The following is a 144,179-nucleotide window of genomic DNA, read 5'->3' on the forward strand; positions in this document are numbered from 1 at the left end:
GGTACCTAGTGCCCTTTGCCCACCTTGATTAAAACCTTGAATCATTAGGCGGCTTTGAGAGAGCTCATCGGTAGAGATGTCAAGTTCTTTCATAGCTCGGAGTGATAAAATGTTCACAGCCGATCCTTGATCAATCAAAATCCTTTTGATTTTTTGCTTGCGGGCATAGCCTTCTACAAACAATGGACGATTATGTGGTGTACCGCCGATCAATAGATCTTCATCTTTGAAAATTATCTCTATAGTGTAAGACACGGTTTTGCGAGTGTAGATCTCGTTGCTTCCTTCAATCAAGGGGAATGAAGATTCTCCCACTTCAACATATTCTTCATTGGTATTCAAGAAAGTTCCAAGAATGCCTGTTATACTCAGGCGAAACCCCTTTGGCATGTATTGAGCTAGGGTAACTGGTGCCCGTGGCTTGTTGGGAAGTCCTTTCTTCTTCGAGTCATGGACGGGGTCCATTGCCGACTTCTTCTCAACCCATTGCTTTGTCATTTCCTTTAATGGTCTAATATGACTAGTAGGATTGACTTGTGATGGTTTTAAGTACTGCACGTCAGCATGCTTTACTCTAAATGGAAGTGTGCATTTATGTTGCTTGCCCCCATTATTCTCATCGTCCTCTATAAGTAATGGAGCAAACCTTCCACATGAAACTTGGTTTGTGCTTGCGCTAGCATCCGCAAGCTCTATCTTCCCATTTCAAGCAAGCGCCATAACTCTATCTTTGAAAACGAAGCACTTTTCAATCGGGTGGCCGAAAAGACGGTGATATTTGCAATAGTTGAGGTCATCCACCCTAGAAGCTTCTTCGGGGCGCATCATCTCAGGAAATTCAATTAATTTGAGTTTCAGCAACTCGTCAAACATAGGAGAAACGTCAAAATCCAAGAATGGATATTGTTTCTCCTGCCACTCTTCAACAATTATTTTTCTAGCTCCCTTTGATGGGCCGGGGAATGATCTTGGCTTGGGCTTCTTAGCCACTTCGGTGAAAACCCTCATTGGTCCAGTCATCACGTTCATCGTATCTTTTTTCTCTTGCTTTCGTAAGAACTTACTCCCTTTGTTGAGATCTTGGTTTGCAGGTGCCTTTGATGAGCTGGGCATACTTGACGTGCTTAGCCCCCCCATTGGCTTCAATACTCAACTCCATTTCATGAGCACAACTGGATAATTATTCAAACGTCTTGGGTTTGATTCCCTGGAAGATGTAAGAGAGCTCAAAGTGCATGCCTTGGATACACATTTCAATTGCAGAGCTTTGTGATATCCGGTCTTTACAATTGAGGCACAACTCCCTCCATCTCTCGATGAATGCGCCCGCACGTTCACCCTTCTATTGGCGAGTGGTGGTGAGTTCCAAGAAGCTGACGGTCCTTCTCGTGCTGTAGAAGCGGGTCAATAACTCGCGCTCCATATCACTCCAACTGTCAATGCAACCATGCTCCAAGTCAGTGTACCAATCGAAGGCAGTTCCCTTCAAAGAGCGGATGAATTGCTTGACAAGGAAATCTCCATATGTTCCAGCATCGTTGCAGGTTTCCATGAAGTGGGCGATGTGTTTATTTGGGTTCCCTTTTCCATCAAACTATTGAAACTTGGGAGGTTGGTAGCCCAGCGGCATCTTCATTCCTTCAATCCTCATAGTATATGGCTTGGTGTAAGTGTACGAAGGTTGTCCTCCCTCGAGCTTTCCTTTGATTGCTCCCATGATGTAGTCATTCAGCTGCTCGACAGGTATCATGCTCTCAGAAATTGGGATGTTCTTTTCAATGGGAGGTAGGCGAGAGACTATCTCTTCCATTCTTGGCCTACTGTGATGACACAGTGACTCGACATCGATCTCTTCTTCTTGGGTTTGAGGCTGCTTCTCGGAAGCTCGACTTGTTTCGCCGTTTCTTCCACTTTCAATCTTTTCACTGAGCTCATTAATCATCCTTTCCTGGTTATGCATGAGCACAGTTATTCCCTCGAGAGATTTGGTGATGTTTGCTAGTTGTTCCTCAACCGAAGCTGCGTTCGTTGTCATAACAGGCATGACTGTGTCGGTGCGAGTTAATTCCGACGATGTTTTTTCGCAGAGGTGATGACTGAGATGTAGGAGACGAGCTACCGCTGCCAGGGGTTCCTTTTGGGGGAGTCGTACTCTTGCTGCTGGGAGTTCCTTTTGTAGTAGTAGGGCCCATACGACTCTTGTCGCCAACAGTTTCCCTTGTCGAAGATGATCCCTTGTCATATGCAGCTTTCCATGACTTGGTGGAGTTGCTTTCAATCCTTCGGACGATGGTGGGAACCATGTTCTGGGTCTCATTCAGTTCCACCCCTAGGCTACTCACTCGGCTCCGAGTCATTGGTCTTTCCATTTCGCGACTATCACCAGAACCGTCTACGGATGATGCCTTGGAGCGGGTAGCTTGAGCGTAGGTAATCTTGGAGGAGGAATTTCTTGATGCCATTTGGATTCCTTCCTTATAGAGCTCACGAATCAACAGTGAAGAGATGAGAGGCAGAGTAGTCCCACTGGGCGTGCCAAAATCTGTAAACACAAAAAATTAAACTTTGTATATATTCACAAAATTTCCGTTTACAGTGTGTGTATAATTCAATGTGTAGGTACAAAATTTCTGTCTAGTCCTCTGATTCTTCACTAACGTTATCTACTGAAGTGCCTCCGGGATTCAAGTAGCGTAGCCTCCGGATTCAATTGGCGCGTGCCTCCGGGATTCAAATGGCGTAGCTTCCGGGGTTCAAGTGGCGTGATCTTCAACAACAAACGTCAAGCTTCGAAGCAATCAACTCTGCAAAACATCAAATTAAAACGCCTGCAATGGCTTCAAGTTGCCTTCAAAATGCTTCAAGATCTTCAAAGTACCTACAAAATGGCTTTAAGTTGCTTCAAGATCTTCAAAACCTGCAAAAAAAATGCATTCAATGCCTTCAATTCTTCAAGATCTTCAAATGCGTTCAAAAGAGCTCTCAAATCTTCAAGCTTTCAAGTTGTTCAATGCCTTCAAGTTGTGCTTTGGAATGAAAATGAAGACTCTATTTATAGTAGAAGCCTAACTAACATTCCTCAACAAACTCCCCCTTATTAATTAATTATTAATTAATTAATTATTTAGGAAAATGAACCTTACCCAAAATCAAGTCTAGGTTCATTATTGTATAATCAAATTCAAATTCAAATTAAATTATAATTATCTAATTCAAATATAATAAAATTGTATTATATTCACATCATAACTATAATTATAATTCAAATATAAAATGGGCTTGGACCAATTAATTAATTAATTCAATAGCGCAAGATCAAATTTAATTGGACAAATTAAATTAATTCAATTTTTGTGATCCAACTAATTAAATTGGCCCAATGATCAATCTCAACATCAGCCCAATAATAATTTATCAGTCCATTTGTCTGGTTCAAATTTTCTGTGTCTACAGCAACATAGCGATGCCGACTGCCGACCGGGAACTGGTCAGCGCAGCACCGAGTGCTCTCCTGGCAGGTTATGGATGCCATGGCTGAGTGTCCCTCAGCCACCATGCGTATTTTAATCGACCTAGCTTGCTCCCTTCATGGTTTGGTTGCTCCGCTCTGTTCTATAACCTCACTCTTCTCTGGGTTTTTATTTCGCTAATAACCACTGACGTGAGCTTTGCTATCAGCGGTCGAGATATGAGCGGATCTAGGGGTGGTGGCAAACTAGCGACTTAGATCACACGAGACCTGCTCGTTGGCTGTTGCCCCCTCGACTCCATGGACTTGAGCAGGACCTTGACTTGCAAATTCCTTTTGGATAGAAAAAATGCCTCGACTTGAAGTGTGCAGGTGGATGGACGGATGGATGAATGAATGCTTGATGACTGCTTCGCTTCATTTGCTGACCAGCCGAGCACTCCAGATGACTGCTTAGGCGGACACGGTGCTACCAAGCCGACCAAACAAGTGCATGTCTGGTTGAAGTATAGGATTTCATGTTGTCATTCCCCCTTCAGTGCTTAAACCATCGGAGGAGTGCCCGTGAACTGGAGATTGAGTGTAGACAGTACCCCATGTTCCCTTTCTCTGAATCTTCCTCGTATCGCATGCTTGTTCACCAAAAGTTTGGCGTTGGGTTGTTGGTGCATAAAATGTGTCTCCCAATTTGCCACGTATTGGCTTGTGTGTTTTCCATAGGGGAAATTTCCAACTTCAGGTGCCTTTGTATGGTGAAAACGCATTCTGCCACTTTGAGTACAAAACTTCCATGCAAAGGTGTGCTCTTAAATGGTAATCCAACCAGAAACTGCATGTGCTGCCACATATAAATCCACTAATTGCCTCATGAGATAATTGCATGCCTTATCTTCCTTCTAACTGTTTGTGATGTCACGTATAAGTGTGGACCAAAGAAAGTGTCCAAGTGTTCAGCCACTTCAATATCCATTGGCTTGTTAACGTTTTTTGGCCCGTTAGAGGAGCGATTGCCGGGTCAATTCTGTGGTTGCCGAAGAATGGAGTGGAATGGACTAAAATATAAAGACTTTTGAAATTTGGATAAGAATATCGATGGTTGACGGTCCTTAGCAAAATTATATATAAAAAAAATATGACTCTTTATAGGCTTTATACATATACATCACATCCCACCACATACATCCCCTCCCTCCGTTGTATACATACATATGATATACATCCCCTCTCTCCTCTGTCGTATACATACATCCCATCTCCATTCTTTTGTTTCTCTCTCTCCATCCTCCTCCTCCACCTAATACACACCTAGCATACTGTTTTCTTCTCTATTCTTCTTCTCCACCTAATAAGCTAAATTCAAAAACCTACAAAAAATTCATGTATCAATTTGGGTTCTTTGAGCATCTGCCATTATATCACTTCAATTAACATGATAATTAAAAAAAATTTGAGTGGAGAGAGCAACTCTTTTCTTTTAATTTTATTTTATCAACTTTTCAAGAGACAAACAACTCACGTAGTAGTGACAACCAGACATTTTTTTCCACAACTAGACATTTTTTCCGGTGACTAGTTCGACCAGAGAAGGCAACCCAGTTACGGGTTGCCTTCTCCGGTGAAAAGGCGACCTGAGGTTGCCTCCTCACAGGAAGGAGGCGACCTGGGTCGCCTTCCCCATGGAGAAGGCGATCCAGTTGCCTTCTCACAGGTGAGTTTTTTTTTTTCTTTTTCTTTCTCGAATCCTTGAATCCATAAGAACAAAAAAAAAAATGAAACGAAAAAAAATAAAATAAAATAAATTAAAAGACTACTGTCTCTGGCGAGGCACAATCCTGTCTCGTCAGAGACAGTACTTATGCATACTGTATAGTCCGTGAATATTTATGCTGTACTTATGCATATAAAGGTGAATATTCACTTTTACACACAAAGCTGCAAAAGTGAATATTTACTTTTATAGCATTGTGCTATGAAATGTAATTTTATACGCAATGTTGATGCAGAGAATATATTCCCTGAAAAGAACATAATGAAATGCCTTTGAATTGAAATGTTTGAAATGACTATAGAGATCATCAACATATTTTTGTAGAAGATATCAATATTATTTAAACACACACAACGCATTCAATTCCTCAATCTATTCAATTCCTCAACCTATTCAATTCCTCACGATATCAACTTTATTTATTTACTCCAACTTCTTCTTCAAGTGCTTGCAGAATATGGCCGGTATATTTAAATTTCTTTAAATTGTTTTTATATAAATCATCATAATGTATCTATTATACTTACTCCATTAATATTTTGCAATGTAGGTGTTGAAGACTATGTCATTGTTTCAGTATACTGGGGTGGCGAGGTAATTCGTAATGAAACCGGATGTCAAATTGGTTACACAATACCTTCCCAAAGATCGGTATACGTACATCGCCAATCCTCATTGTCGGATGTGATTGTCATTATACGCAACGCAATGGGGGAATCTCCCCACACAATATTAGGGTTAACTGCGAGATTGTTAATGTACACTGAATAACAAGGTTTATTCCACGTGCAATACCCTATTGTCAGTGATGAGTCATGGCTTTATTTTGTAAATCAGACGTCATGTTTAGGGGATTTGCATGTATATGTTACAGCAGCACCTACAACAACGAATACAAGTTTCATGGGCTTATTAACAGGGTTCACACAATTTTCGGGAGGTGTACATGCTAGCGACACAAATTACTTTTCCCCTCTTCCAGAGGACAAAATTGGGGGTGGGAGTTCGAGTTATAACATTTGTAGCTCATCAGAACCATTTGTTGATTTCTCCCATTATGCTCAAACGGAACAACATTCCGATTCTTCCACTTCCCGTAGTGAAGAGGAAAAAGAACCAAGTACTGATCACTCAGATGGTGAAGACCAAAGTATGTCTCAAAATGTTTCATTTACCTTTGACGCAGACGAAAATGAGATGACTCCTCAACAACCATTGCGAAGAGGCCAAGCTCCCATTCCAGATGCTGATATTCCATATTATCATACTGTTACACCCCGTAAATCCAAATTCTATTTAGGGATTAATTAAGTAATTAATCATAATCCAATTGATAATTTAATTCTTTAAATTCCTGAAAATGTAATAGTCGGGGACTAGTAATTGACTAGTCATCCCAAGTCAAGGTGTACCTAAAGCTTTGTGAATAGTTCCCTTGTCCCCTTACACTTTTTCATCTTAGTAAGGGTAAAGAAGACATTTCCTTTGTGATTTTATTCCAAACTAACCTAGAAGACACCCCCATTTTCCATTAACCAAAATAACTTATAAAAATGAATTTATCTTATTAAAAACCATTTTTAGTTGCGGAAGCTAAACAAAACAAAAGGAAAAAAAGGGATGCTACCGCCACGTTTGATAACAACATATATCCAAACGCACAGGCTAAAAACAACACTACTAAAAACAACCCATAATTTGTTCTATTACAACGCATTAAATACAATTGTCTAAGAATTCACTTCTAGATTTTTCTAAAATAATATAAAACTTCAAAGTTCTAAAAGATGAATCGCTCTCATGCTCCAGATACTCGTGCCACATTACCTGCAAAATAACTAAAGGGGGAACAAATTCAGCATACAACAGCTGGTAAGACTTACTCCACCCCGTAAAACATTTTACACATAGCATATAACACCTTGGAGCACATAATTCCACATCAACCCCTTACTCATATTATATTTGCAACATTCTCTCATACCACTTCTCCACATTTAATTACCATTTACTAATTCAACCACATAGGAAATCTAATTTATAATTTCACATAACATTTCAGAGTTTACCATAACATCAATTAATTTAACATAAAATACCATAACTTCCACGTTTGACCACTTTTCACAATATTAGGATTTAATCTTTTATTTACCACCAAGTCAATGAGGAGGAAAAATACAAGGCAAGAGCCATTACTTCGGCCCCAGTGACCAAAACCAACCAACCAGAGACCAACCCAGTTGGCACGAGATCAATCCCTTAAGTATGCATACCCCCATTGAGAGACCAACCCCAATGAGTAGAACAAACTCGATTGTGAGAGACCAACCCCACAAGGTATATAATAATATTCCAGAATCAAATGTGAGAGACCAACCCCACAAGATCCATAACCAAAAGTCAGAGACCAACCTCACAATAAAAAAAATCCAAGTACAAATCCTCCATGACCAAAGTTAATTAAATATAAGTTTTTATACCAAATATTTCACAAGCAAGCAACTTCTCAATATCTGAAATAAGAAACTGACAAAAATTTTCAAAAACAATTACCTGAATTGCAGAATTTACTGAGAAAAATCGGTAACATATTTTCATATGAAATTCTCCAGATAATAGGTACAGTAAGTCTAGATTATACACACACAAAAATTTCAAGTCAATCCAAGGCCTAGAAGTATTTTTCCCGAAATATTTCCCAACACTGCGCCAAACAGAAATTAAACTGGCAGTACACTGCCTCAAATTTACGAAATTTTTCTGGAAAAACCGAAACATATTTTTAACCAAAACTTTTTACAAACATCAAATATAACAAGTCTAGGTTATCCATAAAATATTTCAAGCAAAAAGAAGTTTAGGAAGCAATTTTCACGAATTTTTCTTTCCAGCTGCGCCAGTCAGAATTTTCTCAGGCAATGATCAAGTTGTTTAAAATTTTTCCTTTTTAATCACCACAAAATCACCATATCACATATGCAGGGTTTTCAAAACATCTGAACACATATATCTATTCGCATAATATAATCAAATAACTTTTCACGTTAAATATCACATATTCATTAAAATCATGAATCACATAAACACATAGGAAAAGTGATTTTTGATTTGGGGCAAAAGAAATTTTAGTGAACATAAATCTTACCTCTAATAATGCCCAAAAGCAATCACCTAAGCTTGATGATCTTGACATCTAATTCTTGAAATTAATTGATAAGAAGAAACTGCTAGGGTTTTATTTTTGTTTGGGAGAAAGGAGGGATTGTCGACAGAGAGAGATAGAAAAATATATTGAATTAGGTTATCTGGAACAATATGACTACTACTTAAACACTTAACTAATAACTTGTATTATAAATAATAATTCTAGTTGTAGGAGACTACAATACTTAAAAACTTAATATAATATTAATATACATATTAGCCTACTAGTACTTAACATATATACATACGTAACACATATATAAATAAATAATTATTAGCCATAATACACTGTTTAGAAATAAAAGAGTAGCAGTAGTAGACTAGTTTAAATAGTTTTGGTTCACATAAAATAATTACAGACCGTATAGTAAAAATGTTTTATTTAACATAATATCTATTTTATAAAATTTTATTTAGTATAATAATATTTATAACAAAATACTCAAATAACCGGGGTATCACAATCTACCCTCTTTAAAGATGCTTCGTCCCGAAGCATAACCACAGGAAAATACCAGGTATTGCAGTGTGTCTCTTATCTTCTTGTGTTGTGCATGTCGAGTGATATTCTGCTGAGTGATGGTAGAATACACCTTGAGTCTTTCTTGTGTGTCGTTGTCACTTCTTGATGTCTTGGGATGTGTTCCCTTATCCTTGTTGAGAAGGGTATTTAGTCTTGTGATTGACTTCTATCTTGGCTTTGTACTTGTATATATAGTATCCCGTTTCAAAAATGATTTTGTATATACTACCTATGTATAATACTTAACATGTATTGGTGGGTTACCAGCATTATTCGCTGATCGGGCGTCGTCCCATGTATTTTATGTGTTTTTCAAGTCCCAAGTAGTGGCGAGCGCGGTCTAGTGATGGATAGTGTAGATCCCTCAGACTTTGTAGTTTGTTTTGGGCCTGTGTGCCTTCTATGTTGGATTTTAGACTTGTGTATGGTTTGACCTTGTCCCTTTTAGACTGATGATGTGGATGTTGTTTTCGCCTGTGCGTTCACCTTAGCGTGGACGTGGCATAACACTCTTCGTTTTCCAGTTTTTATATAGTTAGACTTCCGTTGTGATTGCTTACATTGTGGTTAGACATCTTGCATGTTTAAGTTTAAATTGGCATGGAAATCGGAAGTGTTACAGTTGGTATCAGAGCCTAGGTTTGAGCCTAGGATGATAGAGTCTAGACTTATAAGTGGTTAAGTGTGGTTTGAGACCCTAAGCGACCGTAAGAATCTAAGTGTTTAGGCTTAGGACTCTTAGGACGCGCGGTGAGCGCTGTGTTGTTTTCAGTTGTTTGCTTGTTTGTTGTCTTGTTGGTAACAGTGTTGTTATTGTAGAAGCTTTGCGATACCTCCCCGTCAGCGTACCGTGATGTTCGAAGATACGGGTGATGTGGCTAAGAAACCCAAGACGACGGGAGGTTGTAACGCTCCTAGTGTGGTCGAGCAGTGGATGTGGCACGTCCACTCGGATAAGCCCTAGTGCAGCTACCTTGCCGACGTCTCGTGATCTAAGTAGGAGTAGTGGGTTAGGGACCCAGAGCTCAACGGAAGAGTCATCTCAAGAGAAGACCCTCATCCTACACGAAGCTCGGACAGGAAGATGTGATGTAGAAATCGGGACTTTTCTTGTGCAAGCTGTCCCCGCGGTAATCTTGCTCGATTCCGGAGCGTCCAACTCGTTCATATCTCCGGGACTCGTAAAGAAGCTAGGCTTAACTGAAGGCGTTAAAGTGAAGTTAAGTGTTAAGGTGGCATCCGGAGAAGTTAAAGCATGCGACCGTCTTTTCAAAGACGTTAAGATAGTCATCGGGGAAGAAGAGTTTCCCAGTAACCTGATCCAGTTTGGCCTGGACGGGGTAGATGTGGTCCTGGGCATGGACTGGCTAGGGCAGTTCAGAGCTCAAATCTTGTGTGGTGAGCAGAAAGTGGTTTTGAGAGGGCCAAGCGGGAAGAGGGTGTCATACCGAGGAGCAATAGAAGAACCGGGAATCAAGTTAGTGTCGATGTTGAAGATGAAGAAGTACGTGGAAAAAGGCCATGAGATCTTTTTGTGCTCAGTCGAAAACCTGAAGGCGAAAGGGGATGTAGCTCAGACCATACCCGTTGTATGCAAGTTCCTTGATGTCTTTCCCGAGGAGATTCCGGGAATGCCTCCTTCGAGAGAAGTTGAATTCTCAGTGGATCTTGTACCCGGTACGGTGCCTATATCGAAAGCTCCTTATCGGTTAGCGCCCAAGGAGATGCAGGAGTTGAAGACCCAGTTGCAGGAGTTGTTAGACAAAGGCTACATCCGGCCGATTACGTTGCCGTGGGGAGCGCCGGTGCTTTTTGTAAAGAAGAAAGATGGGAGCATGAGGCTGTGCATCGACTATCGTGAGTTGAACCAAGTTACTATCAAGAACAAGTACCCGTTGCCGCGGATCGACGATTTGTTTGATCAACTCCGAGGCGCCGGGGTGTTTTCTAAGATTGACCTAAGATCTAGGTATCATCATCTGAAGGTGGCAGATAGGGACATTCCTAAGACCGCATTCAGGACTCGTTACGGACACTACGAGTTCACGGTGATGCCATTCGGCTTAACAAACGCCCCTGCAGTGTTCATGGATCTGATGAATCGGGTGTTCAAGCCTCATCTCAACGATTTTGTAATCGTGTTTATCGATGACATCCTTGTGTACTCTCAGGATAAAGAAGAGCATGTAGGGCATCTCCGGACAGTAATCCAAATTCTAAGGTAAAAATAGTTGTTCGCCAAGCTCTCGAAATGTGAATTCTGGAAGGATAGCGTGGCATTCTTGGGTCATGTGATAGACAGCAAAGGCATCTCGGTGGATCCGGATAAGATTCGGGCGGTGAAGGAGTGGACCGTGCCGACGACCGTGGCGGAAGTGAGAAGCTTCCTTGGTTTAGCCGGTTACTACCGGAGGTTTGTATCGAATTTCGCCAAGGTGGCTCAACCGTTGACTAAGTTGTTAAGGAAGGACATGCCTTTCCAATGGAATCAAGCTTGCGAGTTAGCGTTCCAGGAATTAAAAGAGAGGCACACGACCGCACCAGTGTTAATCCTGCCATCCGGGACGGAAGGGTTTGAAGTATATAGCGATGCGTCCAAGAAAGGGTTAGGTTGCGTGTTGATGCAGAATGGGAGAGTGATCGCTTATGCCTCACGACAGCTTAAAGTGCATGAGGAGAACTACCCCACGCACGATTTAGATTTGGCAGCCCTGGTTTTCGCTTGGAAGATTTGGAGGCATTACTTGTACGATGTGCGTTGCAAGATCTTTACGGACCACAAGAGCCTCAAGTATATTTTCACGCAAAAGGATCTTAACATGCGTCAAAGACGGTGGTTGGAACTCATCAAAGACTATGAGTTGGACATACAGTATCATGAAGGGAAAGCGAATGTTGTGGCGGACGCTCTAAGCAGGAAATCCAAACATGCCGTTAGTTCCATTTGGGTAGTGGCTGACGAGCTTTGCAAGGAATTTCAAAGGATGAACCTAGAAGTGGTGGAGCAAGGCGAAGTTGAGTCAGAAGTCCATCTTTTCAACCTAAGGGTCATACCTACACTTTTGGAGGAGATCAAGGAGGAACAACTAAAGGTTTGCCAGCTTAATGAGAGCAAGAGATGACCTGGCCAAAGGAAGAGGGGGACCGTTTGAGTTATCTACGGACGGGGAGTTGAGATAGGAAGGCCGTTTATGTGTACCTGCATCGTGTGATCGGTTGAAGCGTCAGATTTTAGAAGAAGGCCATAATACACCCTACTCGGTACATCCCGAAGGCGACAAATTATACAAGGATGTGAAGAACCTCCTTTGGTGGCCTAACATGAAGAAGGAGGTAGCAGAGTTCGTGGGTAGATGCTTGAATTGTCAAAAGGTTAAAGCGGAGCGTTGTAGGGTCAAGGGCTTGGTGCAGCCGTTGGAAGTTCCACAAGGAATGTGGGATTCCATATCCATGGATTTCGTGGGAGGTCTACCGGTGACCCGCACCGGCAAAGACAAAATCTGGGTGATAGTTGATCGGTTGACCAAGACTGCTCGCCTTATTGCGATGAAGGAAACATGGACCATGACACAGTTAGCTCGAGCCTATGTTAATCAAGTGGTGAAATATCATGGTGTACCAAGGGATATCATCTCCGATCGGGATCCAAGATTCTTATCTCAGTTTTGGAAATCTTCGCAAGTTGCCTTGGGAACCAAGCTGAGTCTTAGCACCGCCTTCCATCTGGCCACAGACGGACAAACGGAAAAGACCATTCAGACCATCGAGGACATGTTGAGAGCATGTATGCTGGATTTTCAAGGATCATGGGAGGATCACCTGGATCTAATAGAGTTCTCATATTACAACAGTTATCACTCGAGTATCCGCATGGCACCGTACGAGGCTCACTACGGTCAAAAGTGTCGCAGTCCGTTGTGTTGGGAGAATCTGGTCAATCCAGTAGTGCTGGGCCCGCAGTACTTGCACGATACAGTAGAGAAGATTAAATAGATTCAGGAAAGAATGAAAGTGGCACAAGATCGTCAAAAGTCCTACGCCGATTTGGCAAGAAGGCAAGTAGAGTTCGCGGTTGGGGATAAGGTTTGGCTGAAGGTATCTCCCACCCGGGGAGTGATGAGGTTTGGAAGGAAGGGCAAGCTAAGCCCCAGGTCCATAGGACCTTATGAGATACTGCAGAGGATTGGGAGTCTAGCTTATCGGTTGGCTTTACCTATGGAGTTGGAGCGAGTGCATAATGTTTTCCACGTGTCGCAGCTTAAGAAATATGTTCATGATCCGACACACGTTCTGCCACCAGAGGTGATCCCTTTAGACGGATGATATGTCTTACGAAGAGAGGCCGCTCAAGATTCTGGATTTTAAGACCCGGGAAACGCGTAGGAAGGCAGTGAAGATGGTAAAGGTATGGTGGACAGATCACGGCATGGAAGAAGTGACTTGGGAGCTGGAGTCAACCATGAGGGAGTGTTATCCAGAGTTGTTCTTGTCAGGTACCTCGTTTCACAGTTTGCTAGTTGCTTGTTGTTTGCTTTGTGTGTTCGTTTTTGCTTGCTTGTTTGGTTGAGTGGTTAGTTTGGTGGCTTGCTTTAAGAGCTAGTTGTTTAGATCCTTGGTGTTGGTTAGAAGTTGGTGGTTGTATTGGTCTAGAGTTTGATATGCTCAGTATATCCGTTGGTTAATTCTTTCAATCTTTGCAATGATATGACTTCTTGCTTGTTTTTAGTACCTTTTGGAATCCTTTATGTTTTGACCAAAAAGGATTTCTTGACACTCTTGTCACATTGTTGTTTCGTTTCACAGTTTGCCTTAATTCGTCGTACCCAAATTCTATTTAGGGATTAATTAAGTAATTAATCCTAATCCAATTGATAATTTAATTCTTTAAATTCCTGAAAATGTAATAGTCGGGGACTAGTAATTGACTAGTCATCCCAAGTCAAGGTGTTGTACCTAAAGCTTTGTGAATAGTTCCCTTGTCCCCTTACACTTTTTCATCTTAGTAAGGGTAAAGAAGACATTTCCCTTGTGATTGTATTCCAAGCTAACCTAGAAGACACCTTTCATTTCTCTCCTAACACTTTCAAATCAAAAGCTCTTCCTTCTCTCTAAAATTTAGCTAGCTTTCTCTCCAAGCTAAGTTTGAGCTTTCTAAGATCTTCAAAGTTTGTCTCCAAGATTCCACCTTTCCAACTCTTGAGCATCTAGGAGGGTAAGATCTATGTTCCTTTTGTGTTTTTAGTGTTTTCTAAGGTATCTTTTCCTAAAGATGAAATCATTATGATCTTTTGGTGTGTTCTTGAAGTAGGTGTTGAAGGTGAACCTTGATAGGGGTTTTGAGAAGTGTTTTAAGTGAAAGTTGAGTCTACAAGAGGTAACTCATGCTTTACAAAATCTATTTTCCTTACCTATATGATGATTTATTGGATTCCACATGTGATTTTGCTATGAAATGTGAGTGTTGATGCATTGTCTTGTGAAAATGCATATCTAGAGCTTGTTAATAGGGTTCATGTATGCCATTTCTTGGCTATTCCTTTGATTCAAGTCATTTTGTTGTATTTGGTGAGATTTGGCATGTTTTGGACTTGAATTTGAGCTTGGTGTTGAAAATCCCCGAAGGGATATTTTTGGTACAGAGGTTGTACCCGCGGGCGGAACGGCGGGTAGGGGTCCACCCACCGCCCCACCCGTGGGGTACGGGTGTGAAGGGAAGTGGTTCCCGCGGGCGGAACCACGGGTGGGGGTCCACCCGTGGCCCCACCAGCGGGGTACACAAATGTTGGTGTTCGGGGATTTGTTCCCCGTGATTCTTTTGACTCGGTATTTGGTCTTTTGACTTCCCGATGTTCTTTATTGGAACTATTTGAGTGTCTTCTTGATGTTTCGTATGTCTAGAACTATATGGTAGGATTCCATGTAGGTTTTGGTGTCTTGAATCGTGCTAAGTGTTCAACCTTGTGATTCGTTGAACCATGATGAGTCTTGTGTGTTCTTCGGAACTATGTTTGGTTTACCCGTTTGATAAGCATGCTAGTTCGGTGTGTAAATGCTAGCGTGTGTGGTTTGTCCTTTCCTATTGTGGATGATGACTTGTGTTAATCATCGTTGTTGTCGAATTGTGATCCTTTCCTTGATTGAGTATGGTTTCATATCTTCATTATGATCCGTTGATTGATTCCTATGATGGTGATGTGTGTGTGGCTGTACCTAGATTGCACGATTAATGGAATGGGACATTAGTCAACAAGGTACGGCAGTAGTCCTCGTGGTGGCCATGACGCGATTATGGAGTTTGTGACCTGTGTGATGGGTTCACGTATTTCTTAGGAGACATGTGTTGCCAAAGTGTGTGATCGGTACCCTCGTGTACTATGAATTGGTGGAATTGTTGGCGGTTGTCGGCGGATGGGGACGACGGTCCTCGGAGGGATAAGGTTGGACTTGGCTGTACAGGGGTCCTGGAGGTAACGGTCGGAACTAGCTATAAGGTTGGGGGTAGCCATAAGGTTGGAACCGGGCATAAGGAAGGCATATCAATTCGTGATGGGTGATGTCACGAAGGCATGTGTTGCCGTTGTGTAATTCTCTATTCGTGACGAGTGATGTCGCGAAGGCATGTATTGCCATTGTGTGTCTCTTATCTTCTTGTGTTGTGCATGTCGGGTGATATTCTGATGAGTGATGGTAGAATACACCTTGAGTCTTTCTTGTGTGTCGTTGTTACTTCTTGATGTCTTGGGATGTGTTCCCTTATCCTTGTTGAGAGGGGTATTTAGTCTTGTGATTGACTTCTATCTTGGCTTTGTACTTGTATATATAGTATCCCGTTTCAAAAATGATTTTGTATATACTATCTATGTATAATACTTAACATGTATTGGTGGGTTACCAGCATTATTTGCTAACCAGGCGTCGTCCCATGTATTTTATGTGTTTTTCAGGTTTTGAGTAGTGGCGAGCGCGGTCTAGTGATGGATAGTGTAGATCCCTCAGACTTTGTACTTTGTTTTGGGCCTGTGTGCCTTCTATGTTGGATTTTAGACTTGTGTATGGTTTGACCTTGTCCCTTTTAGACTGATGATGTGGATGTTGTTTTCGCCTGTGCGTTCACCTTAGCGTGGACATGGCATAACACTCTTCGTTTTCCAGTTTTTATATAGTTAGACTTCCGCTGTGATTGCTTACATTGTGGTTAGACATCTTTCATGTTTAAGTTTAAATTGGCATGGAAATCGGGGGTGTTACACATACTGGCTTCTCGTTTAGGCAAGGGTACATAGAGCAGGATGATGACTATACGCCTCGGTATAGTCCAACAACAAATATTTTACAAGTTGGCATGGTATTCGATGACTTGCCCAAATATTTGCGATCACTAGTGAGAACGAACCCAGGGTCGATTATTGACTTTCTTACGACAAGGTCAACAAGGGGTCGTAATTACTCTGAGTTCAAATACGCGTTTTGGGCTTTGAAGGCAGCTATTGATGGTTTTCGTTATTACCTTCCTGTAATTACCATAGATGGTACACATCTATATGGTAAATACAAAGGGCATTTACTGTTGGCTGTGAGTATGAATGGAAACAGTGAAATTTTTCCATTGGCATACTCTATTGTCGATTCTGAGAACAGCAATAGCTGGACTTGGTTTTTGCAATTATTGGCAACACGTGTTTCCAAACCATGAATCCATATGCAAAATTTCGGACAGACACACAGGCATTGATGTTGCATTTAATGACTTGCCACAACTACACCCGTCACGCGTGCACCGCCGATACTGCCTACGACATCTCCACAGTAATGTCATGACGAAGTTCAAAAACAAGAATCTCAAATCACTGATATGGGAAGCGGGTAGTGCGGTAACAAGATTGGATTACCAAAAGGCAATGTGGGCTATAGAGGATAAGTGGCCCCAAGCATACCAATATTTGTCCGAAATCCCGAAAGAATCATGGGCATTGTCTTACGACAGTGGTTACAGGTTTGTCATTATGACTACCAATAGCTCAGAATCCTTCAACAATACATTAAAGGGTTGTCGAATGTTGCCTGTAACTGCTATAGCTCGACTAACATTCAACAAGTTAGTTGCTATGTTTGTGAACAGGCGTGCTGCTGGGGAGTTAATGCAACAAGCAGGCTTGCGTTGGCCAAAGAATATTTCTAAAGAGATGTCAAGGAGGGAACAATTCAAGAACAATGCCACCGTTAAGCCATATAATCACCAGATTGGGCTTTACGAGGTTGCTCTGGATAGGCCGTGCATTTCTCAACCCAACGTAAGATTTCATGAACTTAATTTGGAGCAGAATAACATGCACATGTGGTGAATGGGCAGTAAATGGCTTGCCTTGCGCTCACGTCTTAGCAGCATGTCATTTCAGGAGAAGTATCCCAGACTCCTTTGTGCCTGTAGTGTTTACTTTAAACTATTATAGAATGTGTTATGCAAGTGACCTCTATCCAGTGACAAATGAAGAGCATCATCAAAACAGTACGGTAATTACCCTACCACCCTCAAATGCGCGCCACAAAAGTCATAGAGGACAACAACAAAGGAGTAGGTTTCAAAATGAAATTGACTATGGGAGGCGTCGTCATTGAGGAAATCGTCAAGAAAAAGAACTCATAGTAAGGCTCCTGTATTTTTTTTTCTAGCTTTATGATATGTTAAATTCAATGTTGTGTTGTTTTTTTTAAAAAAAAAAAATCAATGTTGTGTTTTTCTAATTCAATCATTATGAATCTAATTTGCATTACTATAATTGTTTTTATTATGGAATTCAAAATATTATAATTATTTTATTATTAATACATTTAATTTTTTAGCAATATTATAAATTATTATATTAAATAATATTTTATACGTTACAGATATGTCAATTATATTTATAATATTAAATTAAATTATATTGAATTAACAATATTGATATACATAACAGTACATACACCAAGAATACATACGCATATAATTAACAATATTGATATACATGAGAGAACATACGCCAAGAATACATACGTAATACGCCTGCAAAAGTGACAACTTTAAAGAAAAGGTGACAACTTTTGTATTCTTATCCCAACTTTTTTTTTCTCAATATTCTTGTCCATGTGTTTGTCTTTGTCGGCAAACCAAGCTATGACTCAGCGATTGCCAGTGCTTCTCTCTATTTTCTTGTTGGATAGAGGAGCGACTGCCAATGCTTCACTCCATTGTAGGAGGGGGAGGAGCGACTGGCAATGCTTCACTCCATTATAGGATGGAGGAGCGACTGCCCATGTTTCACTCCATTTGTATATATATTCCACCGGCCAAGCACTTGGAATGACTGATTGCGTGAATGCCACAGTACTGACCAGACAAACGCATGTCCGGCTGGAGCTCAGGATTTTATGTCGCCATCCATTCTTCACTTCTGCCTTGTCATGTTAAACCATTGTATCTTCTTGTGGAAATTGTCATGGTGCCACATGCTAATGTTTGAACAGTCTGGGCCTTGGAGAGATTTTCATATTCTTTTCTCAGTTTTGCCACGTGCTGACTGTATTCAAGATTTGCATGCCACCACTAATCGTGATGGGAGGTGATAACCTCATGCTGCTATGTATCAAAATTTCCATGCTCATGCGTGCTCCAATATAAGTTCACATGTACTGGTGTACTCCACTGATAGTCATTAGATTTGTCTTCCTAGGCTGCCACATATAAATTGTCTGCTTTCCATATTTCCCGTGCTTTCTCCCATTTTGTTCCCAACTTGCAAGCAGTAAGAAAGGAAAGATTCCATGTATATATAATGCAGCCAAGTGTACAATTTGCATTCCATAATTGATTTCCACGTGGAGGAGGAGGTAAGTGAGCACCTTCCATATGTAATATGTGTAGAAATATGGCAATTTTGTATATTGTGTACAAAATTCCATTTTCCCCTTAATCGCATGTACTGGATGTTGTAATTAATATTTGGGAATCAAAGCATACCTTGGTGAAGATAACCAGCGTACGTCTCCCACGTATATGCATTAACCACGTACAAAATTACATGCAACTTATGCCTACTTACAGAAATTGGTATCAACAATTCATGCACGCTTCTTTGAGATCTTCCATCTTTCGCCACGCGTTGTCTCGACCGTGGGAGCCAAACTCGACCATGGGAGACGCAATTGTAGTGCCAAGTCCCTCAGTGGGCGAGGCAGATTGCCTACGAGCCCCTGAGCGCCACACATCTTAAATCATCTACAAAAATCCACCATGTTCTTCAGTGGGCCGGGCAAGACAGACTGCCTACAAGCTCCTGAGCACCATACGTCTCGAACCATCCTCAAAGTCTGCTACGATGTTGATGGAGTAGGAATCACGGGATCTTTTGTATCGATCTCCACAGACGGCGCCAATGTTGGTTTTAGGATTTTTGAAGGTAACCACACGGTGGTCCAACATCACCGAAAAACAAGTAATAAATGAATAATGAAGGGGAAAAGTAAAGGAGACACAATATTTTTAACGTGAAAATCGAAAGGTAAAAACCACATGCCTTTTTGGACGGTGCCAAGCCAAATTCCACTATTTCCACTATATTTTGTAAGTAGCCATACATATACAATTTATGTTCTCGTAGAGAGAAGTAAAGAGATGTAATAAATGTAGAGAGATGTAGGTGGCGTGGAGAGATGAAGATCGGCTAGGGTAAAGATGATTAGGATTAGGTCAAGATCCCCCCTTCATTGAACTCTCTTCTTGTATTTATAGTACAATAAATACAAGATATATGGTAATGTGGTATGGTAATTGGGTATTTATGATAGAGTGAGATATATAGTGGAAAGTAGATGAATTTAGAGAATATTAATGACTTTAGGGAATCCGTCGATATTTAGGTAATGAGATGTGCTATAAGGCTGTAAATAATATTTAGGAAGGTAATTTCTGAGGGTTGTGTTTCCAAATCTCGAGATTGTTATATAATGATTTCTTCCACCGCCAAGGATGACTGGCCACTAAGGATGACCGGCCACCAGGGATGACTCGTCACTAAGGATGACTGGGCACCAGGGATGACTGGTTACCAGGAATGACTGGTTCTCGGGAATGACTGCCCGCCAAGGATGACTAGTTACTGGGGATGACCGCCCGCCAAGGATGACTAGTTATCTGGGATGACCGCCCACCAAGGATAACTAGGTATCGAGGATGACCGCCCGCCAGGGATGACTAGTTACTGGGGATGACTACCCTCTAAGAATGACTGGTTGCCAGGGATGACCGGTTGCCAAGACTAGCTGGTCATGATCCAAGTGCTGAGTACCGAGTGCTAAGTCCGACTTGGTACCCATACTGGGTATCCCAACAATTATTATTATAATATAATTGATTAGTTAACAAAGACAAACTTAAAATATTTCAAGGTAACCTTAGATTACTTAAAGAAAATGGAGATAATTAGATTATCTTAAAATATTATCGTCTCATCATTTAATATCATAATTTGAACTAAACAGGGTAATATATCATTACCATGCTCATATTATCTAAGAAATCTAAAATTACTTGAGGCAAATATCTCCTAAGCACTAGTTGACACTAAGAATAAAATGATGTCATTTTGAATAAAGAGGCAAATTATGCCCTGGTGTTCACCGTGAATGGTGAACACAAGGCCAAACGACGTCGTTTTTAGGCAAAAAAAAAAAAAAAAAAAAAAAAAAAAAAATCGCGGATGTGGAGTTAACGGCGCGCGTTGATCAAATTATGAATTTTATGTTATGAGATTATGAATTTCATAAAATTCATAATCGCATAACAGAAAATTCATAATCTCATAACAGAAAATTCACAATCTCATAACAGAAAATTCATAATTTTATAACAGAAAATTCATAATCTCATGGTTCCAAAGTGAATGTGTAGGCATGGTTCCAAAGTGAATGTGCAGGCATGGATTCATAATTTATGAATGTCCGTGATTTCGGACGGGAATGTGTAGGCATGGTTCCAAAGTGAATGTGCAGACATGAATTCATAATTTATGAATGTCCGAAATCATTGTTCACCTCAAATTAAAGTGAAACCGCAAAATGTGAAAATAAAAGAAGAAAAGTCACGCAATTAATTAAAAAAAAAAATAACGATATACTAACACTGTTGGAACTGTGTTCATCATGAATGGTGAACACGGTTCCATGGCATAACGCTCCGAATAAAGATACACCAGCTAAAATAGATTTTGGTCGATGATACAATTTGCCCAAATTTTAGATTTGGGCCTGTAGTCTTGAACGCGGCAAGCACACCGCACCGGTCCATGTTTCAGCATTCTGGCTCCATGGCCTTTTCTCTTTCCCTTTTTCTTAATTATTTTTTTTAGTTAGACTCCGGTCCTCTTCTGGTAGCGTCAGTCTCAGTCATCATCTATTCTTTTTAATTGCTTTACCGATTTGCTTCACAACAATGGCTCACTGTTCAACTCTTACATCACTCGTTTTGCTCAGTTCTTCGCTCTATCTATGGCCACCCAAACATTCAATCTTGAATCTTTCACATGGGATTTCGATGTGTTCTTGAGCTCTAGAGGCGAGGGCACTAGCAAAACCTTCACCGATCACCTCCATCTTGCGCTATGTGAATCCGGGCTAAACACATTCAGGGACAACGAGGATGAGCTCCGAGAGGGCGGATTTCTTTCGCCTGAGCTCAAGGGAGCGATTGAAAGCTCGAGAATCTCTGTGATAGTTCTCTCCAATGACTATGCCTCCTCTGGGGTGTGCCTTGACCAACTTGTTCAAATCGTCGAGTGCAAGGAGAAGGGAAAACTGATGGTTTTTCCGGTTTTTTACGACGTTGAGCCTTCCCAAGTTCGCCGGCAAAGTGGCGACTACGGCGTGGCCTTTGCTACACACGAACAGCGTTTTGGGGCAAGCGATAAGGTTCGGAATTGGAGAGATGCTCTCACTAAAGTTGGAAATTTGTCGGGATGGGATTTGGGAGACGTCGCCGACGGGTATTGCCCCTATCATTCTCTTTCGATTATTTCATCTTTGGTGATCAATTATGCGCCTATTGGGTAATTTTCTTTTAATTTTTTTTAGTACTATTTACTCTATTCATAACTACTTTCTCAAAATACTGAAGCACACACAAAGAGTCAATATCGCTTCCACTAACGCTCTAAAGCTCGAACCCATAACCTCCAACTTCCCAATATGAGAGAGCAACTTGGTGAGACTAGATCACAAGATTATTTTAATAGATTATAGCTAATTTCATTTGTAATTATTGAGTGTAAAGTGTGGATATAATTGATTTTAATAATTGAGCAAATATTAATTTTGGTTCTAACAAAATGACAGTTTTGATCCGTGTTTAATTCTTACCAACTTTTATCTACGACTATTTTTTAATGTCAAAACTCATCACTCCACGCTGATCACCCTTCCGTTTAGGACATGCCAAATAATACACCTATGATGTTGCTGCAATTATTCTTATGTTATTGTGGGATAAGCACTAGACATTTAATAGTGGATAATTTCTATGATCCTGAATATATATAGTTATTAGTTACATATGTACTTAGAATACCCGGAAGAATATAATGTCAATTTCTCTTCTCGCATCTCCATTTCTCTTCTCCCCTTTTCTGGAGTTTAGCTCTTGACTCGAAGAAGAAAAATCCATACAACCTTAGGGTTGTATCATCGGAATATGAAAATATTAAGGCCTTAAGGGTATTTTCGTCCTTTCATATTTAAGATTCCAATTCGTACATGAATAAAGGGATTTAAGCCCTAAGTTTCAATTCGTCGTTCTTTTCCCCATTCTTTAAGGAATAAGAAGGAGAAGAAGGATGAGGATGATAATAGTGAATTGGGATCTTAGGACTTAAATCTTTTTATTCATGTTCGAATTGAGATCTTAATTATGAAAGGACGAAAATACTCTTAATAATTTCATATTCCGACGTGTCCTAAACGGAGAGGAGTGACCGACGTGATGAATTTTGACATTAAAAGAATAGTCGTGAATGAAAATTGATAGGAATTAAACATGCAGCCCAGAACTGTTATTTTGTTAATACTCGTGGGACCAAAATTAGTATATTCATGATCATATACATTGCACTGAATGCTCATTTGAGTTTACAAACAAACATGAAGACCAACAGAAATGAGTATGCATTATACAGTTTTTCATGTTTGTTTGAATTGAAATACATATTCATTTGGTATTAACTGTACGCTATTTAGTTTTCTAAACTCTTGCTCTCATTCTCTCTCTAAACACGGAAGATATGAATCAAAGTTCATTGATGCAATCATCAAAGAGGTGCAATTGGTAGTAAGCCGGGTGCCGATGTGTGTTCCCAAGCATGTAGTAGGACTTGAATCCCGGGTTGAGCACGTGGTCCAGTTCATGTGTGGAGAACCAGAGAATGATGTTCGCATGATTGGAATCTATGGTATGGGAGGGATTGGAAAAACAACTCTTGCCAAAGCTGTATATAACAAGCTTTTTGGATGCTTTGAGAGAAGTTGCTTTATTGAGATTAGATCAGACATTTTAGAGCAAAAAAACTATGGGATAAAAGTCTTACAAGAAGAGCTTCTTAGGAATCTTCTAAGAAAGGAGATTAAAGTTGGCAGTGAAGCTGAAGGGATCATGTTGATCAAACTGTGGCTTCAAGCAAAAAAATGTCTCATTGTTCTTGATAATTTGGAGCATCTCGATCAATTTAATGCGTTGTGTGGTGAACGAGATTGGTTCGGTGCAGGAAGTAGACTTATTTTAACAACGAGAGTTGCAGATGTGCTGAAAATTTTAAAAAAAGATGAACATTATGAAGCCAAGGAATTGAATAGTAAGGAGTCTCTGCAGCTCTTTAGCCTACATGCATTTAGAGGGCTAGCATTACCAAAAGAAGAATTTATCGGGCTTTCACGTGGCATCGTTACTTACTGTGGGGGACTACCCTTAGCTCTTGAAGTGATAGGGGCATATTTGTCTGATAAATTGAAGGAAGAATGGATTATTACTTTTGAGAAATTGAAGAGAATACCTCGTAATGACATTCAAAATAAACTTAAAATCAGCTTTGATGGGCTTCCAGATGATCGTACAAAAGCTCTTTTTCTTGATCTTGTTTGTTTCCCCCATGCCATTTTCAAAGATACAGTTATTCAAATTGTTGAGGCCATGGGGTATTTTGCAACCATCGAAATTCGACGCTTGGTTGATAAGTGCTTGATAAACTATTATGATTCTCAAATTAGTATGCATAGTTTAATTCGAGAAATGGGAAGAGAAGTTGTTCGTTTGGAGTCGCCCAACAACCCAGGTGAACGTAGTCGATTGTGGTGTTCCCGTGATATCCACAATGTGCTTATAGGACAGAAGGTAATAATGAATTTCTTTTATTTTTCTTGTTCTTATGATGCATAAATTTATCAAATCTTTCTATGTTTGTCAATTGTCAACTTATCTTATTATTTAATCTCTTCCAAGTCACTATGAAGGGGTTCTTTACATCTTGGCGTTGTCTGTGTTGCTTTTCCGATCCTTTACATTTAAAGTCATCAATTATCGAAATCACATTAAATTCAAAAACATGGTGACAACTTATCATTCTTAATTGAAGATTACAAATTGTGAAACAAATTTGGAAACTTGCATGTAACAGTAAGTACTCCTAGAGCTAGTTAAGTACTTATGCTAAGTTATACCATTCTAAACTACATCCATTTTTAATAGTACATCTCTTGAGACATCAATTACATCTAGGGTGTGTTTGGAAATCAGGAAAATGACTTCTGGAAAATGAGTCAGGAAAATGAGTCATTTTCCAGAAAACATTTTCCTTTTTAGTGTTTGGTTATATTGTGGAAAACTGTCTGGATGTATTTGGTTTATTTTCTGGAAAATGAGTAGAATTGTATAATTAAACATTTTAATTGTTTTATTTAAAATATAAAAATATTTATAATAATATTTAAAATAATGCTATTTATTAAAAAAAAAAACCTCTGGTTTCCGCACTCCACCAGAAACCAGAGCACGTCAGAACCGGACCAAAGCTGTGCTAGTCGATGTAGCTGTGGTATGTCAAAAATGACTTTCACCAAATTTTGGCGGAAGTCATTTTTCCCAAAAACAGCACTGTTTTCCCTTTGACTGGAAAATGATTTCCGTTGACTTCGATTTTCCTGGCTCTTCCAAGAACTTTCATTTTTCGGGTTTCCAAACACACCCTTAGTTATTGTTGCTGACAAGTCCTCATTTCCAATTGTTAAATTGTAATTATGTGTTGATTATCACTGATCACGTGCTTCAGTAATACTATCTGATTTACTTGGATTTAAAAAAAAAAAAAATACTTGTTGAAATATCTAATGTTTGATTAATGACCACATTTGATTTAGATTCCTCCATGGAGATCTATACACTACTTAATTTGTTGTTCGGTTTAGTGAAAATAACCACTTATTTATCACACAATTATATTCTTTTCTTTATCTGATGTATCTTTTATATATGTGTAGGGTACACCAATGGTTGAGGTAATTGTGGCAAACTCTCCTATGGAAAATATGAGTTATGATACAAGAGCCTTTAAGAATATGGAGAATTTAAGATTGCTCCAAATCGACCATGTCCGTCTACATGGAAACTTCAAAAATCTTTTCAAGGAGCTCAAATGTTTTCTGTGGAATCACTGCCCTTTGAAATATATGCCATCCAATTTTCATCTTAAAAAGCTTGTACATCTGGAATTGCTGGCGAGTAACTTAAAAAAATTCGTAGCTCCTCTAAAGGTAAATTTCACTAGCCATTAATTTGCTATTCCAAAAGAGTTTAGTTGATCGAGAACTTATAATTCATCGTTTTGTTTTCCTTTTCCTTTGCCTTTGCCTTGTACGGCCTCATTGAATTGATTCAAATAGTATTTCCAAGGTCTCAAGTCTCTGGATCTCAGCTTTTCCAAACGTCTCACGAGGACTCCAGACTTTGGTGGCGTACAAAATCTTGAGAGTCTCTCGTTTGCTTTTTGCTCGAGTTTGATGAAGGTGGACTCGTCGATTGGAGGCTTGGGGAGACTAGTTCGTTTAGATTTTACAGATTGTGTAAAGCTGAAGAAACTCCCGAATAGCCTTTGCCAATTGAGGTCACTTCAAGAACTCGATGTGTCCAACTGCCTAAAGCTAGAAGAATTGCCCGAGGAGATGGGGAAGTTGATATCTCTTGTGTCCCTCGTGTTAGAAAGCACTACCTTTCACTATCTCCCGTCATCGGTTACAAGTTTAGCCTCACTGAAACATCTTTATCTTGACGAAAGCAATATTCGTGGTCTGCCCGCCAACATTTCTCATTTGTCAAGGCTTGAAAAAATCATGTTGGCTGATTGCAAGAACCTAGAGATGCTCCCTCAACTTCCTCCCAGTCTTGGACAACTTTGGGCCAGCAATTGCAAGTCTATGGAGAAACTACCAAACTTGTCAAATTTAGCAAAGTTGAGACAGTTGGACCTCAGGAATTGCAGAAAGTTGAAGGATATTCAGGGTTTGGAAAATCTTCATTCCCTAGAAGATATTGAGTTAAGAGGTGTTCACATAGAAAGGCAGGCCTGATTTCTCAGAAAGCTCTTTAAGGTATTTTCCCTTTCTCCTTTTCTTCAATCTGTGGTATGGACAAAATCTTTTGTACAACCTAGCTGTAAATACCTAAAGATATTGTACATCACTCATTCACTCTTAATAATCAATTGTTATACTATGGATCAACATTCATATTGCATTGTGAATTCTGGTCCAAGAATTATGTCTGCAGTTAACACATTTTGTACTTGCAATTAACAATTTATGTACCTGTAAACAAAGGCACATAACATGAGTACATGACAATTACTGAAACATAAATTGTTAACTACTGGTACAAAATATCTTAAGTGTAAACACATAAGATGTTAGTTAACATGTTATGTGTCTGTAATTAACATATTTTATACTTGCAGTTAATAGTTTATGTGTTTGTAGTTATCATGTCATATGTCTGTAATTACCATGTGATGTGCCTTCAATTTATTTAGAGGTACAGAAACGGTTAACTGTAGGTACAGAATGTGTCAACTGTAGATACAAAATCTGAAAGTTATTTTTAGATCAGGGTTCATAATCCAAGGTAAACCCTGGTACATGGTATAATTTGCCTTCTCTAGTCACACCTTGCATGGTTTCCTTGATGCAGGCCTTAGTAGTTTCCCAGATGAATTTATGCATTGGCACAATGAGATTCTATGTTGGCTAAGGTGTTTGGAGGCAAATTATGTTGTGGATCCGGGCCCACCTTGCAGATCCAAAACACGCGTATGGAATACCGGTGTTGTTAGTGGCACCCGTTTTCCTTAGTCAATGATTTTTTTTTTTGAATATAGAGTTCAAAAATTGTGTTATACTGTTGAATATAGAGTTTTGTAATTGTGAATATAGAGTTCTTTAATTGTGAATATAGACTTATGAAATTGTGAATATAGAGTTATGAAATTGTGAATATAGAGTTCTGCAATTGTGAATATTGAGTTATGTAATTTTGTATATTGAGATCTAAAATTGTGAACATAGAGTTTTAAAATTGTAAATATAGATAAACGAATTCTGAAGACAAGTGGTAAGGAAATAAACAATTTTTTTAATTTTTTTTTATAAATTCAGACGGCGACGCCGTTTTGAACCCGAGTCCATGGCATAACAATTGGTGTTTGGAAGATGGATATTGTATGGAGATTAGTCTGAGTATGGTATGGACTTAAATGCACTTCCTATATTAGAGAATGTTCAAGACACCTCATGATCTGAGCAAAAAAAAAAAAAAAAAAAAAGAGGCACTATTTCAAGTGAGCTCGGACTCCCGAACGAGAATAAAGGGGACAAAAATTTGAGAGGGTGGGGAAGGAATATTAGTTCTTTCTATTAGGACTCTATGTATCTGAGTCTGTTTAGAACTTCTTTTCCTTATCACACTGTGACTCTCTACGTCTTATCCTTATCACATTGTGACTCTCTATTGTATATATTCACATCATCTGATCTCATTGTAATCAAGTTCAGAAAATATAATACAATCAGTTCTCATCTGGTATCAGTTAGCTAGGGTTTTGTGATTCATAAAATCAAGAAGATGCAGCGCTGCGGTGGCAACCTTAATTACCATGGAGGTCAGCAACGTGGCTTCAATGATCCGTGTCAAATTTGTAAACGTTTTGGTCACACGGGAGTCAATTGTTTTTGGGGCTATGATGATCCATGTCAAATTTGTAAACGTTTTGGTCACACGGGAACCAATTGTTTTTGGTGCTATAATGATCCGTGTCAAATTTGTAAAAGTTTCGGTCACACGGGAGTCAACTATTTTCGGCGATATTCAGGGGCTCCGGGTTCTCAGGCTAATTTGGTGTTTCAGAATGGTTTAGTTGCTAAAACCTCGTCAAATTCTCATACTTGGGTTCCAGACACTGGAGCCACAAATCATGCAACTCCAAACATCGCTGCCCTTTCTACATCGGAGAAGTACACTAGTAATGACACTTTACGTGTCGGTGACAGTATGGGTTTATCTATTAGTCATGTTGGCCATGCCTCTTTTAATACCCCTTCTAGATCATTTACATTGTCTGATATACTTCACGTTCCATGTTTGTCTAATTCTTTATTATCTGTTCAGAAGTTTGCATCCGATAATAAAGTTTTTTTTTGAGTTTCACCCCTCCTTTTTGTTGTGAAGGATATCAATACCAAGGAAATACTTCTTCGAGGCAATAGTTCGGGGGGACTATACACACTTTTATTACCTAGTTCGTCTCCGTCAGCGTTTCTTTCCGCTCGTGCATCGGCTTCCACTTGGCACAATCGTCTGGGTCATCCTCATAACCGTGTTCTTAGCCATATACTTCGTTCTTGTTTGGTTAGTGGGTCTCGTGATAATATTCGTTGTCATAATTCTTTATGCAATGTGTGTCAATTAGGCAAATCTGCCCGTTTTCCCCTCCCTCGTGTTGCTTCCTCTAGTTCTCAAGTCCTAGATCTTATTTACACAGACATTTGGGGTCCTGCACCCACTTTATCTACTTCTGGCTTCCGTTATTTTGTGATCTTTGTGGATGACTATTCCCGTTATACATGGTTCTTCCCTATGAAATTAAAGTCTGATCTTTATGTCATCTTTGATAAATTTCGTACTCTTGTTGAATGGTCCTTTAATTGCAAAATAAAGGCCATTCAGTCTGATTTAGGTGCTGAGTACAAAAAGTTGCATTCTTCGTTTGTTCAATTAGGAATTCAACATAGACAATCCTGTGCCTATACACATGAACAGAATGTCATGTTGAACGAAAACATCATCACATTGTTGAAACTGGTCTGGCTCTTCTAACACATGCCTCTGTTCCTTTGAAATTTTGGGATTTTGCCTTTGAGACTGCTGTCTATTTAATTAACAGAATGCCATCTTATGTATTAAATAACTCCAGTCCTCATCTCCTGTTACATAAATCCCCTCCTTCCTATCTTTTTCTTCGTGCCTTTGGGTGTTTATGCTACCCTCATCTTCGACCATATAATCGTCATAAGATGTCATACATGTCTTCTCCATGTGTCTTCCTAGGTTATCCTGAGTCCTTTAGGGGGTACAGATGCATGGACTTACATACTAATAAGATTTACACATGCAGGCATGTCAGATTTGATGAAGAAGCCTTTGCTACTAAAACTTCTTTGCAGGATCTATCTACTCCGTTTTCTGGACCTTGGGCGGAATCTGTTCTTAGTCATAGCACACCTATTCCTGCCGTGTCCAATGATGAGCCGCCAGAACCGCCGCTACCAGCTTCATTCGAACCAGCCATGGATCCCGGACAGGCTGCCTCGTCGGGTGATCCGGTGGAGCCCGTTGCTCGCCAGCGAGGCCGTCCACGTGGGCGGTCCACCAGGCCCAATGTCCGTACTCACTCTATGGCCACTCGCAGCAACGCAGATGCTCTTCTTTTTGCTCTAGCAGCTCAGGTGCATCCCACGGAATCCACATGTCACTCTCAAGCTGTCAAATATCCTGAGTGGCGTGAAGCCATGGACCAAGAATTCAATGCTCTTCTGCATAACCACACATGGTCTCTAGTTCCACCCACTGCAGGTATAAATATTATTGGCTGTAAATGGGTGTTTCGTACGAAGAGAAAGGCTGATGGTGCTATTGAAAGGCATAAAGTCAGACTGGTTGCGAAAGGTTTTAATCAGGTTCCAGGCCAGGACTTCTTTGACACATTTAGTCCAGCGGTAAAGCCTACGACTGTAAGACTCCTTCTATCTCTAGCTTTATCATCTGGGTGGTCTATCAAACAGCTAGATGTTCATAATGCTTTTTTGAATGGTAATCTGGCTGAAACAATTTATATGAAGCAACCCCCTGGTTATATTGATGCTAACTTCCCGAATCATGTTTGTTTGTTAAAAAGATCTCTGTATGGGTTAAAACAAGCTCCCAGAGCCTGGTTTAATCGACAACATACGTTCTTACTATCAGTTGACTTTCAAGCATCCAAGACAGATGTCTCTCTGTCCTATTACTCTAAAGACTCTGCTTTGGTTTATATATTGGTGTACGTGGATGACATTCTTGTAATGTTAAGTGATCAGGGTATTATGTCTCAACTCTTGTCTAAACTGTCTGCTACATTCAAAATCAGAGATCTTGGTGAACCAAATTTCTTTCTAGGTATTGAAACAGTTAAGAGTGACAATGGGATTATTTTATCTCAACAACGGTATATGAATGATATTTTAAAACGGGCTGGAATGTCTGAATGCAAACCCCTTTCTACACCTATCTCTATCTTGAAAACTGTCCCCTTCAATTCAGATCTATATGATGACCCCACACAGTACAGGAGTCTAGTTGGAGCACTGCAATATCTCACTGTTACACGACCTGACCTATCCTTTGCAGTTAATTAGTTATGCCAACATATGCATGCTCCCACCATGTCACACTGGGAGCAGCTCAAACGGGTACTCAGGTATGTTAAGGGAACAGTTGATCATGGTTTGCGCATACGACGATGCTCATCTAGAGACATTCATGCCTTCTCTGATTCTGATTGGGCTGGTTGTCCTGAGGATCGAAAATCCACGAGTGGTTTTGCTGTTTTCTTGGGGAGTAATCTTATATCCTGGGTTTGCAAGAAACAGAGAACTGTTGCTAGGTCATCCACTTAGGCTGAATACAAAGCTCTTGCAGATGTTTGTGCTGAAGTTCTATGGATTATGTCATTACTGCGTGAGATACAGATTCCGGGTATTTCCATTCCAAAATTATGGTGTGATAATTTAGGAACTACATATATGAGTGCCAACCCAATCTTTCATCGCGCACCAAGCATGTGGAGATTGATTATCATTTTGTTCGTGATCGAGTAGCTTCGGGTGATATTCAAGTCAACTTCATCTCCACAAAGGATCAACTTGCTGTTATCTTCACCAAAGCTCTGCCTGGACCTAGATTTTCTTCCCTAAGGGACAAGCTACAGGTTACTAGTATACACTGTGCTTGAGGGGGAGCATTAGGACTCTATGTATCTGAGCCTGTTTAGAACTTTTTATCCTTGTCACACTGTGACTCTCTACGTCTTATCCTTATCACACTGTGACTCTCTATTGTATATATTCACATCATCTGATCTCATTGTAATCAAGTTCAGAAAATATAATACAATCAGTTCTCATCCTTTCTATTTGTATCAGTTTCCTAATTCTAGCAATTCGTACAATAGTTAATTTGTGAAAGAATGCTATTTTTTCCTTTTGATTTTATTTTTTAATAATCATTTCCTAATGTGACAATAAAATTCTTATCTCAAATATGGTCATGTAAGAAGGTGAAAATTAAGTGGGGAATTTAGCATTATTCTTAATTTATATATTTTTTGCATTTTAAGAATGTCTTACTTCCCTCCCCTTCAAAAAATACCTCATCATTAAGGTGGGGTGTAAAAATACAATCGTTATGTTGTGAGCACGTGTTCACCTTGCATGGTGTGCACAAATCTATATCCATAATTTCTATACTGTAGATTCATAATTTTTATATTGTAGATCCATAATTTATATACTTTTGATGAGCTAAAATTTATACTTTAGATTCATAATTTCTAACCACGAATCTATATCCATAATTTCTATACTGTATATCCATAATTTCGAGACTTTCGGTGAACTAAAATTTATACTTTAGATTTATAATTTTAGCTCACCGTGAGTCTAAAAATTTATGGATCTACAGTATAAAAATTATGGATATACAGTATAAAAATTATGAATATAGATTCATGTGCACCATGTGCATGGTGAGCACGTGCTCACAGCATAATTTGCCGTAAAAATAAGCAAGTGTTTCAGTGATATTTGTTTAGTTGGGCCACCATTTGTGACCATAGATGGTTTGCAGCAATTATACTATGGACCACGGTCCACAAAGCATTGTGGACTATGTTCCAAAACGGCAGACACTATAGTATATTTAAACTAACACTATTTTACGTATTATTTTTTATTATATTATCAAATGAAACTGCAATTGAATTGAAATGAAACTGCAATTGTATTGAAATGAAACTACAGTGTATACAAAATGAAACTAAATAACAATTTCACATATTTGAGTGTATATTGTCCAGCGAAACTGTAGTTATATCAAAATCATACTGTAGTTGTCTTGAAATGAAACTGCAGTACATATTTGATGCCTAAACCACAATGCATTATGGATCACGGTCCAAAGTATAATTTACTGATGATTTGTGTTGTGGTTCATGCTATAACATGAATTTTTGTATCGTCATGCCTTGTTCTAGGCTATTTTTGTCGTTAGGGTGATGTTTTGTATGACAATGGTATTCCAAACTATTTATATCAATTCTATATTTAATGCTTCCGCAATTCATAACGCTTAAATTTAACAGCATGTTTGGTTCACGGAATGAATTTTGAGGTAATAGGAATGCTACTCCATAAAGAATGGAATGCTATTTCAAAAAGAATAGAATAGGCAAGGAATAGACTTTAGGAATTATATTATAGTGTTTGGTTGGTTTAAGGAATAGAAATGGAATATGTTTTAAAAGACATAAATACCCTTATAAAAATATGTGGCGGTGGTGGTGTTTTTGGTGGTGGTGGCGCCGGTGGTGCTGGTGGGGGTGGCTACGGCGGTGGCGGTGGTGCTGGTGGAGGTGGCGGCGGCAATGGTGAAATATGAAATAAATTTAATTGGGGGTAAAATAGAAAGTGGCAACTTTAGGATATTGAGTAAATACCAGTCAAGGTCCTTCGAGTTTGGTGGTTTCACCACCTATAGTCCCTAACTTTAGTAATTATCATCCGTGGTCCTCCGAGTTGTGAAAACTGACCTGCTATCATCCTCCTGTTAGTTTCTGCCGTATAAACCGTCAAAAGTGGGGGTAGAAAGGTCATTTTGCATATATAATTATTTTTTACTGCCCTGCAAAGCGAACTCACTGCCGCCGGAATTGAAATAGCCTACGCCAGGATATATATCTCGTTTTTAGATTCCATTTGAGTCAGGCTCGTAGAGTTTGGGAGAGTTTTGTATTAGCAGTATGCTTATCTTGGGTTTTAATTCATATCTGTTAAAAAAAACCTGAAATCTGTTGTGCTTTTTTCAATTCCTTATTGCAGGTACTGCAGCAATTTGTATCTAAAAGCGGAGTCGTACGACGTCTGCAACTGGTGCCTAACGATCATCAAATTCGTCGTCGTCTTCGTGCCAGAATTTTGGCGAAGAAAACAACAGGAAGACGAGGAAGAAATTTGGGGGGAATATAAAGATGGGGGGTGGTGTTTACAGTTGAAAAATGCTCCTCCCAAAGTGCAAGTGAAGAACCGTAAGGTCCTTAGCAAACATAAATCGGTGTCGCCGGAGAGCTCGCCGGCATCGGCCGCTACTGCGAAGGGTGTCGATCTGCTTGGTTGTTGTCGTTCCCTGCTGGCCACTCGTAACTTTTCTACTCTTAAATCCCATTAAATGTCCTCGGCACTACAAATGATATAGCCTTCGAAGTTTCTCCGTTGATCAGAGTCTACAAAGACGGCGGAATGGAGCGCCTTTTCAGCTACCCCCACGTCCTGCCGTCATCGGAGGACTCTGCTACAGGCGTCTCTTCCAAAGACATCACCGTTTCCCTAAAAACTCCGTCCGAGTCTATCTCCCGAAACTCGCCACCGCCACCCAAAAACTCCCCATCCTAGTGTACTACCACGACAGAGGCTTCTGCGTAAAGTCCACCTTCTCCTCTCTCTACCACTCTCATCTAAACATATGGTCGTCATTGCAGCGTGCCTTCTCCTTTCCCAAGCCGACATCACTACTATCTCGGTCGAGTACCGTCTCGCTCCGGAGCATCCTCTCCCGGCAGGCTACGAGGATTGCAGTGAGCAAAGCATACCACACAAACCAATGATTAATTCCAATGCTGAAAATGACCTTATATATGCCAAATGACCTTTCTACCCCCACTTTTGACGGTTTAGACGGCAGAAACTAACGGGAGGATGGTAGCAGGTCACTTTTCGCAACTCGGAGGACCACAGATGATAATTACGGAAGTTAGGGACTGTTGGTGGTGAAACCACCAAACTCGAGGGACCTTGGCTGGTATTTACTCTTAGGATATTTCTGAGAACTCAGGAATAGCCTAATACCAGGGGACCCTCCAGGAATCTCTATTCCCCTTGCAAGGGTAATAGGTCATTCCTAGGAACATTGTTCCTGGAATAGATGTTCTTACCAAACAAAAGAATATGCCTATTATTGGGAATGTTATTCCATTCCAGAACTATTAAATTTTAACCAACTATGGTCCTTTCAAGAGGACCACGACTGGTTAAATTTCGAAACTTGAAGGACCATGGGTGGTTAACTTGGACCATGAATGGTTAAATTTGAAAGTCGAAGGACCATAGATGGTCAATTTGAAAGTTTAGGACTAAACATGGCAAAACCATTATACTCGGAGAGCCTCAGATGGTATTAACTCTATTAAGTTTAGTATTTTTTTTCATAAAAAAAAAGTTTAGTATTTTTTGAAGAGAAACTGAAATACTGTATTAGATAAGGTCCATGCTCAAAGCGTGAGAGATGGACGGAAAAGGGAGCAAAGAACAATCCGAACAGTCAGGCATAGACAAGGCTTCCAAAGTAAGTAAGTGGGCTACCTTGTTCGGGGACCATTTTACAAACAAAAAGCATAAGTTACTAAAACTTGAAGCTAGGTATCTAATATCATTAAGTATCAAGTCAAAAGAGGAATGAAAAGATTGTTGTTGAGATAAGCTTCACGCACTCCAACAGTCTTGGCTTCATTTGGATTATAAACGCAGAACCAAGGGAGGTGTCTAGCAGGTACCAACAAACCTAATGAATCACAGAGAACAAATCCAAACCCCATTTTCCTGCTAGCAATGTCCAAGGCCGCATTTAACGTTAAGCTTGAGGATGCCAGATGGTGGTCTGGACCAAACTTCACTGTGCCCTGGAGACCTGGCAGTAGTATGTACAAAGTTAGTGACATTAAACCATTCATTGGAATAATTGGATGCTGATTGGCAGATATATGAAGCAGTAAGAATATTATGATTCCAGATTTTTTCATTCCTAGCTTCTCATAATTTCCAGCACACAGATATAATCAAGCAAATGTCCTTATCATCCTTAGTTGCAAATATTTGTTCAAGATATCCGAGGAAAGAAGAACCAACCAGAAAGGTAATCGATACCACCCAAAATGTCCCAATAGTGTAACACCCCGTGTTACGGCCTTCAAACCCAGATTAATTATTGAATTAATCCCGTTAATGAATAATTAAAAAGGACTTAAGCTGGTTAGGACCCCCTTAATTAATTAATGTGGTCCACAATGGATCGTGGACCCTTGCCCATATTAAAGACTACAAGCCCGATAAGAATAAAGAAAATAGACCTTTTGTTATCCAGACTCTGATTAGGATCCATAACTCTATAAATAGGGGATTAGGAAGCAATTAGGACCCTCTCACCTGTCATAACTCTGGATATACAAATTGCCCAGGAAACCTAGCCAAAGGAATTCCCCGCCACCAAGCCTAGGAAATCAATTGGGAGGAAATCTTGGGAAAGAACCTTAATAGCCAAGGGAGAATTAATTAGGGCTAAGAGGTAACACATGTCTTACAAAACTTATTTTTGTTGATATTGTTTATTGATTGACTCCGTTGAATGATTGAATGTATGATTTGGTATTTGTGCATTGTTAGAGCTTGTCGTTAGGAATCTGTGTTATGGATTATTGTTATTCCTGATATTCTTGGTGGCCCTGTGTGGTCTTGGTATGTTTTTGTATTTAATTGTGTTTAGAGCTTGTCTTTAGGATTTGTACGGTGAATCTTGTTGTTGATAATGTTCTTGGCATTCTTGGGTAGGTTTATGCATGCTCGGGTGTTATTCTATGTTTAGGGTTTGTCGTTGAAGCTTGATATGATTGAGTTCTTGAGGTTCTTGATAATCTTGAATTATTGTGCATTTATTCTTGATTCATGGCATGGTTGGTACTTGTATTTGGGATTTAATTGTGTTGGTTCCTTGGCTTAATTCTTATGGTTCGAGTCAAAATCGTTGTTGTGGTGTATTGGGATGTATTTGGACTTGGTTTTGGGTTTAACAGATGAATTTCCAAAGGGGGAAAATGCCGAATTACCATCGTACTAGTGGGGAGTCGGTGGGGGGATGAACCCCCACCTGACCACCTGTCAGTACACGCCTATGTACCAGCGGCCGGGCGGCGGGTGGTTGACCACCCGTTGTGTACCCGCTGGTACATAGCCGCCCCCGGCGGGTGGCCGACGGGTGGTTGACCACCCACCGTACACCCGCTGGAACGAGGTGGCGCGTTGTGACGTTTTACCCCATTTGTTGTTTCCCCGTGTCCCGTTGTGCCCCGTTTGATATTCACGAGTCTCGTTTAATATTCGGGTACCGTTTTAGGAGTTATGAGTCGTGAATGATCCCATGTGTCTCTTGTGGTTGTCTCGTTATCTTGGGAAGTAGAGTTTAGGCTGTGGCTTGTGGGTTGCGTGTTTATGTTGATGTCACTTGTTGATGTGATTGTTGTGCCTTCCCTTTGACTACTCCTTGCTGTGTGTTGATGTGTATTATTGATTGTCGTTGTTATTGAGCGGTGACCACTGTTGTTGTTGCGTGTGTTAATTGATTGATTGTACCTGATGAGAAAGGGATGTGATTGGTGGAAAAAGATTGTTGGAGTTTGGCACAACGAGTGTCCGGTTATTGTGCTAAAGGAACAGACCATTCGGTTATCGTGCTGAAGGCACGGACCACCTTGACTTGCTTGCTAAAGGCATTGGTCAAGTTATAAGCGTTGTGGTGCCATGTCAGAGCTATATGCGCTGACCCCTTGATAGTGGTGCTAGAGGCACGGGTCATGTGAATGGTACTGCGGAGCTATCAGATCGGTGGTATGTTGGAGGGGAGCCATGAAGTGCTCCAGAGGGATAAGGGGGTGGCGTTATAAGGGTGGCCTGGAGGTACAGGTTGGAACTAATATAAGGATGGAGAGGAGTAAAGGTTGGAACTTGGTATAAGGTTGGATTGTGATACTGTTGTTGTTGTTGCCTTTGCTTGTCATTGTGCCTTGTTGTTGTTATTGTTTGTTATTGCTGACCTTTGTGGTTATCTTATATTGCATGTTAGGACGCGTGCTAGTACCGTTATGATGATTCGTAATGCTAAACCTGTTGTTGTGTCTTGAGTCTTGATATTGGTTTTAAAGCTAGAGTTGTCTAGGATTATATATGTATTCCAGTCTCAAAATGGTTTCTTATATCTACCTATATTGTACTTAACGCGTGGGAGTGGGTTACCAGCATTATCCCCTGACGGTTGTTACACCGCATGTTTTTCAGGTGCAGGCCAGCATTATTCGCTGACGGTTGTGTACACCGCATGTTTTTCAAGTGCAGGCCAGCATTATTCGCTGACGGTTGTGTACACCGCATGTTTTTCAAGTGCAGGCCAGTAGCTTTAGAGTGCACTAGATGGATACGAGGATCTAGCTTAGTTAGTTTAGTATTTGTTGGTTGGCCTGCGTGCCTTGATGTGTACTCGATTATGGATTTATGGATTTATGCTTTGATTAGTTAGTTTAGCCTGTGCATCTAAGTTCTCTAGCTTAGATGTGGCATAGCACCCCGACTCTTATGCTTAGTTTATGCTCTGTTTGGGAACTAATGTTAAATTCGCCTTTATTTCATAAGTTTCAAATGTTTTAAAAATTAGGGGTGTTACAAACAACTTCTAGCAAGGGGACACCTAACAAAGAGATGGAAGGCAGACTCATCTTCCATATTGCAAATTTGACACAATGGTGGAATCTGGACGTGTTTAGATTTCAGGTTGTCTTTTGTGGGAAGAGAAGAAGCACGTAGTTGCCAGAAGAAGAATTTGATTTTTGGGGGGAGATGGAATTTCCAAAATTTGGTCCAGAAAGGAGTAAGTGTAGTATTTAAGTCCCCTACTAGGCACTTGTATCGACTTTTAACTGAGTAGGTACCCTTATCATCTTCCTTCCAAATGATTTTATCACTGATAGCAACCTCTAGAAGTGGAATACTCATGATTTTGTCTCTGTCAACATGGCTGAATATAGAGTCAATGAGAGGAAAGTTCCAGTATTGTCCAGATGGGTTAATTAATGCAACCACTTTCATATCTCCAAGCTAATCCAACATACGTGTTTGGATAAAAGGGTGTTCTTTATATGGTAGCCAAGGGTCAGTCCAAACGTTGATTGAGTTACCATCTCCTACTCTCCACTTGCAACCTCTTTTAATAGTGGTTTGGGACTCCAAGATACTCCTCCAAATGAATGATGGATTGCGACCAATGCTAGCCTCAAGGAAGGTGGAGTTAGGATAGTATTTATCTAAACTCTGGGCACAAGAGAGTCAGGGTGCTGAATAAGGCGTCATGCTTTGCAATGTCGAATTCTCTTATTCGTTTAAAGCCCAAGCCTCCCCATTGTTTAGGGGTACAAAGCCTTTCCTAGGATTTCCATCTAATTCCTTTACTGCTCTCACCATCACAGCCCCACCAAAAGTTGTTCATGATTCTTTCAATATCTTTGCCCACCTCAACTGGAAGGAGGAAGACACTCATGACCTGAATAACATTCTTTAGAAGTACCTCTCTCCCAGCTCTAAAAAGGAAGCGGTGAGTCGAACTCTTGATTCGGCCAACAACCTTTTCTTTAATGAAGAAAGAGTTAATTTGACTAATGAATAGTAAACATGACAGGTAGAAAATGGACAAGGGAGTAATAATTACACTATTTATTTTTATTTTAATATAAAATGAGTGGAAAATTAATCTTCTTCATATTTTATATGTCGAGATTGATTAACGAGAATCAACAAAAATTTTCTATAATATTTTTTTTGAAAGGTAACCAATGGACTGTATTTATAGATAAACTGAAATAGAGTCAGGTGGGACATCATCCAAGTACATCGCGGAAGGAAGCGTAAAGGCTGAAGTAGCTAAAGTATGAGATAATAAGTTCTGTAATCTAGGAATAAAAATGACAGAGCAGGAAGTAAAAGCAGACATATAAATTCTGCAACTATCTATGGCATAGCCAATGTATGAGCGAGATGGGTTGTCATGTATAGATAGGTAGCACTGCAACGTTTGACAATCCGTATAGAGCTGTATAGATTGTTCACCTCGGGCCCTTAGCCAATAGAGAACCTCTTTACATGCAAATGCTTCAGCCATAAGTGGGGAAAAACAACTCAGGATAGGCACGTTGATGTCCGATACAAAAAGATCGCTGGCATTGAGAGGACCGCCCCGACCGTAGCCGAGTTTGTTCCTTGGTGATACCCGGCGTCCACATAGCATTTTCTTGTCCTTGGTATGGTGATTAGGGGATCGGGTTGGTGCGGCATTGGACCAAGCAGCCGCCCGGCAGCAGTGTGAGGCGCTGTGTGATCCGGCAGTGGCAGTTGGGTTGTTGCAGGGTGGTCCGGCAGTGGCGACGTAGCAGTGGCTTGCTTGGCCGTGCGGCTGCTGGACGGTGGCTTGGCAGTGTACGCTTTGCCAAGCACGCATGGTGGCAGTGGCCGCCGCAACTATAGTCTTTGGTCGTGGTAAACAGGCATCCCACACAGCTCCATTCCGGACTCTCCAAATATGATATAAAATTGCAGCTGCGTAAATAATTCCATTAGTGTCTAGAACATTTATGATTGCACTAAACCATTCATGGAAAATATTAGTTATAACATTGGGGAGTGGTAGGTTGGATTGAGCCCATATGGAGCTTGCATAGCCACACAACACCAATGAATGCATAGTATCTTCATTCATGATTCTACACATGGCACACATCGGATCAACATCCACTCTCTTTATAAGCAAATTATTGGGTAGTGGGAAGGATATCACTAATAGCTCTCCATAGGAAGGTTTTCCACTTGGGTGGAATTTTTAATTTCCATAGAGTGGTCCAGTTTCCAAACGCCCCATTATTATCATTCTCATAATTTCCAATAATGCATCTATAGCCATTCTTGATAGAGTAACAACCATTCGGATCCCCGTACCAATACCACGTATCATCATAATCTGGGAAAACTGGAATCTTTATGATTTTAGGTATATCAACTGGTTGAAAAATATCAGTGAGAATATGTTGATCCCATGAACCAGTGTCCTGGTCAATCAATCCCTCGACCTGGCTCCAGCAAGCTGTGGTGGCATCTCAGTTTGAATCATAGGATCATGTTCGTCTTGTAACCAAGGGTGTTCCCAGATCAAGGTAGATTTTCCGTTCCCAATTCGCCGTCTTACTCCACTGCATATTAAATTCTTAGCTTCCATAATACTGCGCCAGCAATAGCTGGGATTATTTCCTAAGTATGCTTCAGAAAATGTATCCTTAGGATAATATCTGGCCTTGTAGATGCGAGACACTAATGAATCAGTGTTAGTAAGCAACCTCCATGCCTGCTTACCTAGCATTGCCAAATTGAAAGCCCTCAAATTCTTGAAACCCAGGCACCCATATTTTTTCGGAATGCATAATCTATCACATGCTTTCCAATGAATTCCCCAGTTCATGATCCCCACCAATAGCGATTCATGACCCTTTCAATGGCCGTGCAGACAGATGTAGGTAGTAAAAAAACACTCATTGAAAAGGTAGGCATAGCTTGAGCTACACTTTTCAATAGAATTTCCTTACCAGCCTGAGATAACAATTACTTCTTCCCACGAAAGAGGGCAGTCCAAGATATTTCCCAAAGTTGGGAGCTTGGGTTACTTCTAAAATCTGTGCCACAGTATCTCTATCATCCTATCCTGTATTTTTACTGTAGCATATACTTGACTTATGGTAATTGACTTTCTGCCCAGACAAGGTCTCATATAGGGATAAACAATCTTTAATTGCAGTGGCTTCTTGCACATTTGCTTTGAAGAAAAGAAAGCTATCATCAGCAAAAAAATAAATGGGAGATAGGAGGAGCACCTCTAGCTACTCTGCACTCATGTATTAAACCATTCGTCTATGCTTGCTGCAATAATAATGAAAAACCTTCTTTACAAATAATAAATAGGTAAGGGGATAAAGCGCCCCGGTTGTCTTAGTCCACGAGTGGGTGTCACATGAGTACTGCGAGAGCCATTAATCAGGAAATTGTATGATACTGTAGTCACACATAACATAATTAATTCCACCCACCTGTCATCAAAACCCAGGGCTAGTAACATTTTATGGAGAAAGGACCATTCCATACGGTCATAGGCTTTGGCCATATCAAGTTTGAGGGCACCCCAACCAGCAATCCCACATTGTTTCCTATTCAAATAATGCCCCCCTTCAGCTGCTATGAGTATATTATCCGTGATCAATCTGTTGGGTATAAAAGCACTCTGGGATTCGGATACAATATTCTGCATCAATGGTTTCATTCTATAGGTAATCATCTTGGCCATTATCTTGTAAATTACATTACTCAAGGCTATAGGTCTAAGATCAGAGACCATTTCAGGGATATTTTTTTTGGGTATCAGCACAACATCCGTATTATTTAAACCATCAGGGAAAGAACGGGTATTTAGACAAGTAATTATAAATTCCAAAATATCTTTCCCCACTACATCCCAAAAATGTTGATAGAATCCAGGATTCATGCCATCAGGGCCAGGCGCTTTATCAGAGAACATTGCAAAGAGAGCATCTTTTACCTCATTCATCTCAAAGGGTCGAAGCAAAGAATTATTTTGAATTTGGGTAACTCATGGCATTACATTATCAAATAAAGCATTATCACTGTACCCGTTGAACTCTCTGATATGACCGGGATTCTCTCTGATTTGTCCTCACCGGCGGCGACCCATCGGTCGCCGAAGGATCAAGATATGTTGGAAAGGAGCACCGAGGAAAACGAAAAGAACGAGAAGGCAATTGGAAAGCCCCTCACCGCAACCGCCCATGGAAGCTGCGTTGGAGACTCTGGTGGAGGAAGGGTTGATGTCGCCGGACCAATGGAAAACTCCAATCGCAACCCCAACCACTGCATGGGGCCGGAAGGAGGTAAATCCTAATCTTGACCATGAGATTGTATCTGATGATGACAATATGGATGCGGATGGTTTCGTTTCGGAATATCCAATAATCCGAGTCACAAAGGAGGAAAAGGAGAGACTCCGGCGACCGTGGCGCCAGTCCCTCGTCCTTAAGGTCTTGGGTAGAACAGTTAATTACTCCTATTTGTTCCTGCGAGATTTCGAGACAGAGAGTGAACTTGCACAAGTCTTCTGTTTTCTTCTCAAAAAACACAGATCAGGAGGTCCAGAAAGGAATTGTTGACACCCTTCTCATTCCTAAAGTCACCAACCTAGGAAAATATCTGGGTGTCCAATCCATCCACGGGAGGCTCAAACAAGAGTCATTTGCAGGCATTATTGATAGAATTCATTCGAAGTTGGCGGGGTGGAAAGCTAAGTCCTTGTCCCTAGCTAGAAGGCATGCACTAGCTCAGTCGGTTCTGGCATCAATACCATATTATACTATGCAGACAACACTTATGCTGGCTGGAGTGATTATGACCATAGAGAAAGCTATCCGAAACTTCTTGTGGGGCAGCGAGCACGGTGGCAGAAAAGTGCATCTCATCAATTGGGAAACAGTTACAAGAGGAAAACAACATGGTGGTCTAGGCATTCGAAGACTAGAACAAATGAACAAGGCTTTCATGGCCAAGCTCAGGTGGAGGATCCTTCATGAAGAAGACACTCTTTGGACCAAAATCTTTAAAGCTAAGTATCAACTTTCGCATACAGACGGCAGCCTGTGGCAAGCCAAGAGAAATATGTCAAACGCAATGAAAGGTATCCTAAAATCAATTCCGCTATTGATAAAAGGTATAAGGAGACATGTTGGCAATGGCCGAAACACGTCATTTTGGAATGATGCCTAGATCGAGGATACCCCGCTCTCGGAGATAGCATTAATGGCAGTTTCCCCTGCCGACCTTAGTCGTCTTGTCTGTAGTTACTGGAGCCCACACTTTGGCTGGAAATAGAATGAGCTAAATCATCTATTGCATGTAAGTACGTTAAGCAAGCTAGCACTCTTCTTCATACACGAGGAATCTGTGATGGAGGATAGCATTTCCTAGAGTCTGGAGGCCACTAGGAAATTCTCGGTTGCTTCTGCTTACAATATTGCTCTCAGGGAGTCATCTCCAGTTGAGGCAGCAAAATGGAATAGCATTTGGAAATTAAGAGTTCCTAACCGCATTCGCACATTCCTATGGCTGGTGAAACATGGAAGAATAATGTGCAACAGTAACAGAGCTAAGAGAGGCTTGACAGAGTGTGATAGGTGTGGACTTTGCAATAATTCGGTAGAAGATGTCGAACATGTGCTACGAATTTGCCTGGCAGCAGCAGAAGTATGGAAAAAAGTGGTCGGGCCCTTCCACGACAGAACGGTAGGCTTCAATTTCCTAAGGTGGTTCGAAGAAGGAATCATGGACAGGCACAAGAGAAACGAACCAAGCAGCACTAGTATCATCTTTGCCACAACCTTGTGGTGGATTTGGAAGTGGAGGAACGAAAGAATTTTTAACAGTGAGGTCAAACCACTGCAGTTTAAGATCCCATGCATTTAGACACAAGCTAAGGAAACAGTGCTAGCTTTTAATAGGGCTCTGGGTCACTACCCGGCAGGAAGCTCAAATGGCCGGAAAATACTTGCATGGAAAAAGCCTAAAGAAGGTTATAGCAAGATTAATGTGGTTGGATCGGTGGACCTTTTGACAAGTAAAGCGTTCTGTGGTGGCATTATTCGAGATTACAAGAGCGAATGGAAGCAGGGCTTTGTTTTTAACATGGGCAATTGTACTCCATTCGAAGCAGAGGCCTGGGCACTCTTAAGAGGGATTCAACTAGCCATCCATATGGGCTATAAGAAAGCTGCTTTCGAATCAGACTCGACTATGTTAGTGGACTACATGTTCAGTTCCAGGAAGCCATCAACGGCTGCACACAACATTCTAGAAGGATGCAAGATGGAGCTGCGAAGACTCGAAGCTTGGGATCTTGCTGCTATTCCACGTGAACAGAACCATGCAGCTGATACTCTAGCAAAACTTAGCCGAAATTTCCCAAGGGGCTTTCATGTCCTAGACAATCCTCCTGAGACGTTGCTGGGCATTATGGAAGATGACATTGCTGGAATACCTACTTGGCGTCATGTACATACAGTCTAACTTTTGTAGTTCTTTTTGGGGTCTCCCCCTTCCATAATAAATAAAAAATAAATAAAGCATTATCACTCACAGGGTTACCAGACTTGAAAATTCCATCAAAATAATCTAAACCAATATTCTTCATATCCTCCCCTTCTACACTCCCCATTATCATTCATAAGTTTAAAGATTGTATTCTTTTTCTTACGGTGAGAGGCATACCTGTGGTAAAACTTCGTATTGGCATCCGCATCTTTAAGCCAATGCTGTTTGGCTCGTTGTCTCCAAAAGGTATCTTCCTGGATCTCCATGTAACTTAGAATTTCCTCCAAGCGCTGGAACTCAGCTAGTGAGGCTGGATCCGTGCGCCCTCTCAGATGTAATTGGTCTTTTCGTAGCTGTAAAATTTTCTCACCAAACTTATGATATCGATCCCCTCCCCACCGGACCAAGTGATCTCCACAATGTGCTATGCATTCTTGGACCCCTTCTGACCTTCCTTCTTCCCATGATTTCTCTACCACATCCCTACATCCTTCATTATGTAACCAGGCCAACTCGAAACGAAATCTCCTCCTTCCCTCATTCAATCGACATAGATTATGGGTTTCTAATAAGAGTGCCGAGTGATCAAATGCCCTTGTCAACAAATTAACTACTCTCGCCTCAGGCACAATACTACACTAATCATTTGTTGCTAGAACCTTGTCTAGCCTTTCCTCAATCCAATCTGGCGTCCCTTTGCTCTTCTCCCACGTAAACTAATATCCACTCATAGGCAGTTGAGACAAACCACATTGCTCAATAGTCTCCCCAAATCCGCAAAGGAGATTATTCGGATGTGGGTTACCTCCTCTCTTCTCATACTGGTAAAGAAGCTCATTAAAATCGCCCACCATAACCCATGGAAGCCTAGATTGTGGTGCTAGTGACTTCAACAAATCCCATGCCTCTGTACATCTATTACGTTCTGGAAAGCCATAATAACACTTCATATGCCACTTCGGGAAGCCAGACATAGTCACCTCAATATCAATATAATTTTTAGAAAAACTAATAAGCCTTGCTGTATTATTCTTTCGCCACAACAAAGCTAGACCTCCTTTCAGACGAACACTATCAACATAAAAAGACCATCAAAACCAAGATCGACACGAATACGCTCAGCATGTATTCGGCCTACCTTAGTTTCCATTAGAAAAATAAAATCGGGCTTCTTACGCAACACAAGGTCCTTTACTTCACAAACTGTTCATGAATTTCCCAAGCCACAACAGTTCCAGCTGAGGGTACTCATGATAACGAGCGGACCTGGGAACCAGTACCCGCCAAGGACAAGTTTTTTGGAACAACTTCTGTCATTGAAACATATTTCTCAACCTCACCTACATGCATGATATCCTCCCCTTCTCGCCGTCTTTTCGCCGAAGCCAACACAAGCGGCTTGGGCCCCCGCCGGCCAGGATCCGAGTCCACCGTAGGGCCGGCAGTCGGTCCTCCCGGCAGTACTATAACCACGGTCGCCGCCACTTGCACTGGCTTACCATCCTTATCCAGCAACTACGGCGCCCCTATTTTCCGTGGTCCCCTCCGCTGGCCGGCACACAACTCATCAGAATAGGGATATTTATCTAATGGAATAGCCGCTTCCCGAGCCTTCAAACAATACTTATGCAAGTGTCCCATCATACCACAGAAAAAACAGAAGTTATGCAATCTCTCATACTTAAAGCTTACCCAACAGGTCGTCTTGTCACGTTTCAAGAGTTTCATACGTCGTTTTAGTGGCCTCATAACCGGTATGGAAACCCTAATACGGTAGAAAGACTTCCAGGTTCGCATATGCAAATCGGTCATCAACTTTAATGAAGGTCCCTAGGAAGTTGCCAACCTGCCCAAGTATCACATATGATGTATACCCTAGCGAAAGCTCATGGACCTGAACCCACATATCAACAGTATCAAGTGGTACCGTAACCGGTATCACACCATCCTGAACTTGTTTGCAAACCAGAGTGTGGTTCTTAAACGACTACGGGCCACCATCAAGAACGAGCTGCATATCGGTCTCATGATAAAAAACAAATAAGAATAGGCCAGGCTGTATCTCAGTTACCTGAACCCCTGACTGGCTGCCATACCGAGGCCATGACTTGGCTCATATGTTTCTCCTTGATGATTTTTGAGGTTAGAAACCTCCCAACTGGACGCCATGTCTGTCTAGCCGCTTCCCCGCTGCCATCATCAACCTGCTCGACCGGAGCAAAAACATCATCTTCCTCCTCTAAGGCGATGTCTGTCCACCGTGTCGACAAGCCCTCAACACCACCCATCACCACTGCTGCATCCATATTGCCACTTGTAGCCATAAAGAACTGGCCCCTTGTCGTAGAGAAGAGAACAGAGGAGAGAGAAACCGCCGGAAACCTGAAACCCTTGTCGTCGAAGGATAAAAGCCGAACTCTAGCGTCGTCGTAGGGAGAGAAAGTGCTCAAGTCTTAATTCCCTTAAAATTTTCTATAATATTTAGTTTTGTCTTAATATATAAAATTTATATATTTGGAACTATGTTATATCATTAAATTAAAAATTATATCTAAAAATTATTAAATGTTAAAATAAATAAGTAAGAAAAAGAATTTTATTATGGAAATCTCAAATTCTACTTCTTGATGTGGTAAATATGGATAAGACACTTTTATCTTTCAGGTCTAGAAAATGTTGCCTGCATCCAATATTCGTGTGAGTAAAAGTTTGGAAGTTAAACATATGAATAGTAAAATTGGTGATAAATTTGGGAGAAGGGAGAAGTAAACTTGGTGATAAAAGCCAACACCAACTTCTTCCTCCCTTCTCAGTTCTCACTTTACCTGTTTACTCTTTCAATTCCCAGCAATTTGAAGACTTTGACCTCCAAATTCAACTTTTGTAGCTTTAATTTTGTTTTGGCGATGGCCACCCCAACAATCAATCTTGAATCTTCTTCGGCTTGGGAGTACGATGTGTTCTTGAGCTTCAGAGGTGAGACGCGCAAAGGCTTCACCAATGATCTTTACTGTGCGTTGTGTCGAGCCGGAGTGAGAACATTTAGAGACGACGATGAGCTGAGAAAGGGCGAAGATCTTTCCTCCGAGTTCAAGAGAGCCATCCAAAATTCACGAATCGCCGCGATTGTCCTCTCTCAAGACTATGCCTCGTCTAGATGGTGCCTGGACGAGCTCTTGCAAATCCTAGACTGCAAGGAGAAGAGGAAACAGACAGTTTTTCCTGTGTTTTACGGCGTTGAGGCTTCCCAAGTGCAGAACCAAAGTGGGAACTACGGCGTTGCCCTAGCGAATCACGAACGGCGTTTTGGGGCAAACAAGGTACACACATGGAGAGATGCCGTCACTAAAGTTGGAAATTTATCAGGATTGGATTTGCGAGACGCCGCCGTTGATGGGTAATGCTTTGTTATTCAATTCCTTTTGGATCATATTCAATTGAATAGATATTGGTAAAACTTGTGGATAATGCTTTGCTATTCTGTTTGGATTATATATACTTTTGTGATCAAATTTGGAGAAAAAAAAAAGTGTCAAATAGGTCACTAAATTTATTGCTTTTATGCAATTAGTTCATTCATTGAACTTAGAAAGTATGCAATCATAAAATATGTGCAATCTAGTTCAGATGGCAAGAAATCTAACTTATAACCACACAAGGTCATGAGTTCAAATCCTTGCCCCCTTAGTTTGAAAAATTTACACAAAAGCAATAAGTTTAGTGGTTATTTAACATTTTTTCCTTTTCTTCAATTATATATTACAGTTAATTGTATTTCTAGGTATTTACTTGAAAATTATTGGGTATAAATAACTAACCTTCACTGTAATGCTTTAAAAACTTGCTAGATTACTAGTGTATAAAAATAGTCTATATCAAATTAGCCTGTGATCTAAACATAACATTCACATCAATATTTTCTTTCTTTTAATTTAATCTAGAGGCATGTTATTTTTTACGACTGTGGTTATGTATTCAATTTTCTAAAATATTTCTCTCATTTTCTATCTAAATATTGAAGAAATGAATCCAAGTTCATTAAAACAATCATTGAAAAGGTCCAGTTGGTAGTAGGCCGCCGAGTGCCTATGTTTGTTGCCAAGCATGTGGTAGGACTTGATTCTCAGGTTCAACATGTGGTACAATTAATACTTCGAGAACCAAATGATGGTGTTCGCATGATTGGAATATATGGTATGGGAGGTATTGGAAAAACTACTCTTGCTAAAGCTGTCTACAACAGACTTTTTGGATATTTTGATAGCAGCTGCTTTCTTGAGATAAGATCAGGAATTTCAGAGATAAAATATTTGCAAGAAGAGCTTCTTAGTAAGCTTCTCAAAAGAGAGATCAAAGTTGGTAGTGAAGATGAAGGGATCGTGTTGATCAAACAGTGGCTTCAAGCAAAAAAATGTCTCATTGTCCTCGATAATTTGGAATATATCAATCAATTTAATGCATTATGTGGACAACGAGATTGGTTTGGTGTAGGAAGTAGAATTATTTTAACAACTACAGAGGCACCCGTGCTGAGAATTTTGAAAGACGAAGAACGTTATGAAGCTAAGGTATTGAACCAGAAGGAGTCTTTGCAGCTCTTTAGCCTACATGCATTTGGAGAGCCATCATTACCTAAAGAGGATTATATTGAGCTTTCAGATGACCTAGTGGCTTATTGTGGGGGACTGCCATTAGCTCTTGAAGTGTTAGGGGCCGATTTGTTTGATAAATCGAAGGAAGAATGGATTAGTGCCTTTGAGAAATTGAAGAGAATTCCTCATAATGGTATTCAAGATAGGCTTAAAATCAGATATGATAGACTTCTAGATGATCATACCAAATCTCTTTTTCTTGATCTTGTTTGCTTCCCCTATGAAGTTCCCATAGATATTGCCATTAGCATGTTTGAGGCCATGGGATATTCGGCAAACATTGAAATTCAACACTTGGTTGACAAATGCTTGATAAATAATTACGGTTCTCAAATTAGTATGCATAGCTTAATACGAGAAATGGGAAAGGAAATTATTCGTTTGGAATCACCTGACAAACCAGGTGAACGAAGTAGATTGTGGTGTCTCAATGATATCCATGACGTGCTTGTAGAACACAAGGTAATGAAATTTCTTTTATTTTTCCCTTTAATTTCTTATGCATAATTCTGTCTAGTCTTTGCCATGTTTGTGACGTGTCAACTTGTCTTTGTATCTATGCTCTTTCAAGACACATTATATTGAAGGGGTCCTGTACCTCTCAGTTTTGATTGCTTCACTTTGCCTGTGTGATTAGAGATATATAGTTAAGTCACTAATTATCCTTAATCACTTAAAATTATACAAAGGGATATTACTCTAAAGGGCAAGATCTAGTGCGGCTACTGCTTCCAGTGTGGTCGTGCAACTTTGCACAATTATGTATGCAAAAATGCACTACCACATGTTCAGAAATGCACCAGGGTGTGGTGCATTTCATTTCTCAACATCACTCAATTTGTAAAATGCACCACACCCTGGTGCATTTCTGAATACGTAGTGATGCATTTGTGCATACATAGTGGTGCAAAGTTGCACGACCGCACGGGAAGCAGTAGCCGCATACGAACCAACTACAATGTTACATCTATCTTTAAAAAAGTATATCTCTTGGGATGATTGTTGACTTCCGCAATTGCTAAAATGTGAGTTTGAGTTTATAATTACCACATAGCAAGTGTGATACCAATACTAATTTACTCAGATTTTAAAAGACTAAAATGCTAGTTGAAATTCCTAAATGTTTTTGTAATGAAACTTCATTAGTTAATGTCAAGAAAATCTTGAATTTTCAGTTGATTTCTAGCGAGATTTATTAACACTTCTCATTTAGATCCCTCAATGGAGATCATTTGTACAATAGTTTGTCATTATATTTAGTCACCATGCAAGCTGCTGTGCTTCTTTAACCAATATATCTTCTATGTGTAGGGTACAACAGCGGTTGAGGTTATTTTGCCAAACGCTCCCATGAAAAATATGCGTTATCATACAAAAGCATTTAAGAATATGAAGAAATTAAGATGGCTACAAATTGATCATATCCATCTATATGGAGGCTTCAATTATCTATCCAAGGAGCTCAAAATTTTGCAGTGGAATCACTGCCCTTTGGAATACATTCCATCTGATTTTCATTTTGAGAAGCTTGTAAGTCTGGATATGCGGGGGAGCAACATTAAAAAATTTCAAGCCTCTATAAAGGTAATTTGGTGATATTGATTTTTTTTTTTTTCTTTCAATAATTTGACTTACTAGTTATTTGTCTATACTACAAGTGCTAAGAGAATGAGAACTTCTAATTCAATCTTTTTTCTTTTTCATTTTCTTTGTCCCTTGCCTCTTCCTTGTTTGATTGATTCAAACAGTATTTCCGGTGTCTCAAGTCTCTGGATTTCAGTTTTTCTAAACGTCTCAAAGAGACTCCGAGCTTTGGCGGTGGTGCACAAAATCTCGAGAGTGTATCATTTCGAGCATGCTCGAGTTTGGTAAAGGTGGACTCTTCAATCGGAGAGTTAGAGAGACTAATTCGTTTAGATTTTAGGGACTGTCCAAAGTTGAAGAAACTTCCAAATAGCCTTTGCCAGTTAAGGTCACTGCAGCTACTTGATGTATACAACTGCACAAAACTAAAAGAATTGCCCAAGGAATTGGGAAATTTGATATCCCCTCTTCATAATAGGACAAACTTTTATTGAGGAAGCTGATAACAAGTATCGTATATATATATATAGTGTACATTGGTATTGTCCATTAACTCTTGTGGTCTCTTACAATTGTTATTGCAAATTATGCTGTGCAAATTATGTTATTGCAAGGTGCATACGGTTGCAAAACGGCGCCGTTTTGGTTAAAAAAACGCGCATCCCACTTAAAGAAGAAATCAGGTTCGATTCTCAACAATAGCATTTTTATATATCCAGAAATTCATAACTATATATCCACAAATTCATAACTATATATCCACAATGACTGAATGAAGTAAAAATCCACAATGAATGAATGAATGAATGAAGTAAAAATCCACAATGAATGAACTAAATATCCACAATGATTGAACTAAATATCCACAATGAATGAACGAAATATCCATAAATTCATAACTATATATCCAGAAATTCATAACTATATATCCATAAATTCATAACTATATATCCACAGTGAATGAATGAAGTAAATATCTACAATGAATGAACTAAATATCCACAATGAATGAAATAAATATCCATAAATTCATAACTATATATCCACAATAATGCTATTGTCGAGAATCGAACCTGAATTTTTTTTTTTTAAAGTGAGACGCGCATTTTTAGTCAAAACGATGTCGTTTTGAATCGTATGCACCATGCGCATGGTACATTCGGTTGCACGGCATAACTATTGAATTGTTATACCATGGATCAAAGTTCATATTGCATGCAATCTTTGTCCAAAAATTATATGTTTGCAGTTTACACATTTTGTATCTGCAATTAATAATTTATATACCTGTAAACAAATTGAAAACACCTAATATGATAATTACAAACACATAACATGTTAACTACACATACAAAATATGTTATCTGTAAATACATAAGATGTTAGTTAACATGTTATGTTTTTACAATTAACATATTATGTACCTATAGTAACTTGGAGGGTGTGGTTGAGTGGAAAGAATTCATCCATCCTTAACTAAAGGTCAAAGGTTCAATCCTTGGCTTTGGGAATGGAGCAAAAGAGGTGCCTACAATTCACGAGAGGATTAGTGGCCACTTTGGGTGTACCCAAAAATTTATGTCTGTAATTATTTGTTATTTTTCGACTAGGATCTACAATACCCTAGTCCATGGTATAATTCTGCTGGTCTGTTAGATGCAGGATTTAACATGTTGCTAGATGCATTAATGCTCTTCAATATTTATTATACATACTAGTTCTTTACGCACATTGCGCGATTGGGATAATGCCTAATGATTTTTTATTTTTAATAAGTACTTTAAAGTATATATCAATGCAAGATTATATTGGAATTGTTCATGCATAGATAATTGAATGTTGAATTTGCGTATTTACATATGTAATTCTAAGTTTACAAATGCAAGATAATATAGTCAATATTGATTATAATTGTCAATAAAATAATTGTATAGGTATGGTTGAAACCAAATACGGGACATAAGGGAGAACAAATAAAAATTAGGGCATAAAATATTAAATATATACTAATATTGAAGAGCTAACTGCTGATTACCAAACAAGGACATTGCGAGGTAGTTTTTCACTTCAATTTGTTGTGTGATTTGAATACTCTTTTTGTCAATAAATCCCCCAAGTAGTTAATATGATTGGCTTAATTATAATTTTTTTTTATTTTTTAAAACAATTATTATTATTATTATTATTATTATTATTATTATTATTATTATTATTATTATTATTATTATTATTATTATAAATTATTACTATTATTATTATTATTATTATTATTATTATTATTATTATTATTATTATTATTATTATTATTATTATTATTATTATTATTATTATTATTATATGTACATCCTTAGGTCATTTTACATGTTAATCTAAACAACTAATTTTTTCAAATATCTTTTTACCAACTGTTGATATAATTCGTTGGTCAAATTCGCTAATATAATCCGCTAACTGCTGATTGTCAAACAAGGACATTGCGAGATAGTTCTCACTTCAATTTGTTGTGTGATTTGAATACTCTCTTTGTCAACAAATCCCTCAAGTAGTTAATATTATTGACTTTATTAATTATATATATATTTTTAAAATTTTTCATGGTATTAATAAAATACTTGATAAATAAATATATAGCATTATTTTGTATTATAACTTTGATAGTTTTAATTAAAAAAATAGTGCACAAAAAAAAAATAATAGACAATGTAGTGAATATAATCAATTGATGAATTAGAATGTAAAGAATTTTTACATTGGAGAAAAATAAAGACAATATAACTAATAAAATTATTTCTCTTAATTAATTTATTGATAATGAATATTTTATTTTTAATAAAAACATTGTAGGGACACTGTAGCGAATATAATCAATTGATAAATTTGAATATAAAGAATTTTTATATTGGAGAAAAATAAAGACAATATAACTAATGAAATTATTTCTTATATTTAATTTATTGATAATGAATAATTTTTTTTTGAATAAAGATATTGTAGACACATAATTCTAAATTAAATAAATGCATATGTATTATTTTTTTGTTGTAGCTACTAAATCATTATTTAATTTAATAGAAGTAAAGTAGATCAGAGTACTAATTATGTCAACTTTGATTGGGATGAGGTTCGAACTTAAGACATTTCTAATTGAAATCAATGAGTAAGTTAACGGTGAACTAACAGAAATTAACGGAAAAGATAATATTTAACGGAAAAGTTAACGAATAATCATACTCATTAAGGATAAATTAGTAAATCTTAAGGAAAAATTAAAATCTGATCAATCTGAACCATTCATTTGATTAAAAAATTTGACCGCCATTTTTTCTTCCCATTATAGGCCTAACTCTCTTGGGCTCTTATTAGTATATATATATATACTAGTTTTTTACGCGCATTGCGCGATTGGGATAATGCCCAATGCTTTTTTTTTTTTTTAATAAGTACTTGAAAGTATATTAAGGCAATATTATATTGAAATTGTTCATGCATAGATAATTGAAGGTTGAATTTGCGTATTTAAATAGGTAATTCTTCTCCCAAAGGTTGAGTCCCCAACCCCAAGCCCCCCCCCCCCCCCCCCCCCCCACACTCCGACCCGACAGAGCATTGTGTGAAGTTGTAAATCACGGTGACTCAATGGTTCAGCAGACAGGGCCAAATACTGGTACGCACAAGGAATCTGCCCACTTTGGACATAATTCCTGCATTGCCGGCGCCGAGGTTCAAACCTTGGTCTCTTCTCCTAAATACTGCCCACTAAACCATTGAGCTTAGCCCGTGCGGGTTAAATAGGTAATTTTAAGTTTACAAATGCAAGATAATATAGTCAATATTGATTATAATTGTCAATAAAATAATTGTATAGGTATGGACGTATGGTTGAAACCAAATACGGGACATAAGGGAGAACAAATAAAAATTAGGGCATAAAATATAAAATATATACTAATATTGTTTGAGGAGATTCCGACATTAGGATTTGTGGTTAAGTTCTATTAAGACTTTAATATTAGAATTAGATTAATGGTGTAGTTATAATTCTATATTAGACTTTAATATTAGAATTAGACTAACGGTGAATTAACGGAAAAGTTAAATGGATAATCATATAATTAAGGATGAATTAGAAAATCTTAAAAGAAAAAAATTAAAACCTGAATAATATGAACCATTCATTTGATTTAATAATTTGGCGGTCATTTTTTCTACCCAATGTTAATAATTAAATAAATTCGCTGGTAGCGAATATAATCAATTAATAAATTTGAATATAAAGAATTTTTATATTAAAGAAAAATAAAGACAATATAACTAATAAAATTATTTATCTTATTTAATCTATTGATAATGAATAATTTTTTTTTTTTTGAATAAAGACATTGTGAACACATAATTCTAAATTAAAGAAATGTATATGTATTATTTTTTGTTGTAACTACTAAATTATTATTTATATAATTTAATAAGAGTAAAATAGAGTATTAATTATGCCAACTTTGATTGGGATGAGGTTCGAACCTAAGACCTTTTTTTTTTTAATTAAAATCAATGAGTAAGTTAACGGTGAACTAACGGCAATTCTTAAAATTTTAACGGAATTAGTAACGGTGTGTGGGTATTTTAGGAAATTTTAGTGTAAAATTTAAATCTGATCAATCTTTTAATCAATCTGAGCCATTCATTTGATTAAAATCTGTGACCGCCATTTTTTCTACCCATTATAGGCCTAACTCTCTTGGGCTCTTATTAGTATATATATATAATAATAGTAGATAGATAGTAGATATATATATATATATATAGTAGACATTATATTCCAATATTCTAAGTTGGATTAGGTATCAAGAAGAAGGATGATCAATATTTTTTTAATAACCGTTTAATTTTCACAATTCCAAGAATAATACATTAATCCTATCTTGGATTCTTTGTTTGGGCGATTTGGAATCCTGCCGTCCACCCATGTTTGGTCAATCATTTAGTTGTTAATCTTGTTTAGTATTTAGTATTTCAAATTTGTACTAGTCTTCTTAATGATCTTGAAATATGTTACAATCTTATATATATTATAGAGTTAATGAACGATTTGGTCCCTCAATTATTAGCGAACTGTCAATGTAGTTCATCAATTGCTTATTCATCGATTTGGTCTCCGAAAATAATTATTTTTAGTCGATTTAGTCCCTTAGTCCGTGTTCCATTGACGGCCAGAGAGACTAAATCGACTAAAAATAATTATTTTCGTGGACCAAATCAACGGCCGGAGGGACTAAATCGACTAAAAATAATTGTTTTCGAGGACCAAATCGATGAATAAGCAATTGAGGGACTACATTGACAGTTCGCTAATAATTGAGGGACGAAATCGTTGATTAACTTTATATTATACTTTAAGCTTGGTGGCCCAAATGGACTAGTTCAAAATTTAATAGGCTAGCTCGATAACTTAAGCCATTTATAATTATTCTTTGTTATAGAAGTGATGTAAGTTCATTTTTAATATTTTTTATTAAGTTTTTAAATAAAAATGTAATAATATATTAATAAATTATCACAAAATAAAATATTTTTTTGAAAATAATAATGGAAAAATAAAAAGCTTAATATTAATGTTACTCCCCCGTCTCATTTTACTTGTCTTACTTTCCTTTTTAATCCGTCCTAAAATTTTGTACACTTTCCTAAAATAAACACTATTAAGACTGGTTTTTTCCAAAGTACCCTTGTGACTTTCAAAGCTTTGTATACTTTTAAATTTTCTCGAAAAATGTGCATCTTTCTAGACTTTTCCACATCTTTACTTTTTCAAACAATTATGGGGTTGTTTACCAAAATGGAAAAATGAAAAATTTTTCAAAAAAATAGAGAATTAGAGAAGTGGAAGAATGGAAAATAGAAAACTTGTTTACTAAAATTATCTCTCCAATTGCCTAACTCCACTCCATTCTCCAACTTCATGTACAAATTTGGAGAAACTCATTTTGGACTTCTCCAAATGGAAGAATGGAAAAAGCACGTGTGAACAATGCTTACTGCGTGAGGTCAATTGTTTGATTCCTGTTGGCCGCGCAATAAATTTTGCTTCTTCAGTTTCTTCTTAGCGGCTCAGCACCTCTTCGTCAATTATTTTATTTTATTATTATAAATAACTAGTAGTTGCACACGTGCGATGCACAGTCATATGTATAGTTTATGGAATATACAGTATGTACAAAAGCTTAAGAAATTTAATAAATTAAAAATCCCCACCAAATTGAAAATTGATTAAACATTGTTGAAGACTTCTTTGTACACAACATTTGTTGTCTTACTAAGACATGTTACATCTTCTCCACAAATCAATACTTTTAAACCCGTAGGGTTACTGACTCTTGAAACAGCTACGTACATTTGCCCATGGTTAAAGACTGGTCTTTTTAAATACAATCCCACTCTTGAGAGCGTTTGTCCTTGACTTTTATTTATTGTCATGGCATAAGATAGCATCAAAGGAAATTGCTTTCGTTGGAATTTGAAAAGCAATCTTGGATCTGACGGTGTTAGTAACATCCTTGGAATCAAAACTGTAGTACCTGCATTTGTACCCCCCATTATTTTTGCTTCCAACACATGATCAGCTAACCTTGTTACAATCAATCTTGTACCATTGCACAAGCCAAGAGTGTGATCAATATTTCTCAAGAGCATAACGGGTGACCCAATTTTCAAAGTCAATGCATGATTAGGTACACCAGAACATCGCAGACCATTCAAGAATTCTGGAGTGTGCAATTCCGCTAACATATCTGCATTAGAATCTTACTTGCAAACTGAATCACAACTCAAATAAGTCCTAGCTTCACTTGGATTTTGATCATTCGTGTATTGGTTAATGATATCTACCATATCCAATGTTAGTGCCAATATGGCACTATCCTCAAGGTATGATAAATCACCATTAGCGCTTCTAAACAACGGGAAAATGCTATCAACAATTGTAGAAATAGTATCACCATCACATTTAAGTAGAAACTTATCTGGAATTGTTAACTCTGCGTCACCATCCGTTGAATTTCCAATTTTCTCGTCACCTATATCTGCTATCCAGTTTGCAAACTCTTCAATCTCTTTGGCCTCTATTTGCGATTTTACACGTCTTAGGCGTAAATTTTTTGTTAGCCTAAATACTTTGCATGATCTCCAAAGGTATGATGAATTTATGCTCGATCCAACAATATCTTGCCTTGTGCCCTTTGGAATAACCGGAAGAATTTGTCTAAAATCGCCACCCAAAACAACTGTTTTACCACCAAATGTCATTTCACAGCTTCTTGGATTTGTGAAACGCAATAAATCACGCATAGTTCGGTCTAGGGCTTCAAAGCAGAACTTGTGCATCATTGGAGCTTCATCCCATATTATCAACTTGCTTTGCATAATAAGCTCAGCCAACGGGGTGCCTTGTCTTATGTTGCAAGTGGAATCTTCATTAACAGATATAGGTATTGCGAACCTAGAATGTGCTGTCCGACCACCTGGTAGCAGAAGAGAAGCTATGCCGCTAGATGCAACATTTAGAACAATTTCACCCTTACGTCTTAAAGCGGATGAAAGTGCTCTCCACAAGAAGATCTTACCAGTACCACCATATCCATAAACGAAGAAAAATCCACCAGCTTTGTTTTCAATATCTGTTAACACCTCCTCGTATATTACCTTTTGCTCATCTGTCAGTTGACTAACCAAATCGTTATTCTCTTTCTCCTGAGCAACACGATCATATACCAATTCTTCTTGTATCAACCTATTTGATATTAAATTATATGACTCCAAATCTGCAACTGGCATTTCTGGAAAGTCCTTAAGACTCTTTCCCATTATTGATAACAATTTTTCAATCTCAACCAACGCAAAATTCATCTTCTGATTGTCATTCAACTCAGAATCTGCAGTGATTTGAACCATTAAGTGAATACAAAACCAATGTGTTTTGCTTGAGTACGTTATTCTAAAAACAACTGAAAATAAAATGCAAAATATATAGCCAGAATAACTTGTGTACCTGAATTTTGCAATTGTTTCCAAACTTGATATTCTGCATCTTCAGACAAATGTTGCCACATGGCATACCAAACAGCTTCATGTTTACCTATACAGCTGGTCATTAACAGTGTAACAAATAACCTCCTCAACTTATCTCCAGAAGCCCAATGACTTGCTTCCTCTATTGCGTCTATATATTCTTTGTCATCATCAACTAAGCCTCTAGCATAGCACGCATCGCAGAATGAATCATATTGCACACCATTCACAATCTTTATATCAGCAAAAGATGTAAGACCACGAACTTTATTCAACAAACATCTTAAATAAAAAATTTCACCAGTGCCAGGTGGGACGTAAAAAATCCTTCCTATTGCGAATCCTTTTTTCCTTGGCTGCCATTTTCGTAGTTGTTTCTTCCACACAAATTTCGTTGGCATCTCAGCATAAGTCATCTTTCTTGCCTCTGGAAATGTCTTGTTAGCCTCAAACCATTCCAAGAACATGCTTTGTCCTATAGTTGGTCTATTCACAATGTTGTCAACTGGATCGTCATCGGAAAAAATCACACTTTGTTGATTGGGTAAGTGAAAGCTTAACCTTTCCACTGATGGAGCCCTAAGTTGTATATCAAAGCCAAACAACCGCCATACAGCCTCGCAGGGTGAAATGTACCTACAGTCATAGTACATATTAATCTCATCTACAGATTTTCCAACATCTGAATCATTGCTTGTTTTGTAGAACTCGGTTGTTACCCTGTCGTGTCCCTTATTGACATATTTGAAAAGGTACTTGATTGAACTGGACTGGTTGCACCACTCCACATTTATATGAGCCTTGTATTTAAGCAATAAATGTCTGTTGTGTGGTACAACATACCTGTTGTCCAAGACAATTCCATTTTTTGTTATTGTCCTTCCATTTTCTCGACGTCTATATAAGGGATACCCATCATCATCAAAAGTAGAACATTCCAAAAAATTTTTGGGAAAATGTTTGGAACATCTTCCTTTCACCATACACGGAGAATTCAGTCTAGCTTTTCCGCATGGCCCATGCATCATAAATTCCTCAACAGCTTTGTAGTATTCTACACCCATATTTTCATCAGGTATCTCAGCTGGAATTATTTTGTCTAAAGCTCCAACTTCACTAACTTCATTTCTTTTATCCAAAAAAGAGCAATATATGCGCATGCGAGAGGCCTCTTTTTTGGAACTCAATGGTATATATAACTGTGAAATAAATAATGAATATAATTTAGGAAAAACAATCTTAACAGGATGAAATAGTTTTAAAAAAATTGTACAGGGGTTTACCTCCAGCAACCGATCCAAACAGTTGCTTCTTTCTACAATCGGCTATCAAGGAATCGAGCTTCATCTTAAACAACCTGCAAATTATGTTAGGACGGTCTTCAGCTTTCAAACTACGGTCAGTAAGGAAACGTTGCACCTCAGGCCACTTTGGGTTGCAGGTAAAAGTTATAAATAAATCCGGATATCCAATCCATCTACAAATAGCCATCGCATCGTGGTAGTTTTGTATCATGTACCTTGCTCCGCCAGTGAAACTCGATGGTAAAATTATCCTACACCCCTGATTTGCTAGATTTATTTCACCCCGAGTTAAAGCATCTGTCAACCCACTATATGATTCACAACGTAAGCTTTTTATGTGTGTCCTTATATAGATGAGTCTTCCTGACTCAACCATTGTATATCCGTCAACAACAAATTGTTGGAATAACCTCTTCGCATGTAGTATTGTACTGACAACCTCTTTTCTTGATTGTAAGCGATAACAAAAAAATTCCCTTGGACTAATCCTTTGTCTTCCGCCAGCACCACAGTTGCCCTTTATGTTAGAGAAGGCAATGTCTTCCCTATAACCATCTTCACCATATGGAAACAACAATGGGTATTGAAGTGGCAAGTAGGAAGGGTTTAATTCACTTATTCTTTGTAGCTGGCCGCCCTTAGTTTGAAGGACAATGTCACGCTCACCTATACTGGTATCAAGATCTCCAACTATTAATGCAGCTACTTCAGACACTTCAGGTAAATTGTATGTCCTAGCATCTTTCTTGCGCTTGCCTAGCAATTTTATCTTGACTTCAGCGCAGGGATTTCTATCCATTTCTGACTTAGCCATACGAAATGACTTAACCAAGACATTATTTTGATCCAACTCACCTTGAATGACATTCACTATGTCTATATGAATGTCATCTTGATTACAACCATCACTGCATTAATTATGAAATGAATATACACTTTAAATAATTAGTTTAGACTCAATGATCATAACATAAGTAAGCGAAGATTAGGTTTACCTCACAGCATTGATACGGTTTATTTGTTCATTGTTTGTGTCGTATATGTATAGTTGGGCAAAATGTGGTGGCTTGCCTTCTTGTGGAAGTAAACTTCTCATTAAATGATAGTTTTGTCCATTTAATCAGAATACAGGGGGCCCGCCTCCCTTGTTCACGGTCCTGTCAACCCTACCTCCCATTGATGTGAAGCAAAACATGTTGTTGTATGTCCTGATGTTCTGTAAGAATTTCCTAGATAGTTCACATTTGCCGAAAAAAAGATCGCTGATACCTTTGGGTGGCAAGGGTAATGTGGGCAACTTAATTTTACCATTGTTGCAACACATGGAAAATCGCGGTGCTCCCTTAGTCACGGTTTTGTTCTGTCTCTCCTCAAACCAAAATAACGCACCACAATGGTCACAAGTATTTGTAGCGTCTCCAAAATCACAATATTCAACTGCATTAAAAGGTAATATTATGATGCGGTATTAATATTGCACAACAACTATTAATATTATATTGTGCTACGTACCATTAGAAACCGCAGGTGTGGTAGCAATATCGTTGTTCTGTGATTTTCCGTCAACATTTTTAACCAAACTTGTAGCAGTAATACTTGCTTCTGTAGGCAAGGGAATATTTGATACTTGAAATTTAGATAATTTTTGAATTTTCCAATAATATAATAAATTAGAATAAAGTAGTAAAGGGTTTGGAAAAAAAGTTAACAAAAATAAATAAAAGGCGTAAAGTATCCCTATATTTAACTAATGAAAGCATGTATATAGAAATTAAGGAAATACCGGTTGAACAGATATCTGCTGCTCTAATCGGTGCAGGAAGAGATTCTCCTTCGAACGCTAACAGCAGGTCCCTCTTTAGCTCATGTGGAGGTTTAATAGTACAACAATTTGTACCGTCTAGGATTTTGTTGCATCGACTATTAACATTCGATATGTTCTTGAACGGTTGTCGCGTTGGTACTTTATGTTGTGTGTTACAACCTATTGTCAAAGTTCATAGCAAATGAGCTACAGTATCAACGTAATAAATTAAAACGTACATTTATGACTTTTAAATGCACCTACCAGTTAATATAGATGTTGGTACGGAGGATATTGACTCTTGTAAGTGTCCCAAAATGAAAACCTTTGATTTGTTTGAGCCGAATTTTTGTGTTATGTTCCGCCCACTTAAGTGTACATTGGAAGTACCTTTGTCACACATAGATAAATATTTAAGTTAAACACAATATCGAAATAGACAAATAGATTCAATAACTAAATAACAACTAACTAAAAAAATTATATATGAATATTTGAAATATATGTAAATGTACATCGCTATAATATGTAATAGTTTTACCGTTTGTTATAGTACTTATTGGTGTAATATTTTGAGTAGAACAACATCCAGATGAAAGTCTTCTAGGGATACTTGAAGCATTTTCGTCTCCAACTGGAGGGTTTTCCTTTGTTGGTGAAATTTGTTCAAAATTCTCTGCGATATAGGTAAGTAAAGTTAAGTAATTACACCAACATTACACAACATAAATGTCCAAGTATAATTATCAATGAAAAGCTAATAACATAACTATGATGAATTATTCATGTACCAAGGTCCACCATATGGTGTGCACCTTATATAGAAACTATATTGTTATGTAACGTGTTGTTTCCCTATAAGTACGAAAATTGAATAATTATCAAGATGATTTAGAATTATTTATTAGACTCTTATATTAGTACATTCCATTACAACACAATTTCTAATATTTCTTTGCAAAAATATAATTTATAAAGATGTACGTGAAATTTAAAAGTAATATTGAATAAGACAAAAAATAGAGTTCTATGAATACTTTCATAAACGTATCTAATATATATGGAAGCTTAGAATTGTGTATTATGTGTCAAATAATATTTGACGACATAAGTATTCTATGATATCCACTTTATCCATTACACGACAATTAATTCATTATATCATTGTACTAAACATACTAATAAGTGGTAAAAATAAGGCCCAAGCTAAGTAAAAACACAATACTTACCCAATAGACTTACACTAACCAGCTCCATTAACTCGACCCACAAACCCTTTCCTAAACCCGACCCAAAACCCGGAATATAAATTCGGAGTCCAACCTTCACTTCTACCCTACCCGACCTTTCGCATTCCTTCCGCCTCTCTCGCCTTCGTCAGAGGCAATCGCCTTCCGTAGGTCTCTCTCCCTTTCCTCCTTACATCTCTCACTCTGTCCGAAAGCTTGGTAGCAAGCATGTCGTCGACAGTATCTATGGTGTTTGCGTGAACTCTTTCGGTTATAGCTCGATGGAGTACAAACCCTAAATGTAAACTATACAGCTTTCATCTTCAGTTTGTTTCCTTCGCTTTAGTTTCTCTTTCGAATTACCATCATTGAAATTACTGATTTCCTACTAATATCAGCCGATACAATAGCTTTATCCTATTCTTCGATCTAGGGTTTTGTTCTCTCCTAACCCTAACATGTGTTCGAGACATCAACTGCTCGGCGTGGATGAGTCCGACATCACCGTCCAAAACCAGAAGTCCAGAAACAACATATAAGCTAAGTATATCTATGATTTCTCATAATTTGTCAAGTTTTAGATCTCAGTTTGCGGATTTGAAATGATTCAAATGAATTGCTATGATACATGCTTTCTGTACGTAATTAATAGCTCAAATTATATAGCTAGGTGCATTTAGCCTATGTTTTAGAAGTCACATTTCACGAATTTTTTACCTTCTGTAATTGTTAGATTTAGTGTACTAATAATTGTAAAATAAATTGTTCTTATTTGTCAATTAAATGTGTTTTGCTGGGACAGAAAGTCTGTGATGCATCATTTGAAATAGGATACAGTAAACAATCCAAGTTGTTGACAGTAATGGTAGCAAAAGTCAAGTAAGATTAGAATTTTTGTGTACCTTTTTGTTGTATTGAATGCTTCCTCTTTGTGCCTATGATTGTAGAAGTTGTAATTTGCCTCATTGCTCTGAAAATGGTTTAATTTGCAATATGATATGCTGTGTTTGATATACATGAATTATGAACTGTGTGAATTATAACTATCTTATTTGATGTTGAGTAATTATAGTATGACTCTTCAGTTTTTCTTGAAATTGGTATTGGTGTGTGCCACTTTATGTGCTAATTAAATACATGTATTCCTGATATTGTCAGACCTTATTTTTTCGAATGACATGACTAAATTATTTGTTCCCAGATTCTGGCAAATGATGACTCAAAATTCTGATGCCATTGTTTTGATTAACAATTCATCCTCTCTAATTAGCGTACGTGTGAGTTGTTGTACTTAATCTGTTCCTTAAAAAGGTGGATTCCAAAATTTTCCTAAACTCAGATTTTCTTTTTTCAGATTACTGCCTTGTATACATTTGCTAATATGGCAAATGATGAAATCAAATTCTGATGCCAAATTGTGTTTTGAATGGTTGTTTGTTGTGTCCTATCTTTTTGCAGCATATATTAAGCCCATACACACTATATAAGAATGTATTTTTTTCCACAGATTTTGGGCAGTGATGTAAAAGATATTTGCAGATCATTTTTTTTTCAATGCTGTATAGTATATTTTTAGTCTAGGATTAGTCAACTCATCGGTATATGTAGTTTTTCAAATAATTGATACAGGGTTTCAAGATATAATACTTCATTGCAAACAATAGAGTGATTTGTTTGTTTCAAATTCGATTTATTTCAAATCCACACTACTCATTTGTAAACAGTACATATACAATGGGGATATAACTTTAGAAACCCCTTTCGTTCATTAATTCACCTTACAGTTCAATATTTTTCCAAAAAAAAAAAGAATTAATTTATATACTACAGTGATTTATAATACAAAGTACGCGAGTAATTGAAAACCCCAATTTTTTCATAGTATACTATATAATGGGTCATTTTTACAGCTCCAATTTAACGAAATCATGAAGGGGGTTTTTATTTTTATTTTAGATTAAGTATCAATCTAGAACATCGAACTGTATAATAATACGTATATCTGTCATAGAAAAACCAAACTTTTTAAACAATACATCACAGGCAATTGTGGTTTTACTTCCCTTTCAACTAAAGGAGGATACTATAGATAAATGTGACTTTAAAAAAAAAAAAAAAAAACTGTATGACCGCCATAAAGTTTGTGGCGTTAATTTGTTGCTTGCACCTAAGTATCATTACAGAAAGTCTTATTGTATTATGGAAATATAATTTCATACCAAATAAACACTTTTTTTAACAATAAAGTATACCGTTTAGGGTATACTTATCGATCTAAGTGTATACTATGTATAAGTTTCAACTAAAAAAATAATTTTTTTAAGAATCAAGTAGAGGAAAACTGTTTTTAGTTCCATTTCTGGCCTACTGTTATGAGATTTTAGACATTTGATGCATTTTAATTAAATGAGTTTTAATTTTTTCTAAGTTGTTGTGTTAATTTGGTGTTTGTTTAAGTATCATGCAAGATACTCTAAGTGTATTATACTATGTCTTAAAAAATACAGACTTTTTTTAACAACAAAGTCCACAGTTTTTGATGGATTTAAAATCAAAGGGTGTTTTTTTTTCCTAAGTTGTGGTGTTACTTATCATGAGATTTTAGATATTTGATGCATTTTTTTAAACTGTTTTGTTTTTTTTTTTAAGTTGTGGTGTTAACTTGTTGTTTGTTTAAGTATCATGCAACATACTCTAAGTCTATTATACTATGTCTTAAAAAATACAGACTTTCTTTAACAACAAAGTCCACAGTTTTTGATGGATTTAAAATCAAAGGGTGTTTTATTTTTTTCCTAAGTTGTGGTGTTACTTATCATGAGATTTTAGATATTTGATGCATTTTTTAAAACTGTTTTGTTTTTTCCTAAGTTGTGGTGTTAACTTGTTGTTTGTTTAAGTATCATGCAACATACTCTAAGTCTAGTTTAGTTCCCTTATAAAAAAAAAATTATAATATTTTAGGAATTTGATGCATTATTTTTAAACAAATCTGGTCTAAAGACTTTGAATTGTACTGTGCAAAGTCAAATTCTCAGCAATATAGTATTTGCTGTTTGTCCTAGGAAATAAAATAGGAAAAAAATAACTTACAATAGTATCCTTAAGTAATTATGTTATATAATTAGGAGAAATTAAAACATATCAAAAAACAATAATAAGCACCAAAATAGCCCAGAATAATTATCAGTTAAACCAAAACAGAGTCAAGAAAATGTTTAGTGCAATGCAGAAATAAAAAAGAAATCAAAACAGCTCAGAGGCTTAAAGTATTGTCCAGATGTGTTTTTGAAACAATTCAGTTCATCTTCTCCTTCTTAATGCTACCACCCTTTGACCTTTTGCTCCCTTTTGAGGATGAAAACTGATCCAGCAATGACCTTTTAGTAGTAGAAAAACTGATCCAACAATAACCTCATCACATTGTAAGCTGGATTATTTCCTTTCATCCGAGTTCTTTTAATCCCCACTTTAAAAATCATTTTTAAACCAATCACCACCTCAATCTCAGTGGGGATGTCAACATCGGCCTGATAAGTAATACCATTAGTAAAAAAAAAATAATAGAAATTTTAGAAGGCTTATACAATTAGTAGAAGCAAAAGAAGTACCTTTTTGTACTTCTCATACAACAGAGTAGCAGGAATGCCAACTAATTCTGCAACTTCCCTATCCCAGAGTAGGAAAGTTGCATCTATGGTTTTGTCTAAGACTCTCACCAAAAGCTTATATCTAGCAGTACCTTCCTCAAATTGTTTACACACTTGTCACAGTTTAAGACCCCTTCGATTGCTTTAAGCTTCCTGTTACAGCTAGGTGTCAGGCATGCCATGTAGTACCAATCGTCTGTAGAAGACTCTATTGCCATAATTTCACCAAGAATATAGTAATCCCCATCCTGAAAAAATAGTTACAAAAAGTATGTTTAACACCACAACTTAGATTTGTAAGAAAGATTGTTAATATGTAATTAACAACCTGCAGCTTAGATAGATCAAAGATTGTAGACACAATCCTTTCACCCTTTTGGAAACTCTCAATCCCTGTGGACTGGGAGTTCAGAGTCACAGTGCTCAGACTTTTAATTGGAGTCTCTTGAACTTTTAACCTGCAAAAAACAATCAGAATTTGAATCAGTAAATGAGACTCATTTAGACCTCATAAATGGCAGGAAGTTTATGCATTACATAGACTTACTGAGATTTGAAGTCCTTGAACTCATCAAAATCACCATTCACCCAGATCTTAGTTGCATCATACGATGATGTTATTCTGACCTCACCTAAAAAAACACACATAGAAAAAACATAGCATTGTTGTCTATTGCATAAAATAGAGGAGGACAGTATAAGTTTCAAAGACTCACCACTAACCACCTTCGCCCTACAACATTATATTGAATAGCTACAATCACTGGTTCATTTGAACTTGAATTGTAGTAGGGCAGTAGAGACTCAACATGAGAATCCCACAAGGTACACATCAAGTAGTTATCACTGTTTTTGGTAGGTAGAAAAGAAAAATAATTAAATATAATAAACAGAAAGGGAAACTTATAAAGTGGAATCAATAAAGAAACAGTAAAACTAAAGGAAATAAGCAATATGAAAGTCAATCTAGATTCATAAGAAAATCTGAAAGGAAATATGCAATCTTGTAATGGAACAAATAAACAAAAAATATAAAACTTACGCATTATCGCAGATTTGAAAGTCAATCAGTTTTGTGGCTTTACCACCCACAATCTTGTCTACAGGGTTATATATCTCCACCACACGACCTATAACATCTGAAACATATTTAAAGAATATAAGCAGTCATTATATGCCTAAGCAGTTGTATTAGTAATAGTACAATTAGGATTTTACCAATGAGCTCCTTGTCATTAACTTCCTTGGGATCTTTCAAAGACTCAAAACTTGTAAGCCGAAACATAAAAAGTGGAAAGCCTATAGAGTTGATCTGTTTGACTTCTGTTTTGTAATTAAACTTGAGCATATACTTATGCTGGGTGACCTTGTAAAGGTAATAGTTTGTAACAGCATAGAAGTTCTTTATCTCATACAGTTGGCCTTCTTTTAGCACATCTTTGTATTTGACAACATCTTTATTCTGAATATTAGCATGTATATAATCTCCCTGTACAGAAATGTAAATACGGTATGCTTAAAATATGAGCAGTAAGTGATATAGAAATTTAGATTGAATCATGCTTCTGTTTTACAAAACTATTGCTGATTTACAGTGAACATGTAAACATGCTTCTGTTTGCAAATGTATTTAGTAAACAAATATAGAAGCTATACATGTACAGGAATGGTATATATATAGAAACATGCTTCTGTTTGCAAATTTAGTCAATAAAAAAATATAGAACCTATACATGTATAGGAATGCTATAGGATGCCAGTTGGTTGACAAAATTGAAAATAATCCCTGACTTTTACAAATAGGAATGCTATATATATGGAAAAATGCTTCTGTTTGCAAATGTAGTTACTAACAAATTATAGAAGCTATGCATGTATAGGTATAATATAGGATGCCAGTTGCTTTACAAAAATGAAAATAATCACACCTTCTGTTTTACAAATACGAATGCTATATATATATATGGAAACATGCTTCTGTAATACTAAAATCTTCTGTTATTCAGTGAATGTGTAAACATGTATATACTTTAAGATGAATTAAATAAAAATGCTATAGAAGTGTACCTGATCATCATGGAGAAGACACTCCATACTCTTGACGTTACTACCTACCCTCCTCTCAGGCACATCATAGATCCGTACACAACGTACTCTAATTCCCCTTTGCTTGTGGACAGGATGGATATCTTTGATAGCAATGAAAAGGGAAGGCATTGTACTACTATTTCGAAGAAGAATAGTGATGGGCAGGGTTTAGGGTTGAATAAAATGGACATCAAAATCTGGAGGTAGCCTTTTATAGGCAACAATCACATTTTGAATTACACCTCTCGAAGAGTTTTCATGATGATCAAGCCTTGGAACACCAAAAATGCATTAAATGTTGGTGTTGGTTTAAGTTTAAATTATATAATCTTGAGTTATGTAAATAATTTTCGTCTTTATTACTATATATCACCAGCATGGATTGTAAATATATATAGACATTTCAGTAGTGGTCTACTATTAAAAGTAAAAACCATTCGAATCCTCAGATATTTTCTGCATTGGTAAGGTAAAAAGTAGTATTTAAAATATTATTTGGAATCTGTACATTAATAAAGGCAGCATTAAATAGCCGAATTTTTGTTAGACAGCACAGCAAACAACATCGTATACAACGAGCACTAAAATGCAATAGACAATAACATAGGGGTAAAACGACGGCGTATTCATTTGGGCGGGATAATTTTTTAGGCATCAAATTGTTGCTTTATTATAGAGTTAGATTAGATTAGATTAGATAGCATCTTGCCCTCTTCTTCAGTTGCTTTTCAATTTTATTATTATTATTATTATTATTATTGAAACGCCTCCTCTTCAGTTTCTTCTCCCATTTTTTATTATTAAATTTTATTATTATTATTATTATTATTATTATTATTATTAGTATACAAAGAGAGAAATCAAAAAATTAGAAAAATGAAAATCTAGAAGAATAGGAATGAAAATTAGAAAATTGGAGAAATGGAAAAATGGAGGAATAGAGAAAGAAAATTGGAGAAATGGAAATGGAAAAATGGAGAAATGAAGTAAACGACCCCTATATCTTTCATCTCATGTATTCTGCAGACCCATATCTTTCATCTCATGTACTCTGCAGACCCATTTCAAACTTTCTCATGCTTTTTCTTTTTCAAACGTAAATCTCTTTCCTCTCATCTCCTTCAGTAGGATTAGTAAATGTTCATAGACACAATATATGCTCCGTAAACAATAATAAGATTGTTTTAGCTACAAGAAAAGAAAATTTCTGCATCGACGAGGCGATGGTGCTCAGTTTTGCAGCAAAGGGAATCTTGCTAAAGATCTATACAGCTTCCATGTCATTGATCTAGATCTATGTCCATTTCAATGGCCGATTCCTAGTTATCTAGTTCAGTGGAGGAGTCTACCACTACAAGAAAAAACAATTTTAGTGACAAAAAATTAGTGACGGGTAAAGAAATCCCTCACTAAATGTGTTATTTACATATTTTTTTGTGAGAGTTAAAAATTACTCTGCCTAAAAGTTTTTGATTTAGTGACAAAATTTTAACTTTATATTTAATTTAAAATTATACTCTCGTTATTGGTATGAAAAATTTTGTTACTCTTGCTATTGATGCCTGAAAATTATTTTAGTCAAAAATTATTCCCACAAAAACTCTTTTTTTATTGGCGCCCTGCATCTCTTCCTTATAAAATTTAATTATTTTACTAAAATAAAGTTTTAATTTACGGCCACGTACACACCCTTCTATCTTCTCTTTCGACCTACTTGCATCTCACCAGCACTCACCATCTCTGTACAATATCTCTCTATCTCTTCACTCCCTCTACTTCCCTTCACTCCACCATAAATCATTGTGGGTTTTCTCAGGTATAATCACCAAATAATCACAAGGTAATTTCTTAGTTTTCTCTTCTCCTTTTTTTTTTCCCCCCGTATTTCTGTATTATACTGATGTTAGGGCTCAAAAAGCCTCTGTGCTTAAACCATACAAATTAAGAGTCTCATAGGCCTTTGGATTTCATACTGGAGTGGCTATAGGTTGACGCTAAGAGAGATCTTTTCTTCCGAATTCGAACTAGATTGTAGGTTTGAAAGAAAAAGAGATGTACCTTTGGGCTAGATTTCTATCTTACATGGTAGGGCTATAGCTAATAGTACATAGAGCTTTTCCTATTACCAAAACTCTAGTAAGGTGCTTGCTATTAAGAAAACCTTTGAGAACCGTATAGCCCAGCCAACAAAGAAAAAATAGCATTATCTGTAAAGTCTTAGTTTTCAATTTCACCTCTTTTCTCTGTTTCGGTTGGGTAAATTGATATGTGTGTTTTGATTTATAATTTTTTAATGTCTAGATCTAAATCTATAGCACGGGTTATTGTTTAGATTTGTATATACGAATCTTATGAATTGTACCTGTAATGTATTTGTATGTATATTTAAGTTGTCTTTCTCTAAGTATTAAAAATTCTTATTGGATGATCACTAGATTATGCTGACGTTTTATGAGATTGAGTTTTTATAGTTTTACCATAACAACAGTACACTGACATTCTTGAGTAATTGATAAATTTTATAATACTAGTGACTATATATTTGGTTCGATTTCTGCCAAGCACCTTGTGCTCAGATGACATGTAGTGACCTCTTCAATATGGGAGGTCATGAGATCGAGCCTCAGTGGAGGCGTTGTTGACTCTGTGTGAGGGGAGTGTAAAGGTGATGGGAACCTTTAGTTATACAATAGCAACACTACTATAAATTTGGTTAAACTCATACTTTTAATCACATTAGTTTTTATTGTTAGTGTTAAACTATTAACTATGACAAATTAAACAAAATACAGAGAAATTGTTAGTGTTAGCTATGACAAGATTTAGTGTTTAGTGCATGTGTGAGAATATACTATAGCAACTTGCCTTTGAATCTTTCATTCTATTTTGGTCGGTAAATAAATATTGTCTCCTTACTCTTTATGATATGCTTGAATGAAACATAATTTATCTAGTTTGAATGAGTAAACTTCATAAAAAGTTTTTGCTAAAATGTTTGTTTAGTTTTTTTTTTCTTAATTTTTTTCATTGATTATATGTGTTGGAGGATAAAAAAGATAAAAGATGAAAATATCTTTTTTCCTTCTTTCCTTCCCTCTTGTAACCGTCTCTCCCTCTCCCTTTATATTGTATTCAACACTCAATACAACTTACTGCATTTTTTCCTTTTCTCTCTTCTCTCCAAAGCTTCATAATGTAATTGCTTAGTTTCCAACATGGTATCAGAGCGGCGGAAGCTCATCCACGCTGCTGCATTTTCCGGTGCCGGAGAAGTCGATGAAGCGAAGCGACACCGACACCTGAATAGCCAGTTCATCCAAATCCTAGTTAATCCGTAGAGGATAATTCCGATCCATCCGCAGAGGGTGCGTAGCAACAAAGCCGATGCTCGATCACTAGTTAGATCAGCATCTTCAATGATTCCGCAGAGGAATTTGAGTTCGGAGCAACAGATTTCCGTAGCCGATCCGCAGCGGAAGGCGATCCAAGGAATCTGTCCATCGCTACCGATCATTGCGGCGTTGCTGGAGGCAGAGCTCAAGGACGCCATAGCCGTTCCGCATCGGACCTGTTCACCCAGAGAAAATATAGTCGAAAAGATCTGGAAAATCCAGCATCCAAATCTCTCTCGATCCGTCTGCAAATTCGGTCTCAGCAAAAAGAGAGAGAGAGAGATGAGCAAGATCATCAACGTACACTTCGGCCAGGCCGGAATACAGGTCGGCAATGCCCGCTAGGAACTCTATTGCCTTGAGCATGGCATTGAATCTCCCGTTCAAGCGATCTCCACAGTCGTTCCGCAGCGGAAGGAAGGAGTTTGCAATCCTTACAGCGTTGAGAGTCTTTCGTTGTCCGGAAAAGTTAGGAAGCCGAACAGTGAAATCATGAGCGCAACCAAAAAGGCAGAGGAAATTGACGAGAGTGAAATTTCGAGTCAGAGAAATTTTTCCGGCAAGGTTTCGGAGTTCAGAGAATGGAAAGTGAAACGAAGCAAGGATGCGTCTGAGATGAATGACAGTGATGTCGTTTCATTTAATTGTGCTTTCTCTTCTCTCATTCATTCATTAATGAGGATGAAGATAGTGAAGAATTGCTTCGCCGGCGGTGAACTCGTTGATGTATTGATACATGGACGCTGCAAGGCTGTTGAAATTCGTAAGCAGCTAGCAAGAAAGCATTACATTCATCATGTGTTTTGGGAAAACGAATTTGAGGACGAGAAACCACTAGAGTTTAGAGAGATGGGGGCGAGGCCGTCGGGAAGCAAGGTGGCTTCAATGGCGTCTCCGCTGCATGTCAACGGTGAAGATAACAGTGTTATTGCGAATTCCGGAATGAGTTTTGAAGGTGGTTGGTACGTCGTCAGTCAAGATCAACAACAAATTGGCCCTTATACTGTTGTTGAGTTGCGAGAGCATTATTCAAGCGGGTATCTTGTGGAGAACATTCTTGTGTGGACTGAAGAGAGAACTGATTGGCAGCCGCTATCTTCTATTCCTGGATTGTTGGTGGATATACCTCAACAGAGCACTGGTCATTCAACCGGTGTGACCTTTGTTAATGATGAAGACAGAACTGGTGGATACTTTGACTTGAAACTAGATATGATAAAGACATTGTCCTTTCTATCAACCAAAGTTGGCCATAGCAAATCACCTATATTGTACAACAAAGCTTTTAGATCGATTGGGTTCAATGGAGTTTATATTCCTCTTCTGGTAGATGATGTTGCAAATTTCTTGAAGACCTATTCTTCTTCTGATTTTGCTGGCTTCAGTTGTACGATTCCACACAAGGAGGCTGCCCTTGCAAACTGTGATGAAGTTGATCCCATTGTTAAGTCAATAGGGGCTGTAAATTGCATTATAAGGAAAGCTGCTGATGGGAAATTATTTGGCTGCAATACTGATTATGTTGGTAGTGATGATTCTGATAAGAGAATTATTGATTGGCTAGCATCAAATTTCAAGAAGGATGAAGACTCTCTGATTGTTCATTGAAGAGTTGCCATGGCAAGTATGGCTTGAAGTAGGTGGAAGACTTTCTGAATTGCTTGTTCCTCCCGGAAAATGATTGCATGTTCTAAGCAACAGTTTTATTGTTTTTTTTTTCTTTTCGTTTTTTTTTCGTATCTAAGCTGGGCATGTAGAATCTACACACTCCAGCTTACGGGGGGGGGGGGGGGGGGGGGTGTTGGAGGATAAAAAAGATAAAAGATGAAAATATCTTTTTTCCTTCTTTCCTTCCCTCTTGTAACCGTCTCTCCCTCTCCCTTTATATTGTATTCAACACTCAATACAACTTACTGCATTTTTTCCTTTCTCTCTTATCTCCAAAGCTTCATAATGTAATTGCTTAGTTTCCAACAATATGGGTTTTGTTTTCTCTTTGAGGATATTCTATTTTGGGTGAATTTTATGAAAAATTTTCTAAATTGTAATTATGCATTCTATATTTAGGAATTGATAGTTATATTTTTAATTAAATCATAAAGTTCTTTGTTTTCTTGTCTGTATCTTGAAAAAAGAAACTAATTCATGGAAATTTGGTTGAAAAAAGGTAAACAAAAGAAGACAATTTGATTCTTGAAAATCATGTAGATTTCGATATATTATATTATTTTTTAGAATACTTTATATATAATTAATTTTTTAGTTAATAAAATATCATTTATATTAAATTCAGGTTTCAATTTTTGCTATAGAGCTTCCATTATTCTATTTATAATGGCACCTAGTAAGAAATGGATGAGTTTTTTCAATGACCGGTTGAATGAACAATATAAAGATGGTGTTAAAAAAATTGAATTATGCATTTCTCAAGACTGGTGAAGAGCATAAAATACGATGTCCGTGTGTCAAGTGTAAGAATAGTGGTTATAGATCTCGTGAAGTGGTTGAAATGCATCCAGTGTATGAAATTTTGCCAAATTATACATTCTGGTATCACCATGGTGAAAGGCGTGGTGAACCACAATCTGATAATGATGAAGAAGAAGAAAGTGAAAATGATGAGGAGATTCAAGAACTATTACAAGATGTATATCCTGATTATTATAGCTTTGGTAAGAGTGAGTCTAATATTGGTACTTCAAGTCATATTGAGCATGGAGACGAACCAAATGAGGAAGCAAATGCATTTTACAGGCTGTTAAAGGACTTTGAGCAACCGGCTTACCCAGGTTGTGATACCTCTAAGTTATTGATCATTGTCAAATTGCTTTATATCAAGAGCATTGGTCGATGGAGTAATGAATCATTGATATGTTGCTACAAATGTTAAAAGACATACTCTCATCGGTTCATCTTTGCCAGAAACATATTATGATGCCAAAAAAATTATTAGAGATCTTGATCTCTCTTATGAAAAAAATATATGCATGCATTAATAATTGTATGTTGTATTGGAAAGATGATGATGAGTTTGGTTCATGTAAAATTTGTGGTGCTTCAAGATGGAAAGAAGATATTCACGGTGGGAAATTAAAATTAAAAGTAATGGCAAAAAAGTGTCATTGAAGACAATGCGATACTTTCCTTTAAAGCCAAGGCTTCAGAGATTATTCATGTCTAGGAATATAGCTTCTTTTATGAGATGGCATCATGACTCAAGAGTGGATGATGGAGTGATGAGGCATCCGGCTGATTCTATGGCATGGAAACACTTAGATGAAATTCACAAAGATTTTTCTTCGGAGCTTCGAAATGTAAGACTTGGTCTTGCAAGTGATGGTGTAACACCCCACTTTTCTTAATCTAAATTCTCAAATACTTAACTTAATAAGACAAGCTAAACAAGAAATAAAGAAAGATTTCAATAACTTAAACCAACTAAAAACCAATCAACGGGTGTTACTGCCACAGTCACCACTTGAGGTGACTGCACATGCTAAAAAGGGAAATAAACTAACAAGTCAACTTCATTAAAACTTAAAGCTTGGGGTACAACTCAGGTGTCCAGCACCAACAAAAGATCATACTAAATCATTACAAACGACTAACATCAACATTAGTATCAAGTCAATAACATCCAAAAAGATACTAACTAAGATCTAACATCTCATCTACGCACTACAACTACTCGTGCGGTTATAAAAACAGTAAAAAATAAACTGTCGTATTCAAATTCCATCGCCAGGTTTTTGTGGTCTGTTACCACTTTACCCAGACCTTCTAGCCATTGGACACCCAAAATGGCATCTGCTCCAGAAAACTCCAATATATGGAAGTCTGCGACAAAGTCTCCTCCTTGCATACGAAATTGCACATTTCGGCATATACCGTCACTATGGAGTTTTTCGCCATTGCCCACTGCGACAGAGAAGCAAGTCGTTTCATCAATGGGTAAGTGAAGGAACCGTGCAATCTTTGGTTGGAGGTAATAATGCGAGCTCTCTGTATCAACAAGAACGCTGAAGGACTGGTTCCCACGCTGGCGTTCAAGCGAAAAGTGCGAGGTCCCATGGTCCCAACTAGAGCATGTAACGAAATCTCAGGTTGATCATGTGGTGGCTCTAGTGTTTTGGGCTCAACGACGTCAGCCTCATACACCACGTCATCTGCCGCATCAGCCGTCACAGGTGGCTCATCCACCAGAAGTAGAGGTGGAAATGGGCCAGGCCCCTCCACAGGGGCCCATAGCCTGGCCTATTTAGGGCTTGGCCTGGCTTTAATAAAACAGGCCAGGCTTAAGCATATTTAAAAGCCTGTTTAGGTAAATAGGCTCAGGCCTATATATAAAAGCCTGGCCAACAAGCCTGCAGGCCTGGCCTGTTTATATATAATATATATAAAATATATATTTAATATTTAATTATTATATATTACATTTTATACCTATTATCTTTTAATATTTATAATATAACCCAGTATATATATATATATATATATATATATATATATATATATATATATATATATATATATAACTTATCTACTTATCTAAATTTCTAATAACCCTAACCCTAACCCAGCGTCCCCGCGACTCTGCGTGTCTGCGTTTCTTCCCAACATTCGAAATCGCCGACACACATGAACAACACTCCGGCGACTCCAGCAACTCCAGCGAGGCTTCGAGCGGAGAGGCGGTGCGGCAAGGCGAGGCGAGGTAGTGCGGCGAGGCAGCGCGACTGCAAGTTGGAACGTTCAGGCTACTAGCGACCGGCAACCGGCGAGGTTAGTGAAGTTAGTGTTCTTAATATACCATTTTTTTTTATATTTAATATACTATTTTAGTGTTTAATATACTGTATAATATACTGCTAATCTGCTATATACTGTATAGTTAATCTGCTAATCTGCTAGTGAAGTTAGTATTTAATATACTGTAGTTTAGTTTAGTTTAGTTAGTGAAGCTAGTGAAGTTAGTGTTTAATAAATTATAATCTTTAGTCTAGTTATACTGCTAGTGCTAATAAATTATAATCTGTTGTTTTAGTTTAGTTTAGTAATAAACTGAGTGTTGTTTTAGTTTAGTAATAAATCTTTAGTTTAGTTTAGTAATTAATCCGTTGTTTTAGTTTAGTTTAGTTTAGTAATAAACTGAGTGATGTTTTAGTTTAGAAATAAATTGATTAGTTATAAATTATAATCTTTAGTTTAGTTATACTGCTAATAAATTATAATCTGTTTAGTTATACTGCTAATATTATATACTTAGATAGTTAGATGTTACTTTGTTTATGTGTAATTGTGTATTGATGGTTAAATATTTATAAAATTATATAGGATGACAAGTAACAATACAAATGAATCTATTCCTGAAAAAGTTAATGTGCAAGTTACAACTACAACTCCATCAATTTCTTAAGTCAACCAATTGAAATTAACAATTCTGAAGAAGTCAATAGGGTTGATAATGATTCAATCTTAACAAAAAAAAAAACGGAAAAAAACATCTGCGGTATGGAATAATTTTGAAGAAATTGTACTTGCTAATGGTACAAATGTGTTTGTATTGTAAGGAAAAGTACTCTACTCATGGAAAGGGTGGAAGCACTAGCTATCTTAAGAGGCACTCAGAGATTTGCTTGCAGTGCAAGTTGCATATCTCTCGAGATAATAAGCAAACAACGATACAATTTCGTCCGCCTAGTGAATCTGGTGGTAATCCTTTTATTGTTTCTAATGCTAAATACTCCAATGAAAAGATGAGAGAGATTATTGCTAGTGGAATCATGGTGCATGAGCGACTATTTAGCATCGTAGAGGATGACATGTTTGTTAGGAATAAAGTGTAATGGTTTTGATATGCCAAATTTGTATTTGTAGATCCCCCAATTTTATTTATAGGTCTAGTAGAGTCTTAGACCATGATTGGGAAATTATTTAAATTGTAAAAGAGAAAAACAGAGGAAGATGCATGAAAATAGAAGAAGAAGATTTAAAGCCTAAAATCAAGAATTTGTCTGGAGAAAATGACAAATTGAAGAAGAAGATGAATGATACAATAATTCACGTCAATGCTACTCAAAGAAGATATCCCAGAAGAATTTTCGTGAAGAAAATTAATATTGGAAGAATGCATGAAATTGACTTGGAGATCAAGCATCTATGGAAAGAAATGAGTACATCAAATGTGATTGGAGATTTAATCAAAAGCTGTACGGTAATCAAAAGCTGTACGGATGAAGTGGATGATGCTTGATATGTTATGTGAAAGGCTCAAGTTTGAAACTCATCATCAACAATTTTACAAGGTAAAATTTGAGAAGCCAAATTAAATTAATCTGATGGAGTTTTGGGCGCTAGTTTAAGCTTTGGGTGCCGCAATTGATTCCCAAAGGAATTGGGAGCCAGTTCGAAGCAATTGCACTTGGCGAAATTTGAAATAGCAATTGCACTTGGGAGCCAATTCTTCATAGCAATTGAAATTGGGAGCCAGTTCGAAGCAATTGCACTTAGGAGCCAATTCAAAAGAATTTGAAATAGCAATTGCACTTGGGAGCCAATTCTTCATAGCAATTGAAATTGGGAGCCAGTTCGAAGCAATTGCACTTAGGAGCCAATTCAAAAGAATTGGGAGCCGATTTCATAGCAATTGAAATTGGGAGCCAGTTCGAAGCAATTGCACTTAGGAGCCAATTCAAAAGAATTGGGAGCTGATTTCATAGCAATTGAAATTGGGAGCCAGTTCGAAGCAATTGAAATTGAGAGCCAGTTTCAGAGAAAAAAAAAATTGAAATCAATTGAAATTGGGAGCAAGTTTCACATGGGGAGCCAGTTTCATTCAAATTGGGAAGCAATTGAAAGCAACAGGAGCACATGAGGAGCCAGTTTCATTCAAATTGAGCAACAGGAGCAGTTTGGGAGCCAATTGCAAGTCAAAGTCAATTGGGAGCCAATTATGGAGAAATTCAAATTGGGTGCCAATTACAAGCCAATTGAAATTGGGTTTCAATTACAAAGGAGAAATTCAAATTGGGTGGAAGTTCAAAGCCAGTTTGAAGTCTGAGAACACCCAGACGTGAGAATGAAGAAGAAGATACAAAGACCACTCCAGAGCTGATTAGAGAAGCCATTCTACACCAAAACTGAGACCCAGATATTCTCACTCAAACGTTAAACCAGAGGAATATCAGATGAAGTTTGGAAGCTCATTTACATGGAGATGAAGCTCTAACAACGGCTAGCTTATCCTTTCTGACATCTTTGCAGAAGATAAGATAAGATCTCTGACAAAAAGATACAAGATTTCAAAAATTAGAGCGTCTCTTTCCAACGGACAGATTCTCATTACCAGCTATAAAATGATGAAGATATGAAGACTTGAAGATGGGGAAACATAGAGCATACAATAGAGCAAGAGCATAAAATTCGAATCCATAAAAGGGATCGAATAGAGCAATTAAGCTTGAAAGAGCATAGAGCAAAAATCTCATTTGGTACAGAGCATACCAAAAATCTTCAAGTGAGAAGTGAGAAAAGAAAAAGAACTTAGAGAGCTTCAAAGAAAATATTCAGAGTTCAAAAAGCAGAGCAAAGCAGAGCAAAAATATCAAGTGTTTTACTTGATATATTCAAAGAGAGAAAACACTCAGAGCTATCAAGAGAAATCATTCCAGAGTGTTTATCTTCATCAAAGAGACCTGCGCATCACTGAAGATCATCTACAGAGTCTCAGAAGTTGGAAGCAAGACAACACTTGTTTTGGAGCAAAACAAGAGAAGGGAGGAAAGTAGCACGGAGCTGTGAAATCCTGGATTGTCACACGGAGCTATGAGATCCGAAGCAGCAGTGTCGGAGGCACTGGGCGTGATTGGTGTGGGCTTGGTAATCAAAGCACCAGATCACGGGATACGTTTCTACCGGAGTGTGGAAGACGGGGGGAAAGTAACGCGGAGTCGTGAAATCCTGGGATAGTAGCGCGGCAACGTGAAACCCGAAGCAGCAGTGTGGTGTCACTGGGCGTGATTAGTGCGGGCTTTGTGATCAAAGCACTAGATCACGGAAATTCATTGTATCTTGGAACCAAGAAGTGGTAGATATAGTGAATTGCTCTTGGAGATAAGAGCAAGTGGAGTAGGAGGATTACACCACCTCGCGAACCACTATAATTGTCTTGTGTTCTTTACTGCTTTCTTTACTTACCGCTCTTTACATATTCGCTCTACACGAGATATACTGCTCACACAATCTCACACACACTTTATGTTTATTTATTTCCGCTGTGCACCATACTCTAACAATCTAGTTAAGAGTTTTGGTTTATCTCTGGCTTAGCAATTGTTGTGCTGTGCGAAAAAGTTTGAAAGTCTATTCACCCCCCCCCCCCCCCCTCTCTAGACTTTCACCTTACCTCTTTTGGGACCAACAAGATGAGAGAGATTATTGCTAGTGGAATCATGGTGCATGAGCGACCATTTAGCATCGTAGAGGATGACATGTTCATGTGGGCTTTTGAATATGCAAATCCAAATTTTAGAAGAGTCAGTCGTAAAACAGCAAGAAGTGATTGTTTGCAATTGTATGAAGTTGAAAAGAATACTTTGAAAAATATTTTGAATAATGTGAGTAAGGTTAGCATTACAACAGATATGTGGAAGTCAAGTCACAAAGTAGTTGAGTACATGGTTGTGACAGGTCATTCTGTTGATGCAAGTTGGAACCTTCAAAAGAGAGTTTTAAATTTTATCAAAGTGCCTCCTCCTCGACGGGGAACAAGTATAGCAAATGCTATTTTCAAGTGTTTGAGAGGATGGGGCATTGAGAATAAAATATTCTCAGTAACTATTGACAATGCATCTTACAATGGCTCTTGTGTTAGAAGTTTGAAAGAAAACATGTCATTGAGCAGTAAGTTAGTACTTGGTGGGCAACTTTTTCATGTTAGATGTTGTGCTCACATTCTAAATTTGTTGGTGCAAGATGGCCTTAACACTATTAAAGATGTCATTCACAATGTTCGTGAAAGTGTGAAATTTATAAATTCTTCAGATGCAAGGCTAAAGTCATTCCATGAAGTTGTTGAATTAAAAGGATTGAAAGAAATGAAACTTATTCTTGATTGTCCAATAAGATGGAACTCCACATTCTTGATGTTGTGTACTGCAAGTAAATTTAAGCATGCATTTTCATATTACAATGAAAAAGAGCCACATTATAAGTATGCACCATCATTTGAGGATTGGGACAAGATTGAGAAGGTTTGTAAACTTTTGGAGGTTTTTAATGATGCCACTCATGTCATCTCAGGTAGTGATTACCCTACATCTAACTTGTATCTAGTTGAAATTCAAAGGGTGAAAAAGGTTATTGATAATGCAGCTGAGTGTTTTGACATGTTCATGAGTGATATGGCAAAACCTATGAAAGCAAAATTTGACAAATATTGGGGTGAGTGTAATTTGTTAATGTCTATTGCATGTGTTTTAGATTCAAGGATGAAATTAAATGGTATTAAGATAATTTTTCCCTTATTGTATAAAACACCAAGTGATGTTGAAAGAATGTGGAGAATGTGAAAAAGGCATTAGAAGATTTATATCTTGATTATGTGAACTTGTATAGTCAAGATGCTTCTTCTACTAGTGGGCATAGTGAAGTCAATGTTGAAAGCAACACTCTGGTTGATGGTGGACAACAAATGGATAAAAGGATGCAAGAAATATTGAGTATGGTTTACCAAAGTCAATCAATTCCTCTTACGAAATCAGAGTTAGAGACTTATCTTGAGGAAAATCTTTTTATTCCTTCTTCTACTTCATCCTTTTGTGCCTTGGTGTGGTGGAAAAATAATAGTCCAAAGTTTAAAGTTTTGTCAAAGATGGCTTCTGATATACTAGTTATTCATGTTTCAAGTGTGGCATCTGAATCCACATTTAGTGCTGGGGGAAGAGTCATTGATGAATATCGTGCTAGCTTAAATGAGGAATCTATTGAAGCTCTTATTTGTGGTATGGATTGGCTTCATAACAAGTATGGGCTGAAGAAAAAACAAAAGGTAAGAATCTACTTATTACTTTAATAATATTTTATATTATTTTATATTACTACTTTTTACTTTAATATTTATGGTTTATGATTTATGAATTATGAGCACTTGAACTTGTAATGGACTGCATTATTTATTCTCAATTTTTTTTTTTTATTGTGTAGGAGAATTCTGGACAAGAGGAGATTATGTTGAAGCCATGTTCTTGCATTCTTCGGACTTGAATCTCTGAGGCTGTGAGTCGCCGAATCGGGAGGGAAGTTTTGTGGTTGGTGGGCGGTGGGAGAGGTAACAGTGGTGGTTGGTTATCTAGGTGTGGCTTGGTTTGGTTTTCAGGAGCAGCACTGGAAGATCTCCCAGACATATTAACTTTGGAATATACTAGGCGCGTATCCTGGAGTTTTTCTTCAACTAGTTTAGCCAAAGCTATTGCGTCGGATATGGTAGTAGGTTTGTATATAGCTAACTCACTCTGTATCATTGGTTTTAACCCGGAGATAAAACAATCCAATAGCGCTTCTGGGTGTAGATCATGAACCCGATTGCTTACCGCTTCAAACTTAGTTTGATAAGCTGAGATAGTTGTCTTCTGGGTTAATTTAAAAAGGGTGGCGCGATGGTTCACATACGTGGAAGGCTCGAATCGTTGTTCGAGTGCGTGGGTGAATGCTCTCCAAGAGGAAAGTTGCTGGCTCTTATACATCCATTGGAACCAAGATAGTGTTTGCCCGACCATGTAGAAACTGGATATATCTATCTTCTACTCTTCCATGATGTCCCAAAGGCTAAAATATTTTTCAGCCTGGAAGATCCAGTCTAGCGGGTTAGAACCATCAAAGGTGGTCATATCACACTGGAGAGGACGCGGTTGCTGCAAAATAGACGAAGTCTGATATGGGTTACTTGGATTGACACGGGGTGGTGGTGAGGAAGGTGGCGGGGTGGAAGATGAAGTTGGTACGGCATTTAAAGTAGTGAAGCGAATAGACAGTTCTGTGATGGCACTATTGAAAGCCTCTGTTAAAGCTTGGTTCTATGTGGCCATGGTTTGCCGAAGCTCGTCTGTAAGTTGTTTCTGGGACTCACGCATTTGCTCTTCAAGAGCCCGTTGTCTGGTTTGTATCCCTTCATTGGTCATGCTTACCTCTCAATGAAAGCACCAAATTATTGGGGATGTGTGTTTTTCAAGTGTTTTGTTGTTCACTTTAGAGGATGAACAGCCTCCAGAATAGAAAAAAGAAGGAGAAAGAGAGACTAGAGTTCAGGTAGATGAAATATTAGAATTCAGGGTGACGCCCTCTGTTTCATTAACGAAGGAATTTATAGTTTATTACATTCTAACCACTCCCTAATAAATATGCTATTTATTTGGCTCTAATTACTCTAGCAACAGAGACTGTAATTAAAATGTAGAGAATGAGTAAATTGCATGTCCTAAATATTAGGGTCTTCAACTGCAGATGTAGTCACGTAGCTTTAGTGGCGTTGAAGTCTTCCTCTTAGGCCTCCTTTCACTAGCTGCATGCGTATCATTCTGTCATCCATTTTCTTGGGTATACATATGAGAAAAAACAACACCAAACTTCAAACCGTATAAATGGTCCATACAAATACTTGTTCACCATCCTACCAATTGCATTGATATCATCCAAACACCTATCAAGTTAATGAGTTTGCATAAACATTTGAAATAATGAACCCATTTGCCATCTTGGCTTTTGATTTTAATGATTTTGTCGCAAGCCCTTCTTTCTTTAATATTTCTACTTCTTCATGTTTTAATGTTAGATAAACAGAAAGTGATAAACTAATGAATGATTTATATATGTCATGAAGCTTTTGATGATGGATTCTAGTCAATGCTTGTTGATATGCCTGGAGATCGAAGATCAACCAAGGGGTAAGCTTAAAAAAATAAGAGAACAACGGAAGATTGAAAACTGAAATGGACAAAAAACCAACTAACATTTTCTTCTCTCTCTTTTTTTTCATGATAATTAACCCAGCACCCAGATTAAGAAGTGAAGAAAACAGTAAATAGAATCTATGCAGCCTTGTAAAGGTCACCATTAGCACAACTTCCTTGTAAGTCGATGTTGCTTCAATTCAACAGAAACAAAAGGGAACGACTCCAATATTTTCTTGAACATCCTCATCCAGAGCAACCGCATAATTGCAAACTCCATTGTCTATTGAAGCTTTCGATCTCTTTTTTTTTTTTTCCTTATTTTGTTGCTTCATTTCCTTAAGACGAAAGCCATTGTTGAAATTTAGTGCAATGTACTGATATTTTATCTTTATTATTATTGTCTCAATTATTTTTTTTTAGTCTAGTCTTTAGTCTGTTATGGTCCTCATCTGTTATGGTCTTCCTTTTGTTTAGAACTATGCTATTATTTAGGAGTAATAATTTATTATAACTTTTAGTTACTGGAAATAGAAAAGATTCTCTTTATGTCTTATCTGCCAGTAGTGCATATGTTGAAAATGCAGGTGAAAACTCAAGTGCTGCGTTGTGGCATGCTCGATTGGGCCATGTCGGTTATCAGTTGTTGCATAAAATTTCAACGAACAAACTTCTTGATGGAATTCCTCTCTTAAAGGGAATTCGTCAAGATGTGAACTTCTTGATGGAATTCCTCTCTTAAAGGGAATTAGTCAAGATGTGGTTTGTCCAGATTGTCAGTTTGGAAAATCACATCATTTTCCTTTTCCAACCTCGAAGAACAGAGCCATTGCTGTGTTGCAATTAGTGCATTCGGATTTGTTGGGACCGACAAAAACGCCCAGTTATTTTGGGTTTCATTATGTAATGGTTCTTATTGATTATTTTCCCATTTCACTTGGATATTTTTCTTGAAATACAAAAGTGAAGTCTTCTTTAAATTTGTTCAATTTAAGGAGCATGTGGAAACTGAATTTGGAATGAAAATAAAGTGCCTGCCTACAGACAATGGGGGGGAATATAGTTCTGCGGAATTCATGAGTTTCTGTAGTAGTCATGGAATTAAACGTCAAATGACATGTCCGGAGACTCTTTAACAAAATGGAGTCGTTGAGCGCAAGTTGGCACATCTCATGACTATATGTTTGTCTTGGTTGCATGTAAAGAACCTTCCACGAGAGTTATGGGCTGCAGCTGTTGAATCCGCTTGTCATGTTGTGAACTGGATACCTCCCTAGCCATGTACAGAGAAATCTTCTTTTGAAGTTCTATACCATTGCAAACAAAATGTAAGTTATTTTCAGGTTTTTGGCTCAATTTGTTATGTCCATATATTGAAAATGCATCGAAGTAAACTTGACCCGAAGGCGAAGCGATGCATTTTTGTTGGTTATGATGCTCACAGGAAAGGTTGGAGATGTATGGACCCAGAAACGAAGAAAGTTGTCATCTCTCGTGATGTGGTGTTTGATGAGATTTCATCACATCAAAGTAATGATGATGAGAATAGGATGTAATTGATCTTTCACATTTTCTTGATGTTGATGAATCTTGTTGCAGAGATAGTAATAATGTTTCTTCAGGGGAAAATATACAACAAGGTGGAGTCTCAAATGTTTCTTCTGGAGAAAATATCCAGCAAGGTGTGGTCCCAGAGGTTGTTGTTCGGAGGTCCTCCAGACAAAGAAAACAACCTAATTATTTCTCTGACTATGATGTTCAATTAAATTGTTGCACTATTTTGTCCAGTTTTTTGTTAGGTGATTCTTTTGAAGAACCTAAAACTTATAAAGAAGCTCAAGGTATTTTTGAGTGAGAAGAAGCGATAGGGATGAAATACGGGCACTTAAAAAAATTGCACATGGGAACTTGTTCGAAAATCGGAGGGTGTTGATCTAATTACTTGTAAATGGGTCTACAAGTTAAAGAAAAAAGTCGATGGTTCTGCTAAGAGGTATAAAGCCCGTCTTGTAGCTCATGGCTTTTCTCAAGCATACAGTCAGGATTATGAAGAGCTTTCAGCCTTGTTGCTAAAATGACCACAATTCGGATGTTGTTTTCTTTGGCTGCTTGCAAATATTGGAAGTTGTGGCAACTAGATGTAAAGAATTCCTTTCTTTATGGGGAGTTAGATCGCGATATCTTTATGGAGCAGCCAATGGGTTTTGTCTCTAAAACCTTTCCGGTTATGTCTATCGTCTCAAGAAGGCTTTGTACGGCCTCAAACAAGCACCACGTTCCTGGTTCGGTAAAATTGCTCAATACCTTGCGTTTTGTGGTTTTAAATCTTCTTATGCAGATTCAAGTTTATTTGTTAAGAAGACTTCATCTGGTAATACAATGCTCCTTCTATGTGTTGATGACATGATCATTACTGGCGATGATAGTGTTGAAATTCATCATCTTCAAGATGCTTTGTTTCTTCGTTTTGAAATGAAAAAGTTAGGAGAAGTAAATTGTTTTCTTGGTCTCGAAGTTAAAAGAACATATGGTTATTTTGTACCGCAAAGAGGATATGTAGCAAGGTTATTAGATCGGTTTGGTATGAGTGAGTCAAATGCAATGACTACTCCTATAGAACCTGGTTTAAAGTTAACTAAAGATAGAGGGAAAAAACTAGAAGATGCAACTCTTTTTTGTCAGCTTGTTGGTAGCTTATTCTATTTAACTATTACAAGGCCTGACATTTCATACTCTGTAGGTGTCATATCTCAGTTTATGACAGAACCGCATGATAGTCACTTTGTTGCAGCTAAGAGAATTCTTCGTTATGTTAAAGGAACTTTGAATCTTGGGTTATTGTATAAACCATGTGCACCATTTCTTTTGAATGGTTTTGTTGATGCAGATTGGGCGAGAGATGTCAATGATAGACGTTCAACGACAGGTTATTGTTTTAATATAGGATCAGCTGCGATATCTTGGTGTAGTAAGAAACAAAGTACAGTTGCACTTTCTAGTTGTGAAGCTGAATATGTAGCGTCTACCATGGCTACTCAAGAATGTATTTGGCTTAAACAGCTTATTACAGAGATGCTTAATGTTGTGGATTATTTGGTTCCTATTTAGTGTGACAATGAAAGTGCCATCAAGCTTGCAGGAAATCCAGTGTTTCATGCCTGTACAAAACACATTGATACTGATTACCATTTTGTTCGGGAGAAAGTCTTGACTCAAGATATTCAATTGCATAAAATACATACCAAAGATCAGATCGCTGATATATTTAAAAAGCACTTGGCAAGGCAAAGCTTGAAACTTTCATGAGTGCTCTGAGTGTGGTTGACAATGCGTTTACAATAATAGGGAGTGTTGAAATTCAGTGCAACGTACTAATATTTTATCTTTATTATTATTGTCTCAATTATTATTATTTTTAGTCTGGTCTTTAGTCTGTTATGTTCTTCATCTGTTATGGTCTTCCTTTTGTTTAGAATTATAGCTATTATTTAGGAGAAATAATTCATTATGTATTTAAGCTGCTTGTCTATGCAGTTTTGATAGTAAGAAAATAAAGAGCAGCGTTATCTTCTTTACTCCTTGTTTTGTACATCCCACACACACACACACACACACACACACACACACACACACACACACACACATACACACACACACACACACACACACACACACACACATATATATATATATATATATATATATATATATATATATATATATATATATATATATATTTTTATTTATTTATTTATATTTATATATTTATATATTTATATATTTATATTTATATATTTGTTTTAAGCCATGAAGTATTGATGCATGGTTTGGCACTATTAAATGGGAAAAAAAGGGAGAAAGTTGGTCGAATTATATTTTTGCCCTTAATTTGATGGTCAACAAACAAACATATTAACAGAGGACTAAATTCGGTAAAGATTGCATAGTTGAGGACTTAATTAGATATAAATGGTAGTCAATGACCAAATTAGTAATTACGGCATAATCAAGGACCATTTTGGTTATTAACTTTTTGAAATATTAATAGTCAATAACCAAATTTGATACACGTACAATAGTCAAGGGACCTAAAGCAAAAGAATTTCTATGTAATACTCCATATTACTTTTCGGTGGTTGTTAATGGAGATTTTAAGAAGGAGAGAGAGTTAAAGTGTGGGCAAGACAAATTTTATAGGTCGTTTGGTTGTAAAGAGAGAATTAGAGGGGAAAATTATAATTCCATGGAAAAAGAATAAAGTGAAAATAAAGTAAAAATTTAAATTCATTATTCAGTAAGAAGGAATAAAATTACTGAAATTTTCAATTATAGTGTTTGGTATATATGAGAATTGAAAAGAAATCATTAGTATAAAGATCAAAATATCAATACAATTACAATTCCTAAGAAAAAAGTAGGATACTATAATTATTAGGGAGAAATTTGATCCTCATGCTACAAATTTTTTACTCATATATTATAGAATTACAATTTCTTGAAGCGAGGTGAGATTTGCAATTTTTTAATTTTCAAAAAAAAAAAATTGAGAAATTGTAATTGATAAGAATTACAATTCTCCCCAACTAAATTCTAACATCTTTTATTTCTTAGAATTAAGTAGAAAAATAAGCACAATTCCTCTCGGCCAAACAGCCAAGTTAATTGCAAATTACACGTGAGTACGTGACTTTACCGGATAAGTATGGTCTATTCTTAGTTGAGGACAAAGGACTTAACCCCCATTTCTAAAATTTTTGTTTTTACTCAATAATAATGGCTGAAACTCATATACAAGCGGTAGAATCAGAGCCTGAAAATGAAGCCACTCCTCTGCTTCTCACAGAGCAAACCGAAAACCCTGAAAATCCAGAAGGCAAAGCAGCAAATTGCACCTATCCTGATGACACTCATCTAGCCAAAGCCCTTGAAAGACTGGAATTTTTTCTGATTCTACTGGGATTCAACCAATCCTCAGTTCCGAGGCTCGTGCTCTCTTGGGGTTTCTTTTCTGTGCTTGCTTTGGCGCTGCCGCTGCTGATTCTTCAGCTCTCCGATTGCGCAGCTTGTGAGGCTGCTCAAATCAAGAGCTTTGAGATTGGTATCGTGATTTCCCAGGCTTGCCTTGCTGCTGCTGCCCTCCTTTGCCTTTCCCACAATTTGCGCAAATATGGTGTCCGGAAGTTCCTGTTCGTGGACCGCTACGCCGGCCATGAGGAGCGCTTCAGTCAGCAGTATATTCACAAGATCTCTGTGAGTAAATTGCTTCGCTTCGCTGCTGTTTCTACATACTCAATTCTTCAATGTTTGTAATCAGTGATATGTTTATGAGTGTGTGTGTTATTCTTGTTTGTATATCTTCTGAATGATCTGTTAGTTGTACCAACTATTTTTAAGATCATTCGCTTACCACTATGCAAAAGCTATAGCCTGTAGTGAGTTGGGTGTGGGAGTTGGCTCGCCCTTCACGGGCCCTAACCCAACACGGTGCTAGACTTGGCCCTTCACCGCCCTTTGCCCAACAAGATCAAATAGGAAATAAAGAACATATTTGTATTCAAATCTGTCCCTTGGGGCTTAGTGTTGTTGGTTCGTAGCTTGACTTAAAAGGTCATGACGGGAGGCGACAGTGTGGGGTTCGAATCCCACTGGAAATCTGGAATCATGTATGTGAAAAAGGTCCAAGGATGCTGGAAGGTCTGGATTGGATCCCTTGTGCGCACATGAAGATTAGGATTTGACTGGTGGGATTGGATCCCTTGTGCGCACATGAAAACTAGGATTTGACCGATGGGCTGATTGCGCGAAATGAAGATTAGGATTTGAACGGTGGGATTGGATCCTTGTGTGCACATGAAGACTAGGATTTGACTAGTGGACTGATTGCACAATTCGCAATTTACCTCAGCAGAGGCTCTAGGGGCGGGGTCCTATGGACTTAGGATTAATTCGACGAAGTTGGTATCACTTAAGTTTTTTTTTTTTTTAAAAAGAAAAAGAAAAAAGAAATCAAACTTGTATTATGCAGTTCCAATCCCTCATCAATGAAAGATGAAAGCAGATAGCTATATAGATATAAGAAATCAAAAGCACTTTTAGTACAATGGTTTTAACTAATGTTCACATAAGAGATTATGGTTTATGTATGGAATTCAGCTTAGTGTGCTTAAACCTTAAATGCAATAGTGCATATATTCCAGTGATTAGTGAAGTTGTGGAATATCAGCCTTGATTTCTGCTTCATGTGGTTATTACCTGTGCTTAAACCTCAAACCCTACTGGGAATTATTCAAATAATACAATTTATGTCAATGCAGGAACTTCAAAACTTGAAACAAAATTGAAGAGAATCTAAAATTCAAATTCTGTTTTCGTCTCAGTTCTATATTGACGTTTTGGACCCAAATTTTTTAGATATCTAAAATAATAGGTTTGCTCACAATCTAAATTGAAAGCAAAAATTTCTGTTGTTATTTGAAATTATAAATCTAACCCAAATTTAATTTACTGTAAAGTCTGAATTATTCTTAGGTCATCAAAGTAATTTTGATATCCAAAGTCACTTCAAAGCAGGCGTAATCTAACTCAATGGCCACCACTGCTCAATACCATTTCCACTAGCATTGTTATTTTTATTATGTGAAGAAAGCAATAAGATTTCAAAATAACTTCATATTTTATAAATTGAAAATAATTGAATTTGAACATATTTTATAGTTCTTTTTTTTTTTTTTTTGGGTAGAACATGAAAACTTGAAAAACGTTTTATAGCTGAAAGTGTAGAATAGAAAACATTTTTTGCAACTAAACATGCGAAGATCCTATAAATGAAAGGAAGTGAATTGCCCTTCTATATCCTTAGAGTAGGCTCTTACCTGATAATACTACCTTCTTTACTTCTGGCCGAGATTAATAGTTGTTATAATCTAACATTGGGCGAAGGTCACTCATCTAGGCTATAATGCACATGGGCCAAACCACACTAAAAGATTAAATCCAATCCCATATGTTCTTTCTTATTTTATCAATGTGGGATTCTTAACAATAGTTCAAACTGACAACCTTGAGTCTAGAGTTTATTACTCTTCAATTCTTGGATTGACTGACTTGAATGGTTTTTCTAGTTTATGGCTTATGCAAATCCTCAATTTAATATGCGACTTGGAAGTTGTATCTGTTTTTTGCTATTTTGCAGGGTTCTCTCCGCTTGCTAGTGTTGTGGGTACTGCCATGTTTCATTTTGAAGACTGCCCGTGAAGTTTTCCGCATTTTATATGTCCATCGTGGATCATGGTGGGAATCTGCTGCTATCTTATTGGCTTTTCTTTTGTCATGGACTTACGTTACGGTAGTTTTCCTGTCAGCCTGTGTTTTATTTCACCTGGTCTGCAATCTTCAAATTATACACTTTGATGACTATGTGAAGCTCTTGGAAAGAGAACCTGATGTTTCATTATTAATAAACGAGCATGTTCTTCTCCGGTACAATCTCTCAAAAATAAGCCACAGATTTCGAATGTATCTTCTACTGGAATTTGTTATTGTTACTGGGAGTCAGTTTGCAACTCTCTTCCAAACTACAGGATATACCGGGATTATAACTTATGTGAACAGCGCTGATTTTGTGGTAAGACTAGACTTTACTACTGCATTTCCTTTATTATGTTTGCCTACTATCTGCTTTAATAGTTGCAAAAACTGTAAAGCACAGAAAATAAGAACTTGATTGAAATTTTCCTATAAACAAACACTTCAATTTCACCACCCATTGCTTACTTAATCAGTTAATCTATCCTAGTCCTCCTAGTCCTAGAAGCAACTTCATAAGAGGACATATATCTGCTTTAATAGTTTCTTATTTGTTTTGGTTTGAGAAAATTTCACTTTTGGTCCCCTGACTATTATACATGAATCATATTTGGTCCTTGATTATTAAAATTTTCTAATTAAGTGCATGACTATGTAATTTGTATTTCATTTGGTCCTGTCGTCCAATTTCCCGGTCAACTATTGCCGGAAGTGCTCCTTCTGAAAGAAGCAAATGTAGTGCTCTTCTAGAAGTGCTCCTTTCGGAAGAAGCAAATGCAGTGCTCCTTCCGGAAGGAGCACTTCCGTCAATAGTTGCCGGGAAATTGGACGGTATGACCAAATGTAATACAAATTACATAGTCATGCACCTAATTAGAAAATTTTAATAGTCAAGAATCAAATGTGATTCATATATAATAATTAGGGGACCAATATTCTTTTGGTTTATACATTTGAGGGCTGTGAATGCTTCAAATTAGATTGGATTCAACTTTACTACAGAAATCAATGAACTTGTGCTTCTGGATTGATCTCTTTAGTTTCCATACATAATCATTTCTCATTATAGTACGTGTTGCAGGTTACATTTTGTATTAAAGTATAGCGTCAAAACTAATTATCTTCCACCGGTGATCTTCAGGTCTCCTCAATTGTTCAGGTAAGTGGGGTGATCCTTTGCTTGTATGCTGCTGCAAAAATATCTCATAGGGCGGAAAGCATCGGATCACTAGCAAGTACATGGCACGCTTTAGCTACTTGCAGCACCGACGAGGCTTCTCAAATTAGATATTCAACTGGGATGGGAAACATGGAGGCTGCTAATATATCAAGCTCATTCTATATGAACAGCTCAGAAAGTGATTTGGAGTCGGGGTTATTCATAGTAGAACCTACAAATGTGCAGTTGGCTTCTGATATGTCCTCATACCACAAGAGAGAGGCCCTAGGTATGTACTCACCTGGTTGCTATGGTTAGTTTCATTAGGCAGATCGAGCTAATCAGTTATTAACTGTGTTGTAAAAATTGGCCTATCGGCCGCTTAGGAGCTAGACACCCCTAAGCCGAGGTGATTTTAGCTCTAGGCGGCTTTTAGTTGGCCGGTCGACTAGGCGCGGCCCTAGGCGTCAAGTTGGGCACCTAAATTGGCCAAGTTGGCGCCCAACTCGGCCAAGTAGTATTTGCCTACTCGGTTGCTCCTCTTCTATATTCCTCCAGTCATGTACTCCACTAACAGGATTATAATAGTTTAACAACTCAGTCCTGAGTGGGAAAAGTGGTGACGTTATACTCGAATTACTCGGTCGCTTAGGCACTCTAGGTTGCCCCCTCGGGCGCCCGTCTAGCACCTAGCACCTTCTGCAGCATTGGTTATTAATAATATCTTGATGTGACACTAGGAGTATGATCATACTTTCCTTCGTAAACTAAACATATGCTTTAGCCGAGACACATGGGATAGGAAAATCTTTGCCTCTACATTCGAATTCGACAAGGCAAAGATAAAATTTTCTTACCTATAGCTATTGATTGTAGTAAATAGCTAGCATGAATGTACGTGGTTTGATAATATTGAGCTGCTAAACGTACCAATACAGTGTAGTGTAGTTTTGTTCAATGCATGTACTAATAAATTATGTATGTGTTATGCAGTTATGTATCTGCAGAGCAATCCAGGAGGAATTACTATATTTGGGTACACAGTGAATCGAGGTCTAATCAACACAATCTTCTTCATCCAATTATCCCTCATCACCTTTGTTCTAGGGATGACCTTGGTTTTATAGCCACCTTGCGTCACTTTACTTATAGTAACAAAACTTGCAATGCTTATTGTTGGGCTGCGACTTGGAGGGCCGAGTTCAGCATTCTGCCATCAACCCGTGGCGCGGGTGGTTATGCAACGGAGTAAGAAAAGATAGTTGTGCCTTCGTTACTAGCTATAGCTTTTTGCGTAATGGTAAGTGCTTGATTCCCAAAAGCGTGGTGGATTCCTTAGAAACACCATTGCAATTGAACTCCAAGGTTTCATAACACCAGTCTACTTCTTGCTTCCAAAGCCAGTGAGTGAAGTTATGGTTTTGTTTTTGGATTGTAGCCAAGTGTTCTAGGTGTTCTTCTTGTACTATTTTTACAGGTAACCCAACCAGGAACTAACCCAGGATGACACCTTGTTGTACACTTGTACTAATAGATGACACCTTGTTGTACACTTGTACTAATAGATGACACCTCATGCCACGTCAGCATTTTATAAACTTTTTTTTTTATTAGTCTAACAATGTTGTTTCTTTAATATAATATGGTTTACACAGCCCATAGTTTTTTAAGTTTTATCCATTTTGATTTGTATGGGGGGGGGGCACCTCAAACCTTGTTTGCAATGTACCATGGTCTCCCACTCTCCCTTGTATATTTTTACCTCTTGTTTGTCAATTGGCAAATTGCATTGATTTTTTGGCAATTAGCTAGTAGCAGTTGGTGAGTTAGGTGATTGTGTTTGTTTCTTTAGCTAGTTAATAGTATTAACTAGAGGTGTAAATGAGCCGAGTCGCTCGCGAGCCGCTCGGTCAACGCTTGGCTCGAGCTCGGTTAAAATCGAGCTCGAGCTGAGCTCGAGCGGCTCGTCAAATAAACGAGCATGAGCCGAGCCTAGATATTCTAGGCTCATGGCTCGTCGAGCTGGCTCGCGAGCCGTATAATATATAATATAATATATAATATAATATAATTAAAATATATAAAAATAATGATTAAAATTTAAAACTCAAAAGTCAAAACTCAAAAGCCCTAGAATTCTAGCGCATTTAGAATTTGAGATTTCATATTTCAACTTTTGAGAGAGACTTTGACACTTTGTCTATTCCGCTATTCGTCCACGCCTCCACGTCCACGGTAGAGAGACTTTGACAGTTGCCGTCGGTTCACGAGTAACGACTGCAGAGAAGCGTTGCCGCCGTCGCGAGTCACCACTCTAGAAGTCCAGAACGCCATCACGAGACCTCCGGGATTGCCGTCGCGAGACTTCCGGGATTGCCGTCGCGAGACCTCCGGGATTGCCGTACGGAAGTTTCTTTACTTTCTTGTTTCACAATTTCCAGTAAGTTCTTTTTCATAGTTTTATATATTAGTTTCTTCACTTTCTTGTTTCACAATTTCCGTAAAGTTCTTTTTCATAGTTTTATATATTAGTTTCTTCACTTTCTTGTTTCACAATTTCCAGTAAGTTCTTTTTCATAGTTATATATATTAGTTTCTTCACTTTCTTGTTTCACAATTTCCGTAAGTTCTTTTTCATAGTTTTATATATTAGTTTCTTCACTTTCTTGTTTCACAATTTCCAGTAAATTTTTTTCATAGTTTTCATAGTTTTATATATTAATTTCCAAGCTACTGGAATATATTAGTTCTTTTTCATAGTTTTATACTGCCTAGTTAAATATATTAGTTCTTATTTTATATTAGTTTCTTATTAGTTCTTATTTTATATATTAGTTGTTAAATATATAATATATTAGTTCTTATTAGTTCTTATTTTATGTTAGTTTCTTATTAGTTCTTATTTCATAGTTTTATACTGCCTAGTTAAATATATTTTATATATTAGTTTCTTATTAGTTCTTATTTTATATTAGTTGTTGTTGTTGGATTGAGGTATGATAACTTGATGTCGTTACTGTTTTCCATTAGGCATGTCTACCGATAATTCATCTGTCCCGCAAAATCCACACACTCTAAATAATGTGGTTGGTGAAAGCAATGAAACTATTAATCAATCACATGAACAATCTGAAGGAGTTGAAAGAGTAGAATTACATTCAGATGATCATGACACACAACAAAATGAAGAAACACACGATCAAGAGTTTCAAACAAACAAGAGAAAAAAGACTTCAGGTGTGTGGCATTAACTAAATCGGGCACAACAATTAGCTACAAGAGGCATCAAGACAAATGCGTTAAGAGAAAGGCAAATTTGAAGGTAAGTACTTAAATTTGAAAATAAATTTTTATATAGCTAAATTATTCTATTCATTATTAATAGTTATGGTATTGGTTTTGTACTTTGTACTTTGTAGGTCACCGATCAACAAACAAAGTTAAATTTTATGCCTAGTGATGGAGTTCCATCTTCCCTTCCTCCATTACATCGTGGAAATTTTAATATGGAAAGAATGAGGGAGTGTGCTGCTAATTGGGTCATGATGCATGAGCATTCGTTTACTATTTTGGAGGAAGCAGGATTTAACCTATTGATGAAAGAAGGATGACCAGAGTGGAAAAAAATTAGTAGAAATACATGCAAAGCAGATTGTTTGCAGGTTTATGAGATTGAAAAGAAGAAGTTGAAGAACAATCTTGAAAGTGTTAGTAAAGTAAGTTTGACAACAGATTGTTGGAAATCAAAAAATCAGAAGATTGAGTATATGGTTGTCACTGGACACTGGATTGATTCTTCTTGGAGGTTGCAAAAGAGAGTTTTAAACTTCATTAACATTCCACCACCGAGGGAAGGTCTTCAGCTTTCTGATGCTATATTTGGATGCATGAAAGAGTGGGGCATTGAAAAGAAAGTGTTTACAATTACCGTTGATAATGCTTCAAATAACGATTCTGCTATTAGGTACATGAAGGATACACTCCAAAGGTCAAGAAGTTTGGTATGTGGGGGACGTTTGTTTCATGTTCGCTGTTGTGCACACATATTGAACTTGTGTGTTCAAGATGGATTAGATGAGATTCAGAACATCATTAGTGATGTTAGAAATAGTGTGGAATATGTGAACCGGTCGGAATCAAGGCGTATACAATTTGGTAACTGTGTGCAACAATTGCAATTGAAAGATAGGAAATTGATTCGTGATTGTAAAACTAGATGGAACTCAACTTTTGAGATGTTAAGTTGTGCACTAAGTTCAAAGAAGCTTTCAAGATGCTAAAAGATCGTGATCCTTTCTATGAGAGTTGTCCATTGGAAGATGATTGGGACAAGGTTGTCAAAGTTTGCTCAATTTTAGAGACTTTCTGGACAGATACTCACATTATTTCAGGTTTGTTTCTTTTATTTATTTTTTTTTAATTTGGTTAAGGTTGTGACTTGTGAATTGTGATTATCTGAATTCAAATTTATTTCAGGTTCTGAGTATCCTACTTCAAATTTGTTTCTTCAAGAAGTTCAAAAAATCAAATCAACATTGGATAGTCATGTAGATGATGAAGATGACTTTATTAAGGATTTGGTTAAGAGAATGAAGAAGAAGTTTGATAAATATTGGGGTGAGTGCAATTTGTTGATGGCTATAGATGTTGTTTTTTATCCAACAAAGAAAATGCTTGCAGTTGAATTCTGTTTCCCTAGACTTTATTCTGATAAGGAAGCTAAGGAGAATATAGCAAAAGTGAAGGAGATCATCAATACTCTTTATGGAGAGTATGTTGCTGAATCAATGAACAAAGATAATCCTGAAAATCCAAGTTCTTCAAACACTTTTAGAAGCCAAGTCAGCCGCCAAAAGTCTACATATGCTTGGGAAGATTTTGAGGGATTTTGTGCCCAAGTTGAAACTTCAGGGCCTAAAAACTCTGAGTTAGTAGACTATCTAGAAAAAGCGCGTCTTAAGACTACTGAGGTTCCAAGCAACTTTTGTTCTTTAGATTGGTGGAAGATGCATAGACTGCAGTATCCAATATTGTCTCGAATGGCAGCAGATATTTTAGTTATACCTGTTAGCAGTGTGACTTCAGAAGCAACATTTAGTGCTGGGACAAGGGTAATTGATTCGTATCGTGCATCATTGTTGCCTGAAACAGCCCAAGCTTTACTTTGTGGGGGTGATTGGCTAAGACATATACATGGAGTTACCAAAAACAAAGTAAGTTAACTTTTATGCTAAAAGATACATTTTTTAAAAAATATTTGTTTAATTGTATACTTATTTTTATTTTTATTTTTATTTTGTAGAAAGAGAAATCATTCAAAGAAATATTTCTTCCGGCATCCAACTCATGAAAGTAAGTTACAAAGTAACATCTTTGTTTAACTATTTTTAATTAATTTCATTTATTATCTAATATTATTCATTTTTTTTTTTTGCAAGTTGAACAGATATTTCCTGTTTTGAACATATCCAGGACGAAATATATATGTACAAGGAATCAAGGACTACTACTGTTGACTTGTGTTTTGTAAACTTATTTTGAATGTTTTGAAGTTTGAACAAACAGACTTGTGTCTTCACTATCTTTTACTTCGTTGCGAAATTATTTTGAGTGTTTTGATTTGAAGTTTGTATTATTTATGTATGGATAAAACATAGCAGTTTAAATTTTAAATCAAATAGGTTAAACCGTCAAATTCAAGGTTAAGATCGAGCACGCATTTGAACCCGAACTCGAGCCTGATCTCGAGCTCGAATTCGAGCTCGAGCTCAAGATCGAGTTCGAGCTCGAGCTCGAGCATCCAGTCACGAGCTCGATCGAGCTCGAGCATAACTGCATTTAATGAGCTCGAGCTCGAGCATACCCATGCTCGAGCTCGGCTCGACTCGTTTACACCCCTAGTATTAACTATTAAGTGTCAAATAGACCCGTGAACTTTCTTCAAAAAGTCAATTATGCTTCTTAAACTTTCAAAAGTTGCAATTAAACCCATGAACATATTATTTTGGAACATTGAAGTCCAGAAATCAGTTAGTGACTTGCAATTGCAGGTCATTAGGGTTCTGGAGAACTTCTGACCAAACTCCGACAATTGGGTTGCCAGTTGTGTTCACCTTCTTCGGCGAAAGAGAAGGCAAACCAACTGGTCTATCTTATCCTTCTCCAATCATTATTACATGGATCATGGTCCACACAGTTGTCTGAACCATAAATAAAAAGTACATTTTTAATATACTAAAAGTACATTATTTGTGTACGTAAAGTACATTTGTTGGAAGTACATTATTTGAGTACTTAAAATACATTATTTTATATATACTATCAAATAATGTGCCTTTAGTATACAAGTAATGTGATTTTAGTATATTAAAAATGTATTGGATATTCATGGTCCACACAGATATGTGGACCATGGTCCACACAATAATTGGCCATCCTTCTCCTTCGACTGGAGAAAGCGACTAAACCGATTGCCTTCCCTTTCGTCGAAGAAGAAGGCAGACCAATTAATTTGCCTTGTCTTTTGTTGGAGAAGGTGATTGTGACTGGCGTTACTGAAGTTTGGTCGAAAGTTCACCAGGACTCGAGTAACCTGCAATACAATTAAAACTAAAAATAAATAAAATTGCAAATAAATAAAACTTTAAAAAAAGAAGAAGAAGAAGAAGAAGAAAAGTGACAATACGATTAAAACTGGAGAAATAACAAACAAAAAATTATGGAATTATTATGTAAAATTATGAAAAAATTAGGAAAATATTAAAGAAACAAAACTGCAAATAAACTATTAAAACTGGAAAAATAAGAAACAAAAAAATTACAGAAAATAAGAAAGCATTAAAACTAGAAAAATAAGTAACAAAAGAATTATAGAAAATAACTGTAAAATTACGGAAAATTGGGGAAAATTACGAAAGAAATGGAAAAAATAAAAAAAAAAATGAGAAAATTGAAATATGAATTCGAACAATGCCTACCTTCCATTTTTGAAACTCGAAGAATTTTTTGCTCGAGTCCATATTTGCTCGTACTCTATATTTGCTCACTCGTAATGAATTCGAAGAAGATGACATCTCCAAAAGTCTTGTATGTTAATGAAGAGATCTAGCCTACTGGAGATACTTGCACGACAATAAGAAAGCCAGAAGAAGTGGTTTGACTCAATAATTTAGAGTTTTGATTATTTATAAGCCTAAGTTGGAGGAACTGACTAAGGGCATCCCCATTTATTTGATTTAAGGAGATTTTAGAATAGTAAAAGTTACACTTAGGAATTTTAGACAAATGGGAATGACAAATTTTCAGGCCATTGTTCTCCTCCAAAGAGAGAAATTTTGCAGAGGCATATGGCCCACCACAGCCCACAACGTCCTGACACAACCCTTTTAAATTTTGTTTTGTTGGCCGCCAGCTTTTTGTTTTGTTTTTATTTTATTTTTTTCTTTAATTTTAGTTTTTAATTTTTAATTTAACCTATTAAATTTTTGTTTTTATTTTTTAATTATTAATTTTATTTTATTTAATTTTAAGTTATTATTGTTATTAAATTTATATTTATTAATTAAATTAAAATTCTTAATTATCAATAATAATATTATTAAATTTATAATTATTAATGATATTTTTATCAAATTTATAATTATGATTTTTAGAATGATAATAAATAAAGAAATACTTAAAATAGGGAGATAAAATTGTGGTTCCACAAAGAGTTGTGAAAAATTTAAAACTAATGGGAAGAGGAGATTTTGTGATTGAGTGCGATAGTAGATGATGAGGTGGATGTTGGGGCCCACAAAAATCTGGTGTAAAATCCTCAACTATTGAGGATGCCCTAAGAAATAAAGCCACATTAGCAGGAAAGTGCTGCCATGTCATCAAAAATACTGGAAAACCTGTAAAAAAATTCTATGCAAAAAAAAATGGTTTGTAAATCGAAATATATATAGCTATCAAAACAGCCGATATTGAGTGGGAGAAATCCCAGCATGACCCGTATTCAACCCAACCCGTTTAACTCGTATAAAATCCGGGTTAAACGGGTTGAAGCCGGATAACCTGCCCGGTATAGGGATAGCAATATGCCCTGTCACCATCGGGGATCTCCGACCCCGTAGGAGACGGAGACGGGGATGGAAAAAAATTTCGAGGATCGAGGACAGGGATGGAGAATTTTTTTAATTCCCCGGCGGAGACGGGGATACCTCTCCTCGCCCCGCCCCGTCCCCGAATAATTATTATTATTATATATATATTATTTATTTATTTATTTTAGTTATAATATATATCTATATATATATATATATATATATATATATATATATATATATATATATATATATATATATATATATTAATTTTTTTAAAATTAATACTTAAATTTTTATTTTTTAAAATTAAAAATTACACTAATTTTAAATTTTGACTAAGAGTTGATCGAGGATAGAGAATCCCCGTCCCCGCTAAATTCTCTGTGAAGACGAAGATGTGGACTATTTTTAATTCCACGTCGGGGATGGGGACGGGGACGGGGAGGGGGAGTATACTCCCCTCCCCGTTGCCATCCCTAGCCGGGTAACCCAAAAAAAAAAAAAAAAAACTACAGTCTGAAGCATATTGCACTATTGTCGTATTCCCATTTCCCCATTTCCCTAATAAATCCCTAATCTCTCTGCTCTCTACGAACTGCAAAGTGCGAAGGCCGAAGCGGAAGTGCGAACTCCGAGTCTCCGACCAGCGACTGGCGACCTGCGGGCTGCGTTTCGGCCTTCTCCCAGTCTGGCAGTCTCCCTACTCCGGTCTCTCTCCCTACTGCGATTCAGCCTTCTCCCTCTCACATTTGCACTAAACAATTTTTAGTAACCTTTGTGATTCTGTGAATTGTGAACATAGTGTTGAACTGTGAACATAAATGGCTTCTTGAACCTGTTGGTTAGCGATCTTTTTTCTGAAGTTATTACCAGTTTTCTGGGTTGGTTTGGGCATTTTGATTTATTGTTATTGGTTCGATCAAAATGGGTTCTTGTTGATGGGCATTTTAATGTTATTGATTCAATCAAATGGCTTCTTGAAGATGTTTGTCAGTCGTCCTTTCTGCATGTTTTATCATATTGTTTGTTTCAATTGTTTGGTTGAGCTGTTTGAAACTGTGATCATGTGAACTGTGATTTGTGTATTTGATAGGTGTGTCATGTGTGAATAATAGCAGCATATCAGATGAATTTTTATGTACTACTAAATTACTAATTTTGTATTTTTTTAATTTTAGGACGGGGGCTGTTTAACCTGCCAGACCGTCGGACCATGGGTTGGGTTGTGAAATTCTAACCAGTATAAGAAATGGGCTACGCTAGACAGTTTTAACAGTTCTAGTCATCAAATATACCTTTATGAAAGGTAGGTGTTGCACGGGATGACACTTTAACTTTGTAGTTATAAGTTTGTATCTTTAGCAAAATGACAGTTTTTGATGAGTGATTATTATTATTATTATTATTATTATTTTTATTAAAGTAAATATCAATTTTGGTCGTACGAGTATTAGTAAAATGACAGTTTTTGTCCATATATTTAATTCATACCAATTTTCATCCACCTATTGTTTTGGTATCAGTTTTCATCCACAACTATTATTTTAGTGTCAAAATTCATCACGCTGGTCACCCGTTCGTTTAAAACATGCCGAAATATGAAATTATTAAGGATAGTTTTGTGCTTTTCAAATTAGGATCCGTATTTGAACATGAATAAAGTGATTAAGTCCTCAGATTTATCCCAATTTGCAGTTTTTTTCCGGAGGAAAACTGCGAATTAGGATTGATCTTAAGGCTTAAATTCATTTATTTATGCTCAAATTGGACTCTTAAGTTGAAAAGGACGAAAATTAGGAAGTAAACATATGTAGACTAAAACTATCATATCATTTTGCTAATAGTCTGAGATCAAAATTGGTATTTGCTGTTTTTATTATTATTACATTCACTAGTAGAGTACTAAAGTACTGTATATCTGAATATTTCTTATTTAAACCTAGTTTGTAGGAGCTGTTCTATGCTTGCTTGCGTTGTACGATCCTAGAACGCCATGGCCCAATCGACGTCCCTTCTTTTACTGGGACTTGCAGGGAGAAGAAGCTTACGGAATCTCTACCTTGCCCATACAAGAATCACTTCTCTGTCCTTCAACCACAACCACACTCAACAAAGAGCATTATCCAACTCGCATTCACTAAACGGCGAAGATCCAATCTTGCCCGTTCTGATAATCGGTGCCGGCCCAGTTGGGCTCGCTCTCTCTATACTCCTCACCAAATTGGGTACTTATCTTAAATCACCATTTTGACTGTCCCTTTGGAGCTTTGCAAAATTCTGTGAATTCAATACTCTTACTTTTCTCTATTATGTGAACCCAAATTCCATTTCTTTTGCTTTTTGGTGTTCGGGTTTTTATTTTTTATATTTTATTTTATAAAAAATTACATTGTTCGTTTCTTTGTTTAAGGTGTGAAATGTGCAGTCTTGGAGAAGAGCAAGGTCTTTCCTACCCACCCTCAAGCTCACTTTATTAACAATCGATCAATGGAGGTTGGTTTTTTGTTATGTGGAATGTGTTCTATCGAATATTCATGGGATAAATGGAACTTTTGTTTTGATGGTAGAATTTGTTGATAGGTGTTTCGCAAAATGGATGGTCTAGCAGAAGAGATTCTGAGTTCTCAACCACCAGTAGAGTTTTGGAGGAAGTTCATATACTGTACATCTCTCACGGGTCCTATTCTTGGCTCAGTTGATCATATGCAACCCGAAGGTAGAATATAGTACCAAACCACCTAATTTGATACTAATTTGCATTCGAATAACAAACACAAATGCTGCAACTGGTGGTGTGTTGATGTACTTTTCATTGAACTGATTTTTGTCACATATTCTATAATTGAAGCATGTGTTTCATCTCAGCCTAAGCTGATCTGATAGTTGGATTGCACATTTATATTTATATATATATTATATGCTCAACATCTATGAGTAACTTGGTAGAGGACAGTTCTTTTACATGCTTGCTTGAGAAAGTGCAATTTGTTGTGCTAGTTTCATATACTTCTCTTTTATTCAGATTTCGATCATATTGTGAGCCCTGTCTCTGTTGCACACTTCTCACAGTACAAACTGACCAGATTGATGCTTAAGCAGCTAAAGGAACTTGATTTTCATATCAGGAACTATGAAGGGTTTGGCATGCATGATGGCTTTATTTCGGAGAAGCAGCTCCTTATGGGGCATGAGTGCGTAGCAATAAATCCTGGCAATCATTTTATTACTGTGACTGCATCTTTCCCTGGGGAAGGAAAGTCTACAGAGAGAAGTATCCGGTGTCAGTTCCTTGTTGGTACAGATGGTGCTGGAAGTACAGTCAGAAATCTTATGGGAATAAATATGAAAGGGGAAAAGAACTTGCAAAAACTTATCAGTGTCCACTTTATGAGCCAAGAACTGGGGCAATATCTCATTAATGAGAGACCTGGGATGCTGTTTTTCATATTTAATGAAAAAGCTATTGGTGTTCTTGTAGCCCATAATCTTGAGCAGGGGGAATTTGTGTTGCAGGTATGTATCACAATGGGATTGTTGTGATATTTGTAATTCTAATGTATAGAAGGAAACTTACTATACTTCTGTTTGAAATTCATAGATACCGTTTTATCCACCTCAGCAAAGGCTTGAGGACTTCAGCTCTGAGGTATGCTTCTCCGCACTCTGCTTGCTGAGTTGTTTTGTACACGGGACATATTAAAATAATCATACACAACATTTTGTTTTTTTCTTTCAATATCTAGTTGTATTTTATGAAATTTTAAGGATACATGGTTTCTTATAAAATACTGCTGCAGATGCATAAAATAATTTTCGAGCTGGTAGGTAAAGAGCTTGCAGACGTCAAAGTGATGGACATAAAGCCCTGGGTAATGCATGCTGAAGTTGCTGAGAAGTTTCTGTCGTGTGGCAACAGAATAATTCTTGCTGGGGATGCTGCACACCGTTTTCCTCCTGCTGGAGGTTTTGGTAGGCAACTGCTCTCATTTATCGGTTTGTCTTTTTTGGTTGGCCTACCAAATTTTGTTTGGTACCATTTAGGTTATGAAGGTTTTGGATTACTACAATTAGCTTTTTTTTTTTTTGGTCAGACCACGAGGTGTCTTGAGCCGGCCCTAACTGTAGAAGGCACCTTTAAGCCCGTACCATACTCAGACTAATCCCCGTTCAATTAATACTCAGGCACCTTTAATACCGTACAATTAGCCTTATTTAATTTGGCTCAAATCATTATTGTTATGATTTCTTTTTTCTGGACTGAATCAGCAGTAGGGCAGGTTCACATTTCCTTTCAGGCAGATAGTGTAAAAACCATAATCTTAGAGAGATAATAGAAGAGACTTGAATCATCTGCGTCTATTATGTGGAGGGTAAATACACCAATGATCATAAACCAAAACCATACTCTCCCTATGGTGATGATGCTTGATCAATTTATATTTGTTTAAAGCTTTGTTTCGTGATATCCATATAAGCAACCACAATAGGATGCAGACTGATATATATTGTCAATATGATGAAAGGGAGCCACTGAGATTCTTTCTACCATTTCAGGAATGAATACCGGTATTCAAGATGCTCATAATATTGCCTGGAAATTAGCTTTGGTTAGCAAGGGTATTGCTCCTGCATCATTTCTTTCCACTTATGAAGCAGAACGTAAACAGGTATTGCTTTTCTGACTTCTTAATTAGTTCTTTAAATTTCCCTCACCCTCCACCTTTGGATATGTGGTACCTTTCATTACCATTCTGCAATTTGATAGGTTTTTACAATTTTACTACTGGTTTAGTGGTTTTCATATACTAATACTTGGAACGTTTAGATTGCAACTTTTAATACAATGCTTAGTGTCCAAAACTTTAAAGCTGCAATGAGAGTTCCTGCTGCACTTGGTCTTGATCCAACTATTGCAAATGCAGGTAAAATGCATGTTTCATTCTATATACATGTGCGCTAATGTACTCTGTAATATAGTGATGATAATGTATCAATATCCTTGCAGTACATCAAGCTCTTAATGACACCATTGGTTCCATTTTACCATCTGGAGTACAAAAGACTATTTTAGATGGAATTTTTAGCATAGGCCGTGCACAGCTTTCTGATCTTGTTTTAAATCCGAATAATCCGCTTGGATCTGCTAGGCTTGCCAGACTAAAAGAAATATTCGAGGAAGGACAGAGCCTTCAGCTCCAGTTCCCTGCTGAGGATCTTGGTTTCAGGTAGTGCCATTGACACCTATATTGAATTGATTTTATGCATATCAAGTTAATCCAGTTAACAAATTTGTTTTATCTATTCAATCCAAATTCAAGCATCTTCGAATGCTTATAGTTCTTTATTTCAAGGCTAATTTTGCGGGTAACTGAATTTTCTGTTAATTTACTTTCTCTAATTTAGGTACCTCAAAGGAGCATTGGTGTCTGATGGTGATAATCTGTTGCATGAACCCGAAGCACCCACAGGACGAAGGAGGGACTTTGTGCCCTCAGCAGATCCGGGATCAAGGTTGCCACACATAAATGTTAGACCATTTTCAAATCCACCTAGCAAGGTATTGTTTTAACTTCTTAATAACATCTTTTCTTTCATTCCTAAGGGAAAACTTGTATTGGCATTTGGGAGGGGTGGGTTTAACTTTGTTAAATGCAAGATTGGAAATTCAGGCTCTTGAAGTTTATAAATTCTCACATGTGTACATTTAAATGGAGGTTATTTCATCTATTGTAATCTTTTGTTATAATATATTCTTTGTGTTCTCTTTTTCTTTGGTTTCTCACATATTTTGCTTCCACCTAACTGGCGGGTGGTTGTTATTCTCCACCCGCCGCTAGGCCTTTCAATCCCTCAATTTCAACACATACCTTATGGATTATGTGCAGGAAACGTTTTCTACATTGGACCTTGTATCAGCAGAGAAGGTCGAGTTTGTTCTCATTATAGCACCAGTGGACTCATCCTACCATCTGGCTCTGGGGGCATTCCAGGTTGCTGAGGAATGTAAAGTTCTTTTAAAGGTATGCGTGATGTGGGCAGGAGAAACTATTGCGGGACCCAACAGAAGCAAAGCTGCATTGTTACCTTGGGAGAATTTCGTAGATGTTTTGGAAGTTAAGAGAGCACCAAATTCGTCGTCTTGGTGGGATGTCTGCCAGATGACAGACAGGGGAGCCATTTTAGTGAGGCCCGACGAGCATATTGCCTGGCGCACAAAGTCACAACTTGCTGCTGATGCCACAACTGAGATGAGAAAAGTTTTTCGCACCATCCTTGGATCTCAATGACAGATGATGATACATACTCCCTAGTCCCTCCCATTTTTTTTTTTCTTCCAAGTAAATATCATAAATAGTTTCATTTTCTTGTATTACCATTCTAATTAAAGCTGGAAAAGTTGTGTACTTTCTATGGGCAATCAGAAGAGGAAAAATATGTAGTTTTCCTTAAATATCCGAGTCTACAAGGAAAATAAGACACCTATTTTGAGGGATTAGTGCATTGCCATTTTTTTGCCCACCTACACTCAAAGGAAGTCGGTATGTTGATAATATAATCTAATTTTTAGATTATATTATGTTTTATTTTTTTTTTTTTAAATTTTATTTCTTTTATATTTTATTACTGTGTTATTTTTATGAGACTTTCTACGGAGTATGTAATAAATTTGTGGCGATAATAAGATTGTGAGCTAAAGAGGCTCGTTATACTATGGTTTACCACCTTGTAAAGTGGATTGTTGATATAAAATACATTTTTAATATATTAAAAGTTTATTTTTAATAAATATGTTGATTTTTTAAAGGTACATTATTTGTTTACTGAAAGTTTATTCAATATACTAAGCCATGATAAATAATGAACTTTCAACATTTATTTATAATTACATTAAGCCATGATTTATAGTATAATTTGCCCCAAAGGTAAATTTAATGAGAAACTACGTAGATGCGTAGAGCTCTCATCTGATGTTTCATGCATTTTAAACGGTATTGGGTGAAGGAAATTTCAAGAGCTGCCAGAAATGGAATATATTCAGTATCAGGTAGCAGTATTCGAAACAAAATGCACAACTTGAAGAGGAGAAACTTGACTTTTTATAGAGTTAAAACTTCACTTTAGCCTGTATATTGAAAGATCATATATATTACGATGAAATTCGAACTTAAAACCTTCCTTATGAAATATAACTATGATGTTAGCTCTGCTTGGTAAAAGACGAGGAGCTTAAGATAATACTCCGTAACTTATTTTGAAACGCTGCCCGTTTCAAAGTAAATTCATGACTTATCTACTCTTCTTCGTTAATCAAAATCCTAATATCTTAATTTATCTCTTTGTCTTTTTACAATTCTCAGCTAATTCAACAAATAATTTTATTATACACTTTAATTTCAACTAGTTAGAGCTTATTAACTACTAATTTTTCATCTTTCAACTAGGCGTGCCAAACAGAGCCGTTGTCACAAAGTACTTGGTAGGCAATTTACAATGAATTAATAAACCTCTGAAGTCCTGAAGAATGCCCAACTCAGTTCATTGGTGAAATGTAACAAAACTATGACTAACTAGGGAGGGAATTACAGAATAGTAGAATACAATTTCAGAAGCTAGAAAAGCTCAAGAAAGATATATTGAACCTGCCTGGGTTATCAAGCCCAAGTTCCAAACCCTATGATCAAGCGAATAGTTGTGGCTGTCATGATACCCAGCAAACCACCCGCAACTACCTGCAGAAAAATGCAAGAAAAATCAGTTCTCTGCTTGCTTTCATACTGCAAAACAAAGACGACTTTCAATCAATAAAAGAGCGTTGAGGGGAGGCTAAACCTGAGGGGGCGTGTGACCTAGAAGTTCACGCAATGGCCTGCTTTCAGAAAGAGGATGCTCAGCAGGTAGTTCACATACAATTTGATTCAGAACCTGAGTATGAACCAGATGGATAGGTTTAAGTAATTCAGATGAATTTGTGATCCGAGTTTAAAATATCCATATCAAATAACATCTCAACTAAAAGCCTAAGCTGATAATTGGATTACACATTTATGTTTATATATATATTATATGCTAACACACCCCTTCACGTGTGCGAGCTAGTTACTTTTGACGGGCTCCAAGCAACACCCATGACCTTTGGCATGGGGTTGGCTGGCAAATTTTACTGTGGATCATGGTATGAGCTATGTTTTCGTTTTATTTTTCAAACACACTAGTTTCATTATAGTAGCGCTCAAGTATTATTTTATTTACACATCATGCATCTGCTATCCAGTTTCATTTTATATACACAATAAGTTCATTATAGCAACACTAAAGTATCACTTTAATTCTACTACATGTTCATTTCACAATATACATATTTGTGCCGTATCACCATGGTCCACACACAACTGTGTGGACCATGATCCACCGTATAACGAATAACGATTGGGGTTGGCTCTGGTCTCAAAATTAAAATGCATTCCATCTCAACTAAAAGTCTAAGCTGATAATTGGATTGCACATTTATGTTTATATATTATATGCTAAACATAATAAAACTGCCCTCAAGAACACACTCAAAATCATGCAAAACTAGTGAAGATTCAATGGCAAACTGCAAATTAGAAGATAGAATTCATCATATATGCATGTGATTGCAACTACAAACAAACACACACAAATCAAGGGGCAGCCTCAAACCTCCGCTTGACGTCCAGCATGTAATCTTACTCCAGTTGCATCATACATGACCTACCAAAAATGTTTGTTACACATTAGATACCATTGGCACAATGAAAATCAATAGAGTCAAGATAAACAACAGAGTTATGCTTCTTTTCCTTTTGGACACATTCAGTGCAGTAAACAAGAAGATAGAATGAATATCCAACAGATTTGGGGCAAACATAACACCCCGAAGGAAATAGGTGACCAGTAATGCAATCAAGATTCAACTAGCGCCATGGGCAAATCAAGCCAATTGAAAAGTGAACCGGCCCATATAAACAAAATAAATATAGAATTTCAATTTTCAAACATGTGAGAATTTAGAGTATTATGTCACGTTTTGCAAAGTTGGATTGTTGAGTTCTTAAGAAAACAAATGAAGAGTTTTCAGATTTTGTTCCCTGATTGGATCAAAATGCACTATGCATTGCACTTTGATGATTCCAATTGAATTACACTATACTCTTTTAATGCTTAAATAGAGCATTCCAATTCCAAATGTTGAAGAAATATGTTATGTTCTCACGTCACGGGCAAGAAAACATAAGGAAAAATGAATAGAGAATAACAGTTGGAAAAGAAAAGAAGAAACCACTGGGTTTGCTTGAGACCCTAAACTCCCTTAGACCCTTTTTGGGATTCAATTTCTGCTTCCATTATTCTGAATAATACTCCCTTTTTATAGGGTAAAATACAACTCATAGAATGGCTAAATAAGTTAAGTAATATGCTGAAATCTTATAAATAATTAAACTACCTAAATTAATTCGAAGACTAAGAACAATAAGTTAAATAACTATTTAGTAATTTTTAAACAACTATTTATTAGTTTCTAAATAACTATGTGCTCGTTTTTTTTCCTAAGGAAAATGTTTTTCCTAAAACATTTCAGAATATAATAGCAATTTTTCTCAAAATTCTTTTCCTGATTGATTCCTAGCATCCAAACATGCAATATCGTGGAACAAACTTCCCCTTCCTCAAAATTTTGTTCAAAAAGGTGCCTCGAGGACTTCCATTATCATAATAACAATTTGATTCACTTAAGAGATGCTCTTTGTGGGGGCCGGGGGTGACTGACAATAAAAATGCAAGTGAAGTGCCTAAGGAGAAACAGGAAATGTAATCCAGAACAATAATATACCAATAACAAACCTTCACTAAACTCCAATGAAACAATAAAATGCTAACAACTAAACAATCTCAATAACATCAATGAAATGGCAAAATATATTACTTTAAAGCTGAGAATATGGTACAATATAGTAAAAGGGAACAAAATGATACCACACACGCTAAAATAAAGGCTGTCGCAAAAAGTGGTCCTCCAAATCCCTCCTGCAGACCAACAGCTACTGCTAGTGCAGTTACAGTTGATGAATGGGACGACGGCATACCACCAGATCCAATAAGTTGCTTCAGATCCCATCGTCTTTCCTTGTACCTACAAGCCTCTTGAGATTAAAGTTTACACAATCCTTTTCTATTATCAATTAACTACAATCATAGGCCCTACCAGTGTAACTCTATGATATGCATTGGGCAAGAACAGACCGCAGAAATGCAATAAATAACAAACAAAATCTAAAACAGAATGATTTTTCTGTTTAAAACAAACCATTTTTTCTATGATGTCAAAAGACTTAAGGAATTGACACAGCTAGCAGAAAAAAAAAAAAAAAACACCAAAGTTAAACATGGAATCAAAATAGAGTTAATACCCAATTTAGTCTTGACTATAGTGATTTTTCTCGTTTTAATCCTAAATGACTTTTTGTGCTTAATCCAAAATGACTTTTTGTGCTTAATTCAGTACTGGACTACGATGGTTTTACCTAATTGAGTACTCTACCTCTGTTTTGCTGTTAGAAATTAGAATCAAGGACTAAATCAAGAAAAAACCACTATAGTTGAGGAGTAAATTGAGTATTAACAAAGGGAAAATTATCAAGCTATCCAACCAATGACTCAATTAGGTAAAATCGTCGAAGTCCCAGATCCAATGAAGCACAAGAAGTCATTTAGGACTAAATCAAGAAAAACTATTATGTTCAAAAACTAAATTAACTCAATAAAAATATCTAGAACTGAAAATAAACTAAATTAAAGCAATTTATAATTTTAATGTTTAAAGAAGCAATGGGGGAATGAAATAGAAGTAGGTGTTACCAGACGGTAAAGACCTTGATGGATTGAGCAAGAATGAAGGCAATGAGAGAAGACATGAGAGGACAATTAGTGAGGGCTGAGGATGACATAGACGACGTCGGAACCGGGTTCTGGGTCAACGACACCGTTGATCCCCCCGCCATTTCAACACCCTAGTACCCGACGACCCTCACCCCTCTCTCGTTTCCTTTAAAACCCACCTCTGATTTAAACCAACTTTCAATCAATCTTGATCCTGGGTCTCAAATTGCTTAAGGATTTAGATTTGCAGAAAAGAAGGAATGGCAGGGATACTATGAAGAGAGGGATTTTGCATCAGTGAGCAATGATCCCCCGCGGGGATAAGAGGAAGAAAGAAGCAAACAACAAGAATTCAACTCTGCATTAATGAATTTTTCTCTTTAATTTTATCTTCGGCAGAAGAGTCGTACTAATCTTGATTCTTCATTGAGTACCATAAATTAAAATAGGAATAAGGGAACTACATATCAAATTGTAATTAGACCATCTAATTTAAAAAATTCAAACAATTGAACTCAAAGTGACCTGTTGATCAGATAATTATGTGAAGTGGAGGTTTTCAATTTAATTTTAAAAAAAAATTATTTTAATAATTCTAAAATAAAAACTATAATTAGATGAGATGCCAAGCATCTTGTGTTCAGATGACATGTAGTGATTTTTCCATATGGGAGGTCATGAGATCGAGCTTCAGTGCAGGCGGCAAATCAACCTGTTAATAATTTAACACGAGCTAGCGGTCCGGTGGGTTTTTAACACGAGCTAGCGGTCCGGTGGGTTTTTAACATGCGCTAGCGGTCCGGTGGGTTTTTAACATGCGCTAGCGGTCCGGTGGGTTTTGTAACGTACATATAATCAGTTTGAGTGAGACCAAATCTCAGATTGTTTCAGTCAATATTAGCATATTCTTCATAACTCTCGTCACTACAACAACTAGGGGTGAAAATAGGCTGAGCCAATGTTGCAAAAATCGCGCCTAGGCGCCATTGCGCCGCCGCGAGGAACGGCCTCCGTGGCCGCCTAACCGGCCGGTTCGGCGGTTTTTTTTTTTTTTTTTTTTTTTTTTTTTTTGAAAATGTCGGAAAAGTTTCGGAAGGCATAACTTTTGACTCGGTTGTCCGATTTGGACAATTTTTTTTTCAAATCGCGTATTTTTTCGAGATCTATCCACCGCAAACAGCCGAAGGCGGTTTGGTCCACTAATTTCTCAAAAAATGCTTCTTTAGCTCTTAATTTTAGTTTTTTTTTTTTTTTTTTTTTTTTTTTTTTTTTTTTTTTTTTTATGTATTTAGATGGTTTAAACAATCTTTTGAACACTTTTACAACCACTTTCGTAAATAATTTCTAAGAAATAACTATAGAAACCTTATGTTTTATTACTAAATTTTAAAAATTTTTAATTTTTAATTTTATTTTTAATTAAAAAAAAAAAAATCGGCGCCTAGCGTGTTTTGCAACATTGGGCCGAGCCGAGCCGAGCCGAGCTTTGGAAAATTATGCCTGGGCCTGTTACGAAAATCTAAAGCCTGGGCCTGAGCCTGTATGTAGGCTTTTTGTTAGGCTCAAGCCTGAGCCTGCAATTAGCCTGGCCTGGCCTGAAGCCTTTTTAAAAGCCTGTTTAATATTTAGGTCATTAAAAATGCTTCAATGTATGTCCTACCTTGAGCCAATTAAAGTGTACATATTAAGACTTTTTAAAAACTTTAGTATATCTAAATAATATAAGAAATGTACCTAATACAAAACTAATACATAATTACATAAGTATATCACCACAATGCTAAACATAATAGCATTAAAATATAAAATAAAATAAGTCACGACTTCAGCATGCTCGTTAACTTGTTTAGAAATAAATTCAATTGTATTATTGTTTGTTATCCTATATAATATTTTAAATAATTAACAATCATCTCACATAATTAAGTTACGATATTTCATTAAATATTATTATTGTAAGAACAGTTAATAAAAAAAATTACACAATAAAATCACTTATAGCAGGATTAACAGCAATGTTTATAGTTGAATCATAATTTAGAATGAGATTTTGGAGATAAAGGATTAGGGTTTGGTAATTATATATATTTGGGGTTATATTGTAAATATAAAAATATTAGGTATAAAATAGAATATATATATATATATATATATATATATATATATATATATATATATATATATATATATATAGGCCAGGCCTGTAGGCCTGAAGGCCGAGCCTGGTATATATAGGCCTGGCCTGTTTAGTTTAATAGGCTTTAAAATTGGCTCAAACCTGGCCTTTTTACTAAACGAGCTAGGCCTAACTAGGCTTTAATTAGGCCAGCATATAGGCCCCTACAAGGGGCCTGGCCTATTCCCACCCCTAACAACAACAAACAAGGGTTTTGTAACGTACATATAATCAGTTTGAGTGAGACCAAATCTCAGATTGTTTCAGTCAATATTAGCATATTCTTCATAACTCTCGTCACTACAATAACAAACAACACGCCGACGACCAATCTTGATTCTAGAATCACTTGTAAGTAAATGGATCGCAGAGTTGTTTTAAATAAGATCTCAACACGCCAATGACCAATCTTGATTCTAGAATCACTTGTAAGTAAATGGATCATAGAGTTGTTTTAAATAAGATCTCTCTTCGTCTCCAATCGGAGACGAAGAAATGGTCTTCGTCTCCGGCCAGGATACGAATAGCTTATCGGAAGGGGAAGGGGATAATTAGCAATTTTTTTTTCAGAGTTTTTTTATTTAAGAATTATTAAAATAATTTATTTTTTTAAAAAGTTAAATTGGTAACCGCCACATCATCTAATTATCTGATCAACAAGTCACTTTGGGTTCAATTGTTTGAATTTGCGCTGTTCAGGAGTCTGATTGTTGCTTTTTTTTTTTGAGTTGGATGGCCTAATTGCAATTTGATGTGTAGTTCTATGGCCTATTTGACCCTTATTCTATTAAAATATAGTTCATTAGGTTATTATAATCCCAAATATTTTTCATCTAGTATTTTTAGCAAGTTTCTAACAAGTAACCCATCTAATTTGCTTACATGGCAAAATAAAATAAAAACAAAATGCTGACATGTTATTTTTTTCATCTAACTTGTTGTTTTTGTCACTTTTTCCTGCAGAAGAATTCAATTTTTTTTTTTTTTTTTTTTACATATTTCTGGATTATGTTGATTTCTGATATGGCTTGAAAGATTTCAACTCCTCATCTGTTGCGAGTGTTGAGTGTGAAAACACGTAGAGATATTCTAAGAGAAATGCATCCATGCATGCTATTGTTACCATAAATTTTGCATGCTAAATGTATATTTTTGTCGTGGAGGAATACCCCATCGCCTTCAGAAACATGGCCGCTTCCCTCGGGGACATATGGCAGTCTCTTTTCTTCGATGTCTATCTCTTTCTCTTTCGAGTGCTACACATTATACCTCATAATGTGAAGTTCCTTAGCTTCTACTTCAGTCAGATTGTGGCTGTAGCCAATAAACGTAAACATGTCCTTTTCGTATCTACACTCAAAGGAAGTCAGTAATTAAGTTATACCTCAAACATTAAATCAAAAGACGAGTTAGTTATTATACCTCAAATGAAGAGCAATATACAGATCATCGTTGTCCCTTAGTCTATTAACCAGCTCTTTTCCAAGCTCCTCAATCTCAGGTATGTACCGAAGAGTCTCATAAACGCACCATCCAAAACCAAAATAAAAACCAATACCAATGCTAATGCCAATAAATGGGTTCAAAAACCACAAAAGCGGTAACATACTTACTTCATAGGCTCACATCCGATGGAAAAATAGATTCACTGTTTTCTGGAAAATTCGTAGAAGAAATCAACATAATCTGGAAATACGTAAAAATATTGAATTTTTCTGTCGAAAAAAGTGACTTAAACTGCAAGTTTGATGAAAAAAATAACATGTCAGCATTTTATTTTCCATGTAAGCAAATTAGATGGGTTACTTGTTAGAAACTTGCTAAAAATGCTAGATAAAAAATAATTGAGAGTATAGTAGTCTAGATGAACCATATTTTAATTCATTGTGCTAGATGAACAATCAATGTTAGTACATGAGTCTATTTGACCCTTCTACCTTTATCTTTTTGGGGGGTTTCTATAAGGAGTGGTGTTTTTGTTTTTTAGTTACATATTTTTCTATGTACTTTTAAATATAATGAATTGATCAATAATAAGATTATTTTTAGAATTACTATTCGCATTTAGTATCACTGTATCAATAGACCAAACAATTACAAAAAGTATATGATATAATAGAGGGTAAGGTAGAAAAAAAAACATAAACATCAAAATAATTTGAACCATTCATTTCATCCAATAATTGGACGAACATTTTCAATTTCCGACCTAACTTTATTGGCTCTTTTTTTTTTTTTTTTGAAAGCCAACCAAACGGTAGAAATATTATAGCAAACCAGAAATAGATTCTGGAGGGACAGAGTCCCAATACAGAGTGCTAGTTTGAGAAAAAGCTGCAGAAGCGAGGGTATGAGCGCCTCGGTTAACAGTTCTAGAGACTAAGTTAACAAAACAACGATTAAAAGATGACATAATGGACCAAAAAGCATCAATAGTAAAACCAACATAAGATAAGAGATCAATGTGATCACAAACTAAATAGTGTTGAAGATTTGAACAATCTGTGAGGAACTCCATAGAAGAGATATCGCGATCTTTGAGCCAAGAAAGCACTTCCTTGCAAGCTAGAGACTTGGCCATAAGGGCGGAGATACAATCCGGTAATATGCTGCTGAAGGCCGCTGCAAAAGCTCCAACTGGTGAGAGCAGCACTGCGCCGACAGTGGCTTTCTTGGTCGCCGGCCGGAACCCGGCGTCGAAGAAGCATCTGGCCGCCCCTCCCGATCTGCAAACTGGACGCCGGTTAGAGGAGCAACTGCACTACCCAGTTTGGAATGAACTTGCTACCATGCACGCACTGATGTGGTGGCCATCCCAAACCGCCGCATTCCAAGCTTTCCATACATGGTATAAGACTGCTACAACTGAAACAAGATCTCTCTCCCTGAGAACACTCATTGCATTTCTAAACCACATGGGGAAAGTATTTCCAACCACATTAGAGATAGGAATGGAAGATTCATGTCAAACAAACTTTGAAAAATCACACATAATGAGTGCATGCATAGTGTCTTCATGAGCAAGGCCACACATAGGATATGAGGGATCCACATATACTCTCTTTATAAGCAAGTTTGTGGTAGTAGGGAAGATATTAGATAGTGTTCTCCATATAAAAGTCTTCCACTTGGAGGGGGACTTTTAATTTCCATAAGGCTAGCCAATTATCAAAGTCCCCAGGATTGCCAATGTAGTCGTAAACCATGCGTCTATATCCATTTCTCACCGTATAGAAACCCCTTGGGTCATCTTGCCAATACCAAATATCCTCATAGTTAGGACTAATAGGGACCCTAGAAATACGAACCACATCAACAGGATTAAATAAGTCAGTCAATATTGATTGATCCCAAGATAATGTATTCTGGTCAATCGGGCCTGAAACCAGCGCTCCACGTAGCTCATTAGGCATAGGTGGCTGTACCATACGACTAGGGTCATCTGGTAGCCATGGATGTCTCCAAATCAGTTGACTGCCGATTGCCTATCCTCCGCCTTACTCCACTACAAACCAACTCATGAGCTGCTATAATACTACGTCAACATAAACTTGGGCAGTTTCCCACAGTGGCATCAATAAAAGTAGTTCTGGGGTAGTACCTTGCTTTATATATTCTTGCCACAAGAGGCTGGGGCTTGGTAAGGAAGCGCCATTCTTGCTTCCCTGACATAGTTAAATTAAAAGCCCTTAAATCTTTGAAACCCAAGCCACCAAACTTCTTAGGGATACATAAACGGTCACAGGCTTTCAAATGGATCCCCCCTTTCATTCCCCGAGCCCCACCAATAGCGATTCATAGTTCTTTCAATACCCAAGCATACAGATTCAGACAACAAGAAAACACTCATAGAGAAAGTAAGCATTGTCTGTGCCACACTTTTCAAGAGGATCTCCTTGCCAACATGCGAAAGCAACTTTTTATTCCAAGTCCCCACTCTCTATATGATTTTATCCTCAATATAAGAAAAGGCTGTCTTCTTGTTCCTACTTACAAAGGATGGTAACCCCAAATATTTCCCGAAATTGGGAGCCTGGGGAACCCCCAAAACTAATGCCACATCATCTCTGGCCTCATGAGCCGTATTTATGCTAAAGCACACACTTAACTTATGAAAATTTACCACCTATCTTGACATATCTTCATAAGCTTTATGACATTGTTTGATAACCCTTGTTTCCTAGGCATTTGCCTTAAAAAACAAGAGGCTATCATATGCAAAAAAAAAAAAAAAAAAAGGAGAAATAGGAGGAGCCCCTAGCTACTCAACAACCATGAAAATAACCTTACGCTTCAGCTTGCTGTTATAATAAAGATAGCCCATCCGCACAGATAATGAACAAATATGGAGAAATGGGGTCACCTTGTCTAAACCCACGGGTGGGGACAACCTGGCCAATATTCTCGCCATTTACCAGAAAACTATAGGAAACAATGGTGACACAATTCATAAACAACTTCACCCAACCCTCTGCAAAATCGAAAGCACCTTGTGCTCAAATGGCACATCTGTAGCTCCCTTTGAGGGAAGGTCACAGGATCGAATCCGACGGTGGGGGTATTGACTCTTTGGGCTGCAATAGTTAGAGAAAGTATATAGTAGATGTTACCTTGTAATAGAGTAAATAGTATTCAAAAAAAAAAACATATTATGGAGAAAGGACCACTTCATACAGTCATAAGCCTTAGCCATATCCAGTTTTAGGCCCCAGATAATGACCAATTTCAGCGGCCACCAAAATGTTATCAGTGATTAGTTTATCAGGAATAAAAGCACTTTGAGACTCAGAGATGATTTCCCCCAAAAAAGGTTTCATCCTATTTGCAATCATCTTTCCCATGATCTTATATACCAGTATACGACATTGCAAAGAGCAATAGGTCTGAGATCAGTTACAACCATGGTTGCAGTAGGCGCTAGAAGCTAGTTGGGCGCCAAAAAAATAGTGGTAGACTTGCACTTTGACAATTTTATTGAGGCTGTTTTCAACATTTAATCAAATAACACATCCAAATAAATGAAATAATGATAATTAATAAGTCATAACATCAAAACAATATTAAAAAAATAAAAATACTCAAATACTTCAATCATCCAAAGATTTAAAGTATCAAACTAGAACACGGATGGCTGGACCAGACGACATTGGTTAAAATCGGACAAAATCAGTCAAAATTGGACAAAATCGACTTACTCGGCCTAGTTGGCCGACTAGGCCGATTTGGCCACCTAGGCCGATTTTGACCGATTTTGTTGCATAGGCGCTCGGTCGATTTTTGGGCGCCTAATAGTGAAAGCGGAACAGCCTAGGGGTGCCTAGCGCCTAGGCCGATTTTTACAACAATGGTTACAACTTCTAGACACTTTTTCTTAGGGATAAGGACCACATTATTGTCATTTAGACCATCAGGGAAAGTACAAGAATTGAGGCAATCTAAAACAAAAAAGCACCTACACCACATCCCAAAAATGTTGGTGAAAACCAGGATTCATTCTATTTGGCCTAGGAACCTTATTAGGAAACATAGAGAATAAAGTAGTCTTAACCTCCTCTAATTCAAAAGGGCGTAACAGGGCATCATTCTGATTCTGGGACACACGTGGGGTAATAGCAGCAAAGAAAGAATCCATAGGAGTTGGGGTATTAGAGTAGAAAATATTATCAAAATAATTCAGAACAACAGAGTTCATATTATCCCCCTCTACCCAAGCACCAAAATCATTTTTCAATCTAGCAAATAAGTATAATTTTCTTCTTACGAGTAGAAGCATACCTATGGAAGAACTTGATATTGGCATCAACACCTTTCAACCAGTGTTGCTTGCCCCTCTGCTTCCAAAATGCACCTTCCTGAGCCTCCAGCCGGCACAATTGTTCCTCAAGGCGTTGGAACTCAGTCAGGGAGGCCTGGTCCCTACAACCCCTCAACCGCAATTGACCCTTCTATAGTTTCTTAATCTACTCCCCAAACTTGTGGAAGTGGTCCCCACCCTAGCTCAATAATCGATCCCCACAATGTTGTAGACAACTCAGCAAGCCACCATCATTCCCTTCCTGCCAAGCACCCTCCACTACACTCCTACACCCTTCATCCAACAACCATGCCATCTTAATTAGCAAATCCCTACGATGGTTACTACCCCTCAACCGTGTGTCATTGACCCCCAAGAAGAAGGCTGAGTGATCAGACGACCGAGTGACAATGTTAGCTACATTTGCACCTACAACCGCACTACACCAACCCGTGCTTGCAAGAACCTTATCTAACCCCCCCTCCATCCAATCCACAGTGCCCCTACCTCTCTCCCATGTGAACGGATACCCTATCATAGGCAACTGGACCAATCCACACTCATTGATAGCTTCCCCAAAACAGCGAAGGAGGCCATCAGGATGGGGATTCCCCCCACACTTCTCATGTTGGAATAAAAGGTCATTGAAATCTCCCAAGACCACCCACGGAAGTGAAGATCTACCCGCGAGTGACCTAAGCAGATCACAAGATTCCCTCCTCTTACTCCACTCCGGAAACCCATAAAAACCAGTCATATGCCACACACCCCGTCCTACCAGACTAACTTCTACATCCACGTGATTTTTTGAAATAGCTCAACAATCTTGCCCTATTATTCTTTCTCTACGACAACGCCAAACCACCACTAAAACCACTACTATCGACATAAAACAAACCTTCGAAGCCAAGCTTGACGCGGAGACATTCAACATGTCTCCGCCCCACCTTGGTTTCCATGAGAAAAAAAAATCAGGCTTCTTACTAGACACCAGGTCTACAACTTCGCGAACTGTGCGTGGATTGCCAAGCCACGACAGTTCCAACTTAACATACTCATGAGAACGGGCGGGTCTGGGAACTAGAACTCACCGAAAATAAGTTTTTTGAAACTTCCACCATAGCAACATCACCGCCAACCGCCCCCTGCCTTCTACTGCCATTAGCCACACATCCCGTCCTACCAGATTAACTTCTACGTCCACATGATTTTTTTGAATAGCTCAACAATCTTGCCGTATTATTCTTTCTCCACAACAACGCCAAACCACCACTAAGACCACTACTATCGACATAAAACGAACCTTCGAAGCCAAGCTTGACGGGGAGACATTCAACATGTATCCACCCCACCTTGGTTTTCATGAGAAAAACAAAATCGGGCTTCTTACTAGACACAGGTCTACAACTTCACGAACTGTGCGTGGATTGCCCAAGCCACGACAGTTCCAGTTTAGCGTACTCATGAGGACGGGCGGGTCTGGAAACCAGAACCCGTCGAAAACAAGTTTTTTGAAGCTTCCACCATAGCAGCATCACCGTTTCCCTACGCTGTTTTGCGACTGCCACCACGTCAACCTCCGAATGCTTACTGCCACCTGACATCTCGCCACCGGAAGCGCTCACTGCCACCCTCCTGGCCGCAACACCATCCTCCACTGGACGTAGTTGGCCTCAAACCGGCACGAGCCAATGATCCCCAACCGCCCTCGGACCTCGGCTTCCACCCGCGCGCAGCTCAACATTGTATGGATGCTGCTGAACAGGGACGATTGTGTCTCTTGCCTTCAAGTAGAACTTGTAAGAATGACCGAGCAAACCCTAGAAGAAGCAGAAATTATGCAACCGCTCGTATTTAAATGTGACCCAACAAGTCGTCTTGTCACGCTTGATCAATTTCATGCGGCGTTTTATTGGTTTTTCCATAGGGATCGAGACCTGAATATGGTAGAACAATCTCGATGGTACCCCAATAACTCTATCGTCACATCTCACGAAGGAGCCGATGAAGTTCCCTACTTGCTCGAGGATCACGTCGGACGTATACCCTAGCGGGAAGTCATGAAGCTGAACCCACATATCCACCGAATCCAGGGTCACATCTCCGGGTAACACTCTGCTCATCATCTGCTTACAGATAAGAGTGCTATTCTCAAAGGACCAGGGACCTTCTTCAAGAACACGCTGCATGTCTGTCTTGTGATAAAAGACAAACAGGAATAGGTTCGGTTGGACCTCAGTAATCTGAAACCCCCTCATTGGATGCTAGACAGACGCCATAACCTGCCGCATGAACTCCATCTTAACCAACTTGTCCGTGAGAAATCGGCCAACAAGCACCCATGTTTCCTCCACACCATCCGCTGACGCACCCGTACCTTCGCTTACTGGTTCAAACCCAACCTCCTCGTCCTCGAGAACCATGTCGACCCACCTCTATGTAAGCCCTACTACACCACCGTTCGACATCGCCGAAGCTATGCAAGCGCTGCTACACAGAAACGCCGCCCTTGTATCGCGACTGTATCCAAAAGACGTCGAAAAAACTTGCCGAAAGACACCGGAGATAGCCAAAAGGAATTGGAAAACCTAGAAAACCCTAGGAAGGGAAGCCAGAAACCCTAGATATGCTAGAGAGAGAATTTATTGGCTCTAATTGGTACAGTTGGAATATACAAGATATATAAAGTTCTAGTATAACTACAATACTACAAATGATAAAGAGGTATGTATTATCATAGTATAATATTTATAGTAATGTCCACATATATTTATTCACAACAGTTTCAAATATAATTTAGTGGAAAGTTAGATTTTTTAGTTAAAATTTTAATCAGAAAGATGTTTGGTGAATTAGCTGCTAGGTGATAACTGATTACATGTAAAATGACTTTATAAAGTGCTGATCGAAAAAGCTGCTTTGAGCAGTTTTTAAATTTTAGCATTTTAGAGCAATAAGTTGTTACAAAAAGCTAATTAATCAAACACTTATATTGGTTGTTTAACCAAATCAAACAACTAATAGTGATCAAATAAGCCAAACTTAGCTGATAAGTAATTAACTATGTTACCAAATAGAGCCTAAATTTATTGTCAACATCTTACAACGACAAGGGAGTTAGGTCGAGAAAAATAGTAGGATATATTGTCTAACATCATCCAGAAATGCAAACAACTCATAAATAGAAGATGGCAAGGGAAGATTCGATATGTCCATAGGGAGCAAATCCAGGCTGCGGATTCCTTGGCGAAACACTCCTTGGCCAACGATGGTGATTCATGTGTGTTTCAGCACCCTCCTCGAACGATACATAACATCTTGAATGAATACAAGATGAATATACCAAGAGCTAGAAGGGTTGTTTTGGATGAGCACCTGAGAAGCTAGTCTTTTTAGGGCGCCCCCTCTTTTTTTTTTTTTTTTTTTTTTTTTTTTTTTTTTTTTTTTTTTTTTAGGAAAATTACATTTTTTGGTTCTCATCAAGTTATACTTGTGGTACAGACTTAGCACTTGAATTATATGCGTGATCATTTTAACACTTAAGTTATGAGTGGAGTGACAATTTTAGTCCTTAAAAGACCAAATCTGTAACACCCCGTGTTACGGCCTTTAATCCGGGATTAATTATTTAATCAATTCCGTTAATAATAATTAAAAAGGGTTTAAATTGGTTAGGATTCCCTTTAATTAATTAAGGTGTTCCACCATGGATCGTGGACCCGAGTCTTAAGCCTATTAGGAATAAAGAGAGCGGACATTTTACCAGTCAGATTCTAATTAGGAATCCTAGACCTATAAACCTGTTAGGAATAAAACATATGTCTTTACTATTCAGACTTTGATTAGGATTCCTGACTCTATAAATATGGGATTAGAAAGCAGTTAGAACCCTTACCACCCATAATTGTATTACACGAAATTACTCCCCGGAGATTCCCCACCACCAAGCCTAGGGAGATCAATCGGAGGGAAATCTTAGAGAAGAACCTTAATAGCCAAGGGAGGATTTAATTAAGGCTAAGAGGTAACCCATGTCTTACAAAACCTATTTTCCTTGCTACATCTTATTCATTGGCTCCTTTGATAATCGTATGTGTAATTCTGTGATTGAGTCTTGGTAGAGCCTTGCCTAGGGTTTATATTGTGTTTATGTGATAATCTTGATGTTCTTGATACTACGATTGATTGTATGAATGATCTTGTACTTTAATTATGTATAGAGCCCTAGGGTTTATATCGTGGATTTCGTGTTATGATGTTCTTGGTATATTTGGGTGGGATTACGCATGATCGGGTGTTGAGTCTAGCCTAGGACTTGTGTTTAGGACTTTGCATATAGACTTCTTGATATTCTTGTGGTTCCGGATGCTCCTGAACTGTTATATGATTAATGTTAGGTGTTGGCATGTTTAGGGATCGCGTTAGAACGTATTTGGTGTGATTCTTGATTTAATTCCGTTAATTGAATACGTGGTGTTTTCGTTATGTGTTTGAATGTGTCTGGTCATGGTTTCGGGTTCCACGAGGGATCCCGGGACCGAAAGTTGCCTGTGAGTCAGTGGTGGGTAGGTGGGGGCAGGGGTGCCCACCACCTACCCGTTGCCCTTGCCCAATTTCCAGCGGGCAGCCGGCGGGTGGTCCTCTACCCGCCGCCCACCCGCTGGAAAGTTGGTGTGGTCCGTGATGTTTTCCCCCGTTTGTTGTTTCCCCGAGTCCCGTTGTACCCCATTTTTCGTGTATGAGTCTCGTTTGGTGTTTTGGGTATCGTTATAGGATTTTATGTGTAATACGTGTCATTGCTGTTATGTCTTGATTGTTATTTGATTATGTGTTAATTGATTGAATGATGATGAGTATCATGGTCATTACGCAATGGCCGGTGTGACTGATGATGATGATGTGATTGTGATTGGTGGAAATAAATTGTTGGAGATTGGCACCACTTGTGCCCGGTCATTGTACTAAAGGTACAGGCCATAGCGGTGACTGTGCTGAAGGCACACACCCACCTTCGACTAGCTTGCCTTTGAGCATGGGTCTGGTTATAAGTGCTATAGGGTTATGTTAGAGCTATATGTGCTAACCCCTTGATATTGGCACTAGAGGTGCGAATCATGTGAATGGCACTGCGGCACCATCTTGATATGTTGGTTGTTGATAGGCGGTTTGTCGGTGGGGGCATATAGTTGCCCGGAGGAATAAGGGGTGGTGATATAAGGGTAGCCTGGAGGTATAGGTTGGAACTGATATAAGGACGGAGGGGAGCTACAAGGTTTGAACTTGGTATAAGGTTAGATGATGAATTGTGTGCTTTGATGGCTACTTGCTAATTGATTGTCTTGAATGCCTTCAATGCCTCTAGTTGTTATTTATATGCTTATCTGTCTGTTATGTCTGGTATTGCGTTCTTAGGAAGCATGTTAGTCCTTATGATTATCCTATACTGTTGAGTCTGTTAATGTGCCTTGAGTCTTGATCTTGGATTTAAACTAGAGTCTCGTAAGTATATATGTATTCCAGTTTCAAAATGAGTTTCTTATATCTACCTATATTATACTTAACGCGTTGGAGTGGGTTATCATCATTATTTGCTGACGGTTGTTATATCGAATGTTTTTCAGGTGATGAGCATTAGCTTCGGAGCGCGCTAGTTAGAACCTTGGACTTAGCTTAAATAGCCTTAGCACAGTAGTTGGCTTGCGTGCCTTGGGGTTGTATTTTGACATTGACTTGTGGATTAATTATGCTTGGTTAGTCTAGCCTGTGCATCTAGGTTTTCAAACCTAGGTGTGGCATAGCACCCCGACACTTATGGATAACTTTATGCTTTGTTTGGGATTTAATTGATAGATTTGCCTTTATTTTATTAGTTTTAAATATCTCAAAATTTAGGGGTGTTACAGTTGATATCAGAGCCTAAGTTCGACCCTAGGACACTACCATTAGGATAAGGCTTTGGGGACATTAAGATGGAACTCTAGGTACTTACATACTTGGGATGTTAAGAATTAGATTTTAAGAATCTCGGCTGCACCTAGGATAGTGCTCTAAGTTTGAGACTTTAAGATGTTAATCCATAACTCTAGGTGCTTAAATACTTAGCACTTAAGAATCTTAGGACGCACAGTGAGACTGTGAGTTTATCTAACATTATCTGTTTAACTTCTCCCTTAATCTATTCGGTACTTAGCTTAAAAGACCCCTATAAAACTATGACATCAAGGTAAGGATACAAGTCCCTAACTTATCGTTGCAATCGATGTTGACCTTGTAGACACCAGAATGGCACTAACAAAGAGTCAGTCGAGAACCCCCGAGCCTTCTGTCCACGACTCATTAACTTAGAACCTACAACAACCGACTCAGGTCGCACAAACGCTAAGCAATGCCGTCCTCCATAACAACAGCCGACCACCACGCTAAACGGAAACTCAGATGTAGCTCGCCAAGTCTCGAGCCATTGCCCGCCTATCTTCTCAGGGGAAGAAGACCTCACGACCCTCGAAGAATGGATCCAGACATTCGACAAGATCTTCGAGGTAGTAGGATGCCTGGAGGGACGCCGTGTAGCATTAGCCTCGTTGTACTTCGGACACGAAGCCGATCTTTGGTGGGTCCACGAATGACCTGCTTGTAGGCAAGAACCGGGATTCAACTGGGAATCCCTAAAGGCACGACTATGGGGACGGTTCTACCCCACACACATAAGGGCGGCCATGTAGGAAGAATTCCTCCACCTGAAACAGGGGATGGCCACGGTCATGGAAAACCAGAAACGATTTCTCGAGCTAGCTTGTTTCGCACCTGAATTGGTGCCTACAGAAACGACCAAAATAGAGAAGTTTGTGACGGGCCTCAACTTCGAAGCTCGAAAGGCTCTAATCGTGAGTAAGCCCAGAACCCTTAACGAGGTTTACACTAGCGCCGCCGATCTTTACTGAATCCAACTTCTACAATGGGGAGTTCAAGAACAAATCCGCAAGCGGAATACCGGAGGTGGGGGACCGACTGTGAAAAAAGCAAGGAACAACTCTAACACAAGGACGGTCAACCCACCTAATCAAGGATCGTCCATGAGGTACAACGAAACCAACGCACGGCAATTCCTTTGCAGAAAATGCAATAAGGACCATAGGGGCAAGGACTGCCTCGGAAGCGCCTTACGATGCTTCAACTGCGGAGGAGAAGAACATAAAGCCTTCCAGTGCACCCAACCCCCAAGTGCAAAACCTACGGTCTAACCCAACAAGGAAACGCGAACAATCGGGGGAATTACGGGGCACCCGAAAAGGTATTCGTCATTAGCCGCACCCCGGCCGACCTCGAAGCCGAAGCCGAGATCGACGTAGAAAACGTAGCTCTGGGGGACGAGGACCCCACGAATCAACTGGAAGAAAATCCGGATGAGGAATTCTGTCTAGGATAATAAACTACGAACCCTTGTAAACTACCTTTTAGTAGAATCACTTTTTTAGTTTGATTATTTAGAAGTTCTCGTACCTTTAAATAAAAGACGAAGTTAATTAATTCAATCAGCTTAAATTCCTCTGACTACCGCCCCTCGGATTAAGTAAAGGACTAAAATCCATTCCTTCTATAATCTACAAATTGAATAATAGGAAGTCCTCAAAAGCATAGGAGAGTGCACTAAAAGACTTAATGTAACCAATAGGAATTAACCATTAAACCTCTCAATCCTAAACCAATGCCTTAACCATTGAACCATAATTGTTTCTTGAATCCCCAATGGAACACAACCTTCTTAACCCCCCCTCCAAATCCCTAAAACCCAAAATCCCCAAATCAAAAACCCTTAGCTTCTTCCTCCTTCCTCTTCTTCTCTCACTCTTTCCCTCTCCCTCTCAACCACTCCCGCCGCAAACTCCCCCCGAGAACCCGTCGAACCCTCGGTCACGCCCCACGCACTGCCCGCCCGCCGACCGTCAGTTGCCCGTCACCACCACGTCGCCCTCCACAACCACCGCCGACCGCTTGGACGAAGCGCCGCGCCACCGCTGCATCGCACAAGTCACGCCACCGCCACCCCCTTCACCGTAGCGCCAATCAGCCGCCACCCCACCACCGTAGCTGCATCGTACGCGGAGGCCCCGTCGCAGTCGTCGTCCATTGCGTTCGCCGGAATTCTCGCCGAAAAATCCCACCGGAAAATCGACCCCGCATCCGTAGTCACCTCCAAAATTCTCTACAATGTCGAAGAAATCCACCAACGCCCGAGTCTCAGAGTGGAACAATGCCGACTACACGGTATTGGGAGGTAAAGCTGTAACAACCCAAAATTTCAATTTATAAATCCGGTATTAAGAAAATTCAAAATAGTTTTTTGACTCCATTAAAAATTTTTGCGATCAATCGATGTGTGAATAAAATAATTTTTGTCACATTTTGAAATCAATTCGACACCGAAGAAGAGTATTTCTTTCGAAAATTCCAAGTTATCGGGTACTTTGCGTACCAAGATTTAAATCGAGAATTTTATTCGAGTGAGACCGGGAGAATTAAAAAGGGAATTTTGAACAAGTGTTCATCCATATGGTTTTTTGGAAAAATTCACTTTCCATCCCAAAGTAATAAAGAAATATCATTTTTAGCCTATGGTTCATGATACATGGTGGACCACAAGACATCCAAAAATCCCTTATAAAGTCATCTTTTAGCTTGAGGAAATTACCCCTTTGCCTTCAACCAATCATTGTGTATCATCCTAGGGTTTTGGACCCTATATAAACCCTTCATTCCATCACATTTTCCTGATCTCATTTTCATTGCCTCTTCCTCACATTTGTCTGCCAACATCCAAGGAGAAAAGCTCCAACTTAGTAAGCATTGTTCATCCTCCTTTCTAGCTTCATTTTTCTTCTAGTTTCTTTAGTCTTTAAGGTTTTAGGCTAAGGACAGAAGGTGTGTTGGGAAGTGTAAGTGGTAAAGGAGGCTCAAGCTAGACCAAGAGGAAGAAGAGATCCAAGCTAGAAGAAGAGGTCTACAAGAGGTATAACCCCATGGATTCCTCTTTAGATTTGGCTCTGTGAAGCCTATATTTGAGTAGAAATGAGTAGAAACTATGAGCTTTTGATGTGTTTATGCTTATAAATGCTTTGATATTGTTTATGAGTTGTTGAGATTGTTTTGGACATGTTTGGACAAGATTTTGCAGGTGAGAAGCTATTTGGTGCACAACACAGTGTGCACCAGACCAGAGTGGCGGCCCTAGCCGCGGTCCATCAGAAGGGCCGCCGGCTAGAGCCGTGCCACCACGGGACTAGGGCACGGCCCTAGAAGAGGGCCGTCGCCTAGTCCCGGCGTAGTAGCGGGTCTATAGGGGCAGTCCATGATGAGTGTAACACCGCCTAAAACCATGCTAATTAAAGCCTTAAAACATGCAGATATCTAAACCAAAACATCAAACACAGCGGAAGACTGAAAGAGGATAAACATAAAATAGAAGAAACAGGGTGCTATGCCACGCTCACCCAAAGGTGAACGCACAGGCTACATCTGCATTGTTCAACATCTAAAACCATCATAACAAGGTACTAAGTCTAAATTGGCTCACAGGCCACAAAACATAAGAGGGGAGCTATACTAGCTGGCACTAAACTGCGTACTCGTCTAAGCATCACCTGAAAGAAGCATATAAAACATGGGATGACGCCCGGTCAACGAATACTGCTGGTAACCCACCAATACATGTGAAATATCATACATAGGAACGATATAAGTTTGTAAAGCCATTTCCGAAACGGAATACATATATATATAAGTCCAAAACCAAGAGTAATAGTCAACACAAGACTCAAACACTCTCAACAAGAACACGGGAACACATCCCAAGACTACAAAGAACAACAACGACTCACAAGTAGTCTCAAGGTATAATCTATCATCACACGATATATGGATACCCGACATGCATAACTCAAAGGAATAAAGACACAACAAACGGCAACACATGCCAAGGCAACACATGCCTTTGTGACTACACACGTCACAAGAAGAGAACTCACAACAATGGCTACACAAGCCCTCGTGACATCACCCATCACGAGTTGATATGCCTTCCTTATGCCCGGTTCCAACCTTATGGCTACCCTCAACCTTATATCTAGTTCCAACCTTTACCTCCAGGACCCCTGTACACCAAGTCCAACCTTATTCCTCCGAGGACCGTCGTCCCCTCTCCAACAGATCTCCAACAGAACCACCAATTTCATAGTACACGAGGATACCGATCACACACACGGCAACAATGCCTCTCCAAAAACACGTGAACCTTACACAAAGGCCACAGCTCCATAATCACGTCATGGCCACCACGAGGACCACTGCAATACCTTGGTGACTAGTGTCCCATACCACTAATCGTGCAATCCAGGTAAAGCCACACACACCACACCTCAACAGGAATTAATCAACGGATCACAACGAAGATATGAAACCATACTCAATCAAGGAATGGGTCACAACCCAACAACAACAACGATGAATAACACACACGCTAGCATTTAAACACCGAACTAGCATGCTTATCAAACGGGTAAATCAAACGTAGCTCCGAAGAACACACAAGACTCATCATGGTTCAACGAAACACAATGTTGAACACTTAGCACGATTCACGACACCAAAACCTACACGGATTCCTACCATATAGTTCTAGACATACGAAACATCAAGAAGACACTCAAATAATTCCATAAAAGACCATCGGGAAGTCAAAAGACCAAATACCGAGTCAAAAGAATCACGGGGAACAAATCCCCAACAAGCCGGACTATGTACCCCGCGGGTGGACCCACGAGTAGGCCCCTACCCGCGGTTCCGCCCGCGGGTACATTACCCACAAGCCTCGTTCCCCGCGGGTGAGGCGACGGGTGGACGCCTACCCGCCGTTCCGCCCGCGGGTACGTATACCTACACAAAATAATCCCTTTGGGGATTTTCAACTCCAAGCTCAAATTCAAGTCCAAAACATGCCAAAACTCACCAAATACAATAAAGTGACTTGAATCAAAGGAATAGCCAAGCAATGGCACACATGAACCCTAAACACAAGCTCTAGATATGCATTTTCACAAGACAATGCATAAACACTCACATTTCATAGCAAACACATGTAGAATCCAAGAAATATTCATATAGGTAAGCAAAATAGATTTTGTAGAGCATGGGTTACCTCTTGAAGACAAAAACCTTCTCTTAACACCTCACCAAGCTCCTAACAAAGCTCACCTTCCAAACCCACTTCAAGAACACACCAAAAGATCATAAAGATTCTATCTTTAAGAAAAGATACCTAAGAGAACACTAAAAACACAAGATGAACATGGATCTTACCCTCCTAGATGCCCAAATGTATGAAAGGTAGAATCTTGGAGACAACTCTTGAAGTTTTGACAAAGCTTTAACTTGGCTTGGAAGAAAAGCTATCCACCTTTTTAGAGAGAAGGTGGAGCTAGAATTTGGAAAGTGTAAGGAGAGAAATGAGAGTGTTCTACTAGGTTAGCTTACAATACTAACACAAGGTGAAAAGTCAAGAATACCCTTACTAACATGAAGGGGTGTAAGGAAACAAGGGAACTCCTTACAAAGCTCAAGGTACAACTTTGACTTTGGGGTTGACTAGTCAATTACTAGTCCCCGACTATTGAATTTTCAGGATTTTAGGAATTAAATTACCAATTGAAATATGATTAATTATTTAATTAATCCCTTAATCGAATTTGGATTTCGGGGTGTCACAATGAGTCCCGCCCCAAGTCCCTAAGTGATGATCTGATGAGATTTTTGTGCAGTGGTCGGGCCCTTGTGGCTCAGCTACGTGTCATTTCGGACCGAGTGTTATGGGCCCTTGTGGCTCGACTCTTCGGGATTGTCTTGACGCACGTTTTTGCTTTGATTTCGTTGAATTTGGATTAAAAACGAGTATGCTATGAATGATTTTGTGAAGAAATGTGACACAATGCATATTTTGCCTAACTCTCTATATTTGAGAAATTGTTGAATTTGTGATCAGATAATGTTCTTGTTGAGTAAAGAAGCATGATCCACTGGGAATATGATTTATTATGAAAGCATGATTAAATTGTATTATTTGAATCACGAGAATAGAAGCATACTTGTCGAGTGAAATGCATAGAATTTGCTATTTTGCACACCGAACACGATGATATATCCTTGAATACTTCATGTTAGTTTATACATGATTTAGAAGCATGATATAGAGAATTTTGACATTTCACATGAGTCATATTTCAAAGGTGTATTAAGGACCAACGTGAGTCCAAGAATGTTTTCAAAAACCAAAAGCATGTGGTATATCATTCTTTGATGCATTGAGAAATAGTAAAATTGTTGCATGCATGAGTTTACACATGAGAGATATATTTATGTATTATCTATATCAGTGAGGTTTTGGAGGTTACGTTTGAACTATGTTTCTCTTGGGAGATATTTATGGACATTGCGGTCGCAAAGTATGTAACGCGGCGTATTCCCACGTTACGAGGTTGGAAACATCCCGCCGGGCTTGGAATCCTGGTTAGGGGGTGTGCACACTAATAGTTCCATACCTGATTCCACAATGTTTGAACCACGAGATTGGTTCCGTAGATGGTAGGAGATATTGGGTCGGAATTATACCGTTCCCGATGGGGTAAGTCACACTTCTGTGAAATCCTAAACCGTCTACGAGTATAAGAGAAGGAAAGAGAGTCAACAGAGACTCAAGAAAGAGTGTCAAAAGAGACTCAATTATGAGAGTAAAAAAAGTCATATATTCATAACGTCTAATTAAATACATGCACCGGCCATCTCCGACCGGCGATGGTGTTTCTGCCTCGTCTCTCAGACTCCCTAGCACCATAGCTCATCATCAAGCCGTTCAGCGTGAGAATCGGCCGTCGTTTGCAATTTCGGAGCTCGCGACTTCCGCGACTGCCGAGACTTCGCACTCGTCGCTCCGGCCACCTCTCATCGGCAATGGACAATCTGATGCGTCCACCTGTCTCTCCGCAATAGCAGCAGTCGAACGGGACCAACCGGAGCTTGATCGGACGTCGTTTGCGAACTCTCCAATCGCGATTGTCGCGAGTTCGCCGGTGACGATCCGACCATCTCCGGCCGGCGATGCTCCTTCTGATCCTTCCAGGCGCTTCGTCTCCCAGTTTCCTCTTCAACAGGACCAACAGCGAGTTGATCGGAGGTCGGATACGTTTTCTCCGATCGCACTGCCTAGTCCTTCGACTTTGGCGTCTAACTCCTCGGCGTTGACTCCCCCATCGACGATCTCCCTTGCTGGCCAATACTCCTCCACCACACCGGTGTCCTCTGCCTTTGTTACCAACCGAAACCATGACTGGACTCCGGTCTCTATATCGGCAGCCTTGGCTGGGCCCGGTGTTGATGTTGATGCAGCACCTTCTATTTGGAATCTCATGCAAGCAGACTTCCGTGATGGAACCTTGTTGGTGGAGGAGGCTCAGGCAAGGTTTACCCGGGCACAAATTGAGCACCCCACCCCTCGTGCTACGCCGGTGACTCGCACTGCCCGAAGGAGATCAAGACGCCGGCGACATATGGAACCTTATGGTACGCAACAATGGAGCTGTGACTCGGCGCCTTTGACACGAAGAGGTAATTTGCTTGTCCCCCCAGTACCAACACATACATTGGCTACTGGGTCTGCTCTTTTGCTTTCATCTGCTTTGCATAGTAGCCAAGGTGGCCGTGAGAGCACTTTCCGGCGCAACATTGTTTCTGCCGGTCATGAGTCCGGGGTGGGTGTTGGTCGTGGGCTCACCAATGCCCTTGGTGCACAATTCGGGAGTCGCACGGCTCCAATATCGACCCCACTCACGGCCAGTTTTTTGCATGGTGGCAATTCCATTCGCACCGGGGTTCATGGACATGGTGGACCTGGACATAATTTTATTGATTCTACGGTCATGTCTATACCCTCTCTACATATTAATTCTGAGCACGTTGAGCCATCTCATAATGTTGTTGTAGAGGGTGCCCCGCGAAGGGCTATGGACCAAGTTCTTCCGGTTCATAGTGTGGATAATCATAGTACGCGAATTGTGTTTACAAATTCAAGTACTATTATTTCCACTGTTTCTTCCAATTTAGCTAACACTCAATATAATGCTCCTCTTGATAGCAACATGGACCTTTCATGTGCCCCAAATCCTATTTTGAGTGATAGCCGAATTGTTGCTTCTAATGTGCAAAGAAATATTAGGCCCCAATCGGCTAATGTTTTTGTTAGCAATAGTCTTATGGGCCATAATATTTCTTCTGCTTCTTTTGCTGGACCACACATGCAAGGGAATGAGGGTAACACTTTGGGTCTTAATATGACAAGGGATGGCCAAAGTAATTTTGCTAATTCTTTTATTACTAGGCCCGAATCCATTACCCCCTCTCCTACCCTTGATTTCTCTAATAATATTTCTCATGGCCTTGATCCAAATATGTCTATTGTGGACACAAGGCCATCCGGCCCAATTAATGGAAATAATATAAATGGGGATGGTTCTGGTGACCCAAGTGGAAGGCCCTTTGCTAATATTAGTCTTAATCCTAATATATCTAGGCCCCATCCCACTTTGACCACTTCGGCCCACCCCCCTCTTTTTATTTCTACTGCCTTGGGCCAAGGTGGCCGTGAGACCAATTTAGGATTTAATCCTACCTTGGCCTCACAGCCGAGTGGCAATATGGGCCACCTTGGCCCATCTCTCTTTATCTCATCTGGGCCGCCCACTGTGGCCTTGCCCCAAGCCCCTTTTAATAATAATAATTCTTCTTTGGGCTTGGGTGAGACAACAACTGGAATTAATTCCAATATTGTTGTCTCGTCCCAAGCCTTTGTCTCTTTGGGTTTGGATGGCCGTGAGACCACATCTGGAATTAATTCTAATTTTGTCTCACGGCCAAGAGGCCCAACCGTGCCACAACAAATTAATGGGCCATCTCGCCCATTCTCTTCTGGCGGTCAGTCCAGGCCGAACATGGCCATTCCAAGCTCAGGTATGGCTCCTCCACCTCTTTTTGCTAATTTATTTCGTGGTCCATCTGTGCCAAGTGCAAATTTAAATACTAGTCACATCCTGGTGCCTACAATTTTTGAAAAGATTATTGAAACACACCGGGGTGAGGCTTGTATTACTTTTGAGGACCACGAAGTAAGTCAGATGAATCAATTAGAAAATAATTTGCTTGTTGGAAAATTTTCCCATGGTCGGCCTTTACTTTCTGTGATTCGGGAATTTTTTACCAAGAATTTTGTGCTAAAGGGTACACTTGAAATTGGTCTTGTGGACCCTCGGCATATTTTTATTACTTTCTCTAATCCCCTTGATTGCATTGAATTCTTACCAAGGGACAAATTTTATTTGATGGAAAATTCCCGATGAGACTGTTTAGGTGGACTCCTGATTTTGATGTACGGTATGAGACTTCTTTGGCTCCAGTTTGGGTTTCGTTACCTAATCTTAAAGCTAATTGTTTCTCTATTCCGTGCCTCAAATAGATTGTGAAGCCCATTGGGCGGTTTTTGTATGTGGATGCCGCTACGGCCAAATTTTCTAGGCCGCATGTAGCAAAGGTCAAAGTTGAGTTGGACTTGTTGCTACCCCTTAAGCATAGAATCTTTATTCGCTTGGGTAGTACTCGTCCGGGGAGGGAGGACTGTGGTTTTTGGCAGTCTATTGAGTATGACAAAATCCCTCCTTATTGCTCGGTTTGTTTTAAGCAAGGCCATCTTGCGAGTGTCTGTAGGGTCGGGGGGGGGGGGGGGCACGTATGGACCCATCTCGGGATGTCTCCCGCCCCACCTCGACTGCTCCGATCGCTCCTCCTGCTGTTTCTTTACATCCCCCTGCAGGTACCTCCAGTTTTACCACACCTAGTAGTGTTGTTCCCCCTGTGACTGTTTCGGCAGCTGCAGGCCTGGCTCATGCTACTATTGGTGTGGACCGCGCGACTCAGGGCATGACCCGAAATCAGCGCAAGCGGTATAACCGCAGGATGATATTAGCTAAAGGGAAAGCCCTTGTGGTTGACCCTGATCCTGGATCATCTCGGGACCATGTTGCGGAGTTTTATGATGTTGTTTATGACAACTCGGCCTATGCGTCCGTTGTTGTGGACAACTCGTTCGATGCCTTGCAATATGCCCCGACTCTTGTGCCGCCTCCGGCTGCTCATCTTCCCCCTATTCCGGAAGGGAATGAGCGGCCTTTGTCTCCGGTATCTTCAGGGCGGGCGGATCTACAGCGCCCGCATCAGGTATCATTTTCTTTTACTCCTACTTCGCTTCCTTCTTTCTCTTCTGTTGCTCTTGAGATCGGGACTCCTCCCTGTTCCCCTCCGAGTGATACTCTTCGGTTAGTCGTGGCTGCTGGGGATAGCCCCCGGGAGGCCACTTCGGTCTTTCCATGGGATCCTCCTAGGGATAGGGATAAGTCCTGGTCTGAAGGTGATGCCCCTCCAGCTAGCCATACAGTGAGTCCTTGGGCGTCGGGTTTTGCTTCAGACCCTGACACCCACACGGCTCAACGTATGGCTATGCCGATGGGACGCTCTTCTGCTTTTGCTGATCTAGGGGGCAACCCCCGTCTTCGTTCTTCTGCCTCATCCGTTTCCTCATGAGATTTCTTGTTTGGAACGTACGTGGGGTTGCTTCGCAGGGATCCTTTCATCGGATCCGTGTGCTACTTAGATCACACTCACCATCTATCTTGTGCTTACTCGAGCCTTTCAGTTCTCCTGATCGGCTTGGGTATTTTCAGCTTCGTTTTAGTTTTGATCACTCTTTATCTTCTTGTAATAATAAAATCTGGCTTTTTTAGAATAATGATCTTTCGGTGAGTATTGAGGGCCAGTCTGATCAGTGTATCTCGGTGGCTTGTGCTCTCTCTACTGTGCCGTCCCCCTTTTGGAATTCATTTGTTTATGCTAAGACCAAAGAACGCCTTCAGGTGCCTTTATGGGATGAGTTACACTCCGTTTCGGCTAGGTTACCTGTCGGCGTTCCTTGGTCTGTCGCGGGGGATTTTAATTGTTTGCTTAGTGTGGATTAGAAAAAGGGTGGTTTGCCGTACTCATCGGCGGACCACGCCTTTTTGGGACTGTATGAGTACGTGTGACTTGATTGACGCGACTTTTTATGGCTCCTGTTTCACCTGGTGGAATGGGAGACGTAAAGAGGCGGCCATCTGGATGCGCTTGGATCGTTGTCTCTATACCTCAGTGTGGGACGCGATTTTCAAGACATCCGTTCGGCATTTGTCAAAAGCCACGTCCGACCACAGTCCCCTGCTTATTTCTTGTGATCTTTTGAGTGCGCAGGTGGTTCCGAAGCATTTCATTTTCCTGAATGTGTGGGCAAAGCATGATGATTTTCAGCGGGTGGTGCGTGATAGCTGGTTAGCCCCGGTTTCTGGTGCTCCTATGTATGTCCTGGCCACTAAATTGAACAGACTTGCTAAGGCCCTCAGTGTTTGGAGTAAAGAAGTCTTTGGAAACATTTTTGCCCGCCTGAAAGAGTATGAGGACCGTGTACAAGCCCTTGAGAGGGCTCTCCAGCAACACCCTGATGATGATCACATTTTATTGGAATATAAGGAAGGGGTTGCACTCTTACAAAAGCAAGTCATGATTGAGAAAGAGTTTTGGCAACAGAAGGCGCGCATCACCGAGGTACAGGAGGGTGAGAGGAACTCTCATTATTTTCACTCTCTTGTAAAAGAGCGCAAGCGGAAACTCTTCATACACAGAGTTAGAGATGATACAGGACAGTGGATTGAGGATAGGGAGGGTATTGCTGCACAGGCAGTATTTTTCTTTGAGCACATGTTTACTGTCGAGATTGGGGGCTTTGATACTGATTTGCTTGATTGTGTTCCGCAGTTGGTCACTGAGGGCGACAATGATTTGCTGACTGTGGTACCGGAAGAGGAGGAGATCAAAGCCGCCGTGTTTCAGATGAGTTCAGTCAGTGCTACTGGTCCAGATGGTTTCTCGGGGGCCTTCTACAAGGCTTGCTGGGATATTATCCGTGCTGATGTGGTTCTGATGGTACAGAGTTACTTCTTGGGCAGAGATTTCACTAGGGCTATCACGCACACATCCATCGTCCTGCTTCCGAAGAAGCCGAATCCAGAGACTTGTGCAGACTACAGACCGATCAGCTTGTGTAATTTCAGCCGCAAAATAGTCACCAAGCTGATGGTGGTTAGATTGGCCACGGTTCTTCCTCGCCTTCTGTCACCACACCAGAGTGGTTTTGTGGCTGAGAGATCGATTACTGACAACATCCTACTTGCTTCAGAGATGTGCCACGGACTGCAGGTACAGAAGCGTGACGTTGTGCTTAAGTTAGACATGGCTAAAGCACACTAATGTTTGGTACTCGGTGATTGTCAATGGCGTCAAAGAGGGCTTCTTTACTTCGTCCCGGGGACTGTGGCAGGGAGATCCTTTGTTGCCTAGTTTGTTCGTCATCGCGGCTGAGGTTCTTTCAGTTTACTTGGCTCGTGTCTACGAGGATCCTGCAGTCCCCCGTTTCACTCAGCCACCCCGCACCCCACACATCCACCACTTGGCATATGCAGATGATATTATTATATTCAGTACGGCCAGACAGGGTGCCATTAAGACTGTCATCTCGGCCCTCAAGGAGTATGAGACTATCTCAGGACAGCTGGTCAGTTTACAGAAGAGTGCTTTCTACATACATCCTCGTACTCCGGATAGAGTGCTTCAGAGAGTACGTCGGGCAACTCGTTGTATCCACCGCTCATTCCCCTTTACATATCTTGGTTGCCCTGTGTACGTGGGACGAAAGAAGTGCATCTACTTTAGCCCTACAGTTGACAAGGTGAAGGCCAAGTGTTTGAGCTGGGAACGCCGTGTCTTGTCGAAGGGCGGGAAGGCCACTTTGATTACTTTAGTTCTACAGGCGATACCCCTACATCTGTTCGCCGCCTGCGCCCCGCCTAAGAAGGTGATCCGGGACCTTGAGCGTTGTTTTGCTAGTTTCTTTTGGAGGCAGTCAGGTGGGTCCCGGTATCACTGGAGTTCGTGGAAGAATCTCGCCCTTCCCAAAAAGGAGGGCGGGGTTGGTTTCTTAGACTTGGACTTGATGGTGCGTGCTGCTAGTGCGAAGCTGTGGTGGACTTTTCGCACTGAGCACACGCTATGGACAGATTTCATGCGGGCAAAGTATTGCAGCCAGGTTCACCCGGTTGCAAAACTTGTCCGGACTTCAGACTCTCATACCTGGAAGCGGATGTTGGCTGTTCGTGATGAGGCAGAGCGTGCCATGGGCTGGCGGTTGTTCCAAGGCCGGGTTAATTTCTGGTGGGACAACTGGTCGGGTCTTGGTCCGCTTGGCAGACTATACCCTTTCCCGGGGGTCTCGTACTCCCGCTCTCCGCTTCTTGACTTCGTTACTGATGGCGTCCTCGACTTGTTTGATCATCCGGACTTGGCTTTGGCCGGGTTACAGGTGGACTTGTCCCGACTTGGGCAAGGACCGCGAGATATTCTTGTTTGGCGTCCAGCATCCGACGGTATGTTTTCTTTCGCTACGGCGAAGTCCTTTTTGCGACCTGCTAGGCTTGTTGACCCGGATCCCTTCCTTGCTAGATGTTGGCATAAGCACCTTCCTTTTAAGGTGTCCTTCTTAGCCTGGAGGGTGTTTCGGGGTCGCCTGCCTACGGATGACGTCATATCTCGTTTTGGCCATGTGGTCGTCTCGAGATGTTGGTATTGTCCGACTCCTGCTTTTGATTCCATTGCACATATTTTTTACTCATGAGACACAGCTCGTGCTGTGTGGCATCATGTGTTTGCGTCCCTCGGCCTCCAGTCACGCCATAGGAGTTTACGGACTTTGATCGCTAGCTGGGGGCGGAGTGGTACGCATAACCCTCTTCGCTCTTTTGTTCTTTGCAGGTTGCCATATCTGGTTCTCTGGGAACTCTGGAAGCACCGCAATGGGTGCTTACACGGCCGAGATACCCCGAGTGTTGCGCGAGTTATGTTTGGGGTAGCTCAGGGCGTGGTTGAGTGCCTATATCGGCGGTGGCCGGGTCAGCATATCCTCCCGCCTAATTGGAGGATGATTGTGTCTTATCTGGAGGCACATGTGCCTCACCGAGTGATCCGTTCTGTTCGTTGGTCCCCCCTTCTTCTGGTTCTCTCAAGCTTAATCTTGCGCTTTCGGCTTCAGAAGGGGGGGTGGCTACCTTGGTCCGTAACCAGGGTGGCGGGCTTTGCTACGGGGTTTCCTGGTCTAGGCAGGGGGAGACTATTCGGGGCCTTTTTCGAGTTCTCTTTTCTTGTCTGACTTGGTGCCTGGACGGAGGTCATCGGGTTCTTGTGGTGGAGACCTCTGTCCGTGACCTGGAGGCTTACTTTGATGCTTCGGCCACCACACCTTGGTATATGGATGACGTGGTCTCCAGGCTGCATTTCCTCTGTTCCTGCGGCACTATCAATTTCATGCTATGTTCTCCCCGGGCGAATCTCCCGACTCAGGCTCTTGCAGATTGGGCCCTTGATACACCTGGGGAGACTGCCTTCGTTACATTTGCTGCCTTACCACCTATGGTGCGCGCTCTCCTCATCCATGATGACGTGCCCTATGTTTCCTTCGACTTTGCGGACCCGCCTTGAGGGCGGTGCTCTCCTTTATTTCTCTTTCGTTTTATTTTCTCGTCTTTTATTATTTTATTTTGTGGCTAGTTTTTTCTCGCATGTATAGCTTGTTTACAGGGGGCATAAAGGGATTCTGGTATCGGGTTTCTCTTTCTGCTTTGTGTTCTCAATGCTTATCCTGTTTCTGCGTGTTGCTGTGTGTTTGCCGGATGTATTCGTTGGTTTCATGCATAGCGTACACTCTGAGGTGGGAGTGCTCCTTTAGTCTTGTTTGTATATATATATATCTGCGTTTATGGTGTTTGGTGAATTAAGGCTGGCTGTTTATATTAAGGGTTGGGAGGGTTTGAGGTGGGTTCTGGTACTTAGCATATATGCTATTGCTTTTGTGGATGGCTATATAGGCTCCCCGGGTCAAATACAGTATGCTGTACCGTGGGAGCTAGCCTGACGCTTGAGGGTGGTATATATGTTGGCACCAGTGGTTAGGGAGCCATTTCTTGGGACCTTGGGTCGTTGAAGCCCTCTGCGATAAAATGCAGAGCTCTGTACGTACGGGGGTGGCCTGGGTTCCAAGGGTGGGTGGAGGTGAGTACCATTGCTCATGTGGCGGACTATTCACGGTCCCTTCGGATAAAAATGCAGAGATCTGTACCGGCAGGGATCTGTCCAACGCATGAGGGTGGTTTGGGTTTGGCGGCTGATTTCATTGCTTCTGTGGATGGTCATATAGGTCCCCTCAGATAAAAATGCAGAGCTCTGTACCACGGGGGACCGACCTGACGCTTGAGGGTGAAATTGGTTCGTCATAGTTTGTTGGAGCATCGTTCCCACCCTGAGTGTAGGGCATGACGCCCGGGAATTGTCTAGCTTTCACTCAGTACCAGGTTGTTTGCAGTATGGGTGTTGGGCCCACTTTGTAGTTTAGAGTTTCTCCTTTACTTGTTTGCCTTTAGGCCTTCTTGCTTTATTTGTAGACTTGGCCACTTTTGGGCCTTGTCCTTCTTGTTTTATTTGTTGACTTGGTCACTTTGGGCCTTGTCCTTTCTTTTCTGGTGCCTTGGTCACTTTTAGGCCTTGGCGAGACTCTGTTCGGTTCCCGTTTTGTTTATAAATAAGATGAACCTTTTAAAAAAAAATATAGACTTGATAGAAAGAAAGAGAGTCAAGAGAGACTCGAGAAAGTAACAAAGAACCCTCCACAGAAAGAAACTCTATTTTTATATATGAGTGTATGATTTTATTATTGCACTAGATTGCATATGAACATGAGTATATTGTTGCACTAGATTGCATAAGTGTATGACTATAATATCGCACTAGATTGCATATCGAACATGAGTAAAAGATTGTTTAATGAGAAGTTTAACTTGAGATATCCCTTGAGCATGTTTATTGTGATGTAGTATAAGTTCTACTTAATAAGTTATGTGAAAAGGGTGTGATAACATGTGAACACTTGTTATATGATCTTTAAACAAGATCCCATCTATAAGCATGAATTGCTTGACAAGCTATTAGAGAAGTCTCTATGTATGTGAATATACGTGATTAGTCTTATTCATATGAGCATGCCGGCTGATATTATAGGGTGCAAGCATTTAGAAAGTATATGGTAATCTAAAGAATACTTTGAGATTAGCTTATTGATACAATGATATCAAATGTTTTTCCATGTATATGCTGAAATGCTTTACAGGGTTGAGTGTGGTTATACTTAGCTCCGTGCTAACGGGTTTTTCCTGTTTGTCTATGTGTTGCTTGCAAAACCCCTTTCGGGTGGGCCCAACAGTGAGAGAAGATCGAGTTAGATTAGACTCTTAAGTTTGAGCTGTCTAAACTCTAAGTTGTTTGTTAATGATGTTACGAATCTAGACTTATGACGTTTGATGATGTAGACTATTTGGGGTGATGTTTTCCCCCTTTACTTTCCAGTATTTTATTTAGAAGTCAGACTTTTATTATAATTCTAGTTTTACCCCTTTAGCCTGTGCAACCTCCAAGAGTGGCGGTTGTGGCGGTGACACTCACACTACTTTTATCCAATTTTCCGCTGCTTAGATTATGTTAAAGACTGTTTAGAAAGATAATTAAGAGTTAGAAAAGTGGGGTGTTGCAAAAGCGCTAGAACCCAACCAATTCTCTCCAGAGTTGGTTGATATGCTTAAATATCAAGGCCTTTTGGATACCTACCTCACAATAAAAGGGGATATGTATCCCGAGTTGGTTAAGGAATTCTATTGCCATTTGGTAGCTACCAAATGGGAGAACAAGTTGGAGATCACCTCCAAAGTCTGAGGCAAGGAGATAGTGCTCTCCGAGGGCCGCTTGGCTAAACTCCTGAAATTGACCACCACGGGTGTGTCAAACTATGACCGAAAGGCATGGGTCAGTACCCGAGACACGGGGTACGCAGACTACCTCGGGTATTTGTTGAGAAGAGAAGGCGGTTTTACTTCGGCCACAAGGCCAATCAAGAAGTTGCTAACCGCCGAGCAGAAACTGCTAGTTATGATTGTGTTCGACAGCTTGTTGCCCACTAACAACAAGAGCAAGGATGTGGGGAGATTGGAATGCACCTTTGCCTATTTCCTTAAGCATAAGGTCAAGTTCAATCTGCCCGCCCTTATGTTGAAGTACATGGAATTTTGTAAATCTAGCAACCGACTCAATCTACCCTACAGGATGATCCTAAGCTGGACCATGAAAAAGAAGGGAGTGGACATAAGCCGGACTGAGGCCAGACCCATGAGCGGGATGGTTTTCAACGCCCAAAACCTCCGCCACAATGACATCTACCATGTCGGAGAGGGACAGTACATCACCCTCGAGGAGGTTTGCCTGAAATCCCCGGAAGAACGACGAGTGTTGATAGATCAGTTGGAGATCTCAAACAAGAAAATAAGACGGGCAATGTAAGAAAGCGAGGAGCAGGAAGAAGAAAGCGAGCCTAGCGAGCCTGAACCCACACAGGGAAGGGCAAACTTGGAGGACCGAGACGAGAGGTCCATCATTGAGCGCATTCTCGCGCAGCTCGCAAGGCAAAATCGGATCATGGATGACGGATTCTCGTCTTTGATTCTCGCGACGAGCTCATTGGACAGGAGGGTGGCTGCGATCGAGGCCATGTTGGGCACACGTGGAACTTCAAGCTCGGGAATGGGGAACCAAGGTATACTCGAAATCTCAAACCCTACTTACCATCGACCTAATCAACCCCACCCTAAATGACAAATTTGAGCCACATTTCCTTAACCAAGAGACCAAATTGCATGACATCTAGGGGCAAGGGGAGTGATCTGTGTTTGAGCTTCGGGGACGAAGCTCCTCGTAAGGGGGGGAGGGTGTAACACCCCGTGTTACGGCCTTTAATCCTGGATTAATTATTTAATCAATTCCGTTAATAATAATTAAAAAGGGTTTAAATTGGTTAGGATTCCCTTTAATTAATTAAGGTGGTCCACCATGGA

General features: G+C 38.7%; 8 protein-coding genes and 1 long non-coding RNA gene across 15 annotated transcripts; 6 read left to right on the top strand and 3 right to left on the bottom strand.

The window, feature by feature from the left end:
* Positions 1-21,378: 21,378 nt before the first annotated feature.
* Positions 21,379-27,427, top strand: LOC109194062 (TMV resistance protein N-like). Of its 4 annotated transcripts, none has more exons than XM_019344934.1 (5): positions 21,379-22,043; positions 23,269-24,373; positions 25,516-25,788; positions 25,918-26,622; positions 27,062-27,427. In XM_019344934.1, exons 1-4 carry the CDS (start codon positions 21,487-21,489, stop codon positions 26,599-26,601), a joined length of 2,619 nt encoding a protein of 872 aa, XP_019200479.1. In that variant the 5' UTR covers positions 21,379-21,486; the 3' UTR covers positions 26,602-26,622; positions 27,062-27,427. The 4 variants fall into 4 exon arrangements, with proteins under 4 accessions (XP_019200479.1, XP_019200487.1, XP_019200471.1 ...); XM_019344942.1 differs by having other exon boundaries at positions 27,218-27,425; XM_019344926.1 differs by lacking the exon at positions 27,062-27,427 and having other exon boundaries at positions 25,918-26,774.
* A 20,221-nt stretch (positions 27,428-47,648) lies between these two features.
* LOC109194086 (TMV resistance protein N-like) lies at positions 47,649-51,692 on the top strand. Its single transcript, XM_019344963.1, has 4 exons — positions 47,649-48,289; positions 48,914-50,006; positions 50,856-51,128; positions 51,293-51,692. Exons 1-4 carry the CDS (start codon positions 47,799-47,801, stop codon positions 51,620-51,622), a joined length of 2,187 nt encoding a protein of 728 aa, XP_019200508.1. The 5' UTR covers positions 47,649-47,798; the 3' UTR covers positions 51,623-51,692.
* A 6,234-nt stretch (positions 51,693-57,926) lies between these two features.
* LOC109146663 lies at positions 57,927-61,292 on the bottom strand. The gene is made up of 3 exons (XM_019294318.1): positions 60,473-61,292; positions 59,170-60,309; positions 57,927-59,053 (listed from the first exon to the last, which is right to left on the bottom strand). The coding sequence occupies exons 1-3, from the start codon at positions 61,290-61,292 to the stop codon at positions 57,927-57,929; spliced, it is 3,087 nt and encodes a 1,028-aa protein (XP_019149863.1).
* A 16,139-nt stretch (positions 61,293-77,431) lies between these two features.
* On the top strand, positions 77,432-107,651 carry LOC109194092 (2,4-dichlorophenol 6-monooxygenase). Of its 4 annotated transcripts, none has more exons than XM_019344975.1 (13): positions 77,432-77,447; positions 79,780-79,783; positions 103,088-103,380; positions 103,566-103,648; positions 103,736-103,871; positions 104,178-104,668; positions 104,754-104,801; positions 104,953-105,124; positions 105,710-105,822; positions 105,981-106,077; positions 106,161-106,380; positions 106,559-106,712; positions 107,041-107,651. In XM_019344975.1, the coding sequence occupies exons 3-13, from the start codon at positions 103,149-103,151 to the stop codon at positions 107,440-107,442; spliced, it is 2,148 nt and encodes a 715-aa protein (XP_019200520.1). In that variant the 5' UTR covers positions 77,432-77,447; positions 79,780-79,783; positions 103,088-103,148; the 3' UTR covers positions 107,443-107,651. The 4 variants fall into 4 exon arrangements, with proteins under 4 accessions (XP_019200520.1, XP_019200537.1, XP_019200529.1 ...); XM_019344992.1 differs by lacking the exons at positions 77,432-77,447; positions 79,780-79,783 and adding exons at positions 101,742-101,863; positions 102,334-102,461 and having other exon boundaries at positions 103,099-103,380; XM_019344984.1 differs by lacking the exons at positions 77,432-77,447; positions 79,780-79,783 and adding an exon at positions 101,742-101,863 and having other exon boundaries at positions 103,099-103,380.
* LOC109146672 (zinc finger BED domain-containing protein RICESLEEPER 2-like) lies at positions 81,107-82,919 on the top strand. The gene is made up of 3 exons (XM_019294325.1): positions 81,107-82,060; positions 82,210-82,704; positions 82,860-82,919. The coding sequence occupies exons 1-3, from the start codon at positions 81,107-81,109 to the stop codon at positions 82,917-82,919; spliced, it is 1,509 nt and encodes a 502-aa protein (XP_019149870.1).
* On the top strand, positions 86,676-87,709 carry LOC109146678 (uncharacterized mitochondrial protein AtMg00810-like). Its single transcript, XM_019294331.1, has 2 exons — positions 86,676-86,853; positions 86,940-87,709. Exons 1-2 carry the CDS (start codon positions 86,676-86,678, stop codon positions 87,707-87,709), a joined length of 948 nt encoding a protein of 315 aa, XP_019149876.1.
* LOC109194118 lies at positions 89,322-94,735 on the top strand. Its single transcript, XM_019345012.1, has 4 exons — positions 89,322-89,851; positions 91,794-92,225; positions 93,048-93,354; positions 94,059-94,735. The coding sequence occupies exons 1-4, from the start codon at positions 89,375-89,377 to the stop codon at positions 94,190-94,192; spliced, it is 1,350 nt and encodes a 449-aa protein (XP_019200557.1). The 5' UTR covers positions 89,322-89,374; the 3' UTR covers positions 94,193-94,735.
* Positions 107,476-107,911, bottom strand: LOC109194131. The gene is made up of 2 exons (XR_002048444.1): positions 107,781-107,911; positions 107,476-107,680 (listed from the first exon to the last, which is right to left on the bottom strand). It is a non-coding gene; the product is annotated as an uncharacterized LOC109194131 (long non-coding RNA).
* A 636-nt stretch (positions 107,912-108,547) lies between these two features.
* LOC109194125 (uncharacterized membrane protein YuiD-like) lies at positions 108,548-112,448 on the bottom strand. The gene is made up of 5 exons (XM_019345026.1): positions 112,034-112,448; positions 111,152-111,308; positions 109,838-109,888; positions 108,986-109,078; positions 108,548-108,885 (listed from the first exon to the last, which is right to left on the bottom strand). The coding sequence occupies exons 1-5, from the start codon at positions 112,174-112,176 to the stop codon at positions 108,808-108,810; spliced, it is 522 nt and encodes a 173-aa protein (XP_019200571.1). The 5' UTR covers positions 112,177-112,448; the 3' UTR covers positions 108,548-108,807.
* Between the last annotated feature and the right edge of the window lie 31,731 nt (positions 112,449-144,179).

Source organism: Ipomoea nil, unplaced genomic scaffold, assembly GCF_001879475.1.
Source record: "Ipomoea nil cultivar Tokyo-kokei standard unplaced genomic scaffold, Asagao_1.1 scaffold0233, whole genome shotgun sequence".
NCBI classification, from domain to species: Eukaryota; Viridiplantae; Streptophyta; class Magnoliopsida; order Solanales; family Convolvulaceae; genus Ipomoea; species Ipomoea nil.

What these genes read in the sequence shown, in the direction of transcription:
- LOC109194092 (XM_019344975.1), top strand. Translation starts at nt 103,149, where the DNA reads ATGGCCCAATCGACGTCCCTTCTTTTACTGGGACTTGCAGGGAGAAGA. An exon ending in TCCTCCTGCTGGAGGTTTTG is followed by an intron (nt 105,125 to 105,709) that starts GTAGGCAACTGC and finishes CTACCATTTCAG; the next exon opens with GAATGAATACCGGTATTCAA. An exon ending in TTTCAAATCCACCTAGCAAG is followed by an intron (nt 106,713 to 107,040) that starts GTATTGTTTTAA and finishes GATTATGTGCAG; the next exon opens with GAAACGTTTTCTACATTGGA.
- LOC109194118 (XM_019345012.1), top strand. Translation starts at nt 89,375, where the DNA reads ATGGCTGAAACTCATATACAAGCGGTAGAATCAGAGCCTGAAAATGAA. An exon ending in AGTATATTCACAAGATCTCT is followed by an intron (nt 89,852 to 91,793) that starts GTGAGTAAATTG and finishes GCTATTTTGCAG; the next exon opens with GGTTCTCTCCGCTTGCTAGT. An exon ending in TGAACAGCGCTGATTTTGTG is followed by an intron (nt 92,226 to 93,047) that starts GTAAGACTAGAC and finishes GGTGATCTTCAG; the next exon opens with GTCTCCTCAATTGTTCAGGT.
- LOC109146672 (XM_019294325.1), top strand. Translation starts at nt 81,107, where the DNA reads ATGGTGCATGAGCGACCATTTAGCATCGTAGAGGATGACATGTTCATG. An exon ending in ACATGTTCATGAGTGATATG is followed by an intron (nt 82,061 to 82,209) that starts GCAAAACCTATG and finishes TGATGTTGAAAG; the next exon opens with AATGTGGAGAATGTGAAAAA. An exon ending in GGCTGAAGAAAAAACAAAAG is followed by an intron (nt 82,705 to 82,859) that starts GTAAGAATCTAC and finishes TTTATTGTGTAG; the next exon opens with GAGAATTCTGGACAAGAGGA.
- LOC109194086 (XM_019344963.1), top strand. Translation starts at nt 47,799, where the DNA reads ATGGCCACCCCAACAATCAATCTTGAATCTTCTTCGGCTTGGGAGTAC. An exon ending in ACGTGCTTGTAGAACACAAG is followed by an intron (nt 50,007 to 50,855) that starts GTAATGAAATTT and finishes TTCTATGTGTAG; the next exon opens with GGTACAACAGCGGTTGAGGT. An exon ending in AATTTCAAGCCTCTATAAAG is followed by an intron (nt 51,129 to 51,292) that starts GTAATTTGGTGA and finishes TGATTCAAACAG; the next exon opens with TATTTCCGGTGTCTCAAGTC.
- LOC109194125 (XM_019345026.1), bottom strand. Translation starts at nt 112,176, where the DNA reads ATGGCGGGGGGATCAACGGTGTCGTTGACCCAGAACCCGGTTCCGACG. An exon ending in ATCAAGGTCTTTACCGTCTG is followed by an intron (nt 111,309 to 112,033) that starts GTAACACCTACT and finishes AGAGGCTTGTAG; the next exon opens with GTACAAGGAAAGACGATGGG. An exon ending in TAGGTCACACGCCCCCTCAG is followed by an intron (nt 108,886 to 108,985) that starts GTTTAGCCTCCC and finishes ATTTTTCTGCAG; the next exon opens with GTAGTTGCGGGTGGTTTGCT.
- LOC109146663 (XM_019294318.1), bottom strand. Translation starts at nt 61,292, where the DNA reads ATGGATAGAAATCCCTGCGCTGAAGTCAAGATAAAATTGCTAGGCAAG. An exon ending in GTTTGGATCGGTTGCTGGAG is followed by an intron (nt 60,310 to 60,472) that starts GTAAACCCCTGT and finishes AAAGAAATGAAG; the next exon opens with TTAGTGAAGTTGGAGCTTTA. An exon ending in GAAACAATTGCAAAATTCAG is followed by an intron (nt 59,054 to 59,169) that starts GTACACAAGTTA and finishes AAATCACTGCAG; the next exon opens with ATTCTGAGTTGAATGACAAT.
- LOC109194062 (XM_019344934.1), top strand. Translation starts at nt 21,487, where the DNA reads ATGGCCACCCAAACATTCAATCTTGAATCTTTCACATGGGATTTCGAT. An exon ending in ATCAATTATGCGCCTATTGG is followed by an intron (nt 22,044 to 23,268) that starts GTAATTTTCTTT and finishes TAAACACGGAAG; the next exon opens with ATATGAATCAAAGTTCATTG. An exon ending in AATTCGTAGCTCCTCTAAAG is followed by an intron (nt 25,789 to 25,917) that starts GTAAATTTCACT and finishes TGATTCAAATAG; the next exon opens with TATTTCCAAGGTCTCAAGTC.
- LOC109146678 (XM_019294331.1), top strand. Translation starts at nt 86,676, where the DNA reads ATGACCACAATTCGGATGTTGTTTTCTTTGGCTGCTTGCAAATATTGG. An exon ending in TATCGTCTCAAGAAGGCTTT is followed by an intron (nt 86,854 to 86,939) that starts GTACGGCCTCAA and finishes CTTCTTATGCAG; the next exon opens with ATTCAAGTTTATTTGTTAAG.